At 39.7% G+C, this 144,179-nt stretch overlaps 5 protein-coding genes and 1 pseudogene across 13 annotated transcripts in view; 5 read left to right on the top strand and 1 right to left on the bottom strand.

Moving 5' to 3' along the window:
- LOC111165885 (small ribosomal subunit protein eS12) overlaps positions 1–211 on the bottom strand; it is a 2,654-nt gene extending 2,443 nt beyond the window's left edge. Inside the window, exons 1-2 of the mRNA XM_022556934.3 lie at positions 133–211; positions 1–3 (exon numbers count right to left, since the gene is read on the bottom strand). The exon at positions 1–3 is cut by the window's left edge and continues 48 nt beyond it. The gene's annotated coding sequence lies outside the window, so the exon portion shown is untranslated. The remainder of the gene's footprint in view (positions 4–132) is intronic.
- A 19,106-nt stretch (positions 212–19,317) lies between these two features.
- Positions 19,318–49,655, top strand: SLC18B1 (solute carrier family 18 member B1). Of its 6 annotated transcripts, none has more exons than XM_022556877.3 (14): positions 19,319–19,545; positions 20,737–20,876; positions 28,080–28,175; positions 28,495–28,568; positions 29,289–29,436; positions 31,343–31,499; positions 35,481–35,617; positions 38,725–38,826; positions 40,124–40,215; positions 42,624–42,719; positions 44,417–44,491; positions 45,187–45,280; positions 45,377–45,429; positions 45,656–49,654. In XM_022556877.3, the coding sequence occupies exons 1-14, from the start codon at positions 19,503–19,505 to the stop codon at positions 45,720–45,722; spliced, it is 1,374 nt and encodes a 457-aa protein (XP_022412585.1). In that variant the 5' UTR covers positions 19,319–19,502; the 3' UTR covers positions 45,723–49,654. The 6 variants fall into 6 exon arrangements, 3 of the variants coding, with proteins under 3 accessions (XP_022412585.1, XP_022412593.1, XP_022412598.1); XM_022556885.2 differs by having other exon boundaries at positions 19,320–19,802; XR_002642486.2 differs by lacking the exons at positions 45,377–45,429; positions 45,656–49,654 and adding an exon at positions 43,979–44,092 and having other exon boundaries at positions 19,318–19,545; positions 44,376–44,491; positions 45,187–45,234.
- A 7,324-nt stretch (positions 49,656–56,979) lies between these two features.
- On the top strand, positions 56,980–74,301 carry LOC111165830 (pantetheine hydrolase VNN2). Of its 2 annotated transcripts, XM_022556814.1 has the most exons (7): positions 56,980–57,207; positions 57,326–57,456; positions 64,057–64,249; positions 66,198–66,486; positions 67,795–68,165; positions 69,540–69,710; positions 73,728–74,301. In XM_022556814.1, the coding sequence occupies exons 1-7, from the start codon at positions 56,995–56,997 to the stop codon at positions 73,917–73,919; spliced, it is 1,560 nt and encodes a 519-aa protein (XP_022412522.1). In that variant the 5' UTR covers positions 56,980–56,994; the 3' UTR covers positions 73,920–74,301. The 2 variants fall into 2 exon arrangements, with proteins under 2 accessions (XP_022412522.1, XP_022412530.1); XM_022556822.1 differs by lacking the exons at positions 66,198–66,486; positions 67,795–68,165.
- Positions 74,302–74,423: 122 nt separating this feature from the next.
- Positions 74,424–91,274, top strand: LOC111168286 (vascular non-inflammatory molecule 3-like; annotated as a pseudogene). Its single transcript, XR_016395110.1, has 6 exons — positions 74,424–81,266; positions 82,638–82,827; positions 85,170–85,461; positions 86,255–86,566; positions 87,539–87,711; positions 88,392–91,274. The product of XR_016395110.1 is annotated as a vascular non-inflammatory molecule 3-like (transcript).
- Positions 91,275–92,917: 1,643 nt separating this feature from the next.
- Positions 92,918–122,262, top strand: LOC111165838 (pantetheinase). Of its 2 annotated transcripts, none has more exons than XM_089922014.1 (7): positions 92,918–93,283; positions 94,747–94,877; positions 100,470–100,662; positions 101,356–101,647; positions 102,086–102,447; positions 108,736–108,906; positions 122,105–122,262. In XM_089922014.1, exons 1-7 carry the CDS (start codon positions 93,071–93,073, stop codon positions 122,177–122,179), a joined length of 1,437 nt encoding a protein of 478 aa, XP_089778140.1. In that variant the 5' UTR covers positions 92,918–93,070; the 3' UTR covers positions 122,180–122,262. The 2 variants fall into 2 exon arrangements, with proteins under 2 accessions (XP_089778140.1, XP_022412540.2); XM_022556832.3 differs by lacking the exon at positions 122,105–122,262 and adding an exon at positions 109,905–111,185 and having other exon boundaries at positions 92,925–93,283.
- A 124-nt stretch (positions 122,263–122,386) lies between these two features.
- On the top strand, positions 122,387–143,846 carry LOC111165846 (trace amine-associated receptor 1). Its single transcript, XM_022556841.2, has 2 exons — positions 122,387–122,503; positions 140,818–143,846. The coding sequence occupies exon 2, from the start codon at positions 140,935–140,937 to the stop codon at positions 141,952–141,954; it is 1,020 nt and encodes a 339-aa protein (XP_022412549.1). The 5' UTR covers positions 122,387–122,503; positions 140,818–140,934; the 3' UTR covers positions 141,955–143,846.
- Positions 143,847–144,179: the final 333 nt, after the last annotated feature.

Below are 144,179 nucleotides of genomic sequence, written 5' to 3'. Positions count from 1 at the left end.
GCGCTACAATACAAAAAGCAAAAAAGTGGTTGATAAATAGATTCAATTTAAGTGCAAATATTCATCGTCAATTCCAGACAAAAAACAGCGAGCCACGCTTCGCAAACACCACCCTCGCTTTCCTCCACTCACCCCGCGCCTCGGCCTCCGCGCGGCTCCGCGGCGGCAGGGAAAGAGAACAAACGTAACCTCAAGACGGTATTTAAGGGTTTCCCAGGACCCCTAGGCGCATGTGCACTCCCTTCCGTGCAAGAGCTGGCTCTGGCAGTGCCGGTCTCAAGAATTTCTGTTTCCGGATTGAGGTGGTTCTGAGACAGGGGTCCTGCTAGCCTTCTAGCAGGACCGGTCATGACTCTATTCGGCGGTCATTGGACCGCACAACAGGCACTAACGCGGGCAGCCTCCCAACGTCATTCCCAGCCGGGGCCCGCGGAGGCCCAGAGAACTCGTCCTACGGATCGCGAGAAGGGTCAAGCTCTCCTGTCTGCGTGATCTTGTAAGTCCCGCGGAGCCCAGGCTCTGTCGGAACACCAGTTTTAACCCCTTCTGACACTATAATTGTAATTTCCTATCGACCCCACCGACTGGGCCTCCCTGAGCTGCACACTCTCTCCCTTCAATTTTAAGTCATTCTGAATGTTCATGAATTTTTCATTCTGTGGGTGATCTTCGCCCGCGCGCGCGTCTGTGTGTTTTCATGAAACGAAAGCTCGCTACTTCTGAGCGCATTGCAAATTCCACTTTCCCGGCGACTGTTAGTTAAGTGGAACCTCTGGCCAGCCCGGTGGTTGGTTACGGTTTCCTAATATAGTTCGTTCTAAAAGAAGGTTTGTTTGTTTGTTTGTTTTTTAACACTAAATTGTCCCCTGGATTCGTAACCCCGTCCAAATCGGGATTTAACAGGTGCATTGAAACACCTGCAATGTACCATACGTAGGGACAGGGTCTGGAAATACAGAGATGAAAACGTAGTCTTTGAGAAATCCGGCGTTAATTTCGGCTTCCAGGACTGACGGAGTTAGTGCAATCTGAGAAGTCAGTTTTAACTCTGATTTTCCCGGGAAGCAACATTCTGAATTTTGCATTTATTGGCCATTCCCCTACCAGCACTTGCAACGCAAATACATGAAATACAGCCAAATGTAATCAGTACCGTCCTTCTTCTAGTGTTTTGTCTTCCTCTTCTGACAAGTCTCCAAGATAGCAATTAAGCAGTTCATAGGTGCCAGCACTGTGCATACAGTGAACAGCCAAGAGCAAACAGGTAACGTTAGATTCTTGAGTGCTGTGAAGAAGGCAAAAATGTGTAACGTGGTAAGAGTGTGAGGTAGAGTTAGCCAGAATAGTGATGTACTGGAATTTTAATAAATTAATATCTTTCATTTTTAACTATTAAGTTTTCATTTTAAAAGTGTTGAAACTGCTTCTTTCCATCCATGACTCATCCTAAAAAGTTGTTCACTTTACCTATTCATTTAACTATTGAACTTTTGCTTTAAAAAAAAAAAATACTGCAGGGGCTTCCCTGGTGGCACAGTGGTTAAGAATCCCCCTGCCAATGCAGGGGACACGGGTTCGAGCCCTGGTCCGAGAAGATCCCACATGCCGCGGAGCAACTAAGCCCGTGCGCCACAACTACTGAGCCTGTGCTCTACAGCCCATGAGCCACAACTACTGAGCCTGCGTGCCACAACTAATGAAGCCCAGGCACCTAGAGCCCGTGCTCCACAACAAGAGAAGCCACCACAATGAGAAGCCCGCACACCGCAACAACGAAGAGTAGTCCCCACTTGCCGCAACTAGAGAAAGCCCATGCGCAGCAACAAAGACCCAACGCAGCCGAAGATAATAAATAAATTAATTTTAAAAAATACTGCAGAGTTTATGAAGATGAGAATGTTTATTTCTGCTGCTCTCATGTTTGTGGTGGGATTAAGATTTGAGCCAAAGATGAGGATACCTAAAGGCCTCAGGGGATGTACAAAGTGGGAAGGTAAGAGAAGGCCTTTAGGCTGTGGCAGGGTTAGAAACGGTCTAAAAAAAAAAGAAACAAAAAAGAGAAAGGATTTCAAACAGGAAGGGTAGAAGGAAAGAAATTATTCTAAGTGAAGAAAAGAGTAAGGCCAAAGGCATGGATACCCCCTTGTCTTTTTTACCTTAACATGTATTTTTGAAAGGAAATGTGATAGTGTTTCAGCAAATTTTTCATCTGAAGTTAATAAAAGTTAATATGCTAAGCATATTAGTAGATTTCTAACCCACCCACCCCAAAAAAATCTTAAGGAGGAGGCACGGAATTTGGTAAAGACATGGGAAAATAATCATTGCCGAACAACGTATTTATATAGGGGAAAAATGATTAAATACCTTTTAGACTCAGGTATCATGGGCCTTAATATTTCACCTTAATAAATGCTTTTTCTATCAGTTTGAAACTTCCCTTCTTAGAACTGGAGCTGCATTTTTGTTCTGATGTCCTAGTTATATAACTGGTTCTAATCTCAGGGATAAAGTTAAAGGGCACACTAGTGATTCAAGGATTCTCTAATATAGATTCTCCTACTTCACTATTTTAAGGTCACACCCTCTCCATTTTAGATATTGCCAAAGGTGAAAGACAAACCAAATAGAACATAATAGGTAGAGTCACTCTCATACCAGCAGATCATAATATTACTTACATAATGATTACATACATAATCAAAAAAATACTTACATAATGTACACAAATGTGTATCTGAAATACATATGAAAAATAAATTCTAAAGTTTATTTTAGAAACAATAATGATAATAAGTAATTTTGTTTAGTACTTTCTACATGCCAGATGATGTGCTAAATTATTATCATATATTTTCTCCCTTAATCATTGAAATTCCATGTGGTAGTGTGGCGTTAGCCCCCTTTAACAGGGAAAGAAACTCAGAGAGTTGCCCAAGATCATACAGCCAGTAAATGTGGAAACTGATATTTGAGCCCAATTGACTTCAAAGATCGTGCTTCTAACCCTTCAGCCATTTGGATGATTGCCCAACTGTGGGAGGGAGATCATAGATTTCAAAGATAACTCTTTGCACCTTACATTTGGCAACGGTATGACTGGTTCTACCTTATTGTGCTAAAAAGTCACGCAATTGGAGAAAGGGAATGTTGGAGTGTTAGAAAAAGAGAGAGCAGTAGAAATTTGGGTTTCTGAATCATCCAAGTGTAGATGTATAAGTTAGCTAGGGCTGCCGGAACAAAGTATCACAAACTGGTAGCGTAAACAACAAAGTTATCCTCTCACAGTTTTGAAGGCAGGAAGTTTGAAATTAAGGTATCTGCAGCATTGGTTACTTATAAGGCCATGAGGGGGAATCTGTTCCATGCCTTCCTCTTTATTTTCTGAGGTTTGCCAGCAAACTTGGTGTTCCTTGGCTTGTAGCAGTGTAACTCCAGTCTTCACATGATGTTCTCCCTGTGTACATATCTGTCTCTGTGTCCAAATTTTTTCCTTTTTATAAGGATACCATTATACTAGATTAGGGGCTCACCCTATGCCAGTATGACCTCATCTTAATTAATTACATCTAGAACAATTCTATTTCCAAATAAGGTCTTGATATGGGGTGCTGAGGTTGGGACTTTAAGCTTTGTATTTTGGGGGGACACAATTCACCCCACGACAGATGTGAAAGAAGAAGGGGATGTAGAACAGATTAAATGATAGGAAAGATCTTTGAGTTGAACTGCAAAAAGTTTACTTGAAAGACTAGAGCTGGCACTATGGGAAACAGTATGGAGGTTCCTTAAAAAACTAAAAATAGAACTACCATATGACCCAGCAATCCCACTATTGGGCATATACCCTGAGAAAACCATAATTCAAAAAGACACATGCACCCCAATGTTCACTGCAGCACTATTTGTGATAGCCAGGTCATGGAAGCAACCTAAATGTCCATCAACAGAGGAATGGATAAAGATGTGGTACATATATACAATGGAATATTACTCAGCCATAAAAAGGAATGAGATTGGGTCATTTGTAGAGATGTGGATGGACTTAGTGTCAAACAAAGTGAAGTAAGTCAGAAAGAGAAAAACAAATACCGCATATTAATGCATATATGTGGAATCTAGAAAAATGTTATAGATGAACTTATTTGTAAAGCAGAAATAGAGACATAGACGTAGAGGACAAATGTATGGATACTAAGGGGGAAGAGGAGGGTGGGAGGAATTGGGAGACTGGGATTGACATATATACACTATTGATACTATGTCTAAAATAGATAACTAATGAGAACATACTGTATAACACAGGGAACTCTACTTAATGCACTGTGGTGACCTAGATGGGAAGGAAATCCAAAAAAGAGGGGATAGATGTATATGTACAGCTGATTCATTTTGCCGTACAGTTGAAACTAACACAACATTGTAAAGCAACTATACTCCAATAAAAACTAATTTAAAAAAAGAAAGAAAGAAAGAAAGACCAGCACTGGTAACAGAAGCTAAACCAGTACACACGAAAGATTTTATATCATGGGGTGGTGGGGTCCAGTTGAGCTGAGTTCCAATTCCAGCCCTCTCTGTGGCCTTTGGCAAATGACTTATTTTTCCGAATCAGTAAAGTGGTGATAATACTAGAATATCGTGAGGAGTAAAAAGAGATAGTTGTTGAAAGTGTTTGCCACTGTGCCTGTTAAGTAGTTACTTACCTTATAAAGAACTTCACATGAGAATATATGGAAAGGTTCTTAATATTACCTTCCTCCTGTCCTAAAGCATCTAGCATTTAATACAGTGACTGACATTTTGGAGTCATTAAACCAACATGTACTGAATGAATTCATGGAATGAAATAAGATTAAGCATCTGTGTAGTCGGCACACCAACAATAAAACCACGTTGGCAACTATTGTCATAAATGAGTGCCTGTTGTGAGTTAGCTGGAGGCTTTGGGCATCCCAGGAAACCGCTTTTAATTTGAAAACTTTTAAAATGTTCCTACTTTTGGGGGTAGAAATAAATATAATGGATGGAAATGGAAGTTAAGAAACATGAGAAAACTCAAAAATATTATCCTGCTGCAGCTCCAGAACATATAGGTCTAGCCTTGGCTTATGTAGCATATGGTTTTAAACATAGTGAAGAAAAATAGTTGTAGCTGAAAAAAGGTTTGGGCCAAAGAAAAAAGAATCCTATTATATCAGGGGATGAATCAAAGGAAAAGGAGAAAGTTAGTGAGAGGGAAGAGAATAAAAAATAAATAAAGTAGATGAATAAGAGTGGAATAGATTAATAAAGGCTGTAAGTAGTAGTTTGGAAAATTACTATTTAAAGCCTTCCATTGAAAACCCAGTTTATTAAAGGAAAAAAAAAAGGCTGTGCGGGACAATGGGGCTAATTTATTGTATTGCCAAGTATGAAGCCTATATATTTTGAGGTTTTTGTGTAATTCCCACCTAAGTGTTCTTAAGTATTACTAACATTGTTTCCTCAGCCCTTGTTTTTCTTGCTACCAGATGCTACGCAGAGCTCTCTGGGCACCATGGCTGCTCACTACAGGGCTGATTCGGGAGGTGTAGGAACAAAACGTACCGAGGAAGATAATTAGAGGCAATACTTAAAGTTTATGAATAAACTAATTATAAACCAACAACACAGGCAATTTATAAATGAAGTAAATAGTGGCTAATAGAGAAAACCCTAAATTAACATTAAATTTATTCACTTGGGGTACAAGGAGGACCTGGGTGTGCAGGATTCCGGATCCCAATGCTACTTCCTATAGACCAGCTCTGCTGTTATCTGTGTAACTTTTTTTTGAAAAATGGGTCCTTATGATCTAACATGTGTTTGACAATTGCAGTTCTTATTGCAGAATCATTGAAATGAAGCCAGGACCACTGCTGTGCTTAAAACTAGAGCTATATTAAAGAAAAAAAAAAAGTCCTAGTTCCATAATCACTTCTCTACCGTTTTCTGACTCTGTAGTTCTGGTCAAAACACTTCTAGTCTCTGCCTCTCAAGTGCTTCATCTGTAAAATGAAGTAGAGAATTGAATGAGATGCTTTTAAACACTCTTTTGGTTTGGATATTCTGTGTCATCACTTTGAAACAATAATTTTTTTTAATTAATTAACTTATGTATTTATTTTTGGTTGTGTTGGGTCTTCGTTTCTGTGCGTGGGCTTTCTCTAGTTGCGGCGAGTGGGGGCCACTCTTCATCGCGGTGCGCAGGCCTCTCACTGTCGCAGTCTCTCTTGTTGCGGAGCACGGGCTCCAGACGCACAGGCTCAGCAGTTGTGGCTCACGGGCCTAGTTGCTACGTGGCATGTGGGATCTTCCCAGACCAGGGCTCGAACCCGTGTCCCCTGCATTGGCGGCATATTGTCGACTACTGCGCCACCAGGGAAGCCCTGAAACAATAATTTTAACTTTTAGTAAATGTTGAACATCTGTGTGGTCTGCCATAGTCGTTTTCTGATATCATATGACTTCAACCACAAGACACTGAGCTGTAGCTGATGCCAGCTTCCCTCCTGTGTCTCCAGGTTATAGGTGATTTCTTTATTTGTAAGTACAGCTGTTCCTTTTTTTTGGCCGTGAGCGCATCATGAGGATCTTAGTTCCCTGACCAGGAATTGAACCTGCACCGCCTGCAGTGGAAGGGCAGAGTCTTAACCACTGGACACCAGGGAAGTCCCAGCTGCTGCTTTTTAATATTAGGACAAGTAAGCATGTTCATTATAGAAAACTTGGATAATATTGTATCAATTATAGTCCTTATGTATGGAACAGAATAACCTATGGTCAACATTAAACAAACAAAAAAAAGTGGCTCAGGAAATAAAAGGGTTTACTGAGCAATCAGGTTCAGGGAATGGTAGAAACAGGATAGTTCCAGGGATCTTGGTTACAGGAACCTTTACAAAGTCTCTTAAGTTAGTGCTTCTCAAACTATCTGACTAACTGTTTGACTAAATGAAGATTTTTCACCCAGTCCGTCACAGATAATTTAATAAAATACAATAAATATTAATTACTAGTGGTTCTGCAAGACTAACGCTCTTGCAGATAATAAATGTAAGCCTAAACATTTTAGAAACAACTACCTGAAGATACTGGAGAATGACCGAAAGCAGACAGAACTGGAGGGCAGGGAAAAGGAATGGCACTGGCTGAATTCCCATTTTTATGGCTTTTAGTATGAGGGGAGCCCCCAGTGCCACATGGAACAACTAATAGTCAGAGGTCCTCAGTTTTACTGCCCTGAAAACCAGAGGACAGAGTTTAGAGCAATCGCAGCTGCTGAAAATGGAGGGCAGGGGGGAAATCCCAGAAAGGAGAGAGCCAGAGAGGAGTAGACCGATATTCTGTGTATAGACCCAGCTAAATCTCTGACTGGCCCCAAGCTACACATGCATGGGGTAAACTCAAAGCAGCACAATTAAAGCTAAAGAAAATACACAGAGATTTCAGCTACTTCCCATCACTGGAGAAACGGATTATAAAGTTTGAGTCAAGGTGGATTACCTCTGCTGAAATTTAAAAAGAAAAAAAAATCAATATTCTTTGAAAGAATAAAAGAGAATCCAGAGTCTCTGCAATGTATCATTAAATACATACATTAATTAAAAAATACATGTAAACATTTAAAGCAAAAATTATAACATTTTATTATGACTTATATCATTTCTAGACATAATGCTTATGAAAACTAGAATATAAATGATTAGAAGCTGGCACAGCATAAGTGGACCTATATGGGAGTAAGGTTCTTATGTTTTGCATGAAGTGCTACAATATTAACTCAAAATAGATCAGAAACGTTAGGAATGTGTTTTGTAAACCCTAAGCAAACACTAAAATATAATTCAAAGAGACATACCTAAAAACACAACAGATAAATTAAAATGTAATTCCAAAACTTGTTTTCAATTAAATAAAAAGAAAGAAGAAATTAATAAAAAAAAACAGATGGGGAGATATAAAACAATAAAACAGTAGACTTAAATCCAGCCATGTCAATACTCATCTTAAATGTAAATAGACTATCTGCTCAAATTAAAAGACAGAGATCATTAGAATGGATTTTTAAAACATCAACTATATTCTGTCTATAAGAGACGCATATTTATTTATTTGGCCGCAAGTCTTGTGAGATCTTAGTTCCCCGACTAGGGATTGAAGATTGAACCCATGCCCTTGCAGTGAAAGCAGATGGCCAGGACTTTCCCTTTTTTTTTTTTGGAAGAGATGCAATTTTTTTAAAATTTAATTTAATTTTTTTATACAGCAGGTTCTTACTGGTTATCTGTTTTATACATATTAGTGTATATATGTCAATCCCAATCTCCCAATTCATCCTACCACTTTCCCCCCTTGGTGTCCATATGTTTGTTCTCTACATCTGTGTCTCTATTTCTGTGCTGCAAACCAGTTCATCTGTACCATTTTTCTACATTCCACATATACGTGTTAATATACGATATTTGTTTTTCTCTTTCTGACTTCATTCTGTATGATAGTCTCTAGATCCATCCACGTCTCTACAAATAACACAATTTTGTTCCGTTTTATGGCTGAGTAATATTCCATTGTATATATGTACCACAACTTCTTTATCCATTCGTCTGTCGATGGACATTTAGGTTGCTTCCATGACCTGGCTATTGTGAATAGTGCTGCAGTGAACATTGGGGTTCATGTGTCTTTTTGAATTATGGTTTTCTCAGGGCATATGCCCAGGAGTGGGATTCCTGGGTCATATGGTAATTCTGTTTTTAGTTTTCTAAGGAACCTCCATACTGTTCTCCATAGTGGCTGTATCAATTTACATTCCCACCAACAGTGCAAGAGGGTTCCCTTTTCTCCACACCCTCTCCAGCATTTGTTGTTTGTAGATTTTCTGATGATGCCCATTCTAACTGGTGTGAGGTGATACCTCATTGTAGTTTTGATTTGAATTTCTCTAATAATTAGTGATGTTGAGCAGTTTTTCATGTGCTTCTTGGCCGTCTGTATGTCTTCTTTGGAGAAATGTCTATTTAGGTCTTCTGCCCATTTTTGGATTGGGTTGTTTGTTTTTTTTAATATTGAGCTGCATGAACTGTTTATATATTTTGGAGATTAATCCTTTGTCCGTTGATTCATTTGCAAATATTTTCTCCCATTCTGAGGGTTCTCTTTTCACCTTGTTTGTAATTTCCTTTGCTTCGCAAAAGCTTTTAAGTTTCGTTAGGTCCCATTTGTTTATTTTTGTTTTTATTTCCATTACTCTAGGAGGTAGATCAAAAAAGATCTTGCTGTGATTTATGTCAAAGAGTGTTCTTCCTATGTTTTCCTCTAAGAGTTTCATAGTGTCCAGTCTTACATTTAGGTCTCTAATCCACTTTGAGTTTATTTTTGTGTATGGTGTTAGGGAATGTTCTAATTTCATTCTTTTACATGTAGCTGTCCAGTTTTCCCAGCACCACTTATTGAAGAGACTGTCTTTTCTCCATTGTATATCCTTGCCTCTTTTGTCATAGATTACTTGACCATAGGTGCGTGGGTTTATCTCTGGGCTTTCTATCCTGTTCCATTGATCTATATTTCTGGTTTTGTGCCAGTACCATATTGTCATGATTACTGTAGCTTTGTAGTATAGTCTGAAGTCAGGGAGTCTGATTCCTCCAGCTCCGTTTTTTTCCCTCAAGACTGCTTTGGCTATTCGGGGTCTTTTGTGCCTCTATACAAATTTTAAGATATTTTGTTCTAGTTCTGTAAAAAATGCCATTGGTAATTTGATAGGGGCTGCATTGAATCTGTAGATTGCTTTGGGTAGTATAGTCATTTTCACAATATTGATTCTTCCAATCCAAGAACATGGTATATCTCTCCATCTTCTGGTATCATCTTTAATTTCTTTTATCAGTGTCTTATAGTTTTCTGCATACAGGTCTTTTGTCTCCCTAGGTAGGTTTATTCCTAGGTATTTTATTCTTTTTGTTGCAATGGTAAATGGGAGTGTTTCCTTAATTTCTCTTTCAGATTTTTTATTATTAGTGTATAGGAATGCAAGAGATATCTGTGCATTAATTTTGTATCCTGCAACTTTACCAAATTCATTGATTAGCTCTGGTAGTTTTCTGGCTTCTTTAGGATTCTCTGTGTATAGTATCATGTTATCTGCAAACAGTGAGAGCTGTACTTCTTCTTTTCTGATTTGGATTCCTTTTATTTCTTTTTCTTCTCTGATTGCTGTGTCTAAACCTTCCAAAACCATGTTGAATAATAGTGGTGAGAGTGGGCAACCTTATCTTGTTCCTGATCTTAGTGGAAATGGTTTCAGGTTTTCTCCATTGAGAATGATGTTGGCTGTGGGTTTGTCATATATGGCCTTTATTATATTGAGGTAGGTTCCCTCTATGCCTACTTTCTGGAGAACTTTTATCATAAATGGGTGTGGAATTTTTTCAAAAGCTTTTTTGCATCTATTGAGATTATCAAATAGTTTTTATCCTTCAATTTGTTAATATGGTGTATCACATTGATTGATTTGCGTATATTGAAGAATCCTTGCATCCCTGGGATAAATCCTACTTGATCATGGTGTATGATCCTTTTAATGTGTTGTTGGATTCTGTCTGCTAGTATTTTGTTGAGGATTTTTACATCTATACTCCTCAGTGATATTCGTTTGTAATTTTCTTTTTTTTGTAGTATCCTTATCATGTTTTGGTATCAGGGTGATGGTGACCTCATAGAATGAGTTTGGGAGTGTTCCTTCCTCTGCAATTTTTTGGAAGAGTTTGAGAAGGATAGGTGTTAGCTCTTCTCTAAATGTTTGATAGAATTCGCCTATGAAGCCATCTGGTCCTGGGTGTGTGTTTGTTGAAAGATTTTTAATCACAGTTTCAATCTCATTACTTGTGATTGGTCTGTTCATATTCCCTATTTCTTCCTTGTTCAGTCTTGGAAGGTTATATCTTTCTAAGAATTTGTCCATTTCTTCCAGGTTGTCCATTTTATTGGCATAGAATTGCTTGTAGTAGTCTCTTTGGATGCTTTGTATTTCGGCGGTGTCCGTTGTAACTTCTCCTTTTTCACTTCTAATTTTATTGATTTGAGTCCTTTCCCTCTTTTTCTTGATGAGTCTGGCTAAAGGTTTATCAATTTTGTTTGTCTTCTCAAAGAACCAGCTTTTAGTTTTATTGATCTTTGCTATTGTTTTCTTTGTTTCTATTTCATTTATGTCTGCTCTGATCTTTATGATTTCTTTCCTTCTGCTAACTTTGGGTTTTGTTTGTTCTTCTTTCTCTAGTTCCTTTAGGTGTAAGGTTAGATTGTTTATTTGAGATTTTTCTTGTTTCTTGAGGTAGGCTTGTATTGCTATAAACTTCCCTCTTAGAACTGCTTTTGCTCCATCCCATAGGTTTGGATCGTCATGTTTTCTTTGTCATTTGTCTCTAGGTACTTTTTTAATTTACTTTTTGATTTCTTCAGTGATCTCTTGGTTATTTAGTAACATATTGTTTAGCCTCCATATGTTTGTGTTTTTTACACTTCTTTCCCTGTAATTGATTTCTAATCTCATAGCGTTGTGATCAGAACAGATGCTTGATATGATTTCAGTTTTCCTAAATTTACTGAGGCTTTGTTTGTGACCCAAGATGTGTTTTATCCTGGAGAATGTTCCATGTGCACTTGAAGAGAAAGTGTAATCTGCTGGTTTTGGATGGAATGTCCTATAAATATCAATTAAATCTATCTGGTCTATTGTGTCATTTAAAGCTTGTGTTTCCTTATTAATTTTCTGTCTGGATGATCTGTCCATTGGTGTAAGTGAGGTGTTAAAGTCCCCCACTATTATTGTGTTACTGTCAACTTCCTCTTTTATAGCTGTTAGCATTTGCCTTGTGTATTGAGGTGCTCCTATGTTGGGTGCATATATATTTATAATTGTAACCTTTTTTATTTTAAAGTCTATTTTATCTGATATGAGTATTGCTACTCCAGCTTTCTTTTGGTTTCCATTTGCATGGAATATCTTTTTCCATCCTCTCACTTTCAGTCTGTATGTGTCCCTAGGTCTGAAGTGGGTCTCTTGTAGACAGCATATATATGGGTCTTGTTTTTGTATCCTTTCAGTGAGCCTGTCTTTTGGTTGGAGCATTTAATCCATTCACATTTAAGGTAATTATCAATATGTATGTTCCTATAACCATTTTCTTAATAATTATAGGTTTGTTTTGTAGGTCCTTTTCTTCTCTTGTGTTTCTCACTTAGAGAAGTTCCTTTAGCATTTGTTGTAGAGGTGGTTTGGTGGTGCAGAATTCTCTTAGCTTTTGCTTCTGTGTAAAGCTTTTGATTTCTCCATCGAATCTGAATGAGATCCTTGCCGAGTAGAGTAATCTTGGCTGTAGGTTCTTCCCTTTCATCACCTTAAGTATATTGTGCCACTCCCTTCTGGCTTGTAGAGTTTCTGCTGAGAAATCAGCTGTTAACCCTATGGGAGTTCCCTTGTATGTTATTTGTCATTTGTCCCTTGTTGCTTTTAATACTTTTTCTTTGTCTTTAGTTTTTGTCAATTTGATTACTATGTGTCTCGGCATGTTTATCCTTGGGTTTATCCTGCCTGGGACTCTCTGCACTTCCTGGACTTAGGTGGCTATTTCCTTTCCCATGTTAGGGAAGTTTTTGACTATAATCTCTTCAAATATTTTCTCGGGTCCTTTTTCTCTCTCTTCTCCTTCTGGGACCCCTCTAATGCAAATCTTGTTGCATTTAATGTTGTCCCAGAGGTCTCTTAGGCTGTCTTCATTTCTTTTCATTCTTTTTTCTTTATTCTGTTCTGCAGCAGTGAATTCCACCGTTCTGTCTTCCAGATCACTTATCCATTCTTCTGCCTCAGTTATTCTGCTATTGATTCTTTCTAGTGTATTTTTCATTTCAGTTATTGTATTGTTCATCTCTGTTTGTTTGTTCTTTAATTCTTCTAGGTCTTTGTTAAACATTTTTTGCATCTTCTCAATCTTTGCCTCCATTCTTTTTCCGAGGTCCTGGATCATCTTCACTATCATTATTCTGAATTCTTTTTCTGGAAGATTGCATATCTCCACTTCATTTAGTTGTTTTTCTGGGTTTTTATCTTGTTCCTTCATCTGATACAAAGTCCTCTGCCTTTTCGTCTTGTCTGTCTTCCTGTGAATGTGGTTTTTGATCCACAGGCTGCAGAATTATAGTTCTTCTTGCTTTTGCTTTCTGCCCTCTGGTGGATGAGGCTATCTCAGAGGCTTGTGCAAGCTTCCTGATGGGAAGGACTGGTGGTGGGTAGAGCTGTGTGTTGATCTGGTGGGCAGAGCTCAGTAAAACTTTAATCCACTTGTCAGCTGATGGGTGGGGCTGGGTTCCCTCCCTGTTGGTTGTTTGGCCTGAGGTGACCCAGCACTGGAGCCTACCCAGCTCTTTGGTGGGGCTAATGGTGGGCTCTGAGAGGGCTCACGCCAAGGTGTACTTCCCAGAGCTTCTGCGGTCAATGTCCTTGTCCTCACAGTGAGCCACAGCCACCCCCTGCCTCTGCAGGAGACCCTCCAACACTAGCAGGTAGGTCTGGTTCAGTCTCCCCGGGGTCACTGCTCCTTCCCCTGGGTCCCGATGCACACACTACTTTGTGTGTGCCCTCCAAGAGTAGAGTCTCTGTTTCCCCCAGTCCTGTCAAAGTCCTGCAATGAAATCCCGCTAGACTTCAAAATCTGATTCTCTAGGAATTCCTCCTCCCGTTGCCGGACCCCCAGGTTGGGAAACCAGACGTGGGGCTCAGAACCTTCACTGCAGTGGGTAGACTTCTGTGGTATAAGTGTTCTCCAGTTTGTAAGTCACCCACCCAGCAGTTATGGGATTTTATTTTATTGTGATTGCGCTCCTCCTACCGTCTCATTGTGGCTTCTCCTTTGTCTTTGGATGTGGGGTATCTTTTTTGGTGAGTTCCAGTGTCTTCCTGTTGTTGATTGTTCAGCAGTTAGTTGTGGTTCCGGTGCTCTCACAAGACAGAGTGAGCACATGTCCTTCTAATCTGCCATCTCGAACCAATCTTGAAACTGGAAGAGATGCATTTTTAAATAGTTGAAGAGTAAAAGGATGAGAAAAGATATATCATGCAACCAATAATCAAAAAGGCTCTAGTGACTATGTTAATATCAAATAAAATATACTTCCAAACTATTACCAATGATAGAGGTATTTCACAATCATAAATGACAAATGAGCAAGTTCATTGGGGAGACATAACAAATATATATATATATATATATATATATATATGCAGAAATTAAACGGTATGAGAAACAAACTCAAAATTATGGTTGGAGATTTGAACATCCCCCTCTTAGCAACTGACAGAAAAATTAGACAAAATAAGTAAGATCATAGAAGGTATGAAAAAATCTATCACTCTGACCTAATAACTTTTATAAAATACTACATCCAACAACAGTAGAATATTATTATTTTCAAGTGCACATGATACTGTTTACAAAGATGGAATGCATGCCATGCTATAAGACACTTTCAATGAATTTTAAGAGATTGAAATTTCCAAGATAGAAATATTCCACAATAAAATTAAATCAGAAATCAATAATATAAAGATATCTGGAAAATCCCCCAATAATTGAAAATTAGAAACACACTTCTTATTAATCCATGGGAAAAATAAATAAATAAGGAAAATTAGAAAATATTTCAAATTATATGATAATTTGCAGGATGTAGTTAAAGCAGTGCATGGAGAGAAATTTAAAACCTTTTGTGCTAATATTAGAAAAGAAGAAAGGGCTAACATCAATGATATGTTTCTAAAGTATAAAAAATAAGGGCAAAATAAGTCAAAAGAAAGTGAAAGAAGTGGTTTCACTGGTGAATTCTATCAGACATTTAAGGAAAAAATAACACTAATCTCATACAAACTCATCCAGAAAATATTGGCAGTAGGCAAAACTTCCATCTTGTTTTACAAGTCCAGGATTACCATGATACCAAAACCTGACAAAAGAAAAGAAAATTACAGGACAACGTTACTCATAAGCGTAGGTAGAAAAATCCTTATCCAGTTTAGCAAATTGAACCCACCTTATATAAAAAAGATAATACTGTATGTCCTAAATTGGGTTTATCCCAAGAATGCAAGGTTGGATTAACAGTAGAAAATTGATCAGTTTATCATATCAAAACAATAAATAAGAAAAATCATTTACAACAAATTCAAAAGACACTTCTGATAAAAATCCAACACCAACTCATGTTAATGTCCCTCAATACATTAGAAATATGAGAACTTCCTCAATCTGATAAAATGTACATATGAAAAATCGACAGCTAACCTCATACTTAATGGTAGAAGACCTAGTGTTTTCTTCCTAAGATTGGGAACAAAGTGAGTATCTCCATTCTCAACCCTTCTATTCAACATTTTCCTGGTAATCCTAGTCAGTGCAATAAAGTAAGTGAAAAATGAAAGCATACACTTCAGAAAGGAAGAAGTAAAACTCATTCATATATGACATGATTATGCAGAAAATCTAAAAGAATCTATAAAACAACTGTTTGAACTAATGAGGAAATTTAGCAAGATTGCAGGATACAAAATTAATATAAAAATTAATTTACTTTTATATATAATTAACAAGTGATTGGAAAAGTTAATGTAAAAAAATCCATTTTAATAACTTCTAAAACCAAAATATTTAGGAGTAACTTGACGTGAGGCATGTCATAGATACCTCTACAATGACAACTGCAAAACATTTCTGAAAGAAATTAAAGAAGATTGATGTCAGTGGAGAGATATATCACGTTCATGAATAAAAAGACAATATTAATTGGATGTCAGTTCTCTCTAAATTGATCTATAGAGTCAACAAAATCCCAATAAGAATCCCCCCCAGGTTTTTTTGGAGAAATTGAGAGCTGATTCTAACATTTCTATTGAAATTCAAAGGACCCAGAATATTTAGACTGCTCTTGAAAAAGAGCAAAGTTGGAGAATTTTCACTCCCTGACTTCAAACATACCAGACTTTGACAAGTGATGGAAGCAAGTAAGTGGAAGTAGATGGCCTCACCTGAAATCCCCCCGGTGCAGGGAGGGCAGCATTCCAGGGGAGTAGGGATGAGATTCTGACTGTAGTGTCTGGTGCCTACCTCCAGCAGTGCTGACGCAGTCTGGGTACTGGGCCGCTCCTGTGCTGTGATTTTAGGCACGTAGCCTCTAAGTGGTGTGCATAATCCTCCTGATAACCCTGTACCTTACCTAATAACCTGTGATACATTCAGTGTCTGCTTAAATGAGCAAAAGTTGTTTCCTGTAACCCTTTGTCCCTTCATCCTTCTTTATTTTTCTTCCTAGCATTTGTAGCAATCAGGGTTCCCTGTTGCTATTAAAAGAAATTTTGCTCATTTAAGCAGAAAATGAAGGGTGGGATAGGGAGGGTGGGAGGGAGACACAAGGGGGAGGGGATATGGGGATATATGTATGTATATGAATAGCTGATTCACTTTGTTATACAGCAGAAACTAACACACATTGTAAAGCAATTATACTATAATAAAGATGTTAAAAAAAAGGGTTATGGGTCTGTGTTTTGATATGGGGTAAGAATGAACTCTGAGGAAGTGACATTTAAACAGAGACGATATTATTCCATTTTAGTTCGTAAAGAAAAAATGTTTCACATGTGTATATATGTCTACATGAACATATAAAAATATGAATAGATGATTGTGGTAGGCTGATAATTGATCCCAAATATATGTCCACATCCTAATCCCTGCAAGTTATAAATGTTAACTTATTGGAAAAAAAGGGTGATTAAGTTAAAGATCTTGAGATGAAGAGATCATTTTGGATTTTCGCTCAGTGAAATTGATGTTGAACTGCTGGCCTGCAGAATGCAGCTTATTTTAAGCTCCAAATTTGTGGTTATTTGTTATAGCAGCCACAGAAGACGAATGAGATAATATTTTCGACCATAACACTAAGGATCTGGAAGGAGGATGGGAAAGAGAGGTTAGATGTGAGAGGAAGATAGGAGTATGAATATGTGTACCACAAAATCTTATTGTAAATTAAAAGTAGATGGATGTGGGCTTTCCTGGTGGCGCAGTGGTTGAGAGTCCGTCTGCCGATACAGGGGACGCGGGTTCGTGCCCCGGTCCAGGAGGATCCCACATGCCGCGGAGCGGCTGGGCCCGTGAGCCACGGCCGCTGAGCCTGCGTGTCCGGAGCCTGTGCTCCGCAACGGGAGGGGCCACAGCAGTGAGAGGCCCGCATACCCCCCCCCCAAAAAAAAAAAGTAGATGAATGCAAAACAAGAACATGCATTTTATTAAAATACATAAAAACAAAAAATTTGTATTAAACATGCAAGAAGGATTGCTGATGGGGAGGGAATGGGAATGGGGATAGAGGGAAATACATGACAACAGAAATGAAAAATTCAGTTGAAGGATTGGAACATAAAGTTAAGGAAACTTCCAGTAAGATGAAGCAAAGAGAGAAAGAGATGAAAAGTAGAAGAGAAAAAGAGTAATAAGTAAGAGGACCCAATAGTCTAGCGACCCAATAGCTACATAAAGAGCAATCCAGAAAGAGAGAGAAAAAAAAGGGGGTGTAGTCATCAAAGAAGTAATTCAAAAAAATTCTCCTCTATGACTTGATGTTAGACTGGAGCAAGAATGCAGAATAAAATAAGATTGGGGAAACAGGAAGGGATTAGATCATAAAGATTCTGGAGGCCGCTTCAAGGAACCTTTGCTAGAGCTAATCCTGTTTAGAATGGCTCTAAAAGCTCTTCTAACCTGCCTGCTCACCCAGGAATTTTTACATAATCTTCAAGACCCACTGTAACATCACTTCCTCAGGAAGCCAGCCTGGACTCATTTAGCCAAAGTAAACAGTTCTTCCAATATGTTTCTCTTATAGAACTCATTGCATTATAATAAATTTTTAATCAGTGTCTGTTTTATCTGCTAGAAGGCGGTATGTATGCTACTTAAGGGCAGAGGCTGGATGGGGCTCACTTATCTTTGAACTTGCAATGCTTGGCACTAGGTAGTAACTCAATGGTCTTGAGTTACTTTATTTTACCTTGGCCCCAAATTAAGAATTTCCCAGTCTTCAAACATTAACCCTTCCCAAATAGTAAATAAGTTGAAGATAAGTGAAGCCTCTTATTTTTTTGTGCCAGAAAATTGTGAGGGTGAGAGTAACAGAGCAGCCGTCATGTTCGAGTGCCAAGCCCTTCACATAGTTTATCACCAGTGCTCACAGCCATCTTACAAGATAGGCATTATAATCTCAGTCACACAGATGGAGAAACTGACCTGTGGTCCAAAGTCACATACAGCTAGTACAGTCATCCCTTGGTATCAGAGGGTATCGGTTCCCCAGTGCATATTCTCAAGTCCCTTATAAAAAATGGCATAGAATTTGCATATATCTTACAGCACACCCTTCCATTTGCTTTAAATCATTTCTAGATTACTTATAATACCCAATACAGTGTAAACGATGTATAAATAGTTGTAAACAGAATTTAAATGATATGTAAATCGTTGCTACTGCTTGGCAAATTCAAGTTTTGATTTTTGGAAATTTCCAAAAAAATTAAAAAATATATTTTCAGTCCCCTCCTTCCTTGGTTGAATTCGAGAAATGCAGAAGCAGGATACAGAGGGCCGACTAGTGCCTTGAATTGAACCTCAAGCCTCTGCCTCCAGGGGGATACTCCCAGCCACTCCGCCATGGCCATGCGTCTTCAGCATTCACTATAATTCCCGCAAATATTTTTCTAATCCGGGTACTTCACATCAGTTAATTCATTGCCAGGTTACTAATGTCTGGCTTCGGTGATTACAAACACCACATCGTTTACCCACTACGAAGAATAACACACTTTAAATAAAAAATCTGGGCTGCTCTTGCCTTCTGAGACGGACTGCATTCTGCCTATGGAATGTGTATCTCTCTAAATAAACTTGCTTTCACTTAAAAAAAAAAAAGGGGTCGTTATGAACCTAGTTTTCTAATTCACATTTGTGTTTTTAAGTTTAGGTGTTCCCTATCTTTTCTGTGTCTACCTAGCTTCCTTTCTTACTCTTAGTATTCCTAAATTTTACTCATTTTAAGGTAGGGGGTTCAACTATATGAAATATAGACTCATCCTTTTTTTTTTTTTTCCTCTCATACAGAGAGAAAAAGTACAGCACATCCTAAGTGGTGGACGTAAACAGCCTACGCCTTAAAAAAAAAGTCCTTGCTCCGCCCTCCGCCCGCCCCCGCCCCGCCTCCCGGAGCTCCTCCCTATCCTCTAGGGCCGCGTGGAGCTCCCGGGGGCGCTACCCGTAGGGAATCCGGGATGCCTGGGCCCGGCTGAGCAATCGCCGCCCGCCTTTCCGCTCTTTCAAGGTCGAGTCCGAGGGTGCGGGCTTGGACCTGGGAGCTGCGGCGCAGGAGTCCGCGCACTGCCCATGGACTCGCCGGGGGACCCCGAAGGCCCACGCCCCCCAGGAGGTTACAGAGAGCAGCGAGGCCGGATGTACCTCTGTGGCTTGGGTCGTGTCTCTTTAACAGCAATTGAATTAGCTTTAGCGTGGTTTGTTTGCGAGAGATTCGAAAAGGAGGGGCCTGGCGGTGGGGCTCGGGTCAGCGTGTTTTTTCTCTCTGGAAAGGGTTAAAATTTGCGCACTGGGGTGGTGCGGATGTGGCCTCTAATGACTTTCTCTCTGTAGCTCTACTTTTAAGTACTATGTGTTTAAGAATGCATTCAGGTAAGTGTGCCTGTTAGACAAACGAAAACGAGCCCCACTGTTGTCCCTCTCGCCCCTTTAACTTTCTCTCAGTTCCCTTCCTCATCCACTACCAAAATTTTTACACAGATTCTTAAGACTTTCTCCTGTTGCACAGATTTCTTTTTCTAGACAGCAATAGCAACCTCTGAAAAAATAGAGCAATTCAAATATACTTTTCTTACTTAAATTTCTTTTATCTCAAAACCATTTAATTTAAAAATAGCAAATAGATTTATTTACTGGATGTTTGGAACTGAGTAAATGACCTCGTGTCTTTAAATTAAATGGAAATTTAGCCCTGGGAATAAGTATTAAATTAATTGATGCAGAAGACCTGTAATTATTGTAAAACACTGATGTACAGATTTATGGCACTTGTCTTTCCAGGAGCTGCCATTGTAAGTATTAATTCTCCAGTTGAATGATTTAGCTTATTTTCTCCTACTTACACTTCACTTGACTTCAATAGTACCCTCTTAATAAACCGCTAACATCACATGCTTAAAATGTGATTGAGTCCGTGTAGCATATGAAGCTAGTAACTTGAGAAAGCACACTATACTTCAGAGAACAGTACTCTGGAGAGCACCCTGTGGCCTCATTCTTCTTGAAGGAATCTATTAAAGGTGAAAGAAATAGACCTTATGGTGAAGGCAAAACAAAGCAGATGCTTTGATAAATTGTGCACTGAAATCCTAATAGGGAATAGTATGTAAATGAAAGTGATATATTTTGAAAATTGCAGTGATATACAGGGATTGTGTTACATTTGATCAAATGTGCTGTATTCAAAATAGCCCTTAGCTCAGCAGATGTTATCCTGAGTGCATTTCTGTGCACAGAAGTGACGTTTCTGTACTTTGATCAGTAGCCCCAATTACATGTCTGTAATTGCAGCATGTTTGCCTTCAAGGTGATGGCCCTCCAGGAGGTGCAAGGGAGACATCCAGGCAGCTTTCAAGAGAACAGATTTTTGTACTGATATCAGCAGCTTCCATTAACTTAGGTTCCATGATGTGCTATTCTATCCTTGGACCCTTTTTCCCCAAGGAGGTAAGACATTTTTATATCCTTATGAACTATTAGTGTTTTTAAAAAGCCTTTGAAATATTTCATTTGGGGGATGTAAAAATCTGCATATGGCAAAGATGATGTATAGAACTTCAGCCAACAGAAGACTTCTTAGAGAATATATGATACCAGAAAAAAAATTCAGTAAAAATTACATCATCTTGGGAAGTAATTCACCTAAGTATAATTGACCTTCTGAGGATTACTTTGCTTACCATGTAGTTTGATTCATCTGTTTGGTTTCTGCAACTGAAAAAAAAAAAAAAAAAAAAAGGAAGTGCACTGAATAACTGAGATTTTAACGTTATTGCAAAAGATCTACGTGAAGACAGTGTTTCCTGGAGTTTGGGTTTATTAATATTTTGGAATTAGGAAGGCATGGTCCACTAAATGCCCTTTTCTGACTTGAATTTCATATGGAATCTAGTGGCAGTGTTTGTGCCAAGGAGGAATTCTGATTAGTATTGATTAGGTCCTTCTAATTATAGTGTTTTATGTGGTGTTAGGGTCTATGGATAATGGCACAGACTCGAAGGAATAACCCCTAGAGAATCCACCTGGAATCTGGAGGTTGGTGAGGTATAGTATGGAAGGAATGATACTGACTTGGCTGAGTGGAGATAACCTGCCCATGTGTTTTGCTTCATGCTCTTTGCCAAAGCCTCATGATGCACGGGCCCCTCCCAGTCCTCTGACTTCTTTGATAACATGTGGTCCTTCCTTCTGTGTGCTACAAAAGATGAGAAACATGGCTTCTCTGCTAAAGAAGCAGTACAGCTCTGTAGCCATAAGTGCTTTTTAGTTTTCAGTGTACTTTCCCACACATTATCCCATTTGGTTTCCATAGCAACTCCATAAGATAGGCAGAATGGCCAGAATCTCATAATGTTGCAAATGAAGAAACAGATTCCGAAGTTAAGTGACTGGCCCAGTTCAATTCCGTTTACTGAACGGGAATGGGAGGTTTAACGACTTCCCACCCTAGAGTGTGCTAGGCGTTGGTTGTGTTAGGGCTGGAAAAAAGATGAGGAAAATGTCCCTCTCTCGTCTGTCCATTGGGAGTGAAAAAGTATGACAACAAAAAGTTGCAGAGGGGCTTCCCTGGTGGCAGAGTGGTTGAGAGTCCGCCTGCCGATGGGGGACACGGGTTCGTGCCCTGGTCCGGGAGGATCCACATGCCGCGGAGCGGCTGGGCCGGTGAGCCATGACCACTGAGCTTGCGCGTCCGGAGCCTGTGCTCCGCAACGGGAGAGGCCACAACAGTGAGAGGCCCGCGTACCGCAAAAAAAAAAAAAAAAAGTTGCAGAGTATTTGGATCTCCTTGAAGAGGATGTCCAAAATGTTAGGAATGGTTAATTTTGCCACGGGAGAGGCTGGCTGCTGTGGAAGGGAAGGAGAGAAGGAGTAATACTGAAAGGGGCTTGGCCGAATAACCCTAAGGTGAGTCAAAGAGGTGTTCTAGGTTAGAAACACACAGGGGATAGTCACGAGATTAGCAAAGTAAATAGCGTGTTCTTAGGGAAGCACAGACGAAGGTGGGGCTTGGGCCTGGGGTTCAGTGAGGTCCGATGGGAGCAGAGGATCTGAGAAGGCAGATTGGTGCTCGAATGCAAGGGTCCTTCCACGCAGGGCAAAGATGTAGTCAGTAAGAAGTCATCAGAGGTGCTTGGGCAAGACAGAGTAAGTAGACTGAGTAGATATCGGTTTTGGAAAAAAATAGTGATGGATGGAGCCTGTAGAATTACGATGGAGAAGAACGGGAGTAAGTGGGCCATCAAGTTAGAAGGGTATCCCGGTTCAGCTGGAACTCAGCAAGGGCACCTAGTGTTAGATTCCTCTTAGTGGAGTACAGACAAAGGAAAAGGAGGCTGTTGCTGTGTGCCTTTTTTGTTTTTTGTTTCTCTTGAAGTTTTTGATTTAGTTTTTGGCATCCAAGAGGCAGGGGAGAGAGCGTTCTAACTTTAATAGGTGTAGATTTGAAGAGTGGGCTCTTCTTTTTCATTTTTAGTAACAGCCTTAGGGTTGACAAACGCACTGTCAAAACTTGCTCTTTCTCCTTCGTATTCTGTTAACCTTCCTATTAGCTAGAGCTAACTAGGTCAAGGGAGAGCAAGGCCCTTCTTCTTTTTTTTTTTTTTTTTGTGGTACGTGGGCCTCTCACTGTTGCGGCCTCTCCCGTTGCAGAGCACAGGCTCCGGACGCGCAGGCTCAGCGGCCATGGCTCACGGGCCCAGCCGCTCCGCGGCATGTGGGATCTTCCCGGACCGGGGCACGAACCCGCGTCCCCTGCATCGGCAGGCGGACTCTCAACCACTGCGCCACCAGGGAAGCCCAAGGCCCTTCCTAACTTCTGGCACAGGATTCTTATTTCTACTCAGCCTTTTTCTGGCCCCTCCTTCTTTGGCAGAGGATTAGAAGTGACCTAGAAATTGCTTTTAATAGCTGTTCTTGCTGTCCTAATGTGAAGCAGGATCCGCATGCCAAAAGTGGTATTCAGTTACTGCTGTGGTATGTGATTCTAGGACATCCTAAGTCACCATCCTGCTTCCGCAGAGAATGTGGGAACCCGTGCAAGATGGAAGCTGTCATGACTGCTGGGACCATGACACAAGTAACTTTTGCAAGTCTGTGTTCTCATCTGTAAAATGGGGCCAGCTAAAAATACATCCCTTATTTAATTGTTGTTAGAAACCGTATAGAACAGCATGGCTCATAGTGAGGGTTCAATAAATGTTAGTTGCTGTGACTATTATATATTTTCTGCCAGACTCTAGAATTAAATACCTTTCGGAGCTATTAAGCAAAGAACATGGATGTGACTTGACCAATGAATGTTCTTTCTACATCTTAATTCACCCCTTTGTTGATACCTTCCCTTCAAGGTACCTGTTTTATGTTACTAGGGCTGCTGTAACAAAGTACCACAGACTGGGGACAACAGAAATTTATGGTCTCACAGCTCTGGTGGCTAGAAGTCCAAGATCAAGGTGTCATTGGCAAGGCTGGTTCCTTCTGAGGGCCGTGAGGGGAAGATCTGTCCCAGACCTCTCTCTCTGGCTTGTAGATGGCCAACTTCTCCGTGTGTCCTTTCATACCATCTTCCCTCTACGCGTGTCTCTGTGAAGAAATTTCCCCTTTTTACAAAGATACGAGTAATATTGGATTAGACTCCACCCTTAACGACCTCATTTCAGCTGATTACCCCTGCAAAAACTATATCTCCAAATAAGGTTACGTTCTGAGGTACTGAGAGGACATCAACATAAGAAGTTTGAGGGACACAATGAACCCCGTAACACCACCTGACCTTTGTGTAGTAGAAATGTGGACTCTGTGTTCCTGTCTACACACAGTGTAACCTTTTGCTAAGATACCAATGAAGGCATCGTTCATAGTGAGATCTCTCTTTTCTGCACACCATTATCTCATGTGGTGATTAGTAATGGAAGGGGAATGGCTAATCCTGAGTCTCATAGAATTATGGGCTGAAATCCTGCCCAAGCAGTTTCTACAATGCTCTGGGTTCAACTTCTCCACTGTCTCCCACCACCAGGCACTTAGGGACCACACTTCAGAGGTAGGGGGTGCTTCCTAGAGTGAGGGGACCTTTCCTGCCTATAGTTTAGCCATGAAAAGTAGAGTTCACCTATCTGATTTCCTGTGGTATGCTGCTTTGAGAACTGTAGGGTTTATTTAGAGACATAATAACATAAGAAGAACATTTTCTTTAAAAGACAAGGTTTGAATGATGATCATAACTTCGTATGGGAAGCAATAAAGTAAATTTTTATCTTAAAATTGTAGTTAGGGAGAAAAGGTAAAGAAATAGAATTATGGCTGTTGTCGAGGACGGATTTTAAAGGGAGTGTGTGTATGCACATGCATTTCTGTATTCAGAGTAAAGTGATTTGTGGAAGAGCTGAAGCTCTGGCAGAAGGATGAATCTAAGTCGGATCTTCTGACCATAGCTATTCACTGCTGGCTTCTGGGTACCACGCGTGATGCATAGAAGGTGCTCGGTAAATGATTCCTGAATGCCTGAGAGGACAGATGTGTGTTTCAGGCTTAGTGCTTCATGGTATGCCAAGTTGCCGATCTTATCTTTAAGAAATTAAACTCATATTTTAACCCCTTACATGGTTATAGCTAGAACCTGATCTAAGGATCTACCATAGTTCCAGGGTTTTAAAAAGGTTTTCAAACCTTTTGTCTATTCATTTGTACATCACAACTAATAGTAGCATTTGAAGTTCAAAAGAAGTAGATTTAGAATAAATACTACATCATTTGTAGCAAATTTAGGAGCTCACTGATAGAATAGGCTACAAATATTAATAGGGATCATTGATGGGCAATAAACTACTCCAAATGTTTCAGGAGAACAGAGAGAATGTCGGGAGCTGGGGGAGCTTCTTTCATCTGTGTTATTGATGTCAGGAAAGGAAACTTCATCTTCTCTGAACTGTCAGGTAGTTGAGAGTGGGTGTCAGAAACAGAGAACCACACTGAGCAGTCCTTGGGATGACTCATGTGCCAGCTTAAGGAGCTTCCTGTTCTTGAGTTTTTTGACCAGCAAAGTGATTTTTTAATTGATTTGCATTCAAACCTTCCTCCTGTGTGTTTCTCCTTTTTTAAAATTTAATTTTATTTATTATAAGCAGGTTCTTATTAGTTATCTGTTTTATACATATTAGTGTATATATGTCAATCCCAATCTCACAGCTCATGCCCCCATCCACTTTCCCCCCTTGGTGTCCATACGTTTGTTCTCTACATCTGTGTCTCTATTTCTGCCTTGGAAACTGGTTCATCTGTACCATTTTTCTAGATTCCACATATATGCATTAATATACGATATTTGTTTTTCTCTTTCTGGCTTACTTCTCTCTGTATGACAGTCTCTAGGTCCATCCACATCTCTACAAATGAGCTGATTTCGTCCCATTTTATGGCTTTATATATTCATCTGTCAGTGGGCATTTAGGTTGCTTTCATGACCTGGCTATTGTAAATACTGCTGCAATGAGCATTGGGGTGCATGTGTGTTTTTGAACTATCGTTTTTTCTGGGTATATGCCCAGTAATGGGATTGCTGGATCATATGGTAATTCTGTTTTTAGTTAAGGAACCTCCATACTGTTCTCCATAGTGGCTGAATCAATTTACATTTCCACCAACAGTGCAAGAGGGTTCCCTTTTCTCCACACCCTCTCCAGGATTTGTTGTTTGTAGATTTTCTGATGATGCTCATTCTAACAGGTGTGAGGTGATACCTCATTGTAGTTTTGATTTGCATTTCTCTAATAATTAGTGATGTTGAGCAGCTTTTCATGTGCTTCTTGGCCATCAGTATGTCTTCTTTGGAAAAATGTCTATTTAGGTCTTCTGCCCATTTTTTTTCTTTAGAAGATGTTGGGGGTAGGAGCTTATTAATTTATTTATTTTGGCTGTGTTGGGTCTTCGTTTCTATGTGAGGGCTTTCTCTAGTTGTGGCAAGCGGGGGCCACTCTTCATCGCGGTGCACGGGCCTCTCCCTATCGCGGCCTCTCTTGTTGCGGAGCACAGGCTCCAGACGCGCGGGCTCAGTAGTTTTGGCTTACGGGCCCAGTTGCTCCACGGCATGTGGGATCCTCCCAGACCAGGGCTCGAACCTGTGTCCCCTGCATTAGCAGGCAGATTCTCAACCACTGCGCCACCAGGGAAGCCCCAAGATACTTCATATAAATGGAATCATGTAGCATTTGTTCTTCTATGACTGGCTTACTCCGCTTAGCATAATTTCCTCAAGGTTCATCCATGTTGTTGCAAGTGCCAAAATTTCCTTCTTTTTGAGGCTGAATAATATTCCATTTTATGTGTATACCACATTTTCTTTATCCATTCATCAATCAATGGACATTTGTGTTGTTTCTATATCATCTTGGCTATTTCAAATAATACTGCAGTGAACATGGGGGGTGCAAATATACCTGAGACCCTGCTTTCAATTCTTCTGGACATATACTCAGAAGAGGGATTGCTGAATTATATGGTAGTTCTATTTTTAATGTTTTCAGGATCCTCCATATTGTTTTCCATAGTGGCTGCACTATTCTGCATTCCCACCAACAGTGTATAAGGTTCCAATTTCTCCACATCTTCATCAACACTTGTTATCTTTTGTCTTTTTCAATAATTGCCATCCTAACTGGTGCGAGATGATATCTCATTATGATTTTAATCTGCATTTCCCTGACGCTTAGCGATCTTGAGCAGCTTTTCATATATCTGGTGGTCATTTGTATCTCTTTTATAGAAATGTCTGTTCACGTTCTTTGCTCGTTTTTAAATCAGGTTCTTTGTGGTGGTTTTTTGGACTATAGAGTTGTAGGAGATTCTTACGTATTTTGGATATTAACCCCTTATATAGAGGTGGTTTACAAATACTTTCTTCCATTCTGTAGGTTGCCTTTTCAGTCTGTTGATTGTTTCCTTTGCTGTGAAGATTTTTAGTTTGATGTAGTTCCATTTGTCTGTTTTGTTGCCTAAGATTTTGGTGTCAAATCCAAGAAATCATTGCCAAGATCAATGTCAAGAAGCCCTCACCCCCTGTTTTCTTCCAGAAGCGTAACAGTTTCAGATTATATGTTTAAGTCTAATTTGCTTTGAGATTATTTTGTGAGTGGTGTAAGATAGGGGTCCAATTTCATTCTTTTGCATGTGGGTATCCAGTTTTCCCAACACCATTTGTCGAAGAGAATATCTCTTCCCCATTGTGTGTCCTTGGCACACTTGTGGAAGATCAATTGACCATATTTATGTGGGTTTATTTCTGAGCTTTCTATTTTGTTCCATTGGTCTATATGTCTGTCTTTATGCCAGTAACACACTGTTTTAATTGCTGTACCTTTGTAACTTATTTTTGAAATCAAAAAGTGTGATTCCTCCAGCTTTGTTCCTTTTTCTCTCAAGATTGTAAAGCTAAAAATTTTTTATAGGCTTGGTGGGTGAATTACTTTCATGTCAGAGACTAGGTTTAATAGTTTCCTTTCCTTCCTCACCCTGTTTATTTTAAAATAATAATCTTTGAAATTACTCTACAGATAAAGGTTACAAGAAGATGATGCTCTGATCTAATAGCTCCATTTTTCTATATTGGTGCTAATTTGCCTTTCAAACTTTGTTTTCTTTTCTGTTTCTTTAAAGGCTGAAAAGAAAGGAGCCAGCAATACAGTTATTGGTATGATCTTTGGATGTTATGCTTTCTTTAACTTGCTGGCATCTTTGGTATTTGGAAAATATGTAAGTATTAATTTTTTAAAATTGTGTAATGAGTTATTCTAATTTACTAGTCTAGAACTTCCACTGATACAGAAATAACCACCATTGTATTTTATGAATCGTGCTTCAGTTGACAGTTCCATTCTTAAAGTTGATTGATTTTTAACTTCTTCCATGTTTGTAAGCAACGCATGTTGTCATTCCATTAAAGACTTATAATGTTTTATTAACTGTACATATCTTCCCCAAATCTTTTGTTTCCTGATACAGTGGATTTGTTTATGTCACTATAGACTTGTAGCAGTCATCAATTTACACTTTTCTTTGACATTTATTATAGCTTGTACATATTGGAGCAAAATTTATGTTTGTAGCAGGAATGTTTGTCTCAGGAGGAGTTACAGTTCTCTTTGGGTAAGTCATGTTCTGATATGTTTGGGAGCTTGAACAGATTTCATAATTTATCTTCAGTTTAAAATGTTAATGGTTTATGTAAATCAGTCAATACCATGTGACTAATGTTGAAGGGAGTTGAATGATACAGTGAATGGAATGAATGACATTGATCTTAAGAAAAGAGTCCTCTAGGGGATCACCATTAAGCCGGCTGCTGAATCTGTTCTTTAGGACTCCTGTGATCGTGAGAGACAGAAACTTAACTCCCTTTTCTGAGTCACAAAAACTTTTTGGCTTAAGCAGAAAGGTGAATTTCTTACCTAAAGAATCAGCTGAAGAACATAAGGATACAAATGTTAAGATAATGTCATCAGAAATCTTTCTCAGGTTCCTGGTTTTGCTTTCCTCTTCCTGTGTTTTTTTTATGTTTGGGGGGAGACCTAAAACTGAGAAGGCTTTCTACATATGTTCTTATCAGAGTGACTCTACATTTTTCAAAAGGCCTATTTAGTATTATTATTTAGGGCATCAAATATATCAGTAAAAAAGCGCAATGAGGCTGTCATTATGACTCAGATTCCTCCTACTAAAAATATAACAAAGAAACCTTTTAAAAATTTGTATTCTAAAGAGATTTATTTTCATAACTATGGTTGAGGTACTATGGTTTTCAGTGAGTACAGTTTAAAAAACTCAAAATCAATTTGGCGCTTGAGAGTCATCTTATTCTTTTTTTAGTGTATTGGACCAAGTTCCAGAAGGACCCGTGTTTATTGCTATGTGTTTTCTAGTGAGAATAATTGACGCAATCAGTTTTGCTGCAGCAATAACCGCATCCTCTTCTATCCTTGCAAAGGCTTTTCCAAATAACGTGGCTACAGTAATGGTAGGTATTTTTTACACTTTTCCTATTTTCCGTTTAGTGTAGGCTAAAATATTTATTTGGCCTTTCAAGTTAAACCTGGGACCCATTCTTCTAGACCTGCCTTTTTTCTACTTTCTGTTTTTGTTACCTTTTACCCCAATTTCTGCCTGTAGCAGCAGGCTGTCAATAAATATACCCTTAGTCTACTTAGGTGCTCTTCCTGGGCTTAGAAGCCCCTGAATGGGCAAAACCAAATGTTCTTTTTACCCCTTAAAAAATAAAAAAACCCTCTCTAATAGTATTTTGTTGTCTCTCTATAGCCTAGATTGTAGCTAGGCCGCCTGAAGCAGATTTATACTAGAGCCCTTCCTCCACTTTTCCCAGGTTCACGGAAAGGACCTTAGAGATCATTCTGAAGTCCATAAATGCTTCTGTGCAGTCAGTCTGAGGAGCGCCCTCTTATTTTACCAAAAAAATCCAGAGCCTGGTAGCATCGTATTGGCGTACATTCTCATATATTGCCTCCGCGCCTCGACACCAGGTATTAGTGACATACCAGGTTCCTGTCCTAGCTCTTGGCTGCTGTCTCCCTGATCCCAACTAGCCTTTCCCATAGCTCACTCCTCTGGACCCAGACATCCCCGAAGGACTCCTGGTTTGCATCGCAGAGCAGGCACCACCCTCAGAGACCTCAGGGTCTAATCAGCTCAGTACCAAGGATTCTCCCATTTACCCATATTAATACTACAGTTTGAAAGTTTTGACACTCAGGTAAACTGTTTGCTGTATAAATATAAATCTTCACACTTTTATTAAATATATGTACACATATATTTATACACCCATGTAAGTATATATATATATGTATGTATATATATCTGTATAGATTCACTTTAGGTTCTGTAGTCATTTGCCATGCAGTGGTGGCCACTGTAACAGGTGTACTGTTTACATTTCTCAAGAAGGGTTCAGAAGGATGCTAATCCATTGACATGCTCTGTAAGACAAGGTTTTGTGGCAAAACATGTTTGGAGTGTGCCTTTGCTGTCCTGCAACTTAGAGATGGCCAGTTCACATTAGAGTATTTCATTTTATATGTCAACAGTCTATTTACAACATTTTCCCATAGGATTGTGTTTTTTCTTTTTTCTAAATTTTTTTTAAATATGTTTATTTATTTATTTGGCTGCATTGGGTCTTCGTTGCTGCACGCAGGCTTTCTCTAGTTGCGGCGAGCAATAGCTACTGCTTCTTGTGGTACACAGGCTTCTCATTGCAGTGGCTTCTCTTGTGGAGCATGGGCTCTAGGTGCGTGGGCTTCAGTAGTTGTGGCATGCGGGCTCAGTAGTTGTGGCTCGTGGGCTCAGTAGTTGTGGCGTATGGGCTTACTTGCTCCACGGCACGTGGGATCTTCCCGGACCAGGGATCCAATCCGTGTCCCCAGCATTGGCAGGCAGATTCTTAACCACTGCACCACCAGGGAAGTTCCTCCCATAGGACTGTTGATTTTTCTCATTGATTAGTAGTTGCTCTTATGATGCATTTGGGAAATTAGTCCTTTGTCAGTATTTTTTCCCCATTCTTCATTTGTCTTTTGATTTTTTTTTGCCATTCATAGTTTTTCATATTTTCATGTAATCAGATTTATCAGTCTTTTCTTTTGTGTCTTCTAAGTTTTTATGTCATAATTAGAAAATTTACCTCACCATAAGGATTAGAAAACAAAAAACTCTCATTTTTAATTTTTCTAGTACTTATATGATTTTAATATGTATGTTTAAATTTTTGGTCCATCTTGGGTGTGTGTGTGGTATGTGTATAAATTGTAAAGTGGATAGAATTTTTTTCAGATCCTGCCCATTAAATCTTTGTTCATTTTTCAAACAAAATATATTAACTCAATTTTCTTTTGTTTTCCCATTTGTAGGGAAGTCTTGAGACTTTTTCTGGACTGGGTCTAGTACTAGGGCCTCCTTTGGGTGGCTTCTTGTATCAATCCTTTGGCTATGAGGTGCCTTTCATTCTTCTGGGATGCATAGTTCTGCTGATGGTTCCCCTCAACATGTGTATTTTACCTAATTATGGTAAGGCCTCATATATTACTCACTTTAAGAACCTTAAATTTAAGTATTTTTATGCTTTTGTAGGAGACGAATATCTCCTCCCTCTTGCCTTTCCCTCCCACCCTCCCTATGCCACCCCTCCAGGTGGTCACAAAGCACCGAGCTGATCTCCCTGTGCTATGCGTTTGCTTCCCACTAGCTATCTATTTTACGTTTGGAGTGTATATATGTCAGTGCCACTCTCTCACTTTGTCCCAGCTTCCCCTTCCCCACGCCCTGTGTCCTCAAGTCCATTCTCTACGTCTGCATCTTTATTCTTGTCCTGCTCCTAGGTTCATCAGAACCATTTTTTTTTTTTTTAGATTCCATATATATGTGTTAGCATACAGTATTTGTTTTTCTCTTTCTGACTTACTTCACTCTGTATGACAGACTCTAGGTTCATCCACCTCACTACAAACGACCCAATTTCGTTCCTTTTTATGGCCGAGTAATATTCCATTGTATATATGTACCACATCTTCTTTATCCATTCATCTGTCTATGGACACTTAGGTTGCTTCCATGACCTGGATATTGTAAATAGTGCTGCCATGAACATTGTGGTACATGACTCATTTTGAATTATGGTTTTCTCAGGGTATATGCCCAGGAGTGGGATTGCTGGGTCATATGGTAATTCTGTTTTTAGTTTTTTAAGGAACCTCCATACTGTTCTCCATAGTGGCTGTATCAATTTACATTCCCATCAGTAGTGCAAGAGGGTTCCCTTTTCTCCACACCCTCTCCAGCATTTGTTGTTTGTAGATTTTCTGATGATGCCTATTCTGACCGGTGTGAGGTAATTCCTCATTGTGGTTTTGATTTGCATTTCTCTAATGATTAGTGATGTTGAGCATTCTTTCATGTGTTTGTTGGCAATCTGTATATCTTCTTTGGAGAAATGTCTATTTAGATCTTTTGCCCATTAAAAATGGTTTGGCAAACTTTCTGTTTATCTAAAGAAGGATCTTCTAAAAAAAAAAACAAAAAACAAAAGAAGGATCTTCTCTTTAGATTGAATGGAAAAATCTGGTATTTTTTTTAAATCTCAAAAATTGATAATGTTAAGGGTATAAATATTGATTTAGGGGTTCCCATTGAGTACCTTTAAATATTAATGTTTTAGGAAAGCTTATAGATAGAAGCTAGAAAATTAAATTTTCTTTTATTTTGATGATATTGGCAGAATTTTGTTCTATAAGTTCCACCTCACTCATTTAACTGCTTCTAGACCCATGAACAATGTAGCTTTAGGTTTGGGTGTCTAAGAGTCAACTTCGGTCCCTCCCTCTCTCTCATCCTTTATATCTGCTCACCAAGTCACCTCTTCCATACTGCACTAAAGAAATATTTTTAAAACACAGTCAAGTACATGACAATCCTCTTAATAAAAATCCCTAAATCCATGAAATGAGAGCTTTATCCTGAAAGCCGCTAGGAGCTGTTGTTAGGTGTCAGCAGGGGAGTCACATGAGCTGGACTATCTCCCACTTCTACTCTACCTAACTCCTACTCATCCTTCAAAACTTAATTTGTATGATCTCTTCTGGGAGGTTTTTCTGAACCTTCTCAATCAATGATCTAAATGCTAAGTCACTAGTGCCACAGTGCTCTGCATTTTTCCTGCCCCTTCACACCTGAGGGCCACACCACTTCCTCATCTCTAAGAGCAGTTTCCTGTGGCAGGCATTGTCAACCATGGAGTCCTGTCCCTCCAAGAAGAATGTATCAGAATTGGAGGAAGCAGAGAGAATACCTGAGTAGCTTGGAAAAGCTTCCCAGGTGATTTTGTCACGTGCCTCTGGAAGTAGGTATCACCTACTTGGGCTTCATCAACAGCTTAGTTAAACTCATTATGTGTTCATTTTCATGTACATTCCTGTATGTTCTTATTGCGATAATCCCCTTTCCCACTTTGGATTTAGAGAAAGGGACCATTTATGCCATAATAATTTGTCTTATACCATACATCCATAATACCTTCTATATGCATAATAAATGTAATTGATTACAGTTGATCTTTTATCATTTATATTTTAAAGGTGACTAATAAACATCTGTAATATACAGTCCAAAATCCACACCCAGTGAAGTCTCCCTGCTGGCACTGCCACACTGAGCCACATGGTGGTGCCTATCCCCGTTCTAAGTCAGATCTGTAGTTAAACATCCTAGGCTGGGCTCACAATTGGTTCATCATTGAATATTTGGCTAATAGCTAAGGAACGAACACCACGGTTTAACTTTATCCCTCATATCCTGCCAAAGTCCAAGTGTAGAACTTAAAATAGTTGAACCACACTTTATGCTTTTTTGGTACTTTGCTCCCTACTGGATCATTATTCACCAAGAATTTATTGAGTAATGAACTGTGGTGGGTGCTTTTGGAGAAATGAGGATATGTCAGTGCTGATTTGGCCCTCAGAGAGCTTCCTGGCCTGGCTCAGTGCACAGTCTCCTAACTCGTCCCCCTGTCTGCATTTCCCAGGAGACCACGGAGGGGTCTCTTTAAACCACAGATCTGATTCTCAGTCTTTGTTTGCAGTGTCTAGTGATTTCCCGGGCTTCTTAGCCTATTTTACAAGTGCTGCATAATCTTAGCACTCCATCCTTCTCCAATGTGATCTCTCTTCCCTACCCTCCAATTTCCGTCCTCCACCTTTGCTTCTGCTCTTTCATTTCCTCAAACAGAATAGTTTTCCCTCACTTCTGAGTCTTGGAATGAGCCATTCCTGGATAATATGCCTGGATTATTCTTTCCTCCTTCTTTGCTTGTTCATCTCAAGCTCATCTTTTAGGCAGCAACTTAGATATCACTACTTTTGGAAATTCTTTCCTAAACAGCTTTCCCTGTTTTTTTAAGGCAACCCTCTCATATGCTCCAATCCATACCCTCCTAGCTCCATCCTAGCTCTCTCCACGCCTTACTGTATCTTCTCTGTGAGGTCAGGGCCTGGGTTTGTCTCCTTTGCCTTTGTCTGCCCAGCATTTTGCATGGTATCTGACTCAGCATAGATTTTGTTCAGTAAATTAGTTGGAAGACAGGAAAGTCATCAAACAGTAGTAAACCACGTAAAATGAAATACAGTTTAAGTGCTAAATTACATGGTATAGATTAGAAGTGCAGTAGGAAACAGGTAAAACTTGTGGCGTAATTAGAGTCACAGCCAGACTTTACAGAGTGAATAGAACTTGAAAAATTAGCAGGGGAAAAAGAAGGGAGTTGTAGGATATGATTGGCGGCTTGGAAACAACCATGCCTGGTGCTTGGGACGGTGCAGAAGTTGTGTTGCTGTTGGAATGGCAGGACATGAGGTTGCTGTTCAACTGACCTTTACTGCCAAATGGAATGTACACGTGATTCAGTAGCATCTCATTCTTTTTTTTTTTTTTTTTGGCCGTACCACACGGCATGCAGGATCTTAGTTCCCTGACCAGGGATCGAACCCATGCTCCCTGCAGTGGAAGCAGGGAGTCCTAACCACTGGACTGCCAGGGAAGTCCCGAGCATCCCTTTCAATCCAGTGTTTTTTTTCACGAGCAGAAAAAAGTTGTTTTGTATTCTTTGATTAACTCAGATTCCTCCTCAGCACACACACATTTTTCCCCGATAAAGCGTCTGGCTTTTCCTATGCATCAAATCAAACTTTACATATTCTCTACCCCATCTGGGAAGGCCTCACTGACTTCTAGGTTATGACCCGTAACCAAGACTGCTTCTTCTCCTCACACTCTGATTCCAGTTGATTCTTTTTGAACTAGAGAAATTATTTTTAAGAACACTGAAATGGCCTCTAGGTTTGAATAACTTATATGCAAATTTTAGGCAAACTCAAACGTGTGTTTATTTTGATTACTGGATAAAGGTGACCTTACCAATTTTACTTTTCAAAATAGATTGAAAGATAAAGTTAAGCAATTTTCATTACTCTAATTTCTTTTTTTATTTTTACTCCACAGAGTCTGATCCAGGGAAACACTCATTCTGGAAACTCATCATTTTACCCAAGGTTGCCTTTATATCCCTCGTCATTACCTCACTCAGCTCAGGTTTTGGCTTCCTTGATCCTACGCTGTCCCTCTTTGTTTTGGAGAAGGTGAGTAGCCTGGTGATGCAGACCTCCACATTGTAGCGGGTGGACATAATTGCTTGCTCTTGGGCCCTGCTTGATGGAAAATCCTAGGAGTGGCTTCAAGAAGGAGGCAGAATGAGAGCTACTCACCAAGACAGCCTGTACCTTCCCTCTGTGATGTCCCTATAACTAGGGGTCTGATTTGGTGTAAATGAAAGAAGCCTTTCATCTGGTCTCCTTTTTCCAAGGCCTTGCTCGAGTCATCATAGGTCTGGCTTGGGCAACATCCTGGCTGCTTAATAAGGATACTTTCCTCTGTTTTGATTCCAGTGAGGCATTTGGGATACTTAGTGGCTCATTTAACGTGAGGTGTCCCTTCTTTTCTGGGTCCATTTACTTTTTAGTCTATTGCATACATATTCAAAAGACTGTGGGCTATATTAATCTGAGATGAGAGAAAGGAACCAAGAATCTCTCTCCATCTTTTTTTTTTTCGGTATGCGGGCCTCTCACCGTTGTGGCCTCTCCCGCTGCGGAGCACAGGCTCCGGACGCGCAGGCTCAGCGGCCATGGCTCACAGGCTCAGCTGCTCCACGGCATGTGGGGTCCTCCTGGACCGGGCCACGAACCCGCGTCCCCTGCATCGGCAGGTGGACTCTCAACCACTGCGCCACCAGGGAAGCCCTCCATCTTCTTAATGCTGAAAATTATATACTGAATTTTAAAGTTTGATGTTATAGCAATTTGTTCTTAGATATTTTTGAAAAAAGATTATTAATAAATAATGCAATAAATTACTAAGTCTGATAGTTAATTATCCTGGAGAATTAATCTGTGTTTATAAAGATAGAAATCTACTACCTGCAGTCCATACTCACTTTATTTGAGGCCCTAGAATGAAAAAAGCACTGTTACCAGAAACACAACCCCTTCAAGTCAGTAAAGACAGTTTTGGGTATTTCACAGGTAAACTTGGGGACTGTTAATTTAGTGCCGGACCCAAGTTTTGGAAAATAATATAATATCACACTTAAGAAGTGAGCATCTATGAGGTAATGCATAAGAAAAATACTTTGTATTTATGGTGACACATTCCATTCACATTATCAACAACGTGTCTCTTTTTTTAAAATATAAATTTATTTATTTATTTATTTTTGGCTGCATTGGGTTCATTGCTGCACGCGGCTTTCTCTAGTTGCAGAGAGCGGGGGCTACTCTTCATTGCGGTGTGCAGGCTTCTCATTGCGGTGGCTTCTCTTGTTGCGGAGCTCAGGCTCTAGCTGTGTGGGCTTCAGTAGTTGTGGCACATGGGCTCAGTAGTTGTGGCTCGTGGGCTCTAGAGCACAGGCTCAGTAGTTGTGACACACAGGCTTAGTTGCTCTGCAATATGTGGGATCTTCCTGGACCAAGGCTTGAACCTGTGTCCCCTGCACTGGCAGGCACTGAACAACCAGGGAAGCCCAACAACGTGTTTCTTTAAGTCATTTTTCTGTTCTTTTAAGAAGTGTGTCCAAACAATGAAAAAAAAAATTTGTAACCAATCTCTCATAAACCCAAGTTGCTCGTGTCTAACTTATAAAAAAATCCTTAGAAAGGTACTTTCTGGTTTTTCTATCCAATTTTTGTTCCTGTTGCCCTTCTTCTGCCTTCTTAACAGTTTTTTGTATTGGCTGTTTGCTGTCCAGTCGCTCAGCCTTTTAGGGAAGGAGGGCTCCACCCTGTCTCCCCCGTTGTAAAATCAGAAGAGGACATTTCTGACTTTTGTATCTTGCAACTGTCTTTAAACGGCTGATTTTTAGCTTGAGTTATGTCATTAAAATTATTCAAACATATACTGATGTATAAATAGATCTCATAGGCTTAATTAAGGATTAGTTAAGGAAATTAAGGAAAATGAGAACAACCCAGATAACCAAGAAAGGCATTTATATCATGTTGGTAACAGTAACGGTAGCAGAGTTATGAGGTAGCTTACTACTTTAGAAGCCTTTTAAAATGTGTCATACCATCTAATTCTTTAATTAGAAATTTATATCTCTTTGAGATGGATAGAATAGATATTATTGTCAGTGTTTTTTACACCAGTGCACTTCAGTCTGAGAGCAGTGAGCATACCTGGGATTTTTGTTAGAAATGCACATTCTCAGGCCTCATCCCAGACTTTTTGAATCAGAAATTCAAGGGCTGGCATCCAAGAACCTCTTATAAGAAGTTCTCCAGACTTCTCTGGTGGCTCAGTGGTTAAGAATCCACCTGCCAATGCAGGGGACACGGGTTTGAGCCCTGGTCCGGGAAGATCCCACATGCCTCGGAGCAACTAAGCCCACGCATCACAACTACTGAGCCTGTGCTCTAGAGCCTACGAGCCACAACTACTGAGCCCGTGTGCCACAACTACTGAAGCCCACACACCTAGAGCCTGTGCTCCACAACAAGAGAAGCCACCACAATGAGAAGCCCACGCACCTCAAGGAAGAGTAGCCCCCGCTCGCAGCAACTAGAGAAAGCTCGTGCACAGCAACGAAGACCCGATGCAGCCCAAAATAAATAAATTTATTTTTTAAAAAACCCACAAGTTCTCTAGGTAATTTTTTGTGCATACTAACGTTTGCAAAGCACTGATTGACATGTAAAAATGCTATGATTCATAGAAGGATAATTATACTATATTTAATGTCAAATGCTACAAATCAAAAACATCCAGGACTTCTGACCTGTAGTTAGGCTTTTTCCCCTATAGAGAAAATGTAATCCGTTTATAAGAGTAAGACAGGGCTTCCCTGGTGGCGCAGTGGTTGGGAGTCCACCTGCCGATGCAGGGGATGCGGGTTCATGCCCCGGTCCGGGAGGATCCCACTTGCCGCGGAGCGGCTGGGCCCTTGAGCCATGGCCGCTGGGCCTGCGCGTCCGGGGCCTGTGCTCCGCAGCGGGAGAGGCCACAACAGTGAGAGGCCCGTGTACCAAAAAAAAAAAAAAAAAGAGTAAGACAAAAATTAGGCAGGTTGCTGACTGTTAGTAGTAGCCTCATGGCAGATAGTAAGAGCTGAAGAAATGGTAGAAGGAAAAGATAGATATTTATTGAAAAAATGACTTAACCATGTAACTTTAACACAGGATTTCTTTTACAGTTTAATTTACCAGCTGGATATGTGGGACTGGTATTCCTGGGTTTGGCACTATCCTACACCATTTCTTCACCGCTGGTGGGCCTACTCAGTGATAAAATGCCAGTATGTATGCTTTATCGATGTTTAAGAGTTACTTTTGTATGTCTAGACTGGTGATTGTCCAACTGTACTTCCTGAACTCTAGAGGTCCACTGATTAGAATTAAAATATTCAGTTTTTAAAAAATGTTTATCTTTATTGAGGTATAGTTGACAAATAAAATTGTAAGATATTTAAAGTATACATCATGGTGATTTGGTATACATACACCCTGAGAAAGGATCCCCTCCACCTGGTGAATTAACATATCCATCACCACAGTTACCTTTTTGGGGGGGGGTGGAGAGCAGTGAGAACATTTAAATTTTAATATATTCAATTTTTTAAGCTGATGGAGAGGTTCCAGTGTGAGGTCTCAGTATGTGCCAACCCGCCATCACCCTGAACAGGTTCACTTTTTAATTGCTTCATCTGGGAAAAGAGGAGGAGTCTTATGCTAAAACTGTTGAAAAACTCTTGGATTAGACTTTCTAAAGGAAAAAGTTCCCTTGATGCAAAAAAGTGGTTTGACCTTAATAAGTAGGGCAGAGCCCCAAAAGTAGTTAGGACTTGACCAAGGTGAGAGGATAGAATTTAGTTTTTCTGTGGGAGTGAAAGGATTGGTCGTGTAAATATGCCTCAGTTATCCCATAGCCATCCTGACAGAAAATCCTTTCTAGTCTCCTTTAACTAGGTCTAAACCATTCAGTCCAGATGACTAGTATACAGAGCTAGTACTGTTAGCCAGGTCTCAAGCTTCTATGACTTTAGTGCTTATTTTTGTGTTTCCCCTCTTAATTAGATGTGGGTATATATTTATGAAGACTTATTACATGGAGATTACTTGGTAATCCAGGTGGAAAAAAGCAAGTGTCTTAAACAGTGTTTGTAACTTAGTTTTAAGGCATAACCTTATATAACTGAACAGATACCGTACCCCTATAACTTTTAGCCTGTGTTTGAGTAGTTTATAAGGAAACATTTTATTTGGTACTTTTTAATAATGTGAATTTTCTAGATAGTGCATCTACTTGGTCATTCCTTGTGGTGACTGCTTTTTAAATTGTTATATTTGGAACAGTTTATCACGTGCAAAATCTACAATACAATCCCTTTCCAAGGAATACTTGTCCTTTGCTCAACCCCTGCCTTGGGGTATATTGCACTCGCTTTTGTGTTTTCTCTTACATGTAAAATTTTGTTTTCTCCAATGTATTTGGATTTTTTAATATCATGACTTGTGTTCTTCAATGATTTCTTTATTTTCCTGAACTATGGAAGATCTTTACCTCTAAGAGTTTCTGTGGTCTTTCTTTATCAGCATCTAAGGAAATGGCTTCTCGTTTTTGGAAACTTAATCACAGCAGGGTGCTACATTCTCTTAGGACCTGCCCCATTCTTGCACATTAAGAGGTAATTTTTTTTCTTCTTTTGAATTTGTGGCAAAATAACATTAGGAATTATTTAAAAAATTTTTGGTGTAACACTAATATGCTTAGTATCTTTGAATCTTATTTAAATAATTACCAGATTTAGGACTATATTGAATTGTTTGTTTTACTGACAGTATTACTGGATGCTAGCAGTGGTCTAGGCAAACAGGAATGCATAACATCTGAATCAAATGATAAAAATGCTTATTCTCCCTTTGTATTTCAATTGCACATTTGTACTTTATTTTAGTTAATTTTTAAAAAATTTATTATTTATTTTTGGCTGCGTTGGGTCTTTGTTGCTGCACGCGGGCTTTCTCTAGTTGTGGCGAGCATGGGCTACTCTCTGTTGTGGTGTGTGGGCTTCTCCTTGCGGTGGCTTCTCTTGTTGCGGAGCACAGGCTCTAGACGCGCGGGCTTCAGTAGTTGTGGCACCCGGGCTCAGTAGTTGTGGCTCGTGGGCTCTAGAGCTCAGGCTCAGTAGTTGTGGCACACGGGCTTAGTTTCTCCACGTCATGTGGGATCTTCCTGGACCAGGGCTCGAATCCGTGTCCCCTGCATTGGCAGGCGGATTCTTACCCACTGCTCCACCAGGGAAGTCCTGTACTTTATTTTAAAAGTAGCATTTGTTATCTACCTTTAGCTGATAGTTCTTAGAATATACTTTTGTTTTCTCTATTCCTTCTTGCCCCTTGAGGAGGGAACTAAATCATTTTTGTTTCTGTATCATCCTTAGCATATGGTAGCTACTTAATAAAGCTTGTTTATTTTTTTTAAGAAGATGGTGGGGGTAGGAGTTTATTAATTAATTTATTTATTTTTGCTGTGTTGGGTCTTCGTTTCTGTGCGAGGGCTTCCTCTAGTTGTGGCAAGCGGGGGCCACTCTTCATCGCGGTGCGCGGGCCTCTCACTATCGCAGCCTCTCTTGTTGCGGAGCACAGGCTCCAGACGCACAGGCTCAGTAGTTGTGGCACACGGGCCTAGCTGCTCCATGGCATGTGGGATCCTCCCAGACCAGGGCTCGAACCCGTGTCCCCTGCATTAGCAGGCAGATTCTCAACCACTGCGCCGCCAGGGAAGCCCAAGCTTGTTTATTATCATTTATTTTCTAAAATAAAATGAGCTACTTAGAGCTTTTTAGGTACCTCTGGGACAAAACATGATATGGATAAAGGAATGATTTCAGAGTCTTTCAGATTTGGGTTTGTATTTGGGCTTTGCCCCTTCCTTGGTATGTGAACTTGAGCAAATAATATAATTTCCAAGAGCCTCAGTTTTCTTATCCACCAAAAAAGCCAATAATAGTACTGTTGAAATAATTTTCTAGGCTCAAGATAGAGTGACTCCAGCCCAGGGTTCCATGTCAGCAAACCAAAACTTAGAAAACTTTCATGTCCCTGTAAATGCTCCTCTTGACCAGAAAAGCAGTCTATCCTGTCACCCAGTCACCCCCAAACGCCAAGCCACCAACTGTGGGCCGCTCACCCCAAACAAGATGGACTGCGTAGCCCCAGACAATCAGATATTTACCTGTTTTTCTCTTCCTTGTTTTTTTTTTTGTGTGTGTGGTACGCGGGCCTCTCACTGTTGTGGCCTCTCCCGTTGCGGAGCACAGGCTCCGGACGCGCAGGCTCAGCAGCCATGGCTCACGGGCCCAGCCGCTCTGCGGCATGCGGGATCTTCCCGGACCGGGGCACGAACCCGTGTCCCCTGCATCGGCAGGCGGACTCTCAACCACTGCGCCGCCAGGGAAGCCCCTCTTCCTTGTTTTTTTTTCCTTATCCTGTAAAAACTTCCTGCCTTCTATCCCATTTTTCAGTTCTCCAAAATGAGACCATCCACTTCATGAAGTGTTAAATAAAGTTTGTTTGTATCACCTAGATTGTCTTCTTTAATCATTTTTAACAGACTTACATGGCAGGGTTGCTGCAAGCATTCAGTAGAATAATGGATATGAAGTAACTGACGTAGGGCCCGACATGGAACACGTAGCAGGTTCCTGTCACTTCCTTTACCATTTTCCTTCTGTGCCATTTTTCAGTCAGTGGAATTTCAAAGCCAAGTGCTTGAAGGAGCAACATTAACGTTGACATTTTAACCAACTTTGAAAGGCTTTTACATGGTGATAAGAAGGCAGGTCGACTCTGGGCATGTGACGTGTGTAACCAAAGATATTGGGATAGCAGGAGAAATTGATCATTGGCCCCCCTCAAAAACGTAAGGAGTTAAAAGGTGCTTTCACTGAACAAAATGGGATCAGATGGGGGTAAGGACCAGACTAGTCATGTCATCCGTGAAACGAACTTGTCTGAGATCCTGCCCGCCCTCCTTGGCGTGAAGCTTTGCTGTCTCTTTAAATGTTAACTTTTCTCCCAAACTCTCTTGCAGTCAGCTCTGGTTGTTGGTGCTGATATTAGTCATAAATGGTATCTCTGCTGGAATGAGTTTAATTTCAACTTTCCCAGAGATTCTCAGCTGCGCACAGTAAGTTACTTCCATGGCTTGAAGAACTGTATCGTGATTAGCAATAAACATCACAAGCTTCCTTGAATTTCTCATTTTGTAGGATGTTGGATATTTTTTTACAATACTAAATCTTCATGATTTCATGTCATGCAATATTGTGATTATAAATAGTATAAGCAAAAATACAATAATATAAATGATAATATATAGTAATATTAATACAATGATAGGTAAAATGGGTTGTGGATAGAGGCTTGGCTTAGTTTACACCTCGGTATAGGTATACTTCTAAAAAGCCAAAGCATATATATGTATAACTGAAGCACTTTGCCATAGAGTAGAAATTAGCACAGCATTGTAAATCAACAATACTTGAATAAATTAAAAAAAAAAAAAAAAGCCAAAGCGCAGTAGGAAGCCCTCAGCATCATTTCCCTCTCATAGAGGAGGTCCACACAAGGGCACAGAGTGACCAGGTAAATGGATTCTAGTAGCAATTCCAATGTGTGGGTTTTTCCTCCCTCACACCGCCAAGCTGGGTGTCCTGCAATTCAACTAATTCTGACACTATTTACCGGGAGATAACACCAGATCCCACAGGTTAGGGGCTCAGTCCCACAAGAGTGCCCTCTGTTTCAGATGCCAGTTTCAAATGCAGGTTGTTACCTATGTTTCTGACCGACTGGCTGTAAACCAGAGGTTCCAACGACCCCCTCCGTGGGTTCTCTTCATTTGCTAGAGCAGCTCATAGATCTCAGGAAACCAGTTCACTCACTAGCTACTGGCTTACTGCAAAGGATATTAAGGGATACAGATCAGCAGCCAGATGACAAGATATATAGGGCGATAAGGTCCCAAGCAGCAGAGCCTCTGTCCTTGTGGAGTTTGTGGCCCAGCACAATGGCACATGGAAGCATTCTGGCTTCCCAAGCTGGAAGCTTTCTGAACTCAGTCCTTCTGGGGTTTTATGGAAGCATCACTGCATATGCATGGCTGATTAAATCATTGGCCATTGGCGGTTGATTCAACCTCCACCCCCTCTCTCTATGGGGGAGGGATGTGTGGGGCTTGAAGTTCCAGCCCTCTAATCATATGTTGGTTCTCCAGGCAACGTGGGTGCTAGTCCCAAAGTCATCTCGGTAACATAACAAAAGACATTTTTTTTTATGGCTTTCATCACTTAAGAAATTCCACGGGTTTTAGGAGCTGTGTGCCGGAAATGGGGAAGAAGACCAAATGTATCTTTGTCACTTGGCCATCAGTCTTTTGTTTAATAGGCATAAAGATGAAGAACACAAAGTGAACTTGAGCAGGGAGAACACTGATGGCTCTGCTGTTGTCAGTTCAACAAGCCTCAAAGCAATGAGGAGCTGCCTCTGTATTTTCTAAAGGTTGCCCATCGTTCTCTCTACCTGTTCATATCATTTGAAGAATTTCTTAGTTAATTATATACTTTAATAAACATTTAATGCAAGTGGGTCACAATTCTTAATATTGTATCCTATATATGCAGTAGAAGTATTTTTAGAAAACCCTGGAGGAAATATTACTAGAGTAATATCTTCAAATGAGATTAGCTTTTTATTTTAGAAATGGAGTGTTCTTGCTGTTGGGTTTATCCAGATTATCCCTGGTTTATTTTTATACCATACACTATTCTTTTGTTTCATGCAGGTTTCCCTTTTAACCACAGACACACTCGTTTCTCTTTGCAGTGAAAATGGATTTGAAGAAGGATTAAGTACCTTGGGACTTGTGTCAGGTCTCTTTGGTGCATTGTGGTCAGTTGGGTGAGTAGCTATTGAATTTCGTTCACACCTGCAAGTTGGAAAATGCTAGCCCCATTTTACAGATGAAGAAATTGAGACACTGAGAGGTCAGATGAGTTGCCAGAAGGCACATAATTCACTTAGGGCAGAGCTACAGTTCTAATCCAGCTGTCTGACTTCAAGATCAATGGTTATACCAGCAGTTTTAATACATAATCAAAATGGTCTCATATACTTTGTCTTATTTAAGTGATATTTTAAAGTTCCTTTAACAGGAGCCTGTCTCAGTTTTGAAATGTATTCATTTATTCATTCATTTGTGTATTTATTTTTAACTCTCTACTATACCAGAGGGATAACTGTATGCTGGCCATGTAGCTATCATCAATAAGTGTGTACTGAGTTGTTTTAAATACAAATATCTAGAAGAGTAGAGAGAATAATATAAAGGTTCTTTTGAATGTATATCATCTTTTAAAAATTTTCATATAAGGCACCAACTTTTCAGAAGCAGTTATAATTTTAGGATTGTTTAAAAATTTTAAACATCATCACTGTCAGGTAGAATTATTTTCTTACACCTAATGCTCTGTCCAGGAATTGGCTTTTTTCGTTAGTGTCTATAGTTTCAATATAATGAATTGAAGCAGTCACGCAGCCTATAAGGAGTAACTTTTTTTTTGCACTATAATCCTCTTTCTTCTTTTCATTGTTAGTGCTTTTGTAGGACCAACGCTGGGAGGATTTCTGTATGAGAAAATTGGTTTTGAATGGGCAGCTGCTCTGCAGGGTCTCTGGGCTCTGACAAGTGTGAGTAATTAGTCTTTTACTTTCATTTTCCTTATGTTTATGGAGAAATGTGACTTGGATAATTGACATTAACCAGTACCTTTCATTGTGTTAAAGGGACTAGTGATGGGCTTGTTTTATCTACTGGAGCATTCAAGGAGAAGAAGGAGGTATGGTCAACTCTTGAGGTTTTTTTCTCCCTTTAAAAGTTGGCTTGTGGGAGGGGAAAAAAGACACCATTTGACATCCATTCTTCCACTCTGGAGATTTCTGGGCACTCTGAGCCTCATCACTTTATAAACACATTTACGGAAATAGTTGGATAGAGATGTAGGTACTGAGTTTTTTTTTAAGGTGAGAAATACTGAGGTTGGCCTCTTCTTTCCTTCAATGTAGATCTAAACTTCAAAATAGCCTCGGCACAGAGGAGGAACGGACTGCTCTCTTGCCTGATGAAACGTAGCCTTACCTTAGGGATGCCTACTGAAACGGGGCTGGGAGATGGATGCTCCTGGCCTTGAACTTCATCGCTGGAAGGATTTTCCTAATTTTTACACACAAAACTCCATGGACTCCACACCAGCATCCTGAAATTGTTAACATAGTTTTGGATGATCCTGTGTTGGGCTGCACATACTGTTGTCCTGAAGAGCTGGCCTGCTGAACCAGCCGTATTTGAAACCTTAAGTATGCAAAGAGTTGTTGAAAATCAACAAAAGTTTTTGGTTTTGAGTGACCAGATGTGGCCCTGAGGATGTTACTGACTCTAGGTGTCCTGTTTCCTCTGTTTACTTTTTATTCTGAGGGCACTGATTCTGTGACTGTACCCTTTTTATTAACAGGAAAAGAAATGATTTGAGATGCTTAACAATAATATAAAGATAACTCAAAATATACAGAATAATTACTGTGAAATCAGTTTTTAAAATATTTGCTTTCTCTGTGTCCTAAGATTTTTTTGTTTTTGTTCAAAAGGCAAAATTCCAGCCTACCATGGGAAAACTCTATTGCATACCCTGGCCATCAGTTCTTCTAAAACTTTTGTTTGTATGAAAGATACAAGAATAATATTACTTAACACTTCCAATTTTGTAACATGCTGTGAATTAGGATCTGGATTTATAAATAATGCTTGGTATAATATTATTCATTTCCCTTAATGTCTCTGTTTTAGTTCTATCATTTAAAAAAAAAAACATACTCCCAATAGATGTATCCCATTCCCAGAGCAAGTGAGCCCCCAGGAATGCTTGTTCTATGTTAGGGAAGGGGTTCCTCTGACTTCAGGTAAAATCCATGCTCTCGTTTGAAGTGAGTGAATCTCTGCTGTGCAACTCTCACCTCCTGATCCATTTTTATGCTGTAGTAGCCCCATTTACCCACCCACCCCTTTTTAGTAGAATAAATGTTTTTTATCTGTTTATTAATTCAAAAATATTTATTGAATGCCTTCTCTGAATTGACATTGCACTTGATCTTACAGATTTAGCTGTGATCAAGATAAACAGAGTCTAGTCTTTATGGAACTAATATTCCAGTGGAAGGGACAAGCAAGAAATAAATACCAGAATCTCTAGTTATCTTGCAGAGATGCTATGATGGAAAACAAAAACAAAAACCTGGTGATATGAAAGAGTAATTGGCTGGAGCTGATCAGATGTGAGGATCCTCATTTAGATAAGGCCTTGAACTGAGCTCTGAAGGATGAGAATGAGGCAGCCATTCTGAGGGGAGAGCCCTCCCTAGCATGTGCAAAACGGCTTGACGTGGTCAAAGAGAAGGCCGTGGCCCACGTGGCTGGAGTCTAGTAAACTGAGGAATTTGGGTGGGGGAGAGGAGCTGGCTTTTGAATGGCGGATTCTAGAATTTGATTCATATTTCAGGAAGGTCATTGTGTTTGCATGGCCAAGGTGAGTGGGGATGCGGATTACCAGGGGTGGAGGGAAATCTTTGGAAGCTTTGAGAGAGACATTAATGGTTTGGATCAGGAAGGTGGTGCTGAAGTAGAGAAAAGGATGTGTTTGGAAGTAGAACCAACAGGGTTTGCTGATAATGGACAGAGAAGGGGAGAGAAATTCAGGAAGACTCCTAAGATTTGGCTTGAGGGCATGGGTGGTCAACTGGTGCCTCTTAGTGAAACGGGGAAGAATGGTAGCGAAACAGATCTGGAAGAGGCACATTAAACCATGCCCTTTCACACCACCATAAGGAAAAAATAAATAAAATTTAAAGGATCACAATACTCAGGTTGGAGAAGATGAACAGCAACTGGACCACGGACTGTTTCGGAAGACTGTTTGGCATTAATTCCCCAAACTGAATATTCACAGTTCCCATGAACTCTTCACTCTTCTCCTCCCCCCAAGTCCCTTCGCCCTGAGAACTCCAGAGGCTGGTCCCTTGCCTGCCAAGCACAAGTGGCCTGTCACCCGCTTACCGGAGCGGCACCAGGACGAGTGTGACCCCAGCCCCCTGCACTCGTGTGCACTGCGGGAAGGGCCAGGCCTCGATCTCCCGGGTTAAATCGTCCTGGCCCCTCTCCAGGGCTTTAATTCCTCGGGCGCAGGATGCAGGCTAATGCGGGCCGGCCCCTCGTCCGCCCAGTGGCAGAGGATGCCGCCGAATGCCTGTAGTTCCCATTTGTACCACGTGGGGCCGCTATTAAAGCACCGCGGGGATCCAGCCGCTCAAAGCCGAGCCGCGGCGCCCGAGCTCGCACCGTTCCCACCCGGCGTCCCGGAGTCACTCAGGGCTGTCAGCCTATTACCGTTACCAGCGCTGCTGACTGTTGAGACTAGTTGAAGGTCAACGCAAAGATTCCAGGCTTACTGGCTAGAGAACTTTTTGTTCCCCCTCCGAACACGCCGCTGTCAGTACCTACTGTGGATACCAGTGTATTTAAAGCCGCTTTGTACAAAAACAACTTTGCCCCTTCCTCATTTTATGATTTTGAAGTATTAAGATAAATGACAAAAAAAGTTTAAAATATGAGAAACAATAGCAGAACTTTGAACCTTTTGAAACCAAAAGGTAGGTCAAAATTATCAAAGGAAACCTGTGTATGTGTTTATATTTATATATATTTATATTCATCTAAATGTAACAAAGTGCCCAATTTAAAAGCACTTTTTAAAAAATGAGACTGAATGTAGAATACAATAAATTAAAAAGTATCTTTTATGTTAAGGTCACGTTGCAACCTATACATATATGACATACAGACTAATCCCAAGGAAAAATAAAAAGGACAAACTTTTTAAAATCACAAATCGTTTTTTCAATTAAAACTTTTAAAAAATGTTTGAGGTAATTGTTGATTCACATGCAGTTGTAAGAAATAATACCCAGAGATCATCTGTCCTCTTTACCCAGGTTCCCCCAATGGTAACATCTTGCAACACTTAACAGTACAATATTATAACTAGGATATATTGGTAGAGTCGAGATAAAGAAAGATTCCCAGTCTTCAGTTGCCCATGCCCATACTTTTCTCTCACCCTCACTCCCTCCTTACTCTCTGGCCATCACTAATCTGTTCTCCATTTCTGTAATTTTGTCATTTCAAGAATCCTGCATGAATGGAATCTATTGTATGTTATTTTGGGGGATTGCCTTTTTCATTCAGCAGAATACTCTTGAAATCCATCCACATTGTTGCATGTGTCCATAGTTCATTTCTTACTGAGTAGTATTCCACGGCTTGGTTATTCATCTATTGAAGTGCATCTGGATTGTTTTCAGTTTGTGGGTAAAACAAATTAAGATGCTATGAACATTCATGTATAGGTTTTTGTGTGAAGATGTCTTCATTTCTCTGGGATAAATGCCCAGGAATACAACTGCTGAGTTGTGTGGTAATTGCATGATTAGTTTTTTTCCCCAAATAACCCATATATTTTACAAGGGAAATTTGATTTGGACAATAAATATTAAATATCATACATCAATGCAATATTCTATTGTTTATTAAGTTATCAGGATTTAAATATGTTAAACATACCTTCTCATATCTAGCTGGCAAAAGAGGTGGGTAATAAATACTGACATAGCCAACTAATTTTCATTAAGTACAATTAATAAGTGAGAAGTAAAACCTATATCTTTTATTTATATACGATCATAGCAAAAGGAAATGATCCAAAGACTATGATAGTTAGCTTTCCTTTGGTCTCACTGTCATATGTCCTCAACTTGTGAAATAAACACGCAGGAGAGTAAGAAACAACATACTTAAGACAGAAAAAATAAAATGTTATCCAAAGTACTAACAAATGAAACAAAAGCCTACTTATTCAGTTTTTCATTAGGAACAACTTGCAACTCTTAAAATATTTGCAGTAGTTTCTTTCAGAAAATCCGCAGCTCCACTTCGAATCCCAGTTTATTTATAGGTGACAATCTGAGAAAGCATGATGTTCAGTAATAACTTCTGGTTTATAGTTTAGTGCAATTGCAACAACAGTACTAAAATAAGCCAAATGCATTTCTGGTTGATCATGGTCAACAGTAGCACAAGTACAAAAAGCAGTATATTATTATCATTTTTTAAGTTTTTGTCATTTAAGGTAAATTTGAATACCAAATCAGTTAAGTCACGTTATTATATGTTTCAGAAATGGCAGCCGTGAGGGACTTTCCTGGCTGTCCAGGGGTTAAGACTCTGCGCTTCCACTGCAGGGACACCAGTTCGATCCCTGGTCGGGGAACTAAGATCCCACATGCTGCCCATTGAGGCTAAAAAAAAAAAAAAAATGACAGCCATGAAATCAGTTTTTGGATGAATATGAATAGGGTTTTTTTCTTTTGAGAATTAAAACCAGTGTAGGTATATATTTCATTTGAACATATTGACCTGAAACAAATAGACAGCCAGATATTTCTTCAACAAAGATGGGTTTATTTAGAGTCAATAGAGAATTGCAATTCAGGGTTTGTACAAGTGCCCACACAGCAAGGGAAGGAGAACACTTTTATAGATGGAAAAAGGAAGTTGGGAGGGCTCTGGTAAACAAACAGCCCATGGTGTTTCGTTGGTTGGGTTCTTGCCAGGAAAGAAGATGAACTTTTCTTTTCCCTGTTGGGCTCTGCTATCCTCGCAGGGTGTGAGAACTTCCTCTCTGGTCTCCCAACTTTATTGAGATTTCCGTTTATTAATTTTTTGCAAACATCACACTAATACTTTTCACTTTCAGAGCTTAAGTGAAATGAATGGCTATATTCATTTCCTCTGTTGTTTTCTCTTGCTGTTACTGGTTTGCTTTTGCCTCTTTTATTTACTTATCTGATAAAGATCAGAGTTACCTGGTTGTCGATGTGTCCATTCCTAAGAGCTGGGTCCAACCTCTAGATCTGGAACACGAATAGTGTGAGAAGAGGGATGTGCATTAAGTGGCACTGCCGTCTGGTAGTAAGGAAGCTGCAGGATTTAATTTCATGCGTGTCACTGAAAACTCTCTGAAAGAGCAAATATTCTTGAGGTGAAACAGCATTATTAATTGGAAAAAAAAAACTGCATAAGAAAGGAAGATCTGCCCACACTTTTCCATTCCTGTACCTGGTGAATGTGTCTTGATGCAGCTCTCAGGACTTTGGTTAGTTGATTCAGAAGAGCAAGAAGTCCCAAACAGGGCTTCCCTGGTGGCGCAGTGGTTGAGAGTCCGCCTGCCGATGCAGGGGACACGGGTTCGTGCCCTGGTCCGCGAAGATCCCACATGCCGCGGAGCGGCTGGGCCTATGAGCCATGGCCGCTGAGCCTGCGCGTCCGGAGCCTGTGCTCCACAACGGGAGAGGCCACAGCAGTGAGAGGCCCACGTACCGCAAAAAAAAAAAAAAAAAAAGTCCCAAACAGATGCTGCACATGAATTGATCTTCCATATGAACAAATTCCATTTAGCAAAGCATAAGGTTTGGATTCTGGATGGTCAAAGCAGACAAACGCAGACTTTGGCTTTTCCTCTCTGTCTTTGAATATAGTCACTTTGGTTAATGGCCCAGCTTATAAGAACCTGAAGAAGCAGCTCATATAGAAATTCCCAAGCTGGTTTCCAGAGTGGCTGTATCATTTCACAATCTTCCCAACAGCAACGCAGAAATAACCCAGTTTCTTGGTAAATTTTGTGTGTGTGTGTGTGTGTGGTGTGTGTGTGTGTGAGGTTTAAAAAAATAGAATGATGTGTGAAATAGGGAGAGTTGTTGATCAGAGGGTGAATCTGTGGGACTGCTGGAGGAAAAGCCATCCAGATGAGCTCGTAGAAATGGACTTTAAGTTAATAATCCCTGGAGAAGCCATTCAGGTCAGATTGACATAGAAGACAGGAAACATGAAGGACTTTGCGGAAAGCGACAGAACAATGAGAAAATAGAGAATGTGAACTAATTGACATTCTTTTAGTGAGTTAGTGGCCAAGAACAGGTGAGCATCTGACCAGAGAGATTTAAAGACTTGGGTCAACACTGCACTGGGCAGTGCCCTCACAATAGGGCCTCCATCTTGTGGGCGTGAGATAATAATAACAGCGAAAACTATTCAGCACTTTTTTTTTTTTTTTGGTACGCGGACCTCTCACTGTTGTGGCCTCTCCCGTTGCGGAGCACAGGCTCTGGACGCGCAGGCTCAGCGGCCATGGCTCACGGGCCCAGCCGCTCCGCGGCTCGTGGGATCCTCCCAGAGTGGGGCATGAACCCGTGTCCCCTGCATCGGCAGGCGGACTCTCAACCACTGCGCCACCGGGGAAGCCCCTTCAGCACATTTTATCACTATTTTGCAGGTGAGGGAAACTGCAGCCCTGAGAGGACATATAACTTGCTCATGGCCACACAGATAGGAAGTGTTTCAAACCCAGGCATTCTGGCTACAGGGTCCATACCCCTAACCATCACCCAATATCATCTTAGTTCAGGTCGCTACAACCGAATACCATCAACTGGGTGACTTAAAAACCACAGAAATTTCTTTCTCACAGTTCTGGAGGTTGAGAAGTCCAAGAACAAGGTGTTGGCAGATTCAGATCTGGTAGGACCCAGTTCCTGGTTCATAGATGGTGGTCCTGTGTCCTCAGATGGTGGAAGGGGCAGGTGGCTCTCTGGGGTCTTCTGTATACAGGCAGAAATCGCATTCAGGAGGGCTTCACCCTGAGGATCACCTCTCAAGGGCCTCACCTGCTAACACAATCACACGGGGGATGTGATTTCATTATATGAATTTGTTGGGGGGGGTGGACGCAAACGGTCAGTTTATGACACCAACTAACAGACATTTCAGAAGCTCCTGTTGGTGAAGTCAATGAACTTTGGCAGAGTTGGATCAGAACAAAATAAAGGATTTGCAAGTGAAATCATCAGGAAGAGAGCTTGTTCCTATTTTTCTTTTGAGAAAGTGGGGACCTTCAGACAATGGGGGAGCATACTGCCAGTTCAAAGGGGCTTCTGCAGCCCAGCAAACCACGATCCTAAACTTCTAACAGCAGAAAGTAGAAGGGTAGTTTGAACCACACGAAATCACTGTTGCCGCAGGTCCAAAACAGGTGGCGATTAGCAACTTCCTATGGCACAACCCTTTCCATCCATTTTGGGAGCAGCAGGCTGTGATGTATCATTACTCTCTCAGATTCTCTCTTGGTTTGAGTTGCATGAACTGTCTGAAGAGCTGAACACCAATCCAAGTCCAGAGCTGGAGGAGCACCTCACCTGGGCTGGGATGTGGCCCCAAAAGATGGTTAAAGCTCAGGCTGGTTCTGCTCAAGCAGCCATTTCCTTTCTCAAACGCTGACTCAGACAGGCTTGCTAAAGACCAATGCAAGTCTCCGATGCGGACAGGGACAGAAATATTGTTCTTTACCACCAAGTACTTTTGGGGGTGGGGGAGGGGTACAGTATCATCCTATAGTTGGTATACAGTATTAAGAGAAAATAGTTTTAAAAGTAGGACCTGGGGCTTCCCTGGTGGCGCAGTGGTTGAGAGTCCGCCTGCCGATGCAGGGGACACGGGTTCGTGCCCCGGTCCTGGAAGATCCCACATGCCGCGGAGCGGCTGCGCCCGTGAGCCATGGCCGCTGGGCCTGCGCGTCCGGAGCCTGTGCTCCGCAACGGGAGAGGCCACAACAGTGAGAGGCCCGCGTACTGCAAAAAAAAAAAAAAAAGTAGGGCCTGGTTTTTCTCTTTTGCTTACTTATTTTTTGATGTCATCTTTGCTGCTTATGAGGAAACGCCATCAGTGACTGTACATGCTATTTCCAACTCTTTGTTAATGTCATTTCACACCTGGGAGAGGGACCAGACCAGGAAGTCCTGAGGCCTGAATCAGAGCCGGGAGCCACCCCTTGCCTTTCTGGGGCCTTGGTGCTCTTACGATGCCTTCGCCATGCCGAGGATGTACATCTGCCAGGCCCAGCTGGGCATGGTCCAGGAGTAAGTGCCCAGGGGCTGTGTTCCCCATCCCATCCTCAGCACAGTGCCGCAGATAGACCAGATTTGTCCAGCCGAACAATAGTAGCTCTGTGGACCTAATGATGAATTATGGAGTCAGGATCATTACATTACTAAATTGTCTCCCCTTTTTGTTAATTATTGTCATCCCATCATAATCTTGCAGAGGACTTTCATATGTCTTTGACTCTCAGAATAACTTTGTGAAGGTGATGGAGCAGGTATGATTACCTGAACTTTTAGGTGAGAAATAGAGTTTCAGAGAAGTGGAGTGCAAAGCAGAAACTATACTTCTACTCTTCTTACTTATTACAGCCAGAAAACCAGGTCCAGTTGAATACTATTTTAAGAGATGATCAGATTCCCAGTTAGAAACAAATATTTGAACTATGTCTATTTTTTTTATAGTGACCCTTTGACCATATAATTTTGAATTGATTGGAATTTCACCCTTGTAATCAAGTCCATTAATCACAAATCGGTAAATTAGTAAATAGGTCTTATTAGCGGTGACTAATACTTAATCAATGTACCCTGTGCCAGGTAACATTATTGTATAACAGAGTTAAAGAAGTTAATTAAGCCTTACTTAATCAACCACCCTTATGAGCATAGAAATGTAAACTCTTAAAGTTCTATGTCCTGAATTTAGTCTTTTACCTCTGAAGATTTAAAACAATACCAACTGCTTCTATGACAAATGTATGTAAAAAATATTCACTTTTTTCCTTATGTCTTATGGATTTTTCCATATTTAAATTATTGTTTCATTTACTAGCTTCTGACTCTTCCATGCCATTGTCTTTGTTACTCAGATTCTCAGTTTTTATGAGACAATTTCGAAACGCTGCAGAGAAAAAAAGGAGCTTAATCACCTTGCCTTCGCATCAGAAACCATTTCCCCTTTCGCCCTCCAGCCAAAAAACCTGAATAAACATGACACTATTTCTCTTGTTTATAGCCACAAAGAGAGAAAAACGTCCAGGAAATTTGGGGACACTGAGATGCGAGAGACATATATGATTGTTTCTGTTCTTACCCTGCAAAAGTAAAGATGTTAGCTTATCTTCACCAGCTTACCTAACTACTTACGAGCAAAAGAGATAATGAAGTATTACTAATTGGTGAGATTAAATCACAAAGAAGTAGATCATGATCCAAATTATATTGATACTTGTAGAAATGAAAGAGCTTACAGTTCTCAATTGCATCAAGTACTCACTCAGTATTTAGATTTATCTGTGGTCTTCCTAAGGTGGTCATTTTGAATGGGGTTCCTTAAAAGATACAAGTGAGGGACTTCCTTGGTGGCACAGTGGTTAAGAATCCTCCTGCCAGTGCAGGGAACGCAGGTTCGAGCCCTGGTCCGGGAAGATCCCACATGCCGCGAAGCAACTAAGCCCGTGCACCACAACTACTGAGCCTGCGCCCGAGAGCCCGCGAGCCACAACAAGACAAGTCACCGCAATGAGAAGCCCGCACACCACAACGAAGAGTAGCTCCCTTTCTCCACAACTAGAGAAAGCCAGTGTGCAGCAACGAAGACCCAATGCAGCAAAAAATAAATTAAAAAGATGAAAGTGAGTGTCCAGACACTTGGATGCAGACATTAAAGCAGAGTACAGACTCGCACATGATGTCTTGGGTATCGGGGAAGATTCTGGAATCAGGAGTGAAAAGTCCTACGCCCCGCTCTAAGTCACTCTTCCTCTCTATACCTCAGGTTCCTATCCTGTAAAGTGTGGGCATTTGCGTTACATGCTCTGTAGACTCTAAAGGCACTCATAATCTACTATATAAAACTAGATTATAAAAATCTCTTTCCCTTCACACTATCCACTAAAAGCCTTGACCATTTTTCTAAAAATTATTTTCAGTTTTCTATTCTATATAGGTAAGAAGTTATTTCTTTACTAAAAATTTCTATTCAAAGCAGAAAGTTTGAGCAGACCTCGTTTATAGCCCTTAGATCTCACCTATATCAAGACTTTTATCTCAGTATGAGAGAAAACATAAAAGAATTTTATTCATTTCTTTCTACTCTTCTATGCCGTCTAAAAGTATTTGAATGAAGAGACTCAGATTAAAAAACAAAATCAAAAACCGAAAAACCCCACTAAACCCTTGTGTGATAGGATTGGGACTGGGGAAGGGAGAATATGGATGTCCTAGGAGGTTATCAGAGGTCACATAACATGCGTTTTTTTTAAAAGTTCATTTATGTGGTTATTTGCCTCTAACAAAAATGAAAATTACATTTTATCTGGGTTATAATAGAGATGATCTTTATAATCACCAGCCGGAGTGAGATGCTTCCCTTCCCTTCCATCTATCTCCAAAGAAAGGAAGGAAGGGGAGAAGGAGGGAAAGAAGGAAGGAAGGAAGGAAGGAAGGAGAGAGGGATGTGGTGGAAAGGAGTGGGGAGGAAGGAGGCTTAGTCCCCGGAGGGCTAGGGTCCCCTTAGCAGAAATACTTGATTTCTCCTCTGGCCAAACACCAGGGACCAGCACCCGGAGGATCAGTTCTTTGGGTACTAAGGATGCAGCAGTGAGCAAACCGGACACAAAATCTTGTTTTTATGGAGTGCAAGTTCAGAGTCTTTACTAGGTAAGTCAGAGTGTTGACTTGGGTGAATTTTGTTCCCAATATTGCCCTGTATTGCATTTTCCTAGTAGCAAATATTTTTAAATTTTTTCTTCTCTTCTAAAAATAAACATGATGTAGATCTGTCAACAGAACAGAAAAAAATTATCTAGTTTTTGTAATTTAATAAACGAGATTTGTTGTATTATGGTTTTTCACATGAGAGTTAATTTAGTTACTATTTTCTATTAATAAAAGGGTACAATTGTACTATATTTGAATTTTGTCTTTTTGAAATTTGACATTAAATCTTATCAATAGTACATGTACAATCCTTGTAATTTTTTTTTTTTTTTTTGCGGTACGCAGGCCACTCACTGCTGTGGCCTCTCCCGTTGCAGAGCCCAGGCTCCAGACGCGCAGGCTCAGCGGCCATGGCTCACGGGCCCAGCCGCTCCGCAGCATGTGGGATCTTCCCAGACCAGGGCACGAACCCGTGTCCCCTGCATCGGCAGGCGGATTCTCAACCACTGCGCCACCAGGGAAGCCCCTTGTAATACTTTTTGATTGTATTCAGGGAACTGAAATTTTCTTCCTCCAAAATGATCAGGCATAATATTCATGAGATTGTAAAATAAGAGCTGGCAGTCATGTTACCTAAATGTTCCTTCCTTTATAAATACTACATGAATGTTACTTTCACTTGCGGAACTCACTAGACCTTGACCATGATCATTTCCTCTTTTCAAACCTCCGTGGCAGTTTTTGCCCTAATTATTCTGCATGTCAGTGCTTTGGATACTTTCAAAGCTGCAGTATATGAACATGCTGTCATATTGCCAAATGACACAGAAACACCCGTTTCTCAGGATTATGCCTTGCTCCTCATGAACAGGAATATAGATATTCTGGAGAGAGCAATTAAGCAGGCTGCTGAACAGGTATTCTTTTATTTCTGCTAATCATAATTTATGAGGGGCATGAGAGCTGGTGAAGATTGGAGTGTTGAATTGTCTACATACATAGAGAAATAATTTTGATTTAACTTGTTTTGAACAGGGTGCTCAGATCATTGTGACTCCAGAAGATGCAATTTATGGATGGAAATTTACCAGGGAAGCCATTTTCCCTTATCTGGAGGATATTCCAGATCCTCTGGTGAATTGGATTCCATGTCAAGACCCACACAGGTATTTGAGTTATCCTAGTTGTTTGTACAAAAGTGCTGTGGTTCTCTAAAATGTACACGTTCACTTCAGCAAAATGATAAATTCTGAATGATCATGTATGTGGTGTATGTTATTGTTTTATATTTATATATATATCTTGGCATTCATTAGATTTTTAAAAATTGTACCTAGGTGCCATTTAAAAATTATTTATAATCTAGTACCTTTATTAAATTTGGAGAAATATAAAATTATTTATTACTGGGATTAGAAACTAAGGGGAACACGATCTCATGAATATTAATTTCTCATGAAAATTAATTTCTGAAGTGGACACACGGGGTTGTGTTTGAAAAATATTCCAAGGTCTCTATTGAAGGTACTATATTTCAATTCATAGTCTCTCTGCTCTAGAATCTGTTTCCCAGGCAGAAAGACCTCACTATCTACTTTCTAGTGAGACTTTATGTTTTGAAACTTTGCATTTTCCTAGGCTCATAAAGCTAACTTTCCTGGGAAAAAGTAACCTAGAAATTTTCTAATGTAAAATATTTAATATATGTGTGTATATTTAATATATAACTCCTACTATCTACTAAGGCTTGAATTATTGAGGCATGGATTGCACAATTCCATACTGGCAGTAAAAAGTCCCTCACTCTTTCACACTCGTTCTTGCACTTTCTTTCACCCTCTTGCACTTTCTCTCACTCTTGTACCTCAAATTAAGTTTGTTAAACATCCCTTTGCCATGTTCTTGCTGGAGGATTATGGATACCACGCTTTTTGAGGCACTCGTGTTTAGTGTAAATTTTATATAAGGGTTATCAGAAAACAGCTTTTCTCAGCTCTAAAGAGACTAACCACGCAATGAGGAGAATATGGGGTTACATGACAGTCAACCGCTCCACTTGCCAATCATTCCTGTTCTGAGCTGATGCTTCCTATGATGTTTGTAAGAAACACTTTTGTGGAAGAAGAGGGGCAATAGCTGGACAGTCTTTCTTTCTTTTTTTTTAATAAATTTATTTATTTATTTTTGGGTGTGTTGGGTCTTCATTTCTGTGCGAGGGCTTTCCCTAGTTGTGGCGAGCGGGGACCACTCTTCATTGCGGTGCGGGGGCCTCTCACTGTCTCGGCCTCTCTTGTTGTGGAGCACGGGCTCCAGATGCGCAGGCTCAGTAGTTGTGGCTCAGAGGCCTAGTTGCTCCGCAGCAGGTGGGATCTTCCCAGACCAGAGCTCGAACCCGTGTCCCCTGCACTGGCAGGCAGATTCTCAACCACTGCACCACCAGGGAAGCCCTGGACAATCTTTCTGCCTAGAAGTTTTGAGAAGGGGGACAACCCATTTGTTTTCATCTCACAGTAGGATTGTAAGATGGACTTCCTGTTAAAAACAACATATGTTGCAAATTTATGGACTAGTCAAATATCACAGTAGCTATGGAAACTGGTGAAGGTTGGGGGAGAGGTCTATTCCATATGGTTAGTAAATACCTCTTTCATAGCACTACACTAGAAAAAAGAAATTTTGTCAGAAAATGGGCTTGCGTTGTCACCCAATACAGTTACATTTAATTCATTTAACTATTACTTATTGAGCATCTACTGTGTGCCAGATACTATTTTAAGAATAGGAGATATAGCACTTATTAAAACAAAGTCTTTGCCCTCCCTGTGGCTTATGAATATTCTAGTGGGAGAAGATAGATGTAAACAAACACATTTATTATATAGAATGTCATTTGGAGATAAGAATAGGGATGCTGACTGAAAAAAAAAAGCACAACCTAATAGTTGACAATTATGTTTTCTTTGGGGCTTTACCAAGGACTTTAGCCTGGGATACAGCCCCTCAGATACCTCTTCGGACAGTTCCAAAGAGGTAAGGTAGGAGCCAAGATATATAGGAGTTTTTGCAACCCCCCCAAAGGAAAAAACAAACAAGGTAGCCCAACATCAAAAGATTACTGCTAATGAGACGTCCCTGGCGGTCCAGTGGTTAGAACTCCGTGCTTCCACTGAAGGGGCGACAGGTTCAATCCCTGGTCGGGGAACCAAGATCCCATAGGCCACTCGGCACGACCAGAAAACAAAAGAAAACAAACAAACAAACAAAGAGGGACTCCCAAGTGTTTGGCCTGAGCAGTTGGAGGCGTGGAATTGCCATTTACAGACATAGGGAGTGTTACTGAACCAAACTTGGTTCCACTTGCCCAGGCACAGCAAAGCCTATCTACTGACACCGGGCTGTGGTGAAGGAAAGTGCAGGGCCAAGCAAGGCATACAGGCAGCTCATGCTCAAAAGACCGAAACTGCCCGATGGATTTTAGGAAGGGTTTTTAAAGGCAAGGTGAGGGAGAGAGTGGCAGGGTGTGTGATCAGCTCTTGCACAGTTCTCTGATTGGTTGATGGTGAGGTAACAGGGTGATGTCACAGGGGTTAACATCATCTATCCTCAGGCTCCAGCCAGTCTGGGGGTTATGTGCTCATGGTCATCATGCAATTAGCTTCTTCCATCTGGTGGGGATTTTAGTATCTGCAAAACAATTGAGGAATGTGTGTCAGACTCTGTTGTTTATGTTCTTTGGGGAGGAACTAAAGATTCTGTGACTCTGCTGTATGGCTAATCTATTATTTAAATTGTTACCAGTTCTCCCCGCCCAACTGCTATTTTTTTGTTACTATGTGTTTACATCCTTCCAATCATTAATTCTTGAGCCAGTTTTTTGCGACTCAGGGGAGGCCTGGGAGACTAAAGCTTTTCCACAAAAAAGGAGGCAGGCAGAGGGCATGGAGGTTGGGGGCAGTCTGTCCTGGGAAGGTCCCATAGGGTCCTCTCGGTTACAGGAGCACTGAAGGAATAGAAAGTCTGGGATGGAGCTCAGGAAATCAGAAATTTCAGAAATTTGTGCATCTGAAGTTTGATCTGTGATTTAATAGACATCCAACTGGAGATGTAACCCTGGCAGTTGCATATTCGAGTCTGGCATGAAAGAGTCTGGCAAGGTCAGTGTTGGAGGGAGAAAGTCAGGGAGAAAAAAATTTTTAAATCAGATTTACTAACCTGGGTAAGAGTAACTATCAATCCATCCCTTTTCATGCATTCATTCACTCATTAACCCATGTAACCAGCAAATGTATAAAGAGCTGCAGTAAGGAAGCAGGAGGTGCAGTCATGATAAAGAAGCGTCTGAGGTTTGAATTCAGATTGCCTGTTAAATGCAAACTCCAAAACACATAATTGTGCTGTAAAAATCAAAGGTGAATCTTACTAGATTCTCATTGGTGAGGTCGGGGATGTGCTTTACCAGTGGCAGCTCAAATGAGGAACCATCTATAAATATCTCCTAAGTAAATCTAGGTCCACAGTAATCTTCTCACATACAGGCCTTTTTTTTGAATATAAATTTACCTATTTAAATTTATTTATTTTTGGCTGTGTTGGGTCTTTGTTGCTGCACGTGGGCTTTCTCTGGTTGCGGCGAGCGGGGGCTACTCTTCGTTGCGGTGCGCGGGCTTCTCACTGCGGTGGCTTCTCTTGCTGCGGAGCACAGGCTCTAGGTGCACAGGCTTCAGTAGTTGTGGCACCTGGGCTCAGTAGTTGTGGCACACGAGCTTAGTTGCTCAGCGGCATGTGGGATCTTCCCGGACCAGGGCTCGAACCCATGCCCTTACATTGGCAGGCAGATTCCTAACCACTGTGCCACCAGGGAAGCCCAATACAGGCCTTTTTTTCAAATCACATTGCTCTTAATGAAACTAATGTAATAATGTAGTTTATAGGATGGATAAGTTTATCATCATTCTATTCAGACACTCATTTTTATAAACTTCCTCTTATTTGCCTTCTATAAATAAACTCCATGTTCAAACCTATTAAGCTTTAGGAAATAAAACACAGTATCTATCATCTATGCAAGAATAGTAAAGTTGCATTTTTAAATATTGATAATCATATTTAGTTTTAAAAAGATACCCTAACATGGCTCTCACTCTGTTCCTTTCACATTTAGTGTGACTATTCTCAAGTAAGGTTAATAACTTATCAATAAGTGTATTGCCACCTCCACATTGGTCAGTAATGTCAAAGAGCAAAGAATCTTGGTCCTCAGTGGAAGCAGAAATGTCTCAAAGAGTTACCTATTCACAGATGAAACCACAAAAATAAAAAAACACTCTACATATTCTTTATTCAGGGTAAAAATAGAGACCTTTCAAGCACATTTTAATTTTAATTTTTATTTAGAGATTACTTTGTTAGTTTTTGTAATCAAACCCATGTAGATAAGACCTTACATATTTAATACAGTGTGTTACCCCTGTACAAATGGAAAAAATTATGTGTTAACATTTCTAGACCAATATAGCTGTTAATTTCTGTACAGTGCCAACCCAACACAGTACAACTGGGATACTTTTTCCAAAGTTGACAGCACAGCTAAAGTTTCCAAAAATTCCAATTTTATGTATATACATATATATGTGCATATATATATATATTTATTTATATACAAAGACCAAGAGCAGTATTTTATACGTCAATACCAGCAACAGCTTTTCCAGGTTCTGCAGTCATCTGAACAAAATTATAGAGACATCCAGCGTACTCCATTAAAGAAAAAAAGGTAAAAAACAAAACCTCAGAAAACAGCAAAGTTCTGTTACTGTTGTGGTACCTGGCACCATTTTCTTTATTAGCTTCTCAATCATCATCTGGAAAGAAGACATTCTAGAATAACATCATTATAAATAGATCTGATAAAGCATGGTCACTACTGTGTATCGTAAAGCAGGTACAAGATATTTTACATTCACAGAGGTATGATACAGTACTGCCCTACATCTGTAATACTATAGGATATAATTAAAAAGACATTATTTGAGACTTGATTCTACTTTTCCAGCAGAGGGCCCAAAGGATGGTTACGACACAGCTCTGGTACAGAAATGTACCTTCTTAGATAGGATTTCCCTTCTTTAGTGTCACAGTTCTAGGCACTCACTGTCAAGCACATTTTTATGTCCTTAAACATAAACTTTTTAAAAGTATTTCTATAGTAGGAAAGTTAGTTTCATCATATAAAGTTATTCAATTCATTGTAAAGACACAGTAGTCAAATTTTCTATAAGACCTGCAAACATTTCTGTTCATACTCCTTTCATCTCCAAAGATAAGAATTATAGACCGCTTTGCATAACATAAGGCCACAGAGTTACAGCTAAAAAGAAAGTCACAAAGGTAAGATGTCCCTTCTGTTGTAGTCTGCTATTTATTTGTCAGTTATCTTGGTATCTTCAGAGTATGGGCTTCCAAAGTTCAGGGCACTCAGAGCTGGCCTTGGTCTAATGGCTCACAGCACTACCATTTCTAGGGGAGTTCCAGTGGTGTTCCATTCCTGCACTACCCAGGTAATACGTCTGCATTTCGGATTACCACAACTAACACGCTGAGGCCACTACCTCTGCTCTCACGCCAGAAGGAAAGCTCATTTGGCTATTCCCTAACTACCAAGAAACAAATTCCCAAATACATCTTAAACTTCAAGACTTTAGGAGCTGGATTATTTTTGGAAATAATAAAAGAATAAACTTCCTTTATAAAAAGAAAAGAAACTTACCGCTAAGAGGGAGAAAACAATTTTTAACACCGTGATGAGTTCACCTGTGGAGTGAGTTAGAGAAAAGATCTAATGCTTGAGCTATAAGAAACTACAGCGTTTAGACTCAGTGCAGACGAGGAGGAACCAGAAAAGGAGATGGAGAAAAGCACCCAGTGAGTAGGAGAATGAGAGCGTGGGGTCCAATAAGCAAGGTGAAGTGTTTCCGGGAGGAGGGTGTAAGTAACTGTGTCAACTGCTGCAGGTAAGTAGCACAAGATCACAAGATGTCACATGAAGATGACATCACGTGGATGTCATCATCAGTATTAGTGAGAGTTGTCGGGTGGGATGATAGCGATGAAAGCTGATCTGAGCACTTCTAAAGAGAACGGGAGAAGATGGGCTGAGGATTGCAAAATGTCCAGCTCTTCCAGGGAGTTTTGTTGTAAGATGGACCTAAGGTATGGAGCATAAAGTAGAGGGGCATGGGGGTCAAGAGAGGTTTTTATTTTATTTTGATTAAAGATGAGAGGTACTAGAGCATATTTGCATGCTGATGGAATGATCTAGTAGAGAGATGACAACTGTTGGTGCAGGAGAGTGAATAATAAATTGCTGGAGCAATAGATACAATGTGGAAAAAAATTCATCAAGGTTAGGCACAATTTGTGACTTCTACATATAATCTCTATCATATCACATAATTATCATTTCTTTTTTGTATGAGAACAATTAAGATCCAGTTTCACAGCAACTTTGAAGTTTATCATGCAGGGTTGTTGACTATAAGCGCTATGTTATGCATTCAGCCTCCAGGACTTATTTATCTATTAGTTGCAAGTTTGTACCCTTAAACTTCATCTCCCCAGTTCCCCACAATCCAGCCCCTAGTAACCACCATTCAATCTTCTGTTTCTACAAGTTTGACTTTTAAAAATTCCACACATAAGTTATGTCATACAGTATTTGTCTTTCTCTGTCTGACTTACTGAAATGTCTTAATTAAAACTGGATTTAGATTTGGTCATACACCAGTACAAGCAAGACTCAGCTGCCTGGCCAAGAACAACTCTATCTATGTCCTGGCAAATATTGGGCACAAAAAGCCATGTAATTCCCGTGACTCCGCGTGTCCTCCTAATGGCCATTATCAATACAACACCAACGTGGTATATGATGCAAATGGAAAGCTGGTGGCACGTTACCATAAGGTAAGAGGGGGTGGGTGTGTAACATGGAGCCTGCTATGAGGGGGCGGATGTTGTGTTTAAGAGTTAGAGCTCCATTCTCTTATAACACGATGTTACCAAGATTTTTTTAAAGCGAGCAATAAAGAAAATGACACTTTAGAAACGTGGAAAAAACTGTAGGCAGAGACCTCTAAGAAAGGTTTGGTAATAGTCCAGGATTGAGATAAAGTTTTTGCATATATAAAACAAGTAATTTTAATATTGATATAAAAGATACTGAGATGACTGTAGTCTGGATACCATTTAATTTTGAAATGGTAAAAGATGTTTTCACATTGTATGAATCAGTTACATGGAAGTTAATTTCCCTGCTTTCTAGCAGGTCACAAAAATGATCTTTCTCTTTTAGTTTCTATACCAGTTAATTTAATTATCCTCTTGTTGATTTAAGGTCAAATCATAAGATTTTTACTTTAAAATCTGAATTGAAAGAGTAAAATAACCTGAAGTCATAATTTTGTACTAAATTGGACCGGGAGAGAGGCTGACCTTTTAAATGGTTATGGGATGTCCAGGTCAGTGTGAATGTCCCTTTTCCTCTCCCATATGTTTTCTAAGCATCTTAATTGTGGCTTCAAAATCTTCTGACTGGAGAAATTATCTCCTGGAACTCCTAGTAAAAAATAAAAATTACTCAAGAGGAGTGATATTGAGCCAATGACTTTCAAATGTTTTTGATCATATACCTTTATATGGAAAAAAATTTTAACGTGAGTCCTCAAAATAAAATATATTTATATTTACTTGTGTGTTTAGTTGTGTATTTATAAATAAAACACAAAACTTTCAAAAAGTTTTCTTCATAAACTTGTGGGTTTCACAACTTGTTTTTATATGTAATTAAACTTCTGTGTTCTCAAAAATGTGTCTCAGACTGGAAATAGAAATGTCAGTACTTCCATTTTCCTTGTTTCAGAGACTGTGTTTGCATTGTGAGTATTATTTTTAAAGGCTCTTTCTTTGCAGCTACTCTTCCATTCTGTAAGTGTTGACCTAGTTAGACTGGTAGCATAGTTGGTCAATCCATTTATCCAGGCCCAGTAAACGGCAGGATGGCACAGTGCAATGGATGTGGACAGCTAATGAGGACCTGGGTCATCCTAAAGTGAGAAGCTCTCACTCTTCCATCAGGGTACCTTGGAACAGTTCGTGACCCATGCTCTCTGACATATGGACCTGATAAGAGTACTTTTGTCAATCAATTCTTAAAATGCTAGTAAATTTCAATTAAAAATTTTTTTTAGGTAGAAAATAAATTTAGAGAGAAGTTTTAATAGTCTGGCTCCCAACCCTCAGTCTTTTCTACTTTGCAAATCATTTTATTAAGCTGTTGACCCTGATTATTAAGTTAGACTAGGTTCATTTCTCAAGTTTACTTGGAAGGAATCAGAGAGAATGAAATAAAATATTTATTTTTAACAACAATTTTGAAAGCTGGGTAAGAGTCCCTGAAATTACTTTGGATGGGACACTGTAAAGAGGGAGAGGGCCTCCCTCATCTGATTAATAGATATTTATTGTGCATCTATTATGTTTCTAGGTATCAGGGACTCAAAGAAAAATGATGTATGTCTTCAGCTTTCAAGACACACATAGTGCTTAGGATTTATGGGGAGGTATTTGGCTCCTCATTGAGAGAGGGAGGAAGATAAGGAGAGAGAGGGAGGGAGAGAGAGAGAAAGAGAGGGAAAGATAGAGAGAGAGAGAGGGAGAGAGGGAGTGAGAGAGACTATATTTCTTCGTATTTTTCTTTGGAAATTAACTTCCACTCACCAGAGTCATTCACCTTCTATAGATTTCCTGCCATTGAGCATTGCCAAATCTCAAAATTACTAACTTGGAGAGTTTTCATGTGTCACCTTTTCAATAAAAAAGCCTTTCCTGGTTTCATCCTGTGTGTTTGTTATAGTACAACCTCTACTCTGAGCTTCAGTTTGATGTCCCCGAAAAGCCGGAGCTGGTGACTTTCAACACCTCCTTTGGAAAGTTTGGCATTTTCACATGCTTTGGTATTCTCTTCCATGATCCTGCTGTGACCCTGGTGAAAGATTTCCACGTGGACACTATATTGTTTCCCACAGCTTGGATGAATGTTTTGCCCTTTTTGACAGCTATTGAATTTCATTCAGCTTGGGCAATGGGAATGAGAGTTAATCTTCTTGTGGCCAACACACATAATGTCAGCCTAAAAATGACAGGTAATTCATGACCAGATGTGGTTTGCTGATTATATTTCTAAACGCAGAGAAATTTGTGCCTCAGATATAACTTGTTGTAAGTTTTTGGTTCTTCATTGAGGCTTCTCACTATGTTTGTATCCTTTTATTAAAAAAAAAAAAAAAAAAAGGAAGAAGAAAAGAAAAGCTACTGCTTGATTATAACAGCTATGGCTGTGTTAAGACTTTTATGTGTATTATTTCATCTATCCTCACAACAACCCTATGTATGCACTGAGTACTAGCATTCCAATTTTGCAGATTAGAAAACTGAGACACACAAAAATGCAAGTAACTTGCCAAAGGCCACGAGATAGTAGGGGGCAAAGCAGGGAACTAAACAAGATATGCTCTATAACTGGCAAGGTAGAGTAGTGTATTATTGACATGTTGCTGTATAACAAGTTGCTTTAAAAGTAAAAAGTGAAAGTGGCTTAAAAACAATAAACATTTATTATCTTACAATTTGTGTTGGTCAGGAATTTGGGAGTAGCTTAACTGGGTGGTCCTGGCTCAGGCCATCTCTTCAGGTTACATTAAACTGTTGGCTGGGCTAAAAGTCATCTGAAGGCTTGATTGGGGCTGGCAGGTCTGCTTCCAGGATGGCTCACTCATATGGCTGTTGGTAGGGCTCCTCTCTTTCTCAGTGGGTGTTGAGAGGAGACCTTCATTTCTTGCACATGGGCCTCTCCATAGGGCTGTGTGATGTATCCTTATGACATAGCAGCTGGCTTCCTCCAGAACAAGTAATGGGAGAAAGAGGGAGAGAGAGAGGGAGATAAAGAGAGAGAGAGAGAGAAAGAGGAAAGCTGCATTGCCATTAATGACTAGTCACAAACCATTATTTCTACCATGTTCTATTGATTAGGAGTATGTCACTAAGTCAAGCCCACACTCAAAGTGAAGGGAATTAGACCCACCCATTGGAGAAAGGAGTGTTGAAGAATTTTGGAACATATTTGAAAACCACCACAATGGAGAACAGGAGGGAATTTTGTACTAACTTCCCTACCTCTCAGGAACTCCTGAGTACAACGATTTTAATATTTGGCTTAATTTTCTATAATGCTAGTAAATTATATTCAAAGTTTATTTGAAATCAGACCACTGATCATGTAGTTTAATCTCCTCCAGTAGAGAATAGGAGAAGTATTATACTTAGGTGTTCAGTGCCTTGTGCTTTCTCATTGTGACTGATCTTGTGACATGACCACATGCTCAATTCTGATGAGGAAACTGGTGGTGTTGGGTTTGCTTTTTGTTTTTAAAAGACTTGTCTTCCATTCACAGGCAGTGGTATCTATGCACCACACTCTCCCAAAGCATACCATTATGATATGGAAACAGAGTTGGGAAAGATCCTCTTTGCAGAGGTGGATTCGTATCCCCGAAACTCTCCAACCTACCCACCAGCTGTGAATTGGAGTGCCTACGCCACCACCATCAAACCATTCCCAGGACAGAAAAATTCCTTTAGGGGCTTTATTTCCCGGGATGAGTTCAACTTCACAGAACTCTTTGAAAATGCAGGAAACCTTACAGTCTGTCAAAAAGAGCTGTGCTGTCATTTAAGCTACAGAATGTTAGGAAAAGAGAATGAAGTATATGTTCTAGGAGCGTTTGCTGGACTTCATGGCAGAAGGAGAAGAGAGTATTGGCAGGTAATCTCAGCTCGAGAGAAAGGGAATGTTTGGATGTCAGTAAATTCCAGGGTTAAGTTTTCATATTTGTCCCAGGGAACCAAATGCTTTTCCTTGGCATGACTGCATGCATTGCCAGTGTCACACACACACACACACACACACACACACACACACACTTTGGGATTAATCATGTGATATTTGCAGGGGGGCTAAGTATCATTGATTGTTTGCTTTGAGCACATTAAAAGAATACATTAGCCTGACAATGCTGATTTTCTATTTGACTAATGAAACCAGTTTACATATTGAAATGAACTTCAAGAAGGCTTCTTTAAGTAGCTTTGCTGACACATCTGAATATAAAGTCTTGTTTTAACTTTTAAAACCAACAATAAGTAGGGATATCACTTTTATTTTAACTTCTCTTGTAACCAAATGTCCTGATCATTTAATGCCCTTCCAGTGACAAATTTTTTAAACTTTTTGTATAATGTTGGCTATGCATTTGTTTTTTCTTATTTTACTCTGTGCCTCACTGCCTTCTCCTAAGGAAAAAGATATGAAAAAAAAGAGAGATGGTCAAAATTTTAATCATCCTTTTGGCTTTTGTACTCCTGTTTCCCAAATACCTCTACTTTCTTGGGCCAAATGCCATCATCTGACATGCCAGACTAATGGTTTATATCTGTTACCAAGTCCAAGCTTGTACTGCTTGCTGTATGACAGACCAATACATTGAAAGATGAGTTGTTGGGACAAGGAATAGTGACTTTATTTGGACAGCCAGCAGACTGAGAAGATGGTGGACTAGTGTCCCAAAGAACCATCTTCCCTGAGGTAGAATTCAGGCTTCTTTTACACTAAATGGGGAGGGGGTAAAATCCTAGTTCCATTCAGACTCTGGAGGGGATGTGTTTATTTTTTCCTTCCTGCAGCCATTCATAGGTATGCCTGGTCTGGAAGTTTCCTGTGAGCTAAACAAAGGTATTTTAGCTCATTACATGAAAGGCAGGATTCTCAGAGATGGTTCATTTTGTATAATTTAAAGCTTATAGGCAGCATGCCTTTAGTGATTAACTTGTAGCAAAAGCAGTAGACTACAAAGGTTTAAATAAAAAGAAACAGATCCAATATGGAGTGGATTTGTTCTTTCCTATTACAAATCTAGTTTTAAACTGGCTTCTTTCTTTCAATCCCGCTAGTTACCCAGGAAGTGGGAGTTGGTTCTTAATCATTTGCCATTTTCAATAAAGCAGGTAATTATATGATCCAAATCCCTTTATCAAATGGTGAAAATATTTACTTTGCTACGTTTATAAACTGAGTCAACAGTTCTAGTACAAGTAACTTAGATGCAAGACATTGCATTTTATTTGTGTCTTTTCTACACAGGTATGCACAATGGTGAAATGTAAATCTACTAATCTGGCAACTTGTGGACAGCCAGTAGACACTGCTCTGACAAGATTTGAAATGTTCTCCCTAAGTGGCACATTTAGAACGGAGTATGTTTTCCCTGAAGTGCTACTTACTAAAATCAATCTGGCACCTGGAAAATTTGAGGTAGGATAACTGTAAGAGTGTCTTCATTTTATCTGTTTTCTGAAGTCAAATAAAACAGTCTATGATAACTGTATCTGTTAACTTTTGCTGTGTAAGAGACTCCTCAAAATTTCATGGCTTTACACAATAACTATTTCTTTAGCCCTGATTTTGTGGTTGGTGATGTGAACTGGGTGTAGCTAGGCTGTTCTTCTGGACTAGAAGAGGCTCAGTTGATCTTGGTTGGGCTCATTCATGCATCTGCTGCTAGCAGGAGGGTTATTTGGGGCTGGCTGGTTTGTGATGGCATAGTCTTGGAGAGGTGGGATGATTGGTGCCACTCTGCCTCTGTGGTCCCTCATCTTCCAGAAAGCCTTGTCTTGTTCACATGTTAGATTAAGGAGTCCGAGAGCATAAATAGGGAAAGACACAATAGGCCAGTTCTTTTCAAGTCTCTACTTGCAACATGTTTGCAGATATCTCATCTACCAAAGCAAGTCACATGACCAAGGTAGATTCAAAGGGTGGAGAAATAAATACTGCAGAACTCTCAATGGGAAGAGCTGTAAAATCATACTGCAAAGGGTATGGATAAAGGAGGGGAAATTTTTGTGACCATTTTTGCAACATACAGCAACTAATTCTAAAGTGATGACACTTTGTTGGAATAACACCATCAGATACCTAGACCCTATGAGCCTGAGGCAACATTCATTGCAGAATATTTACTTACAGATTTTTAGTTTCTTTTTGTCACATGTAGAGACAAACAGAAAATCAATTATTTATTTCATAAACCATAGTGACCATAGCCAATTAATCCACAAATTAAGCTAGTCTCAAGTTAAAATTAAGATTCTGTAGGTTTGTATCTTCTAGTCAGTACATGGCACATATACACATGTACATACACATACTCTACAAGTTTGGCCCTGAATGTCTTCACTGAACTGTGACAAACAGTGGCAGAGTTTCAGAACCTAAAGTGAAATCACTGCATTTTTTTTTTATAAAAGAAAAAATAGGATGTAAGTTAATTAATCCAAAACATCAAGCAAGGAAGTCTTTAAAATTGCAGATTGCTTATGGTCATATATCTGTGTCTGCCTGTTTTATCAGATTGGAATTGGTCATATTTATAAAAATATTTAATTCTGTGATACCAACAGTTCAACATACAGTGCAGCCTTAAGGCTGGGAAACCCAGAGAATGGGAATCCTTGGCTGCCATAGAACCCAGTTAGGCAGAATCTCATGAGCAAATTGAGGCTGGAATAAAAGCTTAAAGGCCAACTACAGAAAATCTTGATCAGATCTGAAGTAAGGGGTCTGGAACTCAAATCCAGTAGTTGAAAGTTGGCTAGAGTGGCACAAATATGTGTAAATGAACTGAAAGTTTCAGGAGCCAATTCAAGGAAGTCAGAGATGGGAAAGTACGGTTCACCCAGGTAAGCTTAGGTATGGGTGCACTATATCTTGTAAGCCCTGCCATTTAAATTTAGCACACAATCTAATTTTCTGAGTATGATTTTAAAAAATAGATCAGCGGCGGCATTAGATCCTCAGAGGAGGCGGAGCTCAGGCAGTAACACGAGTGATGGGAAGCGGCTGTAAATACAGATGAAGCTTCGCTCACTTGCCCTCCACTCACCTCCTGCTGTGTCTCCCGGTTCCTAACAGGCCACGGACTGGTACCGGTACCAGTCCGTGGCCCGGGGGTTGGGGACCCCTGCCATCGATGACAAGATTTTTACATGAGTCACACTGACCATGTCTTCCTGAGTATTTCCCCAGTTTCCTTGACTAATGGACTCTCCATCAACACATATTTACACATTATCTTTGAGGATCACTTCTGCAGAGATTCCAACATATTCATTGCCTATCTTTTCCCCATCCTTAGTTCTACGCTAAGAGCATGAAATGTTACTGACCATCACCACAACTGTGGGAAACATCTTGCTTTAACATTGTAGGTTAACTCTGGCATATTATCAGAAGTATGGCCTCTGCAACTAACTAGTTATGTAAGTTTGTGCAAGTCAGTTAACCTCCGAATTTCCTGCCTGTAAAATGGGGAGAATATCTTCCTCACTGATTTGGTAATGCATGTGAAAGCACTTTGTGAACAGTGAAGCATTATACAAGCATCAGGATGTATTTTTAGGTACTTACCTCAAAAGGTTTACCTAGTTAACCAAGTTCATCAACAACTGGAGGAAAAGCTTGCCAGAATTAGGCCACATGTACTGAACATCATGTAAGTATACATCAATGTGCAGGCAGAGTGGGGGAGTAGGAGGCCAGGTTCCACTGTAGATACAGTAAATCAGAATCTCTGAGGATGAGACCTGTATTTTTCATAGTCCTACAGGTGATTTTGGTGGGTAAAAACTACCAGTTTAAGGGAATAGTCAAAAAGGTCAAATTATCAAATTATCTTAGAAGGCCAGTTATATAGTATACTATTATACTATTATATAGTATATTTTAGGAAAATTTGTAACAAGAAAACAGTAAGAAGCTAAGTTCTAACTAGAACCCAAGGGACAATCACCGATGTGGAACAATTAATTCCAAGAAGGTCAAAATAGACACAATTTTACTATATTGATGAAAAGTCACAAGAAAACTAAATATTTGTGTTTAACTTGTTTCAAACTTTCACCCAAATGTAATTTGAAATATACCTCTGTTATTTCATTTTTGTTCTTTGAGGAACAATTTAATAAACAAGGGACTATTTAGAAACAATGAACACAATAAACAATGAACATTTAACATTTTATATTTGTTCATTTAATTACCAACAGGTTGTGTGTTTCACGACTTGTCAGTGAGCTATGTATTTGTGTGTATGTGTCACCACAATAATCAACTTTGAGGATATTTAGTTATTTTCTACTTCTAGTTATAAAGTATCTAATTTCTCACCTTCTAAGCTCTTCCCCATCCAAACTGTCCTTCTCACAACTGATGATGAACTCATTTTCTTTAATTCTTGTTCTATCTGTTGTCTATTTGTGTTTTTTTCTATTCTTGTTCCATTACTTTGCATACATTACTCCCTTACAGAGAAGCCTCTTGCCTTCAGGATATAGATCTGATCATTCATGGCTTTCACAAATCCGATCCCTACAGTTCTCTTTGACCATATGGCTTAGTCTCCTCTTCAATAATCTTCAACTCCAGCTAGTGATGTGCTGTAAATTGTAACACGCCACTCTCTGAGGAAGAAAAAGAAAAGTTCAGATTTGTGGCATTTGCCAGTTATCATGATGTAAATATTCTCACCACCATCAATTTCAAGAACAGCCACGTTTAACAACCAGCTGTCAAAGTTCCTGGAGTTTTAACAGTCTGTTGTTGTGAGCTTACACACAACTGGCTCCAGCACACAACTTGTTCTAACCAAATTGGAGTGAGAAAGCACATTGCCTAGATCTGTCACATACATTCCTGTCTCAGAATGAGCCTTTGCTGCTTGATTTCCACTTGGCACAAAGTCTTCCATCATACAGCCCCAGGGAGAAATTCCTAACTGCTCCTTGTAGCAGACTGTATCCCACCTTGGGAAGCAGAGCAGTTCAGCTATTCCTTCTCAGACCTCCTAAGCACATACCTGTTTCTCTCTGCAATATACTAATATACTGATTTCTCTCTTTATATGTGGGATCTTCTCAGTTTCACCATTAACGTTTAAGCTTCTTGAGGGAAGGGTGTTATTTGTGTTCCTCTGGTTCCCGGTTATCTTGCCTATAATTGGACTCAATAAATTTTTGCTACTGATGATTTCTGACTTTTCATTAAGGGTTACATCTGATTGTTTAAACTCAATTATTGAACCCTCTAGAATGGCTCTAGTCTTCCTTACATATAAAATAGCTGTTTCCTATCTTTCCCATCTGTTCCCCAACCCCCAACCCCAGCCCTAGCCCCCTTACCTACCATGATATCTAGGATGGTTTCAAAATCATGAGTCTGCTTGTAATGTATATTCTAATCAAGTTGACTATACTTTTCCCACTTTTTCTTTAGGTACTAAAAGATGGGCGTTTGGTAAACAAGAATGGATCATCTGAGCCTATCCTAACAGTGTCACTGTTTGGCAGATGGTACACTAAAGACGTACGTTCCATCTCAGGCGGGACCAGCAACTCAGCAACAACTTACCTGATAATATCCACATTATTAATGATCATAGCTTTGCAAAATATTGTGATGGTGTAGGACATCGCTTTATCATATTCATTGTTGCATCTCAAGTTTACTAAGAAACTTCGAATGGCTTGCTCCCCAGTATAGACCAATGATTTCCAAATATATATTTTTTCTCATCAAGGATTATATTTAAGTGTTATGATAATTTTGCCTCTTTTTTGGCTACGCTGAAATAATACAGTATGGTATAATGGTATAATTGAGGTTTGGGTCATGTAAATGAGGATTAATCCTGGCTCCAGCCTTATTAGCTGTGTGTGTGAGCATAAGCAGAGTGAAGAGCTTCAGGGACATTGTAAATATAGTGGTAGCCTTGGGAGAGAACAGTAATGATGGGAATTGAGACGTTTATGACTGAATTCCATTTGACATTAAAGACAGTTTGAACTCATCTAGTTTTCTGTGCTAATGATTGGGGAGGATTTGCTTTCTAATCAGATGGAAACATAAACTCATTGGCGTTTCACTGGAAACATAAACTCCAACGTTGACGTTTATCTTAACAATGAAAGTTGTTTTGAGATGTTCTAGAAGAAATAATAGCTAGTCCAGGTTAATGGGTATTCATAGCTCCAAACAGTCCTGCCTAAAGGCTGTGGTGTAATCTAACAGGCACAAATCCCATAACACAAAGACCATGACTGTCTTTTGTTTTTAATTTTATTTATTTATTTATTTTTGGCTGTGTTGAGTCTTTGTTGCTGCGCACGGCCTTTCTCTAGCTGTGGCGAGCGACGGTTACTCTTTGCTGTGGTGCGTGGGCTCCTCATTGCGGTGGCTTCTCTTGTTGCGGAGCACGGTCTCTAGGCACGTGGACTTCAGTAGTTGTGGCTTGCAGGCTCAGTAGTTGTGGTTCGCGGGCTCTAGAGCACAGGCTCAGTAGTTGTGGCATACGGGTTTAGTTGCTCCGCAGCATGTGGGATCTTCATGGATATGGGCTCGAACCCATGTCCCCTGCATTGGCAGGTGGATTCTTAACCACTGTGCCACCAGGGAAGCCCCACCATGACTGTTAATGGTAACACTATTTTCAACATTGAGTATCTGCTTTTTTAATGGTGGTGAACGTATATGTATGTAAATAGTCCAAAATCACATAATCATCAAAATTGTGTGTTCTTTTATCTCTTCATAAAATATAGAACGTTTCAGATTTGCCAGGTTTCGCTTGAGGAAGTTAGACATTATGCACTGGTTTTGCAATGTGTTCTGCGACTCTTGGGCAACGATACTTCACTTCCAGTCGACTGCTGAAACTAAACCCACAGGTTTGAGAAAGATACAAGCAAGGATATCCTCACAGATTCTAAGGGACAGTTCTTCCCTTCATTCACACTTAGAGCTGTCAGCTGTATTTCAACTCATTAAAAATAAAAACAAAAATAAAAAACAAATAGCACAAGTCCCAAGGAAAATAAAGAGTACTTAATTGCAAAATTGCATCACAATGTTTTAACCCATATCTCATCAGTGGTTTTCACACACCCACTGTGTTTTATCAAACAACTCAAGTAGTTTCATTTGGCATTGATTTAGGGAAATACACCTGAGGGAGTAGCTCTTTAGTTTCTAACGAATCTGATGTTAGAGTCCAGTTTCTGTGATAAGCGTCTTTCTGTCTCACCTTAAAATTTCATGTTAGTTCTCGAGTCTCCTGTGGTTCTGGAGGGAATAAACAAGGTGCTGGTTTCCACCTATCCTGAATTTCACCAGGATTCTTCCTAAAATGCGCTGTCACAGCTGTCCAGTTGCGGGCACCTGTACTGCAAAGCTGCTCCTTCAGCTTCCTTCCCTCAGGGTTCACTCTCTGTCTTTTGTTCTTTCATTCACATAGCATTTGTTGATTTCATACTATGTTCCAGGCACTAGGTACTGGGACATGGTCTATGCATTCTCTTTGATCTTTTTACCATTCATTCTGTGACACTGCACCTGTCATATCTAGTCCAGTAATTTCTGTGATATATTCGCAGCCTACTCTGCAAGGATCACTACCTCTACTTTCTACTTTTTCATTCCTCCTTTGCATTTTGACCCATCCTCATGGTGTTAGCATATTCATCTACATAAGTGATTTCCAGTGGCATTTTTTTCTCAGTTTTGACCTCTCTTAAATTCCATTCACATTCTTTAACTCCATTCTGACCATCTCTCTTAGGTATCTCATAGATGATAATGTTCTAAAAATATCTTAGGGCTGATGCCTGCTTAAGTGAATATGGTCATAACACACACACACACACACACACTCAAGCACTTAGCCACACACAGATACCTCTAACAAAGGCATTCTTGAAAAGATATTTGGATGTATTGAATAAAAACAGTAACAACTGGGAAGAGGATTTCTTGAGTTACTGGACCTGGAGACATGAAGTAGTACTTGGAGGAGGAAAAAAGATATTTTAACAATCTCCTAGAGAATTTCCAGGTCACTTGATGATAAGTCAAAGGAGAAAAATAATACAGATGAACTGCATGATATTAATTTACCTGTCCTCAAATATCTTGTGACACCTCATATAAATATGGATCGAACAACCCTGATGATAGCTTTGATCAGTTATAAGAGTTGTGAGCCCTTGTTTCCCTGCTCCTCTTATGTACTTTTCATTTTTCTTTTTATCCCAGATGTTAATTTTTAGAAAGATACGCTACCCTTCACTTATTCCTGTTGAACTCTCGAAATTCAGTCCATTAGCTGGAGACTCAGGAATTCTTATGCTAAGGTCATTTTACACTATAATTTCAATCTTTTTAATAAAATAAATAATAAAGAATGAAAATGTTTTAGGAGATTGCTAATATTGAGTTTTTCATTATACTGTTTGAAGATGAGTTTCCTAAGAGAGTCTGATTTTTATGAACAAAGGGAAAAGAGGCAAAAAAGGTCAATACTCATTTTTTATGATAAAGAAAAATGGCCGTTTATATATCTTCTAGAATCAGAAGTGCAAACTTAAATGCAGTTACCCAGGATGACTAATGAGCCAGAAGGGCTTTATAAATGAAGAGCGGGTATAGCAGACATATAAAATATTTGAATTCCAGAAGGCTAAAATGGGGGTTTTCATAGACAACTTTACAAGGACACTCACGTGGTTACCAGTGATAGGACAGGAATTTAATGTTTTGGGCATCAGACCTTACATGGAATATACTTCAGGTGGCTTTTTTGTTTGACTTTCATTCCCCACCCACCTGCATTTAGCCTGCCCTTCTCTTATCTGTAATTAGGAGGTCCACCATAGCAACTTCAAGATTACAGGTAAGGTTCCACGTGCTAGAATTGAAAAGCCAGAGCTAAAGAAATCTAAGACTTAATTAAAAATATAAGAAATGGTAGATTTTAAAGCAAAGAATGTGAGGCCTAAAATAAATTATTCCTACAAGACTTTACATCCATTTTAAATTCTTACAACCCTCATGGCATTGGTAAGTACTAGTAACACTTCATGTTATAAAAAGCATCACATTTGATATATTTACCACTGAAATGAACTTCTCAGGGACAGAAATCATGCTTACTCACCATGATGTATTTCTAATGTATGGCACAGTGCCTGAAACAAAGCTGCTGAATGAACTAAAAATAATTACTAAGAACAGAGAGAATGGGTGCCCAGAATGGGTGTCTGTTTGTATTTAGGACATGATAGTTCTGTAGATCCTACTGTACAAGATATAAATCTTTCACTGACCAGATCACGCTTCCGATATGACCATATATGAATTTAGATTTAAGTATCTTAGCAATTCATAGAACATATCAGTGAATTGTGACAGCATTGTCATTTGGACATGACGGAAAAGCAGTTGCTTATAATTTATTCCTCCTGGGAGACATCTAGTATAAATATGCTCTTGACTACATGAAAATAGAAGTAGGAAGTATGTAGTTGGAGGGCAGATATGTGCCTTACTATTAAGTCCTAACTCATGCTTCATGGCTAGGAACCTATTCATCAATTAAACATCTAACTAATGTGAAAGGAATCCAAATATACTAGAAAAGATGATAAAGTGATAGTACAAGAAATTAAGTGAAAGAATTTGTACCCTCTGCTCCGTTTATGGAATAAGGTGTTATGAATAGAATGGGCTCCTTTTGTATTTCCTTCCAATTGCATTCTTCTCCTTTCCCTGTTTGCTTTTATTAGAGGAAGTCATTATCCTAAGGTTATTTTAAATCATTCCCATGACTTCTTGGTAGTTTATTACATATGTACATAAATACCTTAGTACTATTTTGCATTTTTTAAGATTTTGTATACGTGGCATCAAATTATACATATCATTCTGCATATTTCTTATTTTTACAAGAGAAACTTTGAGCTTTATCTATGTAAACAAGCATCAACCTACCTCGTGCATTTTCACAGTGTACGTTGTACAGTTGCCTTAGTGTGCCCGTTATTCAGCTATTGTCCCTCAGCTCCAAACCCACCTTTCTGTATTCTTCTTTGTGATGATGAGGCTGGGACTAGGCAAACATATTTCTCCTTTGTCACCTGGCTCCGTGTTAGGTTCTGCCAATAGAGGACGCTAGAGGGAAACAGAAGATTGGACGAGGAGTGGAGAGACTTCTGTTTGCTCACCTATCAGTGTCGTCCCATCATCAGTACTGTACTTAACAGCAGTAGTTTGTTCCAGTAGCACTTGGTTCTAGTTTTCAGTTTTTTCCATACTTTCAGAACCAGCGTCATTACCCTCCCTCAAAAATACGGGCACCGGGGCTTCCCTGGTGGCGCAATGGTTGAGAGTCCGCTTGCCGATGCAGGGGACACGGGTTCGTGCCCCGGTCCGGGAAGATCCCACTTGCCGCGGAGCGGCTGGGCGCCTGAGCCATGGCCGCTGAGCCTGCGCGTCCGGAGCCTGTGCTCCGCAACGGGAGAGGCCGCAACAGTGAGAGGCCCGCGTACCGCAAAAAAAAAAAAAAAAAAAAAAAAATACCAGCACCAACCAGTGTCTGCTCAAGGGATGAGTCCCAGCTCTGTGGAGGCCCTCCTCTGAGGTGCTGGCTTATCAGCAGCAGCTGAAGAGCACCCTCTCCCTAGGGCTCTGAGCCTCAGCTCCACAGGGCCCCCTGGAAAGCTTCTAGCTCCTGCACTGTCCTCTTCCCTTTGTTCACGTATATAAGGAGTGGTAGCTGCTTTCCTCAGTTATTCTGTCTGTGTTACCTCAGTGTTCCTTTTTTGTCCTTCATTCATCAAATACCTGTTTAACCAAATCCCTAGGTTAAATTCTCTTAAAATAACTGGTGTGGATTCTGTTTTCCCTGGTTGCATATCATCTGATACAATGGATAAGACAGTATTCATTTGTCTTCTCTCCTACTGACGAATATGGTGGGCATGGCCAAACACACTGCACTGAAATCTTGGGTAAGCTTGATAATATAGTAAAGGACAAAAAGTGGAAGCAGCCAGCTGTGAAGCAGTGGTGGTCCCAGGCATGTTGTCATGGCCTCTCACACAGACATCAGTGAAAAAGCAGCAGGCCCATCCCCTGGCTTCCTCTGAGCTGCTGTGCCCTTCACTACAGGAGGGTTGCTGAAACCATAGGCTTTGGGTGCACCTCTGGGGGAAGAGGCTTTGTGGACACGTATATCGTTGATCTCAAATATATACTTTGTGGAACTTATGTGAATTCTCAGTGACAAACTGAATCAAAAGGTAACATCAGCTGACTCTGAATCACCCGTTTCCACAGTCTTTGTCCCTGTATTTGTTTCTGTGGTTTAGTCCAGCTCAGTGGATGCTTAGGTTTTTTACTTTGGGGATTTTTACCTATTATGCTTATTATTAATATTATTTCCTATTATAAAAAAAGCTTCTCTGAGCATTCTTGTACATATCTCCCTGTGCATCTTAAGAAGTCCAACAACTTATTTTTGATTCCTACAACTGGTCAGGAAGGTCTTGTGCTGGATGGTGATGATGAATAAAACAAAAGTTTCTTTTCTAAGAATCTCAGTCTAGCAGACAGAGCACCACCATCATTATTGTCACTCATTATCATAATAATCAAATATTGAGGGCTTCCCTGGTGGCGCAGTGGTTGAGAGTCCACCTGCCGATGCAGGGGACACGGGTTCGTGCCCCGGTACGGGAGGATCCCACATGCTGCGGAGCGGCTGGGCCCGTGAGCCATGGCCGCTGAGCCTGCGCGTCCGGAGCCTGTGCTCTGCAACGGGAGAGGTCACAACAGTGAGAGGCCCGCGTACCGCAAAAAAAAAAAAAAAAAAAAAGAATTAAAGGGCTTAAAATTATAGAACTGAAGCAACCAAAGAAACAAAAGGCACAAATATCCCAAACCTACCAGTTTCCCTACATCAGATGAGGCATAAGGAAACAAGCTCTTGAAAATTAGATTTTGAGCGATGTGCTAGTATAAGTATTTAGGGAAAAGGGGTTCACTTGAAAAATGAGCATATTCTATAAAGATGAAGAAATTGTATGATCCCAGAGCCTAGCTCCCTGGAGTTTATGTTTTCTGCACATGAACTCCACAGCATTAGCTGGGTTCCCAAGAGGTCCGGAGTTTTAACCTGTTGGGCACTTGCCATCATTGACCACATTATCATCTATCTATGCTTTGCACAGTGTTCAGGTAAAGTTCTAATATCTCAGATTATTAGGCAGTCTTTCCTGTGTTTTCTGCTGATAGCTTCTTAGAAATGCAAGCATTTATGGTCACTGGTCATGAACATTGAGTTCAGTCATTTGCATGTATATTTTGTGAGCCATTTTGTGAGCTCTGTTAAAACCAGGGCTTGCCTAACACTCTGTTCTGTCTCTTACAGCTAAATATGTAAATTTTCACAAATTGTTGTTACGATAGCTCTTACTACAGTGATCCCATATTGGCCCTATTAATGGAAGTATTGAACTACCAGGAAAATGTATTTTATTAAAAGGAAAGAGTTTAACAGCCCGTGTGTTTTGGAATGGGTGGACTAATCTGTCTGGCTCATTAACTTCACTTTTAGAGTTGGGTTGACCTCTGAACGATGCCAACAACAGCATCGCACACTTGAGTCAATCTGATGATGTACTTTCACAATATTCTTTCTCAACCCTGTGCTGTGTAATCTATTCATGAGAAAGTACAGATAGGTGGTAGCAGACAGGAAGGTCTTTAACATAAAAGTTTTTCCAGTGATACAAAGTACAAGAATCTGAGTTTATCAAAGCGCACTAAGTTTTAGCTATGATTATATCATATTTTCCAAAATGTGGTGCCATTTTAGCCGTCTTTGTCCTGAGTGTCGGCACTGGACACTTTTATCGCTGCAGTGTATGAGCATGCTGTTATGTTACCAAACAGAACAGAAACTCCTGAGCCAGCACTCCGGTGCTGGCTCAGTAGTTGTGGCACATGGGCTTAGTTGTTCTGCAGCATGTAGGATCTTCCTGGACCAGGACTCGAACCCGTGTACCCTGAATTGGTAGGTGGATTCTTAATCATTGCGCCACCAGGGAAGTCCCTATTCCCATTTTAAATATGAAGAAAAGAAGGGAGGGCTTCCCTGGTGGCGCAGTGGTTGAGAGTCCGCCTGCCGATGCAGGGGACACAGGTTCGTGCCCCGGTCCGCGAAGATCCCACATGCCGCGGAGCGGCTGGGCCCGTGAGCCATGGCCGCTGAGCCTGCGCGTCCGGAGCCTGTGCTCTGCAACGGGAGAGGTCACAACAGTGAGAAGCCCGCGTACCGCCAAAAAAAAAAAAAGAAAAAAAAAAAGAAAAGAAGGGAGCTTAAGGTTTCACAATTGGTAATTAGCCTGGCTGGAATTCAAACACAGCCATTTCCACTGAGCCACACTAACGGAATGGACTTCTGAGTGCCTGGAAGCACCATCTTATACTTGAAATTTCCAGTGACTAGTGAATCCACTTCTTAGCGTGTCCTGGTTGCTAGAAATTTTAATCTTATTTTCCACTGAAATCATCTATCTATGACTTCCTTTGGTGTTCATACTGCGCCTATCGTATATTAAGATACGTGACTCATCTTCTTCAAATTAGAATCTTTCAATTATTTGAAGCCAGCTATAATCCCAGCTATTTCCTCACCTCACTCCCTTCTTATTTCTAGGGTAAATATCCCCAAGGTGGGTGGTTTGGGCATTACTCCGAAAAGCAATTTCATACTCTGTATTTATCCCAGGGTTTCACTCAAGGGCCCTCTAAGATAGAAGGGAAGCTATTGTGTTGCATTGACAAATGGGGACACTGAGACTGCATAGTGAAATTCTTTTTTCCTTTTCTTTTCTTTCCTTTTTAAAAATATTTCTGGTACCTAATGCTGCATTTGTTCTCTGTAGAAGATGATCTGCCTGGGCCCAACTCTATACTGCCTCCTAGTAGGACTGTGGCTTGGATTATGGAAAAGGTCCTCCCCATTAGAAAAGTGTTAAATTTCAAGCCCTTCATTTGTGCTCCTAGGAGAACATCATAAGAAAATGTGTTGCTTCTCTTCTTTCTCATCTTCCCCCTCAGTTTGCTCTGTGCTTCAGTCTTGCACTGCCATCCTGAATCTGTCAGTTAAAAAATAGGTTAGTTTTCATAAAGAAGAAGATTGTATTACATGTGAGTTTTTAAATCTTTACTGTTGATTCTTAACCTAGAGCTGTTGTGTGTTATAGGTAACGGGCAAATAAAGTATCACTTTGGAAGTTCCAAAATCACTAACACACAGTGAGTTTAAGGCAGTATCTATTGAATTAGGTTTGGCCGCAGCCCAGTGCAAGAAAGGCTCAGCTGTCTGGCCAAGGACAACTCTATCTACATTGTGGCAAATGTTGGGGATGAGAAGCCATGCAATGCCAGTGACCCTCAGTGTCCCCCTGATGGCCGTTACCAATACAACACTGATGTGGTGTTTGATCTGAGGGTAGGCTGGTGGCTCCCTACCACAAGATGAGAATTACTTGTGCCTTAGCTAAGCTCGATTTACTTCTCTCTCTCTTTTTTTTTTTTTTTGCGGTACGTGGGCCTCTCACTGTTGTGGCCTCTCCCGTTGCGGAGCACAGGCTCCGGACGCGCAAGCTCAGCGGCCATGGCTCACGGGCCCAGCCGCTCCGCGGCATGTGGGATTTTCCCGGACCGGGGCACGAACCCGTGTCCCCTGCATCGGCAGGAGGACTCAACCACTGCGCCACCAGAGAAGCCCCTCGATTTACTTCTTTTGTTTGTGATATCTAGGTATATTTGTCTGTGAATGCTGGTGAGGGAACTGTTGTGAATGCGTTTCTGAATTATTACCTTTAGTTGAAAAAGGGATTTAACTTACTTTGATTTCGTATAAGCGTTCTGAATTTGAATTAGTCATAAAATAGAATCTACCAGACTATTTATTTATTTATTTTTATATATTTTATTGTTGGCTGTGTTGGGTCTTCGTTTCTGTGCGAGGGCTTTCTCTAGTTGTGGAGAGCGGGGTCACTCTTCATCGCGGTGCGCGTGCCTCTTCACTATCGCGGCCTCTCTTGTTGCGGAGCACGGGCTCCAGACGCGCAGGCTCAGTAGCTGTGGTGCACGGGCCTAGTAGCTCCGCAGCATGTGGGATCCTCCCAGACCAGGGCTCGAACCCATGTTCCCTGCATTAGCAGGCAGATTTTCAACCACTGCGCCACCAGGGAAGCCCAAATCTACCAGACTATTAAAGCAGATGTGCTAATAGCTGCACGAGGATTTTAATATTCACTGAGAAAGGAGAAATGCTCAGTTTCATCACAAGATTTAGTACTAGAATTAGTTTTTTGACCCAATTTTGTAACATTTGGTATTAAGCTGTAGTCATTCATTTCCTTAGGACTTTTTTGATTGCAATGATAGAAAAACCCTCCAACTGAAATTGGCTTAAAAAAACAACAACAGCACAGAATTTCCTTGCTTAGGTACCTGAGAAAATATAAATCACAGAAAGGGTAGGTCTAGTTTCCGATGCAGTCTGTCCCTCAGAGGCCCAGAAGATGTCAGCCATCCCTCTAGCTCTCTTATTCCTTTGTTACAACTTTTTCCCAGGATGACTGTCCTTTCAGAAGCCACATGGCTGCTCATCACAAAGCACATATCCTAATAGCAACAAAATCCAGAGGAAGACTGCATTTCTCTTTCCTAGAAACCCTGCAAAAACCTTAGCCTTCCTTGACTCCAAATCAGCCACATGCCGCCTTCAAGTCGATCACCTGGGGATGAAGGATGGGCTACCCCCTGAGCCGAGGGCCAAGGAGCTTGGGATGCTCACTGGTCGGGTGGGGGTGGGGTGTTGCCTGAGCACATATGCACACATCAGGCCAAATAGAAACGTGAGCAGAACATAAGGCTGTTCTGAGCCCAAGGTAGTTGGAGTTTGGGAGCAATAATCAGGCTGGAAAAAAAATTCTACTGGCTTACTAATTAACAAGGTTTAGCTATTACATTGTCTAAATTAAGTTCCAATCTACGTCACCTCACTTATATAGACCTAGCAGTACCATGGGGAGACATGACAAAGTTTATTTTATTACCTTGTTAGACTTCACATGGACAGTGCTGTTGGTATTTAAAGAATAGAGTGGAAAACCATCAGAAATTTGTGAGGTTCAAAATTTCAAGTGATTTTAAAACAAATAATCACCTTTTAAATATCATTTGTAGGGGATTCCCTGGTGCCACAGTGGTTAAGAATCTGCCTGCCAATGTAGGGGACACGTGTTCAATCCCTGGTCCGGGAAGATCCCACATGCTGTGGAACAGCTAAGCCCGTGCACCACAACTACTGAGCCTATGCTCTAGAGCCTGTGAGCCACAACTACTGAGCCCGCAAGCCACAACTACTGAGCCCACGTGCCACAACTACTGAAGCCCGCACGCCTAGAGCCCGTGCTCCGCACCAAGAGAAGCCACCTCAATGAGAAGCCTGCACACAGCAACAGAGAGTAGCCCCAGCTCGCCACAACTAGAGAAAGCCCATGCACAGCAACAAAGACCCAACGAAGCCATAAATAAATTAATTAATTAAAAATAAATAATATCATTTGTAGATATGAACTCATTAGTTGATTCATAGGTTGTGGGAAAATGAAGTGTTCTGATGAATGTCACAGTGAGAAAACTCACAGACAGTGGTATACTGGGTATAATTTACACTAATTTATGTGTAACAGTTTTAAGTGTGCACACCAACCTGCATGCAAGAAAAGATTTTGAAGATACTGATCACTTCTATTTGAGAGTTTTCTTACTAATCTTCCCCTTCTTTGCATTTCCCTTAACAGTACAATCTTTTTGCACCTGAAATTCAATTTGATTTCCCCAAGGACTCAGAACTTGTGACTTTTGACGCTCCCTTTGGGAAGTTTGGCATTTTCACTTGTTTTGACATTTTTTCTCATGACCCAGCTGTGATGGTGGTGGAAGAGTTTCAGGTTGACAGCATTCTCTACCCCACGGCCTGGTACAACACGCTGCCCCCTCTCGGCGGTCCCCTTCCACCCGGCATGAGCCCGAGCCCTGGGAGTCAACCTGCTTGCTACCAATACCCACAACACGAGCATGCACATGACACGTACCTCACCCTGGTTCTGCCCCAACAGGCAGCCACAGTCTTGGGAAGCCTTCAATCATTTTCAAGCCACGCTTTTCTTTAAAGATTCTTCTATTAACCCCAACGTCACAAAATTAATAAGAGCATGGGCTTCTATACCAACATTATTTAAGGAACATTATTACTGGGAGTAAAGAAGGAGGCAAACATTATATTCTCAGTTTCACGCGAGGGGAAATTGGAGTTAGAGAGAACTCAAGTTACATTAAAAAAGTAAAGCCAGAGGTAAAGGACGCTGCAGCTAACATCCACGAGTAATATTGAAATAAATCTTGCTGTTGAGGTGATAAAATCACTTTAGACTTAATCAGGTTTTTAGAGTTTATCCTTTATAGTATCCACTTTCAAGGTAAAGCAGCCTCCCCTCCACTTTCAAGGTAAAGCAGCTTTGTTCTTCATTGATCCAGGTGAAGAATCTCAAACACATAAATTAGATAGGTTAGTGGAGAGCTAAAATTGTTCTTCATGTTTGAGAGATTTTCTGGTTTACTGTTAAATTGGCTAAAGAAAGGGGAGTTTAAGTTAAAAAAAAAAAAAAGCTATCTAAGTCATATAGTTTCTGTGTAAGCAGTCCCATACGGAGGACTCAGAGTCAAATTGGAATTTAGGTCAATGTAAAGCTCTCTCCCTCCTTATCTTGAAAATGCTTATGCTTTCATAACTTTATATTTCAGTTCTTATGGAAGTCATTCTATTAGTTTGTCACCATGCAAAATTTGAAACCAATATTTGTGTTTCTTTATGTCACCCGTAGAAAGTGGAATCTGCTCACCGGAGGCTGTCAAGGTGCATTACTATGACATGGAAACAGAGTGGCCAGCGGATGCTCTCAGAATTGAAGTCCCGGCCTCGAAGAGAACCCAGTTACTCTGCAGCTGTTCACTGGAGTGCTTATGCCAGAGGTGTCAAGCCATTCTTATGTGAACGGTTGAATTTTCCAGGGATGATTTATTTTGATGCGTTCACCTTCACTAAGCTTGAGAGAGACACAGGAAATTACACAGTTTGTCAGAAAGACCTGTGTTGTCACTTAACTTACAAGATGTCTGAGAAACGAACCAATGAGGTATATGCACTAGGTGCCTTTGACAGACTGCGCATGGTAGAAGGCCAGTATTACTTACAGGTAGAAACACTCAAATATGTTAGAATGGCTCTTCTACTGATTTGTCTTCTAGGTCATCATTGCATTTCTTTAAGAATTGTGCTGGATTCAGTTAATTGGAATGGTGTTACATTTGTCACTGAACTTTTCTCCCTAGAACACATTACTTGTTCAGTCTTAGTGAGAACAGAATTAGAGCTGCAAGGTAAAAACATGAAGCAGATTGATTAGTTCTCAGCAGACTGGGTTCAAGTTTAAAAAGCTACAACCCCCATATACTCTCTTTTTCTGTCAGGTTACTTTAGAGCTGTGTTTTGCAAACTGTCTTCATCTAGAGTCCAGAGCAAGAAGTCCATTTCACATCATAAACAAGCACAGTCAAGATGTATGACTGAGTTAAAAGAGATATTTAATTGAAACAAACATTTTATAAAATAATTCAAATCAGGGCTTCCCTGGTGGCGCAGTGGTTGAGATTCCGCTGCCGATGCGGGGGACACGGGTTCATGCCCCAGTCAGGGAAGATCCCACATGCCACGGAGCGGCTGGGCCCGTGAGCCATGGCTGCTGGGCCTGCGCGTCCGGAGCCTGTGCTCTGCAACGGGAGAGGCCACAACAGTGAGAGGCCCGTGACCTGAAAAAAAAATAAAAAATAAAAAAATAATTCAAATCAGAATTAGAAATAGCTATAATTATAACCAACATACTCTAGTTTTGAAAATTCTAGTCTACTCCATTTTGCTTCATTGATAAAAGGGCTAATCTTGACTCACTAAATTAATTTTAGGATTTACTAATAGATTATGAGCTGTAATTGAAAAAAAAAAACTACTTAAGAGGCAACTTAACAAATATTCTTCTATTCTTTGAAATTGGATTTTTAGCTGAGAAAATATTTCCAAGATTTCCAACCACTTTTCTTTTCCTACACAGGTATGCACATTACTGAAGTGTCAAACCACTGACCTGAGAACTTGTGGAGAGCCTGCGGGGTCAGCTTTTACCAAGTTTGAAGAATTCTCCCTCAGTGGCACATTTGGAATGAGTTATGTTTTCCCACAGATCATTCTTAGTGAGAGTCAGCTTGCCCCTGAAAGACATTATGAGGTAGGAGATTTTCAGGAGGATAAATTCCTTTGAACAGATGCAGTAGACTGGCATAATGAAACTCGTTGAAACAATGAGACAACATGGCAACATTGTCGTTCACCTTATTCAAGCAACTTATACAAAGAAGCTATGATATGGAAGACAAGTTGTGGTTCTAGACTGTCCTTAGGCTGTGGTGGAGAATTTGGGGTTTATTTTTCTACATAAATGTGATTTTGAGATCCAAGGGAACAAGGAGATTATGGAAGAATTAAAATAAAAATATTGATTGCCGATAGCCGGCAACTAATGTTTTCCTTTTTTGCATAGTGGAGAAGGTTCAAGTTGAATACATTAAATAATGCATCTATAACTTATTTCATGGGTTCATTATTCTGCGTAGTTATAATAATGATAGTAATAATGGATACTTTGTATAGCTTCATGAATTAAAAAAAAATCCTCGTTTTTATACATTATCTTACTTAATCCTCAGGGCAATAGATTTATTTGCTACACGTTCATCCAAAGTCCCTCTGATACTATTAGACATGTAGAGCTGAAACAGGGGTCTTCTGACTCCAAATTTTGTGTGCTTTTGATTATTTCATGTTGCTTTTAGAGTGATGTTGTCAGAGAAGGCTTCTGGGCTGGAACCAACTCTGCATTGAAGTTAATCCTTTGCTTTCTTTGATTGGGTTTCAGGAGATGGACGTCTGCAGAGCTGAGGCGGAGCCCCTTTGCCTTTCTTGGTTCTGGCCCTGTATGGAAGAGTGTTTGAGAGGGACCCTCCGCACTTAGGGCAGGGAACTGGGCAACTGCCATGATCTCCTTCACCACCATCCTTTCAGGATTAGCCTGGCAAAAAGAGAGGGAAAAGAGAGAGTCTTTAGTGTCTGTTTAGAAGAGATGTCATCACTTTGCTGAAACAACAAACTTAAGAAGACTTAAAAAGCAATTGGATGTGTGTGCACATTTTTACATATTCATTTCTGGGAGCTGCATGCATCTTCTGTGTGGGTGCACTTAAGTATGTGTCAGTATGTCTATGTATAGTGCAACATGTATTTATGGGAGGGGAGCCTAGAAGAGTCCTTTTGTGGTAACTTCTCTAACGTATGCAAATATTGTGTCTCTCATTTGTAAATGCACAGGGTAAGCGTTGAAAATGCGGAGGGTATTTGGTCCTAGTCTTTAGGATACAGGAAGTTAAAAAACAAGGGTATCTTTTAAAGTAATTATGAATGACTTTTATAACAAATTAAAATTGTTCCATTATCTCTTTATTCTACCTTTATGGAATATTTGTATGGAAATTAGATACTTGTGAAGGGAAATTTAGAAAGAGATAAATGAATAAATGATCTCCTTCAGACCACACGCTGTTTCCTTCTGAAATTATTCTTTCCTAAAATTTACCCAATCCTGGTTAGAGCCCCTCATACTCATGGATTTGTTGCAGCCTGTGCCAGACAGGAACTTCCTCAGAAAAGGCTACCCTGTTAGCTTTCTCCCAGTTACCTTTGTCCCCTTGACCCTGGCACCCTGAGTCCTTTCCCTGGTTTGTCATTTATTAACTCTGGGAAGAGACACACATGAGAATAGCAGTGCTCTCTAGGATGTGTGGGAGAGGTTGAGGATGACTCTGAGTTTAGGGACACCTTTCTCTTCCCTTAAAAGATATGACAACTGCTTTCCTAATCTTTTCTCAGGTGTTCACTTCTACTCGGTTTAAATCGATCCAGTTCCAGGAAGCTAGAGACATTCTGGGCAGCAGAAAATGCCCTTTGTCTCTCTGTTTCCATTTTACCTGGAATCTCTCTCCAGGGGCTACAACACTCGATGATAGGATGCTACCTATGCCCTAGACTCCTCCGCTTGTGCAGGATGTGACCTTCTTCCCCTTCATGAATATGAATGTACCCTCAGCTTAAAACTTCCCCAGTTTTGCTGTTCGGGAGACACTGCATTGGGAAATATCCCCGGTGTTCTTCTTACTTGTTGGAAGTAAAAAAATCCTTCCTTCTGCTCTTTGGCTTGATTGCATCTTTTGGCTCAACACCCAGCAAGAGGCAAACCCAGTGTGGGGGTAACATTAGGGGTCAGGAGATTCTGCTCAGGCATCATAGCGGAGGCTATTTGGTGTCCCACCGGTTCTAATTTAAGCTGATGGATGGCATTCTACTGCAAGAACCACAATTGTCCACCTAAAGGCTTCTCCCAGCTGGTATGTGCCAAGGTAGGCCAGAAATGCCAGCTTGATGTGGTAGTAAATGTCGGGGGAGGGGAAGGGTTCTATAGCCCAGTGATTAAATCTCTCTCTTGTAGTGGGCTTGTGTTCCTGGGCTGTGACCTTCACAAGTGTTTCTTAGCTGTTTCCTTTCCCTTTGGTTGGGACAGGCAAGCTAGAAGGGGTTTAGAGATGGGGTTTCCCTGTCCCCCAGGAAGGTTAGGCTCTAGTAAATTGTTTCCATGGAAGGCAGGCTTTGGTTAAGAGAACAGAATGCTCCGGACTTACTTCAAAGTAGGTGTATTTTTCCTCCTCCTAGAAGAAGCACAAGGTGTTTTATTTCCTCTTTACTTGCCCAGAGAACCTGGTTGGGCTTCTGGAGTGAAAGTCACAAAAGCGTCAGGGCCCCCCAACAATGAAACCTCCTCCACCTTCATCCCCCCATTTGTATCTCTCGAGCCTGCCCATGCTGAACCTCTGGCCATGCGTCAAAGACAGTTGAAGTGACAATACCAGGACTGGCTCCAGCAGTGGACTTCTGCTACGGGCAAGCCTGTCTCTCTAACTCTGGGGGCAGTGATTTGTCCTGTGAGTCCAGTTCTCTGATGTACCTAAAAAAGTTGCTGCTTTTCAGTTGTTCAGCTTTTTTCTTATTGAGAAAATGGTAGAGATGACTTGCAAGCTCTTTCTATATCAGACTAGAAACACAATGGGAGCTTCTTATTTAATATTTTTATTCTAATAAGATCAAAGAAGTAATTTTTTTAATCTCTTGGTGACTCATTCCAGTTTTAACTTTTATTTCAGAGCTTCCTTTATAAATTCTTATGGAATGACTGCATCTCCTTGTAAAAAATTAATAAACAGAAACCTCAATTAAGTAGAGCTGGAAGACCAGAGGGGGAGTTCTTGTGCCCCGTGACAATAGCAGAGCCAAACAGGAAGAAGACCACTTCTCTTCTTCCTGGAAGGGACTCAGCCAAGGAAAAGCCATGGACTTTTTGATTATTCTAGCCCTCTCAACTTCCTTTTTCGCTCTAGGTGAGCATTCTCCTTCCCTTGCCGTGCGGGGGCTCACCATGGTGGCAGATCCTGAGTTGTAGTTCTCTGCAGATCCCGGATAAAGCCATCTTTGCTGGAGAAATATATGGTAGTCTGTTTTGGGTCAACACCCTTGTGAAGTATGTGTATCCCCCCCACCTGGGAAGGGAAAGCCCAAAGGAGGTCAGCAAGCAGAGGGAGCTGGTATTTGCTATAGACTTAGGAAGACCGGGCAAACAGCCTCCTGGCTACTTTGGCAGTCAAAGAATAAATTTACTGTAGTACTGAAGTAAAAAAAAAAAAAGAAAATCATACATACCCATCTGCAAATTGAACTATAAAAACACCATCCAAAGTGAAATCTAAAAACAAAACAAACAAACACTAATTCTGTAAATATAAAATATGTTATACTTAATTCACAAGTAAAATAAAATTTGTGGGCTTCCCTGGTGGCGCAGTGGTTGAGAGTCCGCCTGCCGATGCAGGGACACGGGTTCGTGTCCCGGTCCGGGAAGATCCCACATGCCACAGAGCGGCTGGGCCCGTGAGCCATGGCCGCTGAGACTGTGCGTCCGGAGCCTGTGCTCCGCAACGGGAGAGGCCACAACAGTGAGAGGCCCGCGTAGATTGCAAAAAAAAAAAAAAAAAAAAAATTTGCCTACTTTTTCCATACCAAAATCTATAAGCTCTTTTTCTATTTTCTATTATTTTCCTCTCTTCTCTCTCCCTCTATCTCCCTCTTATTCTCCCTCTCATTCTTTATACTCCCCTCTCTATGACTCGTATGGTATGCAGCCTCTAAGATGGTCCCCAATGATCCCTGCCTCATTCATGCCCTTGTGTAGTCCCCTCCCAACAAGTGTACTGACTTGCTTTTAATGAATACAATACAACAAAAATGATGGGCTGTCACTTCCCAGATGACAATACTAAAGACTGTGACTTCTGTCTTGGGTGGTGGGCTCTCTTGCTCTCTGGCTTTGAAGGAACCTACATGCCATAATGTGAGTGTTCTTTTAGTGTGGCCTGAGGCCTTTGTGGCCAAGAACTTATTGGTCCATAACCAGTGAGGACCCAACGCCTGCCATCAGCTGTGTGAGCCTGGAGCTGAGAAGTGAATCTTTCCCCAGTCATGTTTTGAGGTAACTGCAGCCTTTGCAGACTTGTGAAAGAGACCCTTGGCCTGAGGAACCCAGCCAAGCTGCCCCAGGATTCCTGACCCACCGAAAATGTGAGATCATACATGCTTGCTGTTAGAAGCCACTACTTTTGGAGGGTGATCTGTTACATAGGAATGGACAATGAATAGCCCTTTTATATTCCCCTTTGTTCTGACTCTTTGCCATTTTGTGCAAACTAAAGTGAAAAAAGTATGAAGCTCAAATATTCACATGTTGATATTAATAATAATTTCAAAATTGAAAAGTTATTTTTCAAATTATTTACATAGGCTACTAGGTGCTGAAGTTCTCAATGTACGAATTCCAAAAATCCATGTGTTTAAGTCTTAACACCCTGTACCCCAGAAAGTGACCTTATCTGGAAATAATATCATATCAGATGTAATTCGTTAAGATGACGTCTTACTGGAGTAGGGTGGGCACTAAATCCATTAACACGTGTCCTTGTAAAGAGAGAAAATTGGGACTCAGGTATGCACATAGGGAGAATACCGGGTGAAGACACACAGGGAGAAGACAGCAAAGCACCGGGAAAGAGGCGTGAACAGATCTTTCCCTCACAGCCCTCAGGAGGAACCAATTCTGCTGACTCCCTTCCTCTGAAACTTCTAGCCTCCAGAAATGACAGAGAATACATTTCCGTTGCTTAAGCCACCCAGTGTGTGGTACTTTGTTATGACAACCCTAGCGAAGGAAAACACATATGCATTTTCTTATTTGATCCTCAAAAACTCTTGCAAAAAGAAGGTCATTTGTTACATAAAATCTGATTACATCTACATCTATGATGTAAAACCAGAAGGCTTTCTTAAACTTAGCTTTTGTAATTTATTTTTAAAGTACTAAGTTCTGGGAACCACGTGATTTCTCCCTGTAAATATCAGGGCTTGCTCTGCTTTTCAGCAATCGTTGGACTTCAGCATGACTATGTCTCAGTTGCTGGATTATGCGGCAATTTTCTTTCTCTGTGTCTTAACAGCCAGCTCTCTGGATACGTTTACTGCAGCTGTATATGAGCATGCAGTGATATTGCCTAATGCCACCCTGATGCCGGTGTCCCATGAAGAGGCCTTGCTATTAATGAACCAAAATCTGGATCTTTTGGAGGAAGCAATCACATCAGCATCAAAGCAGGTACCCTTTCTCAAGTGTGCTGGCTTCTACGTAGAGAAAAGGGTGGGGTCTTAGGAGACAGAATCACTGTCAGGGTCAATTACACTTTTGAATGACATATGTGTCAGGGTAGCCAAGTCCTTCTTTTACAGAGTCCTCCCTGCTCCTAGTTATTAGAGCAAAGACACTATTACATGCTTCCCTTGTAGTGAGAGCAACATTTTGAAAAGAATGGCTGATTATTAAGTGGCAACAAACTTTTGAGGAACTTGCTGTAAATTCAACAATTTTGTTGCTCTTTTCTGCTACAGATGGAGGGTGAAGGACAGATGGGTGAGGGATCAGTTGCTATTCTTAGAGTGTTTGTGGCCTTGGTGTACTTTTGTGCTCTTAAGAGTTTGTAGGTTTCTAGGTTAGTTCATAATACCAAGACAATTAAACGTAAATTGCATTGTGTATTATATACAGTGTGTATTATATACTTCATACTTCATTCTAATTACAAGACAAAAGTACATATGGTAATGCATAGTAAGTCCTTGAGTTGAATGAAGGGTTAAGTTTAAGTGTGTGGTTTGGACGAATCTAGTTGAAATAAGCTATTTGTAGATCAGGTAAACAAGGGATATATAAAGTCTGATGAAAGTTATGGATATATACGTATGACATATATCTATCAACATACATTCTTCTACATGCAAAGATTTAAAAAGGTTATTAAGGGGACTTCCCTGGTAGTGCAGTTGTTAAGACTCCGAGCTCCCAATGCAGGGGGCCTGGGTTCGATCCCTGGTCAGGGAACTAGATCCCACATGCATGCTGCAACTAAGAGTTCGAATGCCACAACTAAGGAGCCAGTGAGCTACAACTAAGGAGCCTGCATGCCGCAACGAAGACCCAGTGCAACCAAACAAATTAATTAATTAATTAGAAAGTTATTAAGAATTCTGAGGTTCTTTTTCACCTTAGTCCAACTATTTCCTTAAAGGCCACACAGCAGCTTCCAGGATGGCCCTCCTACTGAAGGCGCCCAGGTGAGCTCACGTTGTACCTCTAGGCCTGGCACCCTTCAGGTAACTGTGTCAGAGGTCCCTTCTGAGAAGCAGGACATTTGCAGGGTATGAGGCAGGAAAGGCTGGGTGGAGGCAAATAACTGGCCAAAGGTCAGGGAGAGGGTTTATCCAGGGAAGAGTTAGGTTTATAGTTAACAACCACAGTGAATGGTAGAGGCTGAGAATAGCCTGGAAAAATATTAACAGCCATGAAAGGATGAAAAAGTTACATAGAAATGATTACTGTGGGATTAGAAAATGAAATTGGTTGGACAAAGAAAATAAATTATAAAAATATAGAAAGCAAAAGAATAAGGTGGTAAAAAAAAACCCTGAATGTTTGTTCTTCAGCCACTCAGGTCCTCTTGCAGGCCCCATTTTTGACTGTTTGCTTATTTGAGAAATATTTTGATTCAGCTCCGTTTTTAACAGGGTGCACATATTATTGTGACTCCAGAAGATGGTATTTACGGCTTTAACTTCAACAGGGAATCTATCTACCCATACTTGGAGGATATCCCAGACCCTCAAGTGAACTGGATCCCTTGTAATAATCCCGACAGGTAAAGAAACATATTGTGGAAAATTTAATCATGAACATGAAATTACTTTACCTGGGAAAACTTTGTAGAAGATCACTGTATAAGATTTACTATTGACTCTAAGTTTCAAGATAGTTTTATAATTTTTCATCTCCTACAGACATGTGTATTAGGAAAATGAATATGAATTATGATATCACAAAAGTCAGTGCTGTAACATAACATAGAAATGATCAAATTCAATGTGAATTTCCACTGGGGGAATGATCTGGAGATGATAGCATAACTTAGGGCCACAGGGTGGTTGGCTAGAGGAAGAACCATATCCAAACTCACCTCTTCTGACTCCTTGCCAGTGAACAGAAAATTGTTTCCCTATGTAGGTCTGTACTTTTAAAACTAAGTGAGAAAATAGTGAAACAGAGTCACATGTCAGTTTAAGATTAAAATTTTTCCTTTCACATTAATAAGATAGCTGGATGAGTTTAATATATATGAAATTCTTAAAGCTTAATGTGATAACCTAGGAGGTGATATAGCAGAACTGTGTAAGTGTTTTACATCAAGTCTAGAATAAGAAATATGAAGTCTGATAAAAGTAGCACTATTGGGGCTTCCCTGGTGGCGCAGTGGTTGACAGTCCGCCTGCCGATGCAGGGGACGCGGGTTCGTGCCCCAGTCGGGGAAGATCCCACATGCCGTGGAGTGGTTGGGCCCGTGAGCCATGGCTGCTGAGCCTGCGCGTCCGGAGCCTGTGTACCGCAACGGGAGAGGCCATGACAGTGAGAGGCCCACGTACCACAAAAAAAAAAAAAGCTATGGCGATAATCTAGGCAGAGGGATTATGGTGTTTGGATGAAGATGGTAGAAGTTTGGATATTAAGAAATGACCAGATTCCGAATAAAGTCTGAAGGTGGCTCTGACAGGTTTTGCTCAAAGATTGAATGTAGGATGAGAAAGGAAGAGAGGAGTCCAGCTCCTTTACCCCTCGCATACAACCAGATATCATGCCTTGTTGAGTATGTTTGACATATCCAGAGTTGATTACTTTCTTTTCTCAAAGTCACCAACCTTTTGGAGGGGGGGGTCTGCATCAGCACTTAGCCTGGGTGTTATGGGAACAGACCCTCGTTATTTCTCTTTTTAATTTTATTTATTTATTTAGCATTTATACTTCACATGCTTCCAGAAAGATCTGAGGCTTCTTACAAAATCTTATATAATTAAAAAACACAACAGTTTAGATGTAAAAACAAAGTAGAAGCTACCTGAATAAAGTAGAGGAAGTAGTTGTTACAAGGCAGCATGGTAGTGGGCTGACAATTACAAATGAACATACAATACAGTTCTGTGAGTTCCTGGGAGGCTGAGAGGAAGAATATGACTTACAAGCTTTCATTGCCTCGCAGAAGAAACCTTGTAGATTTCTTGAGAGACAAACTGTGTCTAGGAGCCTAACTCAAAGATGAATTTACTTATTCAGCTTTCTTTTCCTTGACTATTTCCTATGTACTGGGTACTCCACTGTGGGAATGAGTAGGAATTCTTGAACAAGGGACATCCTTTAATACAGCGAATGTCTGCACCTCTGATAAAGGTGATGTGGCCTGCAGATTAAAGAGTCAGTCATTAGTTCAATAAGTTAAAAAAAAAAACTTGCCTAATTAGCTAGCTTGAATGAAAAAGCATTTTGATACTTGATTGCATATAATTTTGTACTGTTGTTTCAGGGTTTTGTGTGCATACACATTTTCTCCAGTAAGATTAGAGGATTTTGAAGTGCACCAGCCATATTTTACACTGTATCTCCCACACTGTGCACTTGGACAGCTCTGCCCAGAATGTCCTTTCCCCAGATGCCTACATATCTAACATGGTGCTTTGTGTAGTGCTAGGACCCAACAAATATTTTTTGAATATTTCATAACATTTTTAAGGTTAATAAATGTCTTCTTCAATAATTGATGACTTGTATTAATATTTTGAGATTGAACACTTTGAAAGCAGTCTTAGAAAATATATTTTAATTCTTCTGTTTCACCTCCTTTTTCTGTTCCCAGTAGCCCTAGGACAGAGCTCTGCATACCTTAAGGGCTCAGCAAATATTAAGGATTAAGTGAGAAGCAGATTTCAGGCTCACATAAGCAAAATGCATTTTTTAAACTCCAAATCTAACAAAGAATTTTGGAGCTTTTCTGGGTATAGCAAACAGTCTGAAAAATGTAGTTTAAATCGAAATGTATTAAAATACATGATGCACTTTCAAGATTAATATAGACAGGAGGAAAATATGTAATCGGGACTGTTTTAGAAATCCAGAACAGTAAGCTTCTATTTCATGTATCTATTCTACCACTTCAGGTGATTTGAAAAGACATGGGATAAATATACTTCAAGTGGTCCAATGTATTGTATTTATATCTGCATTTCAGATATGACTTGAAGCACACAAGGGAGGAAAACTATCAAATGGTTATTTTTTATATAAATGCACTGAGATAATAATTTTTTAAGATGCAGTTTCCTATCCTTGTTGGTCTTTTTCAGTGATATGTTTTGTGTATGACTGCTATGGTTTTTCTTATATTGCTAGCAGATGACACCAAATTTTCTTGTAGTAAGTTCTCAGATCTAATGTACAGCATGGTGACTATAGTTAACAATACTGTATTGTATATTTGAAAGTTGCTTTGGGAGTAGATTTTAAATGTTCTCACCATAACAACAATAAAATTGTAATTCTGTGAGGTGAAGGATAATCACATTGTGGTAAGCACTTATCAATATATACATGTACCAAATCATCACATTTTACATCTTAAACTTATACAGTGTTATATACCACTTCTATCTCAATGCAACTGGGGAATAAACACAATAACTCCTGACTTCCCCCTCCCTTCAGCCCTTGGCAGCCATCATTCGACTTCCTTTCTCTATAAATAACCACTCTAGCTACTTCATATAAGTGGAATTGTACCTTATTTATCTTTTTGTGATTGGCTTATTTCACTTAGCATAATGCTCTTAAGGTTCATCTACAATGTAGCATGTTCAGAACTTCCTTTCCTTTTAAGGAAAGTATGAATATGAGTATGAATAATACTCTATTTTATGTATATAGTACAACATTTTGCTTGTCCATTTATCAATCGATGGATATTTGGGTTTCTTCTACCTTTTAACTATTGTGAATAATGCTGCTATAAACGTGAGTGTACAAACATGTCTTTGAGGCCCTGCTTTCAACTTTTTGGATATATACACAAACATGTAATTGCTGGATCATATGGTAGTTCTATTTTTAATTTTTTGAGGAACTGCTAGACTGGTTTCCACAGTGGCTGCACCATTTACATTCTCATCAACAGTGCTCAAGTGTTCCAGTTTCTTCAAATCCTCACCAGCAGCTGTTCTTCTATTTTTTTTTTAATAGTTGCTATCTTAATGGGTTTGAGGTATCTTGTCATGATTTTGATTAGCATTTCCCTATAATTAATGAAGTTGAGCATATTTTCATGTGCTTATTGGCCATTTGTGTATCTTCTTTGGAGAAAATTTTGTTCAAATATTTTGCCTATTTATTTAATTTTTTGGGCTGCGTTGGGTCTCAGTTGCGGTAACCAGGGATTGATCCTGCATCCCCTGCATTGAAAGGCAGATTCTTTACCACTGGACTACCAGAGAAGTCCCTTTTTTTTTTTTTTAAATTAATTAATTAACTAATTAATTTTATTTTGTGTTTTTTGCCTATTTTTGAATCAGGTTTGTGTTGCTGTTGTTGATTTTTAAGAGTTCCCTTTGTACTCTGGATATTAATATATAATGTCCTTTGTTTCTCATAACCTTTTTTGATTTAAAGTCTATCTGGTCTAATATTAACATAGAATATCTTAATTTCTCCCTCACTTTTGAAGGATGGTTTTGCCAGAGACAGGGTTTTTAGTAACTGTATTATTCTTTCAACACTTTAAATATATCAGCCCATTGTTTCCTGGCCTCCAAATTGTCGGATTAAAAACTGCTGATAATCTTAGTGGAGATCCCTTGTACATTATAAATCACTTCTCTCTTGTTGCTTTCAAAATTATGATTTTGTCTTTGTCTTTTGAAAGTTTGATTATAATGTGTCTTAATATGGGTCTCTTTGAGCTCATCCTTTTTAGAGATCATTGCCTGTTTGAGTCTGTCTTTGAATCTCTTTTGTAAATTTTCTGTTTCAGTTACTGTCATTTTCAGCCCCAGAATTTGGGGAGGGGGCGGGGTTTCTATCTCTTTATTGATATTTCCATTTTGTTCATACATCATTATCTTGACTTTCTCCATGTCTTTCTTTAGTTCTTTGAACATCGTTAAGACAGTTGTCTTAAAGTCTTTGTCCAGCAGGTATGCCATATGGTCTTTCTCCAGGATAGTTTTTACTGGTTTATTTTTTCCCTTTGAATGGGTCATATTTTCCTGTTTGCATGCCTTACGATTTTTTCTTGATAAGTGGGCATCTGAATCTTATAATGTGATAACTCTGGAAATCAAATTCTCCCCCTTTTTCAGGGTTTTATGTCTTTTGTTTGTTTGTTTTGATTGTTGTAGGCTCTCTCCGTGCTGGGAGTAAGCTTAAAGTCTTCTCAGGTCTTTTCTTAGCCTATGACTTTCCCTGGGCATATGCAGTGATTTTCTGAATTCTGTATAGTTGTTGCTTTTCTATGTCCTAGTCCTTTAACGTCTGGCTCCAAAAAGGGATAAAAAAGAAGGTACTGGTGCTTTAAATCCCCTAGAAGTCGTTTCAGCCAGTGGGGGAAGTACTTGCAACAGTATATGTAATAATGGCCTGTCTCTGTGTGTGTACCTCCATGAACAGAGCAGTTAGCAGTGATCAGAACCAGACCCTTGATATCTGGAAGACGGGGTCCTTATGGCCCACCCTGCTCCTACAAACTGCCGGCAAGTTGCTCCAAGAACACCTGCATGGTTGCCTGCAATGGGGTGGGTTGCAGGGGCTGGGGCATGGATAGCCCCTGCTGAGCTAAGAGCTTAAATTGACTCAACCTGACTGCAATTTATCTTCCAAGCATTTCCCTGGAAGTTTCATGTCTTTTAATAGACTCCAGATTTCCAAAATAATTATGTCAGCTAGATTCCTGTAGGGCAAGTTTTATCTAGGTAGAGAGTTGGATTCCTGGCGCTTCCTACTCTGCCATCTTTCCACAGTCATCCTACTTCCAAAATGTTGTTCTTTCATTCAAAATATTTTTTAATACCTCTTTTCTTTCAGACATGTGTTCGGTGAACAGGAGATGTGTGTCTTTGCCCCCAAATATCTATAAGATGTGACATAGAAGATGAGCACATAAATGAATATATGATTATAGATGATGATAAATGTCATAAGAATATACATGTCCTGGAGTCTTATCCTAGAATAATTTCCTAGAACCAAATTCCCACAAGCATGGACTTCCTCTGAAGTCTCTTCTTGTTTTAATCCTTCCCTTCTATCTATGCTGTTTAGAAGTTATTTTTGTGTATATCACATAAGTTCAGGCAACTATCATTCTGAATTTAATTAAACGCTAAGTTTGATTTTTTTTCCTCTTCCAATGAACACATATCAGATTTGGCCGCACCCCAGTGCAAGAAAGGCTCAGCTGTCTGGCCAAGGACAACTCCATCTACGTCGTGGCAAACATCGGAGACAAGAAGCCATGCAATGCCAGTGACCCTCACTGTCCCCCTGATGGTCGTTACCAATACAACACTGATGTGGTGTTTGATTCTGAGGGGAAATTGGTGGCTCGCTACCATAAGGTAGAATTCATTTGCAGATAATTCAACTACTGAATTGCTTACCAAAATAAAGTGGACAAGAAGGGAAAAAAATCACCATTGTTGATAATAACAAGCTTACTTTAAAAGCAGAGGAGAGACAAAGCATAGAAAGTAATGATTATTTGTGGTAAGGTTCTAGAAAAGGGAGGTGTCCTGTACATTTAAGAACACAGGAAAGTGTCATTACGAGTATGTGATAATCAGTAGAAGCTACCTGTTTTGAAATAAAATGTTGCCTTTTGGACTTTGTCCTTTTAATGACATGCCCTGGCAAAGGGTCAAGGCTAAAATGAAAAACTCCTTACCAGATAGACTTGGTTTTAAGGAGAAAGGAGGAAAGAAAGTTCTTTGTCTGCAGAAAATTGTTATGTGTTCTTGGCAAATAGAAGTTATCTGTTTCACTCCTATGTCTCTAATATTCGAGAAGGTCTTAATAGATAAGGATTCCCTTCTACAGATCTATCAAATGTGGAAATTAAACCCAAGGCCATAGTAATCCTATCAGCATAGTGATCTTTGATTTTCTAACGCTCTTTCCCTGTAGAGACAGTGGTGGTAGATGAGATTGGCACCGTTTAGTAGATGTGAGCTTGCACTCTTTTAGATGCAGTGATATTCAGGCCAACTTCTTAAAAGAGATTCCCGCCCCCCATCATCTTCTGTTTATTGCAGCAAAATCTTTTCTTGGGTGAAGATCAGTTCAATGCACCCAAGGAAGCTGAGGTCATGACTTTCAACACCACGTTTGGAAAGTTTGGCATTTTCACGTGCTTTGATATTCTCTTCCATGGTCCTGCTGTGACCCTGGTGAAAGATTTCCACGTGGACACCATACTCTTCCCGACAGCTTGGATGAATGTTTTGCCACATTTGTCAGCTATTGAATTCCACTCAGCTTGGGCTATGGGCATGGGAGTCAACTTCCTTGCATCCAATTTACATTACCCCTCAAAGAAAATGACAGGTAACGTGTCATCTTTAAGATTTTGATGTAATCAAAAAAGGAAAAAACAAATCATGTTCTTTCTAGCTAACATGTACTCCTCAATACAATGTTTTCCAACTCTTAATGGTTGCACATCTAGCTGGTGACACGCTGTAGAATCAATCTCAACCTAAATTGTTTCATAAATTGATTTAGTTTTATTCAACTTGAATGTACGCTCTTTTTGTTTTTTTCAAAATTTACGACTTCTTACATGAAACTCTCTCTTCTTGGCTTCTTGGTGACATACTCTATTGGATTTCATCTCACCTATCTGTCCTTATCAACATATTTTAATGAAATTAATGAAATATATAGCTTAGAGAAAGTAAAATGTTAACATGAGTTTAGAATAACAATAACAACTATGCAACCCCTTTTTGCTTTACTGTTTTAAATGTCATTTCCAATTTCCAGGAAGTGGCATCTACGCACCTGATTCTCCAAGAGCATTTCATTATGATATGAAGACAGAGAAGGGAAAACTCCTCCTCTCACAACTGGCCTCCCACCCACACCCCACAGCAGTAGTGAATTGGACTTCTTATGCGAGTGGTATAGAAGCCCCCTCAATGGGAAACCAGGAATTTAAGGGCATCATCTTTTTTGACGAGTTCACCTTCTTGGAGCTCAAAGGAGTCACAGGAAATTACACAGTTTGTCAGAAAGATCTCTGCTGTCATCTAAGTTACAAGATGTCTGAGAAGAGATCAGATGAAGTTTATGTACTAGGGGCATTTGATGGACTACATACTGTGGAAGGGAGCTATTACTTACAGGTAATGATTCTTTTGGTGGCAGGGGAATTACTGGATAAAACAGGACACTCAGTTAAATTTGAATTTCAGATAAACAATGTATTACTTTTATTATAAGTATGTCCCACTTTGGGGGACATGTGTATACTGAAAATTGGTTGTTTATTTGAAATTCCAATTTATTGGGTATCCTGAATTTTTACTTGCTAAAACTTGCAATCTTAGATGTCAGTCCAATTTTAAACTGGTTGGGAAAAGGCAGAACATTCACTTACAGTCCCAGTGTTTAAAATGATCTATTAATCAAATTACAGATAATTTTAATGAATAATTAACGTCTAATATTTCCTGCCTGAACTTATCAAGGCATTTCCCATTTACGGTCACTAATGCCTATCTTGTTTTATAAGAAGCTTCAGACTGAGTATGTCCCGGAGACATATAGAGCTGACCTCTGTGATGTGCAGTAGAATAGCTGCAAAGATTCAGACATCTCACAGCCCTCAACATAAAGGGGGAGCTATTATAGCCAGTTGAGGTGGAACCCTTAAGAACGAGCTGCTTCCATGTTTCTCTCATTCTACTCTTCTTTTCCTTGATCTGGCCCCCATCCTATTTCACCCAGATTATTGCAGTATCCTCCTAAGAGGGCTTCCCATTGATAGTTTCAGTTCCATCCAGTTTATTCTTTACACTATAATTACAAAAATCATGGAACACCATTTCTGATTATTTCCCTCACTTGCTTAAAATTCCTCACTGTTTTCTAATTGGCAAATCAAATTCCTTAACATAAAAGACTCAGGAAGTCTTAACATGTGCTTTTTCCTACTCTCTGTCCTCATCTGTCACTTCTACCCCTATGTACCCTGGGCTTCTATCATATTGAGACATTTCCCATCTACAGTGTGTCAGCATCTGTAGAACCTCCGGATGTTTGAACAGTTTTTTTTGTTGTTGTTTTTTTGATGGCCCCCAGCTACTCAACACTCATAGTGCTTTACAGGTGTTATCTTCACCAAGGTGGCTTCTCTGACACTCCCACTCCCCAAGCTGGGTTAGGTAACTCCTTTATATACTCCCAAATATCCTATGGTTAACTTTTTCAAAGACATATCATGTCAAATTATGTACATACTTGTTTGAGACTGAAAGCCTTTTGAGTGCTGGAACCATGCCCACTGTGTAGCGTTTTGTTTGCTGTATGATAAGCACCTCTACCAAAGCTTGTTCATTTTGGCAAACATTTATCGAGTGCCAAATACATATCAGGCGTATATTTGGTGCTAATGTGATGAAGATGAATAAGTATGGACCCTCCTCTTGAGGAATTTAGTAGGGGAGAAAGACAGGTGAACATAATTTCAGTACAGGTTGGCATGTGATAGAACAAAGGCATATTTTGCTATAGAAATACTAAGGAGCTTCACTTAGCCTAATTTGGGGATCCAGGGAAGTTTCTGAAGACATGCTGCTTGAACTTATGCTATTTTATCCAGGTGAAAAAAAGTGGGAGGGAATTCTAGGTGGGGTTAAGCAAGGGGGTGGATATGTCAAAAAGCAGGGTATGCTGGGACAAGCAAGCAGCTGACTGTCACTGAAATGTAGCATAAGAAGCAAGGATGGGTGGAAGATGAGCATAGAGGCAGGATCACATCCTGCAGGATCTTACCTCTCATTTCTAAGATGTGGACTTCATTCCATCAGTGATGGGTTTCTGTTGGAAGGTGTTCAGCAGGGGAATGATGTGATCACATCTGTTTTTGAGTAGATTGTTCTGGTTGCCCTACGGATCATGGAACATAGGACAAAATGACTAGTTAGATTATGAAAATAGCCCTATTAGGACCTGAACCAAGATTATGTTCATAGGAATAAAAGCAGGGTATGGAGTCAAGAAATATTTAGAAAACTAAACTTAGTAACTAATTTGACATGGAACAGGAAAGCAGAAAGAAGGATCTAGAATGTACCAGGTTTCTGGCAAGAGTGGCTGGATGAAATGTGATGCTTTGACAGATCAGGATTCAAGAGGAGGAGCAAATTGGATGGGAGTGGGGAAGATGTTCAATCCAGCTTTGGATGTGCTGGTTTTTAATTACTCTGGGGACGTTCAGTTGGAGCCATCCAATAGGCTGTTGAATATATGGGTCTGATACTTTAGGAAGATACGAGATTTAGAAATATTGTTTTGAAAACCAGCAGGAAAAAGGTGGTGGTAAACCCACAAGAGTGAATTGCAAAAGCTGACTAAAACAGTGAACAGTGAGTTAAAGGTGGAAGTTTTGAAACTCTTGTGTTTGGGCAGGAAATAAACAGAAGAATAGGAACATGCAAATATGTTTGAGAAATAAAGGAGAACTTAGAGAGTACTCTCATGGAAGGAAAGGAAGCAGAGACTCTCAGAGGGAGGAAATCGTGAAGTGTATTTGTGCAATATGTTTACCATTATTGAATGAATGAGTATAATTTTGGTGGAATCTCCTGGGCTCATAATGATAGAGTGAAAGACAGATTACAGTGGGTTGAAAAGTCAAAGGGAAGTGAGATATTGAAAGAGCGAGTCAATATTTCTTCTGCAAAAATCTTGCCTGATACAGGAAGAAAGGAAACAAGGTAGAAGCTAGACAGAGAGGCCCATGCTTTTTTTGTTTTGTGTTCTCCCAATAGATGAGAGAAACATGATTATCTTTATAGGCCTAAGGGAAAGAGCAACAAGAAAGGAAAGGATGAAAATATCGGCGGAATCAATATTTCTTATCAGTGCTCTGAGGTGCTAGAAGAAAGGGGAAAAAATGGTATAAAAAACACAGGTAGAAAATGTCCAATGATTGGAAATTAGTTTAAAAAATTATGTTGTAGAAGAATATTTATTGCCATATAAATATTATCATATATTATACAGCATATTGACATATATTGCATTATATATGTGGTATATATATGGTATTATACTGCCATATTTTTAAAATTAAAAAATTGTGCTTATTTTTTTTATTATTATTTTGTGATCTAGTTTTAAGTTTCAAAAGCTGGTTAAAACACAAGACAGCAGTGTCTCAGCTCTTCCTCCCTCTTTTCCATCCTTTCCTCTCAGTCTTGTCTGCTTCTCTGCCTGCCCCAGAGTCTTGGTTCCACTTGAGGGGATTGGTGGTAGGTCTCTTCTCGGTGTTGGGAGGTTGGTTAGTGCTGTCAAATGAAACGAAGTCCTCTGTTATTATGGCTGGACAGTGATCCCCTAGCTAAGCCACTGGGGCCAGACAGGTTTTCGAATTTAAAATTCTAAATTTAGAAGCTTTCTTCATGGATATGGTGACTTTTCAGGGTTACCAGAACTGACTAAAAGCTCTGAGCCTGTGGGTGATACTTGCCAGTTTTAAGCTTCACAGAGGGACGGTCTAGCTGGGCTTTTGATTAGGGGAATCCCTGAGGTAAGTGTCTTTAAAGATTTCCCTTTGGGATGATTACGTTTTCCAGGTTTCAAAATTCTTCTATTTCCCGGCTTCCCTGGTGGCGCAGTGGTTGAGAGTACGCCTGCCGATACAGGGAACACGGGTTCGTGTCCCAGACCAGTAGGATCCCACGTGCCGTGGAGCGGCTGGGCCCGTGAGCCACGGCTGCTGGGCCTGCGCGTCCGGAGCCTGTGCTCCGCGGTGGGAGGGGCCACAGCAGTGAGAGGCCCGCGTACCGCAAAAAAAAAAAAAAAAAAAATCTTCGATTTCCCTTCCTGAATAATTTAACAAATAAAAACACAGGATGCCCAGGTAAATTCAGAGTTCAGATAAACAGCAACTTAAAAAAAAATAAGTATGTCCATGCAATAGTTGGGACATATTTATACTAAAAACTGGGTTTAGTTTTTTTAGTTTATCTGAACTTCAGATTTAACTGGGACTCCTGTCCTGTAATTTATCTGGCAACCCTATTCCTGAAGGATAAATGCCTTTTTTGACAGCATTTAGAGAGTCAAGTGAGGGAAATGACCTTGCAGGGTGGAGGGAGATGGTTTTACCATTCAGTTTGATTCATTCAAGGAATCCCCTTCAAACATGTCTTTCAAAACCTCCATCTAAACATCGTCTGCTTTACCCTCTCTGGAAATAAGTATTCCATCTTTTACTGGAACAGGGAAAGGGTAGCTGCCCATCCATTGGTGGGGACTCAGTACTGAGGCATTCTTAACAACTTCCCACAAATTTTCCTTTCTTCAAGCACCCCAATTTACTCCCAGCTCCTGAGGTACCTAGTGCTTCCAGAGATGGAAACTTTTGAGTATTCTCAAAAGTTTAGATTGGTTGATTCTTAGCTTTCCCCACAGCTAGTTCAGAACTTGGCTTTCTTAGGTCTGTTAAATCAGTTACCATTTTTTAAATTGAACTTTAGTTGATTTATAATATAGTGTTAGTTTCAGGTGTACGACGTAGTGATTCAGTATTTTTGCAGATTAAATTCCATTATAGGTTGTTACAAGATAATAGGTGTAATTCCCTGTGCTATACAGTATACCTTTGTTGCTTATCTATTTTATGTATAGTAACGTGTATCTGTTAATCCCATAACCTAATTTGTCCCTCACACCTTCCTTCTTCCCTTTGGTAACCACAAGTTTGTTTTCTATATCTATGAGTCTGTTTCAGTTTTTTTTTTTACACATTCATTTGTATCTTTTTTTTTTTTTTTTTTTTTGCGGTACGCGGGCCTCTCGCTGTTGTGGCCTCTCCCATTACGGAGCACAGGCTCCAGACATGCAGGCTCAGTGGCCATGGCTCAGGGCCTAGCCACTCTGCGGCATGTGGGATCCTCCCGTGTCCCCTGCATCGGCAGGCGGACTCTCAACCACTGTGCCACCAGGGAAGCCCTGTATCATTTTTTAGATTCCACATTCTCTGTCTGACTTACTTCACTAAGTATAATATTCTCTAGGTCCATCCACGTTGCTGCAAATGGTAATATTTCATTCTTTTTTATGGCTTAGTAATATTCCTTTGTATATATGTACCTCATCTTTTTTTTTCTTTTTAAATTTATTTATTTATTTATTTTTGGCTGTGTTGGGTCTTCATTTCTGTGCGAGGGCTTTCTCTAGTTGCGGCAAGCGGGGGCCACTCTTCATCGCGGTACGCAGGCCTCTCACTATCATGGCCTCTCTTTTTGCGGAGCACAGGCTCCAGACGCGCAGGCTCAGTGGTTGTGGCTCATGGGCCTAGTTGCTCCGCAGCATGTGGGATCTTCCCAGACCAGGGCTCGAACCCATGTCCTCTGCATTGGCAGGCAGATTCTCAACCACTGCACCACCAGGGAAGCCCTGTACCTCATCTTCTTAATCCAATACTCTGTTGATGGGCACTTGGGCTGCTTCCTCAGTTACCATTTTTGCGTCAACACCCCAACTTCTAAACTTGTGCCATAATCTATCCTCCTGTTCTCCTAACCTTGTGGGTTTAGCTCTTCCAAAAATAATAGTAATAATAAAGTTGGTTTTAGTAGGATTGCAAGGGAACAAAATTGAAGCATGTGTTCATTCTACCTTTATCTGAAAGTTATTTGTATCCCATCTTGACACACTTGCCCTAAAACGCTTGCTCTCCAACTTCAGAAGTGGAAGCAGGGAGACCAGTTAAGGGCTATTGCTTTAGTCAGGCAAGAAATAAAAGTGGCTTGGAGTAAAGCTTTGAAGATGCAGTACAGATGGAGTTAAATGAAGATGGATCTTCCTTTTGGGGACTTTGCATCTGCATGGTGAGGTGATTCATACACTTAAATTTACATGCAAATAGCTATGTATTGTAGTGTAGTATAGTATAACTATGTAGGATAACAAGAGCTGTCATCATTTTCCTGCTCAGGTATAAGGTATGTGACTTTTCCAGATCACAAGAGTTGTCTCTAGATCAACTCTAGGACTCAGTACAGATTTAAAGTTCCTTCATTGTTAGAAATAGGCACTAAGGTAGAAATTAAACTAGTGTCTAAACTTTTTAAAAATAATCAAACACTTTTGATTATTAAAAACATGGCTAACTTGAAAACAATTAGGGTATAATTGTTCATGACTGTAGACCAAGGATCTGATTATTTCTTTATGTGGTTGAATCTGTTTACAGTGAACTACAGAAAGCACTAGGGTCTGAAGTCCTTTATTTTTATTACTAGTTGCAAAAGCATTCAGCAACGAACCAGATTAATCTAATGAGGAAGTAATACTATAACAAACATTATAAACAAAGGGGCATAGGCACTTTTTTCTATGTCAAGAGAATGTTTCAACTGGCTTTCCTAAGACTTATTGTTTTGTTTTTACGTTCCTAGATTTGTACTCTGTTGAAGTGTAAAACAATGGACTTACACACTTGTGGTGATTCAGTTGAAACTGCCTCCACCAGGTTTGAAATGTTCTCCCTCAGTGGCACTTTTGAAACCCAGTATGTCTTCCCTGAGGTGTTGCTGAGTGGAATTCAGCTTGCACCTGGAGAATTTCAGGTACGATTTTTTGCTTAATATTGCCAACTCATTTTATGTAAGAGGAAGCATCTTTTGAGTAGAAAACCTGCCCAAGTGCTTACAGATATCATGAAAACCTTCATTTGGAAAGGGTAAAATTGTCCTTAGGGCTCACCAAGGACACTGAGGACATGGGATCTCTTGTCTAAAATTCCCTTAGAGAAAAATGAGCATGTCCTTGAGAATAAAGAAATATATCTTATTGTGGGGACTTCAGGGAGTGGGCTGGGGTGTTTGAGGTCGGTCAAGTAGAAAGAAGACTCAAGAAGAGTTTCAGGACCAGTCCCACCAGAGGAAGCCTCTTTGTGTCACTGGGGAGGGATGGCCTAGGGCACCGTGTGACCATCAGAGAAAAAGAAAGAAGGAAAAGCTTAGAGAGAATTGGACAGTCGCTGAATTGGCAAGAAAGCAAAACCTTTTTTTTCTGTTAATATGCAAGAAATAATTTATTACTGCGCAAGTGCTCTGTCCAGCCACATTCTCCTGCTGACTTTTCCTGCAGGTCCTGCTCTCACTCCCCTCTCCTCTTCCAAACAGTTGCTGTGGGGAGTTGGGGACAATAGGCAGGTAGGGAGGCTGTGATGAGTGAGTGTCAGGGATGATAGAGGCTCAGCCCATAACCCCCTTAGTCAAGCCCGCCTGACCCTTTGGAGGAGTCTTTTTCTTGTAGGAGAGAACAAGATTTCTCTCTTATTTATTCTCAGATCCATTGTTTTATGTTTATTAACTCATCAGATGCTCTCTCAGAGTAAATCATAAGATATAGATTATGGGCATTTCAATAATAAATGGATCAGTGCCAATTCCATAGCTCCAATTTTTCTTATACTCTGTACAATTTCACATATTTCAGATGGAATAGAATCTGGCCATTATTTTTACTGTTTCTTCATCCAGTTGTACTGAATTTTAAGAGTATGTTGTGAGGTTGTGTAACTGAAAGTTACTGTCAGTCAACTTCCCTGTGTTTTAAATAGGTGTCAAGTGACGGACGCTTGTGCAGCCAGAAGCCACTATCTGGACCTATCTTGACAGTAACTCTGTTTGGAAGGTTATACGAGAAGGATAGTGCACCAAATGCTTTCTCAGACCTCATGGCACAGGCACTGAGAGTAACGCTCATAGTTGTCATACCTATTGTGTACTCATTAGGTTGGTAGAATATTTACATTTTCTCTCTTTTACTTCAGATCATTTAAGTGGATGTGAGAAGAAGAATGGGTCTGGGATTTTGATAATAGTGGTCATGGTCTATCATATCAGTGAATTACTAATACGCTTTTTCTTTTGTTTAGACAAATAAACACACACACACACACACACGACAATATAAGCCAGATAAATAGTGAAAGAATTTTGAAAGGTAAAATCTGTAAAATGACAACAACAGTTATACCCACCTGTTAGGTTTTTTTTGGTGAGAATTAAATGTTACTGCAGTTAAAGTACTTAGACAAGTTCCCTCTCATGGAAAGCACTCTATATATGTTAGCTATTACAATGATATAGGACTATCACAGAAAAACCAACTGTGATGTATTTATTGCTAAAATTATATCACCTCTGATTGGACGAAGTGCATATATTTTCCAACAGTTCAGCCACTCTGCATATTTCAGTTAGAAAATCAATGAACTCAACATCAGCCGGTTGGGTGTGGCTTGATATCTAGCACTAAGGTATCCCAGAAGGCAGCTGGGCTTCCATCTAGGAATCTGCTCAAGAGCCTTAATGTTTTTTATGTGCTTTTCAGTGGTGATTTCCTGCTTATTTAGTGCTTTGCCTATCTTATCAATCTGTGAGCAAGCTAACAGGGTGGCTCTAAAATAGACATTTATCAAATCTGGCCTGTTATTCTGTTTTTGCATGAGTTAAGAAAGGTTTTTATGTTTATAAAGGTTTGAAAAAGAAAATAAAAAGACATTTTGTGACACATGAAAATTATTTGAAATTCAAAATTCAGTCTCCATACCTAAAGTTTTATTGAACACAGTCATGTTTATTTGTTTAGTATTTTTGATGGTTGTTTTCATGCTACAACTGTGGAATGGAGTAGACGTGATAGAGACCACATGGCTAAAAAGGGTGAAAATATTTACTACATTTACAGAAAAACATTGCTGTCCCCTGCTCTAAAGTATTAAATAACAATGGATTATAGTATTGAAAACCTTTAATACAAACGAATAGGCAAATAGTCCTTGAGTGTCTTTCTTGTAATTCTTCCACCCAAGGAGAAATAAAATATTTCAATTTGCTTTCTGTTGTATTAACACCACAAAAGGATTACCTTTAATAATTTATGACCAAATATGCCTATTAGGCTAATACCCCAAACAAGTGAGTATAATTTTTATAAACATGATTAATATCTAATCATTATAAGATACCACATCATAGTCTTTTGTTGCATTGGTATGTTCTAAAATTTTCAAAGAAATTGTTAGTTTTTATTTTCAAATTTTTCCTGGAGATCAACTAAGAACTACTTATATTAATATACTATCTGATATTTTTCTCTGTGACAACTTTGCTTACTTGTCTTAGAATGATTTTTCTTAAAATTTAACATTGCAGCAGTGAATTCACTTTAAAAAATGTTATTTACTACATCCACACCTAGCTCTGATTACTTTTTCACTCTGGATTTCTTTAATGCATATATGTTTTTAATCATAGTTTTTTTGGGGTTTTTTTGCGGTACGTGGGCCTCTCACTGTTGTGGCCACTCCCGTTGCGGAGCACAGGCTTCGAACGTGCAGGCCCAGCAGCCATGGCTCACGGGCCCAGCCTCTCCGCGGCATGTGGGATCTTCCCAGACTGGGGCACGAACCCGTGTCCCCTGCATCGGCAGGCAGGCTCTCAACCACTGCGCCACCAGGGAAGCCCTTAATCATAGTTTTGATGTGCTTTTTAACTGTAATTTTTCTTTCTTCTGCATAAAATATTTGTGATGCTCATTTGATACAAACAACCCAATTCTAAGAAAGACCAATGCTCAAATATACTTTAAAAAAATAATCTATCTATTTATACCTTGACGAATGTAAATGATCCAGAGAGAAACTTTTGACCCTTCCTCATTTAATGATATAATTTACGTTATCAACTTCATGATGATGTAACACACACACACACACACACACTCTCACTGTGGCAGCCCATTCCAAGATGCCCCCAATGGTCCTCACCTCCAGTCTCCATGGAGAGATTCTCCATGATTAACTCTTCTGCTCTTATTTCTTATACAATTTCTGAGCCTTATCACCTACAATAAGTCTGAACTCATTACCACTTTTATTATAACACGTATCTTTTACTCTGTTCTGCTTAAGACTCCCAACAATTTTATTTATGTAATATGTTAGTTATTTTCCTAAACAATACATTTCAGTTCTCTTATGAGCTGAATTATGTGTCCCTGAAATTCATACATTGAAGTCCTAACTCCATACCTGAGAATGTGACTGTATTTGGAGATAGGGTTTTAAAGAAGTAAAATGAGGCCGTTAGGGTGGGCCCTAATCCAATATGACTGGTGTTCTTATAAGAAAAGCAGATTAGGACACAGACATGTACAGGGGGGAGACCACGTGAAGACACAGAGGAAGATGGCTATCTACAAGCCAAGGAGAGAGGCCCTCAGAAGAAATCAATCATGCTGACACTTCTAGCCTCCAGAATGAGAAAATAAATTTCTGTTGTTTAAGCCTGTCTGTGGTACTTTATTATGGCAGCCCTAGCAAACTTATACATATTCCAACATCCTCCCTCCACCTTGATTTTTCACCATTAATTGAACCTTGAACAAAATGTTTACCTAGTAAGAATATCCAGCTAGCCTGGCTCCCCAAGACTCCACTAGATATTCTTAGAGAAGCATTGCTGATGAAATGATAGTGAAGTCACCATCTTATTGGAGATCTTCTGGAGTTAGGAAACCAGAAAGTCATACTGATGAAATTATGCAGTCAATCTGGCATCAAACACGTTCTCTTTTAGTAACAGCAGAATCTCTTGACATTATACAACTTAGTGAAACAAAGAACATCTTTGAAGTCAAATCATCTCTCACCTGATAGAATATCCACATAGCCCTGATACAAACCTCACAATGTACAAAACATGACCTTCTACAAGGGAAAGCAGGGCACTGGCAGCAGTGATCCATGCCAGCAGTGCACCCTTTTGAAATAGACATTTTTGGGGCAGATGCTTTTCCTAAAAAATACTATATAATCCAATAAATATATAAGTAAAATTCATCTTGTGCTTTTGGATGACATTAACTGAGTTAAAAAAAAGAAACCTATTTGAAAATAAGGAAGCTCCTTATGTATTTAGGAATAGGAACCAGCGTGATAAGCCTCAATACCGTCCTACAATTTTAGTTTAAAACAGAAAACATGCCGACGCATATCAGTAATAGGTTTAAAATACTGAAGCCTTCAAAAAACCCTAAATGTTTCTTTTTCTCTTCAATCTTAACACATGTATTAGTTATCCATTGTGACATGTTATCCATTGTGACATAACAAGTTACACCAAACCTAACACCTTAAAACAATAAACACTAAACTTATACAATTTCTTAGACTGAGGATTACTTCAGGAATTGACACTACTAGGAAAAAGGGTCTTTAAAAAGCTACCTGTTTACTTAATGGGCCAATGTTTTTTTAATCATCAAGGTCTTTTTCTCCTAATAATTTATAAAACTATGTATTAAAAATGGAAAAATCCACTTAAATAATTGAAGTGTTTTGGATATCAAGAGGAACATGGAAAAGGTCAAATAGGAAATCATATCAATATCAAAAGCTGTTCTGGGGTTTCCCTGGTGGCCCAGTGGTTGAGAGTCCGCCTGCCGATGCAGGGCACACGGGTTCGTGCCCCGGTCCGGGAAGATCCCACATGCCGCGGAGCGGCTGGGCCCGTGAGCCATGGCCGCTGAGCCTGCGCGTCCGGAGCCTGTGCTCCGCAACAGGAGAGGCCACAACAGTGAAAGGCCCACGTACAGCAGAAAAAAAAAAAAAAAAAAAAAAATGCTGTTCTGAAATACAGCATTTGACTCCTACACGGAAAATAACTGTTCATTCCTCACATTTCCTTTGATCCTCTGTCTTGTGGATGTTCTAGGCATGTTCCAAATGCATCAGTTTAATTTTTGTTTCTGAGAAGAACATAAAATTGTTAAATGGGGAAAATACCTCACATCCACTAGTAATACTTAGGCAACATGCTTTTGTGTACAATGGGATTAGTGATTTAGGTACAGATGGTGCAAAACCAAATCTGTGTTCTAATAATTCTATTCTTACCTGGCCGTGGTTGGCATTATTAAAGTGAAACGTAGTAGATAAAATAATAAGTAAATATGGGACTTAATAAATCTAAATAGCACTTTAAATATGAAGACAATTATCACCAAAACTTAAAATGTGAGGAAAACAACCTATATGTTAACAGTGCTGCAGTGTCATGCTATTATTTTGTATAGCATTTTATCATGGTAATTTAAAGATTAAACAAATAAGAGCTTGTACTTTTGAAAACTGAGATCTGCTATTTCACCAAAGTTGTCCTTAGTGAATCCAAAGACAGCAGCATGGAGAAGTAAATAAGGTCTAACGTGAAACAACACTGAATGGGAGGGAGGAAAGAGAATAGCAGGGGAGGAAAACCGCCCGAGTTCTCCATAATCTAATAAAAATATGGTACTTTTTTATTTGAACTAAAGATGAAGGTTTTTAAAATGGAGAGTAATGCAAAAGAACACATGTTCACTCATACATATGTGGGCATGCACACACACACACACACACACACAGACACACCTTGGTGACCACACACACAGGCCATAGCATGTGTGGGAGCACATAGCTGGACACAGGTGTAGATTAAAATGTGAGTCAGTGTGTTTGTACTACTAGAAAAGTGTTTATGACAGAACGGTTTGTTCAGGTATGGTGCTCTCAGACAGGAGACAAACGAGTCTCTTCAAAAGAGAACAATCAAAAATGCACCCTACGGGGAAATGTGCTTGGCTTGCACTCGGAGGGCTGAGGTCTCCTGTGCCACAATCTCATTTTCTTTCAGCCTACAGGCATGGCAGGAGCACTTGGCTGCCGTGCTGTTCTTTCTACTCATAGCTCAGGACTTGGTAAATTTCAACGGCCAAGGTTAAAGACTTTGTGAGCTTCCCTAGTCATGGACTGTGGTTTCAGTACAACCTTAGAGAACCTGGGTTTCCTACAGTCAAACACTTCCCGGGTATGGATGCTGGAGAAGCCAAGATCTCAACGATCTTGTTCATACCCCACAGGGACATGATTTGTGTCAGGATCAAGGGGACTCCACGTCTGGTGGTTTTTTGACAACAGCTGACCTGGACTGATGGGGTTCTTCATGCACTTTTGAGGCAGGATGATGGGTGAAGAGAGCCCAGATGCCAGGACCAGGATAGAAGGGCCAACTGAGCAGCCGGCCACAACTCCAGAATGTGGAGGTTATGGCCATGATGCAGGTTCTCACACTCTGAGTGCTGTAGAACACCGGCTGGCGAACCAATGGACTGTGACTCTTTATCCAGCTCTGTCTTTTTCTTTACTCCTCACTCAGTGCATCTTTGTGATGATAGTGGAGCTACTTCAATGGCTTCTTTAATAGAAACTTAGGAAGACAGTAGAGGCGGGAGAGAGGGATTCACGTGGGCTTAAGGTGGGAACATTTTCTCCATCTCAGTTCATTACTTTTGTTTTTTCATAAAAAATCCCAAACCTCTCAAAATGTTGCTGTAGTATTTTCCTCCTTCCTTTGCTAAAAGTATTCACTTTCAAGTTGGTGGAGAAGACAGGGAATGGAAAAAGTTGCTTAGATCTCTGAATATATCTGTATAAAAATTAAAAGAAATAAAAACATAAACAAAACAGAACTTCCAGATTCCAAGGATCGTCAATCCTTGGAAAGGTTTCAAAGTACCTGTGGTCTGCCCACTGTGGTAAGGGTGTTTCCGCTTGTCTTGAGACCCGGGTCTCACAAAAAATTCAAAATTACAAAAAAGAAAGAAAAAATTAAACAACTGCAAAATGCAAAAAATGTCCCAGCAGGAACGCATGGCCCCCTCACCCTTATTCCCTGGAACAAGGGAATATCCCACCCCTCACACCCTCAAAGGACGGTTCCTATTTTCCAGCCCTTGATAGCTCTTTAGCACCCATTGCATTGGGACATCCGTGTTTAGTGGCGCCAACAAGAGTTGTGTTTATTTTTAAGATATTTCAACTGTATTTCATTATTGCTGAGGTATAATAATAATGAGCATTTCAAGGATTAACTATTAAAAGATAAAATGAGCCATATTAAATGTTCTAAGAGTTTATTGGAGCAAAAATCAATTTGAATGGGGCAGCACCAAACCAGAAGTGGTTAGGAGAGCTCCACTGACAAGAGTTAGGGGCAAGGCTTTTATAGAGAAGATGAAAAAGCAAAGCAAGAAATAATTTTATTGGCGATAGTTCAATAAAATTATTGAACTATTTGGGAAAGCCTAGTTGGCTGTTTGTGATTAGTTGTCCTTAGGTTTCGGTTTCTTAACTTCCAGGCATTTACAGGCTTAGGTTTTGGTTTGCTTACATAGGTTGCTAAGCTATTAGAACCTCCTAGTCTAATGGCTTCCTTGTTTAACTAATTTACTATTAAAAATAGACACTTTCTCACATGAAACAATTCTTTAAGCAAGCATTATTATCTTCATTTTACAAGGATAACATTGAGGCTCAGAGGGACTAAGTAATATATTCAAAGTCAACCAATAATAAATAGTTAAGATGAGGTAAAACATTCAGCTCCTTTTGCCTCAGATGTATGTACGATCGGCCCTCCATATCTGTGGTTAGTGCGTCCACAGATTCAACCAACTGCAGATTGAAAGTATTTGAAAAAAAATTCCAGAAAGTTCCAAAAAGCAAAATTTGAATTTTCTGTGTGTTGGCAACTATTTACATAGCATTTACATTTTATTAGGTATTATAAGTAATCTAGAGATGGTTTAAAGTGTACCGGAGGATGTACATAGGTTATATACAAATACTATACCATTTTGTATAAGGGACTTGAATATCTGAGAATTTTGATATCCACAGGAGGTCCTGAAATCAATCCCCTTTGGCTACTGAAGGATGAATGCACTCTTTCACCATGCTATACTTTCTCTGTAGAATGTGTTTTAGTCAGGATAGGCTAGGTAACGGTGCAGTAATAAATGATATAAAAAATATCATGGTTTTTTAAAATAAAAGTTTATTTCTTGTTCATTCAGAATCTATTCTAGGGCAGCTAGCCTATATGTCAAGGCTCAGAACTCCAGGCTTTTTCATCTTGTGTCATCTCCTTATCAACACTGCTCCCATAATTTCTAGAGCATGAGAAAAGAATATGGAGAAATTGCACACTGCCTTTTAAATGCTTTCACCCAGAGTGATACCTGCCATTTCCACTCATTCTATTGGCCAAAGAAAGTCACATGGCCATGCCAAATTTAAATAAGTAGGAAGTGTAATTCTGCATGTCCAGGAAAGGGAAACGATTCACAAATATTGGCTAACACAGTAATGTCTATCACTGAATGTAAGGTCCTCAAAAGCGTGTATCTTACATTCTTCTTTAACTTTAGCATATAGAAACCACTCAATAAATGATTAATGTCTGCCATGAGTCACCAAGGTTGCCACTTATTCTTCTTTTATTCTAAACCAATAGTTATGTTATACTCTTTGCCTTTTGCCCCATTACTTTGTTGTCAGTACCATGTACCTGCTAACTGCAAGCCAATACCAACATTTGCTCAAACTTTCCCTGCCCTTTTCATTGATCTGAGGGCAATTTTATCTGTATCTTCTTGCCAGGAGTATGTAAAGGTATCACTGATGTTTTATATATAGCATTTTATAATTTACAAAATATTTTAACATGTATTTTCTTTTATTTCACAAAGTAGGTATATTTTTCTCTATTTTATCTTAGAGACCAAAGTGTTGTGTTCATATCTCTTAATTTAGGTGTATCAGATCCTCAAACCAGAAACTCTGAACTTCGTGTCCAACGTGTTCTTTAGCAGTCTAGGTTACTCGTGTTTTCTTACATGGCCATGCTAGACTGTGGCTTCCTGAGGGACTCAGTGTTAATCCTGTTTGATTGAAGGGCTGGACACTGAAATTTTGCTTAGTGATTATTAAAGTTATGTTTTAATTGCATCCTTACCTTAAATACACCACATTCCTCATAGTCAATCTTGTAGCTTTAATAGCCACAGACTTTGATAGAATGCAGGGGGAAGGCTTAGGTGAGAGAACAAAATTAATATTAAATATATATATACACCCTGAAGAAAGATTGAACTTAGTTAATCATATCTGTAGACGTGGCATGGAGAACATAAATTTTCCTTGAGACACTGAGAGAAGACTGTCAACAGAAAGAGTAGGACGTTTTCAGACTTGGGAGGTAAGTTTAGAAGGATCAATGACAATGTGCTCTTCGTGTTCCCTTATATGTGTTAAGAGTGAGCTCTTTTAATCTTTCTGTTTTAAAATCGGCTCCATATGGTGGTCCAGTCACAGAAACACAGCAAGAGCTCTTATCAGTGTTAATAGCTATTTAGCCATCAATACATTCTAGAAACTTTGAACTGCTGCCAAAGAAAATAAAGGCCACCTGTCAGCACAGTGGTAGATTATCTGATAAATAGTTAATATTTGGGCAATATGCTTTGTAGACAGGATGAATGGATAAATTTTGAATTGAGTTATGAAAATATTAGTATCACAAAATACTGTTTTAACAGATTATGATGTTGATTTAACTGAAATTGTGAACTTGCTGATTTCTTCCTGTCTATGGTAAAATTTCATCTTGCTTTATCAAAGACAACTAACTGAGGGTTTACTTGCTATAGCAATATGAGTGAAAATTAATTGACATTGTGTGTACTTAGCACAAAAAAACTAGTTGTTGTAAAGATTGATTATAAAAACATTACAGCAAGAAAATAAAATCTGTTAGCCTGAAAATATTTATAATTCAATTTTAACTGAAATAAATATGTGAAAGTTATTTTTAGAGACTGCTGATAAAAATATACTGTAATAATTTTAGAGACAAAAACAATTACAAATACTATTTTGAAAATGTTTTGAAATTACTGTTAGTATGTTATTATCTCACCTGCCTAGCTTGTAATTAATAAGGTTCCCCTGCCCACCTATCCATCCATGGATGTTAAGCAAAGTTCACAACAGTGTAGTTATCTCAGTTTTCGCTCTCTAGCTGTTTGGAGGGTCTGCGGGAAAAATCACCTCTAGAGAAGAAAACCCTTCACTCAAACTTTTTTTCTTTCAAATTTTTGGTAGTGGTTAGTAGTTGGAACTCCGGAGTCAGACAAATCTGGAATCAAACTTCACTGCTGCCCCTCAGTATTAACTTCACTTAAAATATCTAATTCTCAGTCCCTTCCTTTGTAAAACAATGATAATGATAGTATCTATTACTTTAGAGTTGTTATGGAAATAAACTAGAGATTTCACATAATGCCCTTAGTCCAGTGACTGATACAGGTTCAGTAAAGGTTGTTTCTCGTCCCTTTTCTTCCTTCTCTCCCTCTTACTCCTCCTTTTCCCCCCGCTTCCTCCCAGGTTTCCTCCTCTTCCTCCTCTTTCTTCTTCACCTCTCCTCTTGCCCCTCCTCTTCTTCCTTCTTATTTCCCTTTTTAAAAAATTATTACTGAGAGTAATCAAGCTTAGGCTGTGGCCACATGAGCAGTATGTTTCGGGCTTGTCTTCAAGAATTCCTAAGATGCAAGGGAAGGTCCAGAGCTGGACACGGTGGGAAATCCACTATCATAAATCATTGCCCTAGTTTATTCCTCCTCCCCTCTCCCCTGGGTGGGGGGGAAAGTGAGAAGGATGGATTTACTTCATACTGGGTCACTCCATTCTAGGGTCCTTAGGAGATAGGAGGAAGGATCCAGTATAAAAACCTACATCCTGGGCTTCCCTGGTGGCGCAATGGTTGAGAGTCCGCCTGCCGATGCAGGGGACACGGGTTCGTGCCCCGGTCCGGGAAGATCCCACATGCCGCGGAGCGGCTGGGCCCGTGAGCCATGGCCGCTGAGCCTGCGCATCCGGAGCCTGTGCTCCGCAACGGGAGAGGCCACAACAGTGGGAGGCCCGCGTAAAAAAAAAAAAAAACCTACATCCTACAAAAGTTTGCAGAAGGCTGTCCTCTATAGGTCCATATGAATATAATATCTGGGTCAGAGATTCAAGTTCAATAAGAAATTAAGACTCAAGTTGTAGTGTCTTATGGTCAGTTAAGAAAGAGAAAATATCCTTCCTAAAGTGTGTAAGCCGAATGCCTCATTACATTTCCATTCTTCTATTTGTCGTAGCCAAAGAATAGATATACAAACAATCCTCCAAAGATCCTCCCTATAACGTTCATGAAAATATTCAGAGTTAGTGGCATCAGGATGATTTTATTTATGAGCCAGTCTATTGTCTGAATGGAGTTTTAAGAGATTTATGAGACCTGCTAACATTTGGTCTATCCTCAGGGCTCTGAACTGATTACAATTTTTGAAGTACCACTTTGCTTTTCAGCCTCCACACTATTTGTGTGTGTGTGTGTGTGTGTGTGTGATGAACTGACTTTATTTTTTAACTCCAGTTTTATTGAGATATAATTGACATACAGCACTGTACAAATTTAAGGTGTACAACATAATGATTTGACTTACATACATTATGAAGTGATTTTCACAAGTTTAGTGAACATCCATCACCTCATATAGATACAAAATTAAAGAAACAGAAAAATTTTTTCTTGTGATAAGAACTCAGGATTTTCTCTCTTAATTTTCATATATAACATACAGCAATGTTAATTATATTTATCCTGTTGTACATGATATCCCAAGTACTTATTTATCTTATAACTGTAAGTTTATACCTTTTGACTACCTTCATCCAATTCCCCCTCGCCCCACTCTGGTAAACACAAATCTGTCGAGGGACTGAACAGAACCAAAAAGCTGACCTTTGCCAAGTAAAAGAGAATTCCTTCTGCCTGATTGTTTTTGAACGAGGACATTGGCTTTTTTCTGCCTTTGGATTCAAACTGCAGCATTGACTCTTCTTAGGTCCCGAGCCTGTCGGCCTTTGGACTGAAACTACACCATTGGTTCTCCTCCATCTCCAAATTGCCATCTCACCCTGCAGATCCTGAGACTTGTCGGTGCCCATAATCACGCGAGCCAATTCCCTATAATAAATCTCTCCATATATACATATACAACCTACTGGCTCTGTTTTTCTGGAGAACCCTGACTAATACATACATGTTCTCAAGGTAAACAATAACTAGTCCTCAAGAAAAAGGACCGACAGCACACCATTTGTCACACGTAGTTTATCCTAAATTCACTTGGTAGTTGGGCTGACCATCTGTGCTAATTGGCTTTATCCAAAGGAAATATAAACTCCTCTTTATGACAAAAGATAGTTTTGCATCCTAGGAGTGAAGTGTCTGCTGAGCTTAAGCTCCTACCAACCCACAGAAACTGGGAGCTAGGGGCATCATCTTCCTTAATAATTATATTTCAGAGATAGTTCCCAGGTCCTTGAGCAAGGCCCTCCTGGGTCGTAAAGCTAGCAAGAGCCAGCTTACTGAGCTTTTACAAAAGATTTACCTATATTTCAAAGAGACAGAGAAAGAACTTACACTTTTTTTCTTTTAAATAAATGCTCTAAGAAAAGAGAGAGAAGGAGTCTCTTCCCTTATTTTCAAAAAGGAGAATTAAGCCTTTTATTTTGAATTTGTATTTGCCCTTATAACTCCCTGAACTTTTCATCTCTTCACTAATATTCCATTTTCAGCTTCCTTTCACTGTCACATGTCTCAAAAAATTAATTGAACCCAGCTACTTCTATTTTTTCACTATGCACTATCTTTCTAGTGTCGTGAATCTAGCTTTCCTCTGCCCTCCTCCCCCTAGTCTACAATAATCCATTGACATTGCTTCAAAATCACTAAAGGTGGCTTCTTTAACTAATGACCTTATTTTCAGTCCATTTCCTCACTCTTTCTTTCTCTCTCTCTCTCTTTTTATCCTCCACTACAGACAGCTTCAACTATTACCACCAAGTTGATGCCTTCCGAATCTATACCACAAGCTCCGACTGCTCTTGTGCTATAGGCGTGAATATTCATCTAATCTGCTAGAAATCTCAGACAGTCAACTGATCGGTAGTTTTTGAGCACCTACTATGTTCGAGGTCCTAAGGATATAGCAGTGAATAGAGCTCCCTGTCTTCCAGGAGCTCACGAATTCTACAGGAGTGCCCCAACCGAAGAGATCAGCAGAGAGCCTGCACATCCAGAGACATGGATCATGTCTTCACTAACAGCCATTGGATGGTGGAACTGAAAATAGTCAATCTTTCATTTTATATTTAGGAAGTTGATGTTCACAGAAGTTTGGTCATGTGCCCATGTATAAAATTATCAATAGAACTGGGAAGTGAGTATTTATCCTTTTATTTTTATTATCTTTTTTAAGTTTAATTTTGTTTATTTTTTTATACAGCAGGTTCTTATTAGTTACCCATTTTATACATATTAGTGTATATATGTCAATCCCAATTTCCCAGTTCATCACACCACCACCGCCCCCCTGCCACTGTCCCGCCTTTGTTTGTTTCCTGCATCTGTTTGTTTTCTGCATCTGTGTCTCAATTTCTGCCCTGCAAACTGGTTCATCTGTACCATTTTTCTAGGTTCCACAGATATGCATTCATATAAGATATTTGTTTTTCTCTTTCTGACTTACTTCACTCTGTATGACAGTCTCTGGATCCATCCACATCTCTACAAATGACCAAATTTCATTCCTTTTTATGGCTAATATTCCACTGTAGATATGTACCACATCTTCTTTATCCATTCATCTGTTGATGGGCGTTTAGGTTGCTTCCATGTCCTGGCTATTGTAAATAGTGCTGCAAAGAACATTGGGGTGCATGTGTCTTTTTGAATTATGGTTTTCTCAGGGTATATACCCAGTAGTGGGATTGCTGGATCATATGGTAATTCTATTTTTAGTTTTCTAAGGAACCTCCATACTGTTCTCCAGGGTGGCTGTATCAATTTACATTCCCACCAACAGTGCAAGAGGGTCCCCTTTTCTCCACACCCTCGCCAGCATTTGTTGTTTGTAGATTTTCTGATGATGCCCATTCTAACCGGTGTGAGGTGATACCTCATTGTAGTTTTGATTTGCATTTCTCTAATAATTAGTGATGTTGAGCAGCTTTTCATGTGGCTCTTGGCCATCTGTATGTCTTCTTTGGAGAAAGGTCTATTTAGGTCTTCTGCCCATTTTTTGATTGGGTTGTTTGTTTTTTTAATATTGAGCTGCATGAGCTGTTTATATATTTTGGAGATTAATCCTTTGTCCGTTGATTCATTTGCAAATATTGTCTCCCATTCTGAGGGCTGTCCTTTCGTCTTGTTTATGGTTTCCTTTGCTGTGCAAAATATTTTAAATTTCATTAGGTCCATTTTTGTTTATTTTGGTTTTTATTTCCATTACTCTAGGAGGTGGATCAAAAAAGATCTTGCTGTGATTTATGTCAAAGAGTGTTCTTCCTATGTTTTCCTCTAAGAGTTTTACAGTGTCCAGTCTTACATTTAGGTCTCTAATCCATTTTGAGTTTATTTTTGTGTATGGTGTTAGGGAGTGTTCTAATTTCATTCTTTTACAGGTAGCTGTCCAATTTTCCCAGCACCACTTATTGAAGAGACTGTCTTTTCTCCATTCTATCTCCTTGCCTCCTTGTCACAGATTAGTTGACCATAGGTGCATGGGTTTACCTCTGGGCTTTCTATCCTGTTCCATTGATCTATATTTCTGGTTTTGTGCCAGTATATTGTCTTGCTTACTGTAGCTTTGTAGTATAGTCTGAAGCCCAGGAGCCTGATTCCTCCAGCTCCGTTTTTTTCCCTCAAGACCACTTTGGCTATTCGGGGTCTTTTGTGTCTCCATACAAATTTTAAGATTTTTTGTTCTAGTTCTGTAAAAAATGCCATTGGTAATTTGATAGGGATTGCATTGAACCTGTAGATTGCTTTGGGTAGTATAGTCATTTTCACAATATTGATTCTTCTAATCCAAGAACATGGTGTATCTCTCCGTCTGTTGGTATCATCTTTAATTTCTTTCATCAGTGTCTTATAGTTTTCTGCATATGGGTGTTTTGTCTCCCTAGGTAGGTTTATTCCTAGGTATTTTATTCTTTTTGTTGCAGTGGTAAATGGGAGTGTTTCCTAAATTTCTCTTTCAAATTTCTCATCATTAGTGTATAGGAATGCAAGAGATTTCTGTGCATTAATTTTGTGTCCTGCAACATTACCAGATTCATTGATTAGCTCTAGTAGTTTTCTGACGGCATCTTTAGGATTCTCAGTGTATAGTATCATGTCATCTGCAAACAGTGACAGTTTTACTTCTTCTTTTCGAATTTGGATTCCTTTTATTTCTTTTTCTTCTCTGAGTGCCATGGCTAGGACTTCCAAAACTATGTTGAATAATAGTGGTGAGGGCTTCCCTGGTGGCACAGTGGTTGAGAGTCAGCCTGCCGATGCAGGGGACATGGGTTCGTGCCCCGGTATGGAAAGATCCCACATATCGTGGAGCGGCTGGCCCCGTGAGCCATGGCCGCTGAACCTGCGTATCCGGAGCCTGTGCTCCGCAACAGGAGAGGCCACAACAGTGAGAGGCCTGCGTACCGAAAAAAATAATAATAATAATAATAGTGGTGAGAGTGGACATCTTTGTCTTCTTCCTGATCTTAGAGGAAATGCTTTCAGTTTTTCACCATTGAGAATGATGTTTGCTGTGGGTTTGTCATATATGGCCTTTATTATGTTGAGGTAGGTTCCCTCTATGCCTACTTTCTGGAGAGTTTTTATCATAAATCGTTGTTGAATTTTGTCAAAAGGTTTTTCTGCATCTATTGAGATGATCATATGGTTTTTATTCTTCAATTTGTTAATATGGTGTATCACGTTGATTGATTTGCATATATTGAAGAATCCTTGCATCCCTGGGATAAAGCCCACTTGATCATGGTGTATGATCCTTTTAATGTGTTGTTGGATTCTGTTTGCTAGTATTTCGTTGAGGATTTTTGCATCTATATTCATCAGTGATATTGGTCTGTAATTTTTTTGTTTGTTTGTTTGTAGTATCTTTGTCTGGTTTTGGTATCAGGGTGATGGTGGCCTCACATAATGAGTTTGGGAGTGTTCCTTGCTCTGCAATTTTTGGAAGAGTTTGAGAAGGATGGGTGTTAGCTCTTCTCTAAATGTTTAATAGAATTCACCTCTGAAGCCATCTGGTCCTGGACTTTTGTTTGTTGGAAGATTTTTAATCCCAGTTTCAATTTCATTACTTGTGATTGGTCTGTTCATATTTTATATTTTTTCCTGGTTCAGTCTTGGAAGGTTATACCTTTCTAACAATTTGTCCATTTCTTCCAGGTTGTCCATTTTGTTGGCATAAAGTTGCTTGTAGTAGTCTCTTAGGATGCTTTGTATTTCTGTGGTGTGGTAACTTCTTTTTCATTTCCAATTTTATTGATTTGTGTCCACTTCCTCTTTTTCTTGATGAGTCTCGCTAATGGTTTATCAATTTTGTTTACCTTCTCAAAGAACCAGCTTTTAGTTTTATTGATCTTTGCTATTGTTTTCTTTGTTTCTATTTCATTTATTTCTGATCTGATTTTTATGATTTCTTTCCTTCTATTAACTTTGGGTTTTGTTTGTTCTTGTTTCTCTAGTTCCTTTAGGTGTAAGGGTAGATTGTTTACTTGAGATGTTTGTTGTTTCTTGAGGTAGGATTGTATTGCTATAAACTTCCCTCTTAGAACTGCTTTTGCTTCATCCCATAGGTTTTGGATCGTCGTGTTTTCATTGTCATTTGTCTCAATGTATTTTTGGATTCCCTGTTTGATTTCTTCAGTGATCTCTTGGTTATTTAGTAACGTATTGTTTAGACTCCATGTGTTTGTGTTTTTTACGTTTTTTTCGCTGGAATTGATTTCTAATCTCATAGCGTTGTGGTCAGAAAAGATGCTTGATATAATTTCAATTTTCTTAAATTTACTGAGGCTTGATTTGTGACCTAAGATGTGATCTATCCTGGAGAATGTTCCATGCACAGTTGAGAAGAAAGTGTAATCTGCTGTTTCTGGATGGAACGTCCTATAAATATAAATTAAATCTATCTGGTCTATTGTGTCATTTAAAGCTTGTGTTTCCTTATTAATTTTCTGTTTGGATGATCTGTCCATTGGTGTGAGTGAGGTGTTAAAGTCCCCACTATTATTGTATTACTGTCAATTTCCTCTTTTTTAGCTGTTAGCTGTTGCCTTATGTATTGAGGTGCTCCTATGTTGTTTGCTTATATATATATTTTTTAAAAGAGATTAATCCATGAATTCAACAAATATTTCTTTCTTTCTTTATTTTTAAAGGAAACGCTATTTCTTTATTTATTTATTTGGCTGTGTTGGGTCTTCATTTCTGTGCAAGGGCTTTCTTTAATTGCGGCGAGCAGAGGCCACTCTTCATCGTGGTGTGCAGACCTCTCACTGTTGCGGCCTCTTTTTTTGCAGAGCATAAGCTTCAGATGCACAGGCTCAGTAGTTGTGGCTCACGGGCCTATTTGCTCCGTGGCATGTGGGATCTTCCCAGACTAGGACTCGAACCCGTGTCGCCTGCATTGGCAGGCAGATTCTCAACCACTGTGCCACCAGGGAAGCCCTGCATATATATTTATACTTGTTATAACTTCTTCTTGGATTGATCCCTTGATCATTATGTAGTTTCCTTCCTTGTCTCATAACATTCTTTATTTTAAAGTCTATTTTATCTGATATGAGTATTGCTACTCCAGCTTTCTTTTGATTTCCATTTGCATGGAATATCTCTTTCCACCCCCTCACTTTTAGCCTGTATGTGTCCGTAGGTCTGAAGTGGGTCTCTTGTAGACAGCATATATATGGGTCTTGTTTTTGTATCCATTCAGCAAGCCTGTGTCTTTTAGTTGGAGCATTTAATCCATTCTCATTTAAGGTAATCATCGATATGTATGTTCCTAAGACCATTTTCTTAATTGTTTTGGGTTCATTTTTGTAGGTCGTTTTCTGCTCTTGTTTCCCCACTTAGGGAAGTTCCTTTAGCATTTATTGTAGAGCTGGTTTGGTGGTGCTGAATTCTCTTAGTTTTTGCTTGTCTGTAAAGCTTTTGATTTCTCCATCGAATCTGAATGAGATCCTTGCTGGGTAGAGTAATGTTGGTTGTAGGTTCTTCCCTTTCATCACTTTAAGTATATCATGCCGCTTCCTTCTGGCTTGTAGATTTTCTGCTGAGAAATCAGCTGTTAACTTTATGGGAGTTCCCTTGTATGTTATTTGTAGTTTTTCCCTTGCTGCTTTGAATAATTTTTCTTTGTCTTTAATTTTTGCCAATTTGATTACTATGTGTCTCGGCGTGTTTCCCCTTGGGTTTATCCTGTATGGGACTCTGTGCAGTTCCTGGACTTGGGTGTCTATTTCCTTTCCCATGTTAGGGAAGTTTTCGGCTATAATCTCTTCAAATACTTTCTTGGGTCCTTTCTCTCTCTCTTCTCCTTCTGGGACCCCTATAATGCGAATGTTGTTTCGTTTAATGTTGTCCCAGATGTCTCTTAGGCTGTTTCATTTCTTTTCATTCTTTTTTTTTTATTCTGTTCCACAGCAGTGAATTCCACCATTCTGTCTTCCAGGTTACTTATCCGTTCTTCTGCCTCAGTTGTTCTGCTATTGATTCCTTCTAGTGTAGTTTTCATTTCAGTTATTGTATTGTTCATCTTTGTTTGTTCTTTAATTCTTCTAGGTCTTTGTTAAACATTTCTTATACCTTCTCGATCTTTGCCTCCATTATTTTTCCGAGGTCCTGGATCATCTTCACTATCATTCTGAATTCTTTTTCTGGAAGGCTGCCTATCTCCACTTCATTTAGTTGTTTTTCTGGGGTTTTATCTTGTTCCTTCATCTGGTACATAGCCCTCTGCCTTTTCATCTTGTCTATCTTTCTGTGAATGTGGTTTTTGTTCCACAGGTTGCAGGATTGTAGTTCTTCTTGTTTCTGCTGTCTGCCCTCTGGTGGATGAGGCTGTCTAAGAGGCTCGTGCAAGTTTCCTGATGGGGGGGACTGGTGGTGGGTAGAGGTGACTGTTGCTCTGGTGGGCAGAGCTCAGTAAACTTTATTCTGCTTGACTGTTGATGGCTGGGGCTGGGTTCCCTCCGTGTTAGTTGTCTGAGGCGCCTGAGGCGACCGAACACTGGAGCCTACCCAGGCTCTTTTTGGGGGCTAGTGGCAGACTCTGGGAGTCTCACGCCAAGTAGTACTTCCCAGAATTTCTGCTGCCAGTGTCCTTGTCTTCACGGTGAGACACAGCCACCCCCTACCTCTGCAGGAGACCCGCCAACACTAGCAGGTAGGTCTGGTGCAGTCTCCTATGGGGTCACTGCTCGTTCCCCTGGGTCCTGATGCTCACACAACTTTGTGTGTGCCCTCCAAGAGTGGAGTCTCTGTTTCCCCCAGTCTTGTCGAAGTCCCGCAATGAAATCCCGCTAGCCTTCAAAGTCTGATTCTCTAGGAATTCCTCCTCCCATTGCCAGACCCCCAGGTTGGGAAACCAGACGTGGGGCTCAGAACCTTCACTGCAGTGGGTGGACTTCTGTGGTATAAGTATTCTCAGTTTGTGAGTCACCCACCCAGCAGTTATGGGATTTGATTTTATTGTGATTGCGCCCCTCCTATCACCTCACTGTGGCTTCTCCTTTGTCTTTGGATGCAGGGTATCTTTTTTGGTGAGTTCCAGTGTCTTCCTGTCAATGACTGTTCAGCAGTTATTTGTGATTCAGGTACTCTCACCAGAGGGTGTGAGAGCATGACCTACTCTGACATCTTGAACCAATCTCAGGCCTTCTATTACCTTTTATTTCTAGTCCTATCCCATGCCCATTATTTCAGACAGTCTCTCTTTTCCTTGAAGTATCACTTTTTCTGGAAGAAGGCAATTTGAAGTTATTTTTTCTGCAAATATTAGTTAAGACAGTCTTAAAACTCATAAAAACTGAGGGTATCATTTTAACCCAGGATTTCTTAACCTTGGCACCATTGCCATTTTTCGTTAGATAACTGTTGTGGGGACTGTCCTGTGTGCACAGTTGGATGTTTAGTAGCATCCCTGGCCTCTACGCACAAGATGCTCATGGCACTCTTCCCACCCCCCTCCCCCAGTTGTAATAAATAATGTCTCCAGATATTGCCTAATGTCCCCTGGGGGCAGATCTTCCCCTCCACCATCATCAAGACCCACTGCTCAAGCCTATCTCAGTGGAGACACTCTCATCTCTCTTAAAGATCTTTTTTTTCATATCTAAGATATATGTGGATAGGGAGAAAGCAGTCATGTTACTGAGAATAATTCTCTCTACTTACTCCTTTTTCCCTTTACTCAGTTCATTTCATTACATTTTTCTTCTCTTCTTTAAGTGGTATGTGAGATTGTGATATCTTCAGTAACGAACTGCTACTGATATCATAAAGCTTGTCTCTGGAGGCAGTGTAGAATCCTCTTGAAGAGCACGGCTTTGGTTGGATTTCTGGTTTTGCCATTCTTGGTAATATGATATTGGAAAAGCCACTGGATCTCTCTCAGATTCATCATAACCTGTAAAGTGGGAATAATGACACCTACTTCATTTGGTTATTGTGAGGATTAAGTAAAAATATTACTTAAGCATTTAGCATAACTCCATTCATAATAAGTGCTCAAGTAGTACTATTCACATATAATAGAAATAATTTTAGAGACATATTTTGAAAATCTCAACATACCCATAGAAACATGCCAGTCATAAAAATGATATTAAGCTATTCAAAATACAAATCGAGATGCTCAGTTTTGTTCCTTGCCAAGGCAACAAAAGGGATAAAGGAAAAATTAGCTTTCTGTTTGGACTGTGGGAATTAAGACAATTATTGCTATAATGGAAATCATATTACAGTATATGAGTACCAAATCAACATGTTCTACACCTTAAATTTACACAATGTTATATATCAGGTATATTTCAATAAAAAATTCAAAATAAATGCATTACAGAATGGCAAAAAAGTCATTTGCTAGCTTAAATATTTTTTAAGTGTGTGTGTGTTTGACAAAATGGAGAAACTTTACCTTGAACACTTGAAGTACACACTCAATACAATTCTGTTGATAAAAAGGATGCTGGAATAAGATAATAAAAATGTAAAACATGATCCTTACTGATTAAAGGACTTTAATTTTCCACTATGAAATTAGTTTATTAAGACTAAATAAAAAGATTTTGTGCGTATTTGCCATTTTAAATTTAGTCTTTTTGCGAAATTTTCTGAGACCTTCTTTCTAGATTCAGCTTCTATGTGAAGTCTTTCCTGGGTACCACATGTGCTTTCAAGATCTCTCTTATGTGCTCCCATACACGGCCTTTATATTTCCGTTTAGCATTCTCTCTATTGTAATATGACCAACAGTTTGCATGTCTGTCTCACCATTAGCTATCTATTCCTGGCAGAAAGAATCATAATTATCTTTCTTCTCACAAGCCTAGCACTCAGTCATTGCTGGTTAAAGAAATTTTCAGGTGAAAAAAATAACTAGACCTAAAATGAAAAGATTGACTGGTGGTGAAGTTTAGTAATTAACACAAGTGGAGCTATAAGAGTTCCATATCAATGTAATACTTTGATTTTTAAAAATAATAAGTTTAATCAGTAAATCAATATCGTTCAATGAGCAAATGTGTATTGAGTGTTTATGGTTTGCAGGCACTATTTTAGGTGATGGAGAGACAGTAGTGAACAAAGCAGATAAGATCTTTGATTTCCTGGAGCTTAATAAACTCCAATATGTGAGGCATTATGCTTTCTCAGTCATTCACAAAATGACAGGTATACACATGAGTCAGGCACACATTGAACTAATTTTTGGAAAGATGAATGATATTTTCTATGTACTGTTAATAAGAAGTGAACTTGGAGTTATTTCTTGAACTGACCTTTAATATCTAGGAATTTCTGAAGATGGAGTTACATTTACTTTGTAAAAGGTCAACTTCACCTAGTATGGGGTAATTTTTATTTTATGCTTTCTTTGTTTGTGCTGTTGCAGTTTTTGTCAATGGCTGTTTAGATCACAGGTGGCCCATCGTGTGGTGTCAGTACTTCTCTGGTGTCAGTATTTCTCCAAGGCAAGAGAATGGGTAATAGATTTCAGTGGCTTCTTTCAGAAATAGAATTAACTCAGTTAGTTATTCCCATGACAATGCTGTGTAACAAACCAGCCCAAAACTCAGTGGCTTAAGATAATAGCCACTTAAGTTCATGAATCTGTAGGGTCAGCTAGGGTGGCTCTGCCATATACTGCATATCTCAATGCCCTAGTCTGCTCTGCATGCCTCTCAGCCTCCCTGGACAAGTGGACTTCTCCAGGGCGTGTTCTCCTCATGGGGATGGCACAGAGGACATTCACAAACACTTGAGCCCTCCTGACAACTAGGCTGGAACTGGCACACTTTTATTTCTGTCTACACTCTTTTGGCCCAAACAAGCCAAGTGGCAAAGCTCGGGCTCAAAGGACAGGGGAGTACCTTCCACTCCCAGTGAAGCAAAGACAAAGGTGTAGATGCTAGGAGAGTAAGAATTGGAACTGATAATCAATCTGTCATAATGATCCTATGATTTCCTTTGGCAGAATAACAGAGAGATAGAAATAGATGAGAAACTACACTTGTTCAGCTATTTATTTTGCTATACTGAAGGCACTTGTCTAAAAAGAGGGTCATTTTGGAAGTTTTATATATAGGAATTTAAAAATTGGTGGGCTAAATATGTGTGATCATATAATCTCTAAAGTCATGTTTTTCTAATTGTGATTAGTAACATTATTGAGGTGGGAACCCTACTCATTTGAAAAAAATGAAATAGAATAAAATAGAGAGTGTTAGTGAATTGAATGAGCTAAGGATATTTTTAATGAAAACATTTGCTTCTGTTACAAATGTGTACTTACATGTGTGTTGAGTCATTATCTAAAATGCATTTTTTTCCTATCGTGGTTAAAAAATTTTGAAAGCCACTGCCTTAAATTTTTTTCTAACTATAAGATGTTATTGGGTTTAAATACAGTCTGATTTTTAAAAATATTCCTTTGTCAGGTACAAGTCATCTATTTTGGAAGTGAGGTGGGTTTTTTGGTTGTTTTTTTTTTAGTGCTATTATCTGCATTGTACAGATGTCTAATACAGGAGTACTTTTTTTCAAATCAATCAACAATTAAGGCAGTTTTAATGGACATGTGGTTTCATTTATATGCTGTTAACACCCATGACTGTGGCTCCTGGTGGCTCACGCTTGAGACTATTTTTAAAGTAATGGTAATATTTACCTTCTCTAGTTTGCTCACTGCTAGCTTCCTGATGCTGGTTTAGAGTAAAAGCACCTTCCACTTATCTTTCTCAATAGTGTACTGTTACCTTGTTTCAGAAAGATTTATTATCAGCTTATCTTTTTCAGATTTTAATATCTGCGTCATTCTGTCTGCGTTAACTGCGGTCTACCATAGAGCCGCAGTGGCTCCACCTGCAGCAGGTGTACGGGAGACACGTGCAGACAGCTTCCTCCCAAAGGTTGTGTTTCTGCTCATCCACTCGCTCTGTAACCCTTTCCTGAAAAGGTAGGTCTGAAGGCGATGAACGGCCTCGCCAAATCACACAGACTAGCCTGGAGGCCCAGGTAATCTTTTACAGGGAGAGTGCTCAAGAGAATAAGACTTATCAATGGTTTCGTACTTATTCATACATTAAAATTTAGGATTATTTATTGGGAAGATTCACAAGGCTTCTGTCATATTAGTAGGAAAGGATAAAAAGAGTTACATATTTTTAAATAGCTTGCTTTACATGTGCTTTTAAAAATATTTCACTTTTATTAAAAATTCACCTGTGTGAAGCTAGAAAATTTGAAAAGTTGAAACATGATTTTTAAAAATCTCCTTTCCTTGTAAATGAAGAAGGAAATTCCATGTTGTGTTTGTTGGCTGGTTTTAATATAATAGAGGAGTCTTCATGGAGATTTTTCAGGTTTTAAAATTAAACTGTATCTTATTGTTCCTATATACTAAACTACAGAACTAAAATCTTACTTGCACAAATATTATTTGGTGGGAAAAATCCTGGCACATTTCTGAATGACTTCCTGCTTTAATGTGTGTGCCTCTGTGTGTGTGTAGGTGTGTGTGTAGGTGTGTGTGTCCCTGTACATGGTATTTTAAAACACCTCAATTTTTTTCCTTTACTTGACAGGATCTGATTGACATCTTTCTATGTCTTATAAAAAGAACCAACTCTTCCAATTTGACATCTTGTTGAACATATATCTACTGAGGTTCATGGTATAAGTTCAGACAATTTTACTTAAGGTCTGATATAAGTTCAGACAATTTTACTTTTTACTTTTGTTGCTGTAATGAAAATCATTGCACCAAACATTTGCTAGATCAAACAATTTGGCATCTTGAACTTCAAAAAATACAGCTGGAGAATTTTTCCAAAATTGAATTATTAGTTATGCATCTTACAATCTGGTCAAGAAGATTAACTCGCCAGCTATTCACCAGTGCTGTTAACAACTAGGGGTTATTGACATAGTTGAAAAATTTTTTTAATTTAATTTAATTTTTTTTTATACAGAAGGTTCTTACTAGTTATCTATTTTATACACAGTTGAAAATTTAAATTCCAGGTTAATATTATGTGTTTTCTTGAAATTTGTTTTTTCCATTTCAGAAATCCGTTTTTAACAGTATTGTATTGCGTCATATTATCATAATTCTTTTTGATATAAACTAAATCCCAATTTAGATAATATTACTCACTATTGTTGCTCTTACTCTTAATCTTTTGCTATTTAGAAATTTTTGTTTTGATTTAATTTTTATATTGTTAGAATATGTTCTAGAGACTTTCAGAAGGTGGTCATAGACATATATTTTCTGTCCTTTTTCTGCCTTCATATGATTACTATTTTGGCTGAATATAGGATTGTTGAGTTGCCATCCTATTTCCTTAATAGTTTCTAAGCTCATTCCACTGCCCTCTGGCTTCCAAAATTACAGATGAGAATCCCTGTGTTAGACTGATCCTCCTTTTCTTATTTTTTAAAAACAGCATTATTGAGTTATAATTGATATTCAAAGAACTGCACATAATTTATGTGTACAATTTGATGAGTTTGGACTTATCAAAACACCTGTGATACCATCACCGCAATCAAGGAACTTCTATCTGAATGCCTATAATATTTTTCCTTTATCTTTGGAATCAGATCCATGCTATGCGTATGTGCCTTAATTTTTATTGGCCCCAGGGAGCACAGAATTGAGCTAATGAACCCCTCAGTTTATTTGTTCATTCATTCAATCCTTTATTCATTTTCGTGTTCATTTCATGCTCATTTTGTGCTCATTTTCCAGGCCCTGGGGCCATAGCAGTGAATAAAGCCATCTATTCCCTTACGACACACTATTTCTGTTTGTTCCATTTCATCTTATTTTTTGTTCACCCTTCACCCCCCTCCTCCCTCTGCCCATAGTGACAGTCTAGAGTATATCTTTTTTATATTGATTTAAATATACATGTAGTCTTCAAACAGCCTCGCGATGGCTCTTATACCTTCCCTCAACACACCCTTAACGTTCCCCTTGGATGTTTATTTATTTGATAAACACTATGTACAAGATACTATTATAAGCACTTTGCAAATATTAACTTATTTCAGCCTCATAGAAGCCCAGGAAATAGATTGTTTTTCCACATTATCGAACTATGGCCCCAAGAGGTTGGGTAGAATGTCCAAGGCCACAGAACTAGGGAATGGCCCACCCCAGACTTAAACAAAGGCAGCTAGGTACTAAAGGCCATGCTATTCAGCACACAGCCCCAGCCTCCAAGTTCAAAACTGAACTCTTGACTTCCTCCTGCTTCTTACGCTCCTCTAACCGCCATCTTCCCATCTCAGTAAATGGGACCTCCACCCTACAAGCTGCCCAGAGCAGAAGCCTTGCTATTTCCCTTGATAACTTTCTCCCAACACATATTCAGTCTATCTGTAAATCCTGCCTGCTGTACTTTCAGAACATATCCAAACTTGACCACTGCCCTTCTCTAAACCACCATCTTCTTTCACCAGGTTATTTTAGCGGCTTCCTAATCATCTCACTTTGTCCTTGCCCTCTGCCCCTGTTCTCGACACAGCAGCCAGAGTGAATCTGTTGCAATCTGTCAGAGCATGTTACTGGATTCCAAACCCTCCAATGTTTTCCTTTCTCACTCAAAGGCAAAGCTGAAATTCTTACTGTGGGCCCTATTCAATGTAGCCCTGTGCAGCTTCTCTGGCCTCTCCATCGATTTTTCTCTGCTTTCATTGCTCTGCTCCAACCACATTGACATCTGCTATTTTGCAAACATACTAGGCATGCTCCCACCTCAGGGCCTTTGCACTTGCTGACCCCTCTACCTGGATTGGTCTTCTCCCAGATAAACAGTTGTTTATTCTTAGTTTCCTTTAAGGTATCAAGTGGCCTCTGCCTTGAACTCCCCAGGAAATTAACTGCTCCACATTTTCTGTTTGGGGACTACTTTTGTATGCCTATTTAGCTTGTGCATTCGGGTAAGGACATACAAGTACCTATACCTGGTGGAAGGTTCTACATTATTGCAACTCCAGGCCATTCTGCTGGCATTTCCTTGAAGGGCTTCCCGTTTCCTCGTGGTAAGGGGCAGGAGATCTTGACTTCTCTGTAAAACCGCTTGGGAACTCAGGTGACATTCTCCTGTAAGGGTTGGGCATGCTGCGGAATTCCTCATCTAAGCCTATACACCTTCTGCCTCTCCCAGGCTCTATTCCCCTGGACCCCAGTGATTGCAGCTGGGTTTTTAAAAGGCTATGACTTTCCTCTCCTGACTCTATGATTGCCTTTTTCAAAGGACACTGTGGACCTCCTTTCCTTTTGCTTTATAATGAATTCTCACACCTGGTTGTAAACAGAATAATCTTCTCCTCTGTCAACATCTTCTATTGAACATTCTCTCCACACCTTCCACAGAATTTGTTCACATTCTTTACGTTTTATGAAAGAGTAGTGAGGAGGGAAACAATTCACCCCTTCTTGGCTTAGAAGCTATATGTTAAGTCAAGACACTAAAAGTAAATCAAAAAGGAAGGGGAAAAAAGGAGGAGAAGCCAGGAAACCAGTTGGGAGGCTACTAATTTGACAGTGGTTAGTGATAAGTTTATGGCTATGGTACAAGTGATGAGAAATGGTCTGATTCTGGACATACTTTCAATGAAGAGTCAAGGTATTTACTGAAGGTTGGCTATATTGTTGAGTGTGAGAGAGAGAAGTAAAGAATTACTTCAGTGTTTGGGACTGAAGATTTTCAAGAATGGAGTTGCCATTTCTAGACGTTAGGGAGGAAGAGGAGTTTAACACATATTATGGGGGAGATTAGAGACTTGGCTTTAGACATAAGTGGTGATATTCTCCAGGCAGCAGGAAATTTTAGTTCAGAGTTCAGGGGGGAAGTTAAGGCTGGAGATATTCATTTGAGACTCTTTTTTAAAGTCATGAGACTATAAGAAATAACCTAGGGAGAAGCTGTAAATAGAGAAGTGAACCAAGGACTAGCCTTAGGGCCGGTGACTTGAGGAAGAACCAGTAATGAGACTATAAAGAAGAGCTAGTGAGTTAACAGAGCTCCAAGAGGGAGGTGAGTTGGAGCCAAGGAAGAAGTTGTTTCAAGAAGTAACTGAGGGGTCATCAAGATGAAGACTGAGAGTTTACCATTGGGTTTAGTAATATAGAACAATATGGTTAAGATTGTTTTGGTGAAGTGTTAATGACAAAAGTCTCATTAGAGTGGATTCAAAAGGTTAGGAAGAGAATAACTGAAGACAAGGAGTCTACATGACTCTTTCAAAGATGTTTTCTTTTTTCATAAAGGGGAGAAATAAGGTGACAATTGAAAGATGTGGGTTTAAAATAATTCTTTTTAAGATGGAATATTACTACATTTTTTGAACACTAGAGTTAATTATTTAGAAGAGAACTCCTGAAGATTCAGGGGATAGAGGAGAATTGGAGGGTATATTCTTGAACAGGCATGAAAGGGTGCCTATAGGACACATATGAAGGGGCGGCTCTGATGGGAGATGGTTAGTTCATTTGTAGTAATAAGAGGGAAGGTTGAGCATATGAACAGATGTAAGCTGGTGTAGGGGTAGAGGTGGGAATATGGACATTCTCTTCTGATTGCATCTATTTTCTCATTGAAACAAGATACAAGGTCATTAACTGAGAATGAGGATGAGGAAAGTATTTGAGATTGAAGGAGGGAGGTGGTATGAAATAGTCATCTCGAAGAGTGGGAGAATGAATGTAATAGGGAACTGGGTAGGATTCTTCAGCAGTTCGAATGGTTCATACCTGTCATGAGTTTAATCTGAGGCCGATTGTGTGTTTTTCTCCATCATGTTCAGTTGCACATGTGTAGTACAGTAAGAGGCAAACTCGATTTAACAAGGGGTCAAGTTTAGCCAGAAAAGTGTATTAATGGGAGAGAGTTTAAAATAATGTTAAAAAAATTTGGAATCTACACTAGGTAAAGAGGTGAGTGTAAGTAAATGAGGAACAGTGAAAAGGTGATAAGATAAATGAATTATGGGCTTCAAGCAGGTTGAACAAGTGTTGGAAGTAGAGCATTAGTGGCATGGCCTGGGAAGACAAAGGGTGGAACTTGAAATTAATCATTTGGAATGGCTTCATTATCGATAATGGCAGATTCTGGGGATGGCTATGAAAGTGTGAGATAATATGGAGTGGAGGACATGCTTGTTGGAAGACAGAGGGTTAAAGAGCTGAAAGTCCGTTATTGGATCATTTATGTGGACAAGAAAATTATCAAGAATTTTGTCAGGAGTAGCCTTGGAGAAAGTGACGGTAGACTAGGAGTTAACATCTTCAAGACAGAGAGACATGACTTGGAAGTCTGAGGTCTGCAGCAAGAAGAGGTATAGTTTGAACACAGAACTTCAGAGTTTGCAAGGGGTGGAGGTTAGGAAGGAAAGACGGAAAAGTATCCGCAATGTCAATGAGTACAAGAGGATGCTTAGTTTTCCTCTAAGTCCTGTAATATAAAGGGTAGCTAGGGATACAGGTGAGAAAACAGCTGCCTTTGACAAGTCTGTAGGGGATGAGATATCCTCAGGGGAAAGATGGTTTTAGTTAGAACAAAGAGAGGGAAGCATTTAATAAAGAGCTTGAGGAAGTAGGGTGATGACCATGAGTTCTGGAGGGCACACTTGGAATGGTTTTGGGGAGGGCGGGTAACGGGTAGGTAGATTGGGAGATGGGTTCACACTAGGAATTGTATAGAAAAGTTTGGGATTGAGAGTCTGAACCATTAGAGATGGGTGGTTGAAGGAGCCAGAGACAAAGGGCATGGTGAACTTAGTGCTGATGGCCCATTATTGGGAAGTTGGGGCCACTCAACCAGTGAGTTCCTGTCCTGCTAGACAGATCTACTTTAAACTATAATGCTTACCAATATATTTTTAAATCGTACGTCATTTTCAAACATTAGGTGATTAGATCATTTGCACAGAACTGTTTGCTTAGCTAGGTAATTAAAGAGAGATTTATTAACTTTCCTTATTACTACTGTATGTTCAACTTGGTAATTTTTATTTTATTTTATTTTTTTTTTGCGGTACGCGGGCCTTTCACTGTTGTGGCCTCTCCCGTTGCGGAGCACAGGCTCCGGACGCGCAGGCTCAGCGGCCACAGCTCACGGGCCTAGCCGCTCTGCGGCATGTGGGATCTTCCCAGACCCGGGCATGAACCCGTGTCCCCTGCATAGGCAGGCGGTCTCTCAACCACTGCGCCACCAGGGAAGCCCCAACTTGGTAATTTTTACATACAGAGAGTAATCATTTCTAGCTAGCTAAAATTTTAGAGCTGGAAGAAAAGAAACAAAAACACTATTATGTCATGTTTTTAGGTAAGCACTCAACTCAATATCATCATAGGGCATTTATTTAAACAAGTCAATCTTTTTAAAAATAAATTATAACAAAAATTACTTGCACAAAAATTATGTGTAATGTTCTTAAAGTTGGTCAGACAACTTACTCTTCTGAAATGTCATTGGTATTATCAATAATTTCCCAGATACCATGCTTCAGGCTCTATTCTCTAAAACCAGGATGTTACCATTATGAGGAGGAAGCCATTTGGTTTTTATCTGGGAATGAAGAACATGGCATACAAAATTGTCAGATGACTTTTTCATCATCTATGAAGGTAGTCTTCTAAAACTGAACAACAAGTTTTTTTCCCCTTTTCATCTTCCCTTACTTATTTTTGGACCCTAGTTCCCGCTGAGTAAAGCTAGTCAATGGGATATCAGGTAGGAATGTTTTCTTGACTGGTAGTAATTATTAGCAAACAGTTCTAAACACTGATTACAAGTGTGTTGCTTGGTTCCTTCAATGTCAACAGCAAAAGTAAGAGAAAGAAGAAAAGGGGGGAAATAGAAAAAAAAAAAAGTCCAAGTAGAAGATTTATAACTCTAAATGATAGTTTAGTTGAGTGAACACAAATTTCATAGTAAAAACTCCATCGTTCTTTTAGCAAAATTTTAATTGTAATTCAAATATTACAGAGCTCAGATAATATAAATAGATTTCGTCTGCAATTTGTTCTGTCATAAAGTGGGTCTGGGTGTTTATTGAAATAAATCTTACAGATGTACTTGATATGAATATGTTTCCTCCTGAGAAGAGAAGGCAGAAAGGGATTAGGGGGAGAGATACTTCAAATTTACTAAAATATGCATTTTAGTTCCTAAATATCTTATTCCTCCAATTCTAGTTTTGGATAAGTTTCGATTTCTATGTGGTCTTGACCTAAACTGTCAGCCCAGAGGGAATAAGAGCCAAAGAGGAGGGTGGACTCCTGGAATGCTAAGACTTGTTGTTATTTTCCAGCATTTTCACAAATAGTGACAGGTTGTTCATTGACAGCCAGAATTTACATTCTTCCTCCAAACTCTCTCTCTCCCCCTCTTTTTATATTTATAATACATAATTATATAATGTATTATATATTACACATAATATGTATTGTACGTGTATTGAAAAATGTATTGCAAATTCGAGAATTTAGCTGAGTATTACAGAATTACAGAATCATATATTTCAAACGAATAATTCAACTTTGCATTTCCAGCACAGTGAGCAGCATCAAGTAGATGTTAAAAATAATTGCAGGTGGCGCAGTGGTTGAGAGTCCGCCTGCCGATGCAGGGGACACGGGTTCGTGCCCCGGTCCAGGAAGATCCCACATGCCGTGGAGCGGCTGGGCCCGTGAGCCATGGCCGCTGGGCCTGCGCGTCTGGAGTCTGTGCTCCACAACGGGAGAGGCCACAACAGTGAGAGGCCCGCGTACCACAAAAAATATATATATATAATAATAATAATTGTAGAACTGAACTACTGAACTAAACTTGGAAATAAAAGCTCTTTCCAAAATAATCATTTTTCAGCAAGAAGTAATAGGTAAATGTGTTAAAAGTGAGAAGAATCAAATCGCTGATGATTTCCTTTTTTTTATCCTCCCAGGTTTCTGGGATACATATATGGAAATAAAAGAAGGAACTCTAACCTGATCATGGATTTCGAAGAAAGACTCCTCAACACACAAAGGAAAAGATAATAACTAGTGCACAGCCCTCAGGAATGATGTCCTTTTGCCACAATATAATTAATATCTCCTGTGTGAAAAGCAGCTGGTCAAATGACGTCCGTGCTTCCCTGTACAGTTTAATGGTGCTCATAATTCTAACCACAGTGGTTGGCAATCTAATAGTTATTATTTCTATATCACACTTCAAGCAACTTCATACCCCAACTAATTGGCTCATTCATTCCATGGCCACTGTGGACTTTCTGCTGGGGTGTCTGGTCATGCCTTATAGTATGGTGAGATCTGTTGAGCACTGCTGGTATTTTGGAGAAGTCTTCTGTAAAATTCACACCAGCACTGATATTATGCTGAGCTCAGCATCAATTTTTCATTTGTCCTTCATTTCCATTGACCGCTACTATGCTGTGTGTGACCCATTGAGATACAAAACTAAGATCAACATGTTGGTTATTTTTGTGATGATCTTCATTAGTTGGAGTATTCCTGCTCTTTTTGCATTTGGAATGATCTTTCTGGAGCTAAACTTCAAAGGAGCTGAAGAGATGTATTACAAACACATTCACTGCATAGGGAGTTGCTCTGTCTTCTTCAGCAAAACATCTGGGGTTCTGGCCTTTCTGACTTCTTTCTATATACCTGGCTCTATTATGATATGCATCTATTGTAGAATATATTTCATAGCGAAAGGGCAGGCAAGATCAATTCATGATGCAAATCAGAAATTTCGAATTGGGTTGGAAGAGAAAAATGGAATTTCACGAAGCAGAGAAAGGAAAGCTACGAAGACTTTAGGGACTGTGATGGGAGTTTTCTTCACATGCTGGTGTCCTTTCTTTGTCTGCACAGTCATGGATCCTTTCCTGGACTATACTATTCCACCCATCCTGAACGATGCATTTATTTGGTTTGGCTACTTGAATTCCACTTTAAATCCAATGGTTTATGCATTTTTCTATCCCTGGTTCAGAAGAGCACTGAAGATGATTCTATTTGGTAAAATTTTCCAAAAAGATTCATCTAGATGTAAATTATTTTTAGAATTAAATCCATAGAATTATTAGACTTTACTGTTTGGCCAACAGTTGGTGATCATATTTATGAACACAACATAATATCAACCACATGCACCAGCTACAGGGGCTTTTATCAAGTATTAGGGTCAAAGATTGTGTAGTTAGATATGATGCTTATATCTTGCTTCCTATTTGCCATTCTTATTATACATATTGAAGCTTTACAAGCCCAGAATTTAGGGACTTGTATTTTAAAGAACTTCTCCTGACCTTACATGAACTGCCATGAAATTGACAGTGGTACCTTACTCAGTTGTTCAGTGGTGGAAACTAAGAGGCTACATTTGGGGATGCAAATTAGAAGAGATTTGTCATTCCTTTGCTTGAATATATATGCCTTTTTGTAAAATCAACTGAAAGTACACATTAAATGTTACTATTAAGTAATTGTTTACACATAATTTGCTATTTATCATTAATTCTTATTTATATATTCTAATTCTTAAATCTCAATTTTTATATTTTAAAAATATGTTTTTTTCTGATTTTCATACTTGTAGGAAATTTAGAAAATAAAGTAAAAAATAAAAATAATATATCACATAGAAACAAAATGAAATTAAAATATCACTCAGAGCTCACTTCCTGAAAGAACCATATCATTCAAAATCCTTAAAAACTTGGGGCTTCCCTGGTGGCGCAGTGGTTGAGAGTCCGCCTGCCGATGCAGGGGACAGGGTTTGTGCCCCGGTCCGGGAAGATCCCACATGCCGCGGAGCGGCTGGGCCCGTGAGCCATGACCGCTGGGCCTGCGCGTCCGGAGCCTGGGCTCCGCAGCGGGAGAGGCCAGAACAGTGAGAGGCCCGCGTACCGCTTCTTAAAAACTTAATTTTTGGTGACTGTATAAGGCTACATTGTATGGATGCACAAAACTTTTTTTTAACCGTTTTCCCATTGTTGACCACTTAGTTCATTTTGATTCCTTTTTTTCAAACAATAGAAATTAATTCCTGTTACCTGTTACTGAAGCTCATGAAAATGTCTGGAAGATTTCACCATATTTCAAGGTCGTGGCTGGTGCGGTAGGACTCAAAACACAAGCCATAGGAAAAAAAACAAATTCACTTGTTGGGCTCCAGTCTACACGGAAAGAGAAGCAGCTATCCATCAAAGCAGCTAAACATGAAGGATAAGAAGAGGTATAATCGGACACGGAGTATGCCATGTCTATTAAGGTGTCATATACAAGAGAAAAAAGAGGAAAAATAGTGGTTTCAAGTAAGATCTTATAGAAGTGGGCCAACATTCTTAATCATAAGTACCCATTTGCAGTTGAGCTGTTTCTCATCCAGACTTCATGTCGTTTTTATTACGTTGAGTAGCACCAGGGATTTGAATTTATCTATTTAATAACTGTGACTTATGCTCATGGGTAAGTTAGGGTAAGGCAGCTAATTTTAAATGAAACTAAAATGCATGTTCCTGTATATACATTTCTGTTCACAAACCCTTCCACCTTTTAGAGTCTGTTTCAGGACTGTATATTTAGTTCCATTGAACTGGCTAGATTTTTGTTCTAGTAGATTTTAAAAACATTTTTAAAACCTTTTCATTTAGTACATGGTAAGACAAGTTGCCCCTAATCACTCCTAGTTTCAAAAACTACCTTGGCTTTTTCTACTTGTGAAACCATTTTGTTAAATTTTTAAAAAGAACAAAAGCATTTAGACAGTTTTCTGTACCTTAGAGTAAGTTTCTGTGGTTTTCTTCATTTGCTCCCACACATTCTTAGATGTTTTGTACTTTTGTGTGTGTGTGTGTGTGTATGTGTGTGTGTGCTTTGCCTGTTATGCATATATCTTTTTTAGGTCATTATATTTTCTATGTAATTATTATTGCTGGTGTACAGTAAAATTTATTTTAGTTTTTCAGTTGGCCTGTTTGGGTTTTCATTCTATAGTCATATTATCCTCAAATAATGCTAAATTTTATGTCCTTTCCAATAGTTATTCTTATTTACATTCTTTGCATACTTCATTAGTCAGAATTTCTAGAGCAATATTGATATTGATAGTGTTGATAAGAGTCATCCTTGTCATATCTATTTTAAATTACTATTCAGGTTTTAATATTGAGCCCACCTTTTTCTCGGGACAAGTTCATGACTCAGATAATTCTACCTTTTTTACTTAGTACTAAATCCCCTATAGCCTATTTCTCTTTGTAACCTCTGTTTTTAATACTCATAATAAAAGACAACCCAT

Source organism: Delphinapterus leucas, chromosome 12, assembly GCF_059928025.1.
Source record: "Delphinapterus leucas isolate spDelLeu-1000000601 "Yukka" chromosome 12, BTC_Dleu_Yukka2, whole genome shotgun sequence".
Classification (NCBI taxonomy): domain Eukaryota; kingdom Metazoa; phylum Chordata; class Mammalia; order Artiodactyla; family Monodontidae; genus Delphinapterus; species Delphinapterus leucas.
This window is presented reverse-complemented; position numbering and strand designations above follow the sequence as displayed.

Coding starts and splice junctions, on each gene's coding strand:
- SLC18B1 (XM_022556877.3), top strand. CDS start 19,503: ATGGACTCGCCGGGGGACCCCGAAGGCCCACGCCCCCCAGGAG. Junction 28,569..29,288: donor GGAGTTACAGTTCTCTTTGG/GTAAGTCATGTT, acceptor TTCTTTTTTTAG/TGTATTGGACCAAGTTCCAG. Junction 45,430..45,655: donor CATTCAAGGAGAAGAAGGAG/GTATGGTCAACT, acceptor CCTTCAATGTAG/ATCTAAACTTCAAAATAGCC.
- LOC111165830 (XM_022556814.1), top strand. CDS start 56,995: ATGATCATTTCCTCTTTTCAAACCTCCGTGGCAGTTTTTGCCCTAATT. Junction 66,487..67,794: donor TGTCAGCCTAAAAATGACAG/GTAATTCATGAC, acceptor TTCCATTCACAG/GCAGTGGTATCTATGCACCA. Junction 68,166..69,539: donor GGAGAAGAGAGTATTGGCAG/GTAATCTCAGCT, acceptor TTTTCTACACAG/GTATGCACAATGGTGAAATG.
- LOC111165838 (XM_022556832.3), top strand. CDS start 93,071: ATGACTATGTCTCAGTTGCTGGATTATGCGGCAATTTTCTTTCTCTGT. Junction 102,448..108,735: donor AAGGGAGCTATTACTTACAG/GTAATGATTCTT, acceptor TTACGTTCCTAG/ATTTGTACTCTGTTGAAGTG. Junction 108,907..109,904: donor TTGCACCTGGAGAATTTCAG/GTACGATTTTTT, acceptor TGTTTTAAATAG/GTGTCAAGTGACGGACGCTT.
- LOC111165846 (XM_022556841.2), top strand. CDS start 140,935: ATGATGTCCTTTTGCCACAATATAATTAATATCTCCTGTGTGAAAAGC.